Source organism: Buteo buteo, chromosome 1, assembly GCF_964188355.1.
Source record: "Buteo buteo chromosome 1, bButBut1.hap1.1, whole genome shotgun sequence".
NCBI classification, from domain to species: Eukaryota; Metazoa; Chordata; class Aves; order Accipitriformes; family Accipitridae; genus Buteo; species Buteo buteo.
The window spans coordinates 61,613,205-61,757,383 of record NC_134171.1 but is presented as its reverse complement, the minus strand read 5'-3'; the positions used below and the strand labels follow the sequence as shown (position 1 = coordinate 61,757,383).

The 144,179-nt window shown below is 41.6% G+C and overlaps 1 protein-coding gene and 2 long non-coding RNA genes across 12 annotated transcripts; 2 read left to right on the top strand and 1 right to left on the bottom strand.

The window, feature by feature from the left end:
• Window positions 1–28,607: 28,607 nt before the first annotated feature.
• On the bottom strand, window positions 28,608–97,638 carry TECRL (trans-2,3-enoyl-CoA reductase like). 9 transcript variants are annotated; one of them, XM_075033525.1, is made up of 16 exons: window positions 97,313–97,529; window positions 85,510–85,628; window positions 84,434–84,544; window positions 82,469–82,520; window positions 60,835–60,879; window positions 59,458–59,561; window positions 47,259–47,374; window positions 44,504–44,609; window positions 42,700–42,772; window positions 40,699–40,742; window positions 36,891–36,948; window positions 35,522–35,607; window positions 35,051–35,096; window positions 33,403–33,491; window positions 31,020–31,044; window positions 28,608–30,576 (listed from the first exon to the last, which is right to left on the bottom strand). In XM_075033525.1, the coding sequence occupies exons 2-16, from the start codon at window positions 85,519–85,521 to the stop codon at window positions 30,458–30,460; spliced, it is 1,086 nt and encodes a 361-aa protein (XP_074889626.1). In that variant the 5' UTR covers window positions 85,522–85,628; window positions 97,313–97,529; the 3' UTR covers window positions 28,608–30,457. The 9 variants fall into 9 exon arrangements, with proteins under 9 accessions (XP_074889626.1, XP_074889574.1, XP_074889644.1 ...); XM_075033473.1 differs by lacking the exon at window positions 84,434–84,544 and having other exon boundaries at window positions 85,494–85,628; window positions 97,313–97,626; XM_075033543.1 differs by lacking the exon at window positions 84,434–84,544.
• On the top strand, window positions 89,624–93,558 carry LOC142028706 (uncharacterized). Of its 2 annotated transcripts, XR_012649691.1 has the most exons (3): window positions 89,638–89,823; window positions 91,177–91,500; window positions 93,267–93,558. It is a non-coding gene; the product is annotated as an uncharacterized LOC142028706 (long non-coding RNA). The 2 variants fall into 2 exon arrangements; XR_012649681.1 differs by lacking the exon at window positions 93,267–93,558 and having other exon boundaries at window positions 89,624–89,823; window positions 91,177–93,028.
• Window positions 97,639–97,761: 123 nt separating the features above from the next.
• LOC142033563 (uncharacterized) lies at window positions 97,762–113,179 on the top strand. Its single transcript, XR_012651247.1, has 3 exons — window positions 97,762–97,954; window positions 105,958–106,093; window positions 108,267–113,179. It is a non-coding gene; the product is annotated as an uncharacterized LOC142033563 (long non-coding RNA).
• Window positions 113,180–144,179: the final 31,000 nt, after the last annotated feature.

Below are 144,179 nucleotides of genomic sequence, written 5' to 3'. Positions count from 1 at the left end.
AGGGTTTCTTTTTGTCATTCATCTAAATGATTCCTTAGGATTCCTGGGATAGATATGGCAAATGGGCTACTTCAAAGCAAGTTTAGACAGCATAGCCAACAGCTACAGAGTTCAGTCTGAGCTAACATCCAGGGCGTCTGGATGTGTGCACTTTTTGAGTGTGTGCACCCTTTGAGTGTGTTCTGCAGCCTACAGTCAGCTCAAAGCCTTCACAGACACACTATTATCAGCAGCACAAGTAGCTTCTGCACAGTGAGCTTCCTAAGACTTACCCACAAAGGAATAGGTCATTTTAATATCAGGATGATCTACTGTGATGGTGATTGTGATTTTATTATTTCTGGTCTGTAATTTATCCTACACTGTATTGTTTGGAGTGACATATGGCCTTCATTTGCAGGTGATGTTTGCCCTGTCCTTGAGGACATGACTCTTAATTTCCAGTTTGCTTCTGCTGCAAATCTCTTGCCTTTGTGAATCACACCTTTGTCTTGGACAAACTTGATCAAATGTCTTTGGTTTTTCACTATGAGGCAGGTATTCTACATCCTGACCAGTTCTAGTAACTCTTTTGCATTCTTTCAGATCAAAGATAATCAGAAAAACACTGAGACGGAGTGGAGATGCAGTGCTTTACATGCATGATGCAGCTGTGCAGAAGCAGCTGTAGTAGGCAGATGTGCACTAAGTCTGAGTTGGTAGTCTGTAAGGACTGGCATGACCAAGGCTAGAGCCATAAATATAAAATTCATTGTGACTGCTCACACATGACTTTTTGAGGGTGAAGACTATATATTAACAGCTTCAGAACAGCTTGATGTTAGTATAGCATTTTGAAGTTTAGTCTTCATGCAGTATTTCCGACTGAAGATTTCTGGATTGATTTGGGTTTGTGGTAAACAAAAACATAGCCTTCCCCCTGCCACAGTGGTTGGTGAGAAGCAAACCTACATGAGGTGTGCTATAAGTGTACCTTCTACCCTTACTTTTACAATCTTTGTAATCCATAAACACATTTTGAAATTGGGTGAGGTACATTTTGGCAGTACTGCAATTATCAAGAAAGGATAGATCTGCCCTCCTGTATGATTCCCAGAATGGGAAGAAATGTTTGTTTTCTCTAAAACTTAGAGCAGTACAACCAACCAGGCTTTTAGTGAAATGTCTAGCTGAATGTCCAAGCTTCTTTAGATAGCCCTTCCCCTGTATTCCTGTTGTGAATTCATCCTGAAGCCTGCATTGCTGAATGGTAGGACATAGAAGAGGGAAGAAGAGTGGCTGTGAATGTAACTGTCACCCCTGCATAACAGAGAATTTGCAACCCCTCTCTCTGCTATCAAAAACCAAGTACCAGGGAGGTTATGCTCCATGGTTATTGGGGAATTGTTTTCCCATTTATTTAATGCCCTAAGAGCTCTTAGGACTGTATCAGTCCTCTGCATTAAAGAGGAAGACTAAAGAAAGATAACAGTGTTTACCTTGACTTGTCTCCCCTGCTAACAAAACAAGCAAAGAAGAGGGCATAGCTTGTGTAAAGTCCAGGGAATGCCATGTGTTTTACTCCTGAGGTTCTGTGTAGCAGCAAACCAAATGTAAAAAAAAACCTGGAATGATAAAATAAGCCTTTCTAATGGTAGTTTTAAGGGATCATTTGCTGTCACAATGACACTCCATTAGCAGGTCTGAAAAAGATGAAGGATTCCTTGGCTATGCTGGTCCAGATCTTCCATGGCACATTTTCCATTGCTGATGGTCATGTCAGAGCTGGGGGCAGCCAGGACAAAGGAAAAAAATTGTGCTACCCCCAAATTATAATTTCCAAGGCTACAAAACTGAGAAATAAAATCAAAGACATGACTGTCATTTGGTGACACTGAAAATGTTTTGCTAAGTGTTCCAGTAAAGATGATACAGTAATGGTGTCACATTGTGCATTTATATGTCACAATGCTTTTTACAGTAGCTATAGACTTGCAGATGCACTCCTTGATAATCCTGCAATTTTATCATCAGGGAGTGATAAGCTCTCAGATATGAAAGCTGATGTCAGCGTCTTCTGCCACTTTGATCTGCGTGAGCTGATGCCTTGAAAATTAATGAGAATGCTACATGTGAAATCAAAATCAATCTACTGTGGATTCTTTCCTCTCTCCGCCTTTCCAGGAGAGCTGGCAGGGGGAGGGGGTGGGTGGGAGACATGCATTATCAAATCTGAAGCGTGGCAGAGTATAAAGGCTGTAATCTCATCTCAGGATTCTTATGGCTTTAATAAACTCTTCATGCTTCATTCTTGCAGTTTACTGCATCATAGGGACCCCTCTGCAAAATTGCAGCCATAAATTTTCCCTTCTGCTGGACAGATTTTACTCCCTTGCTTTGGTATATATGTCATCCTGCTTTCAACAGAGTTGAGACATGACAAAACTGATTAAACATTTGTATTACTTTTTCAAAATATATAGAGAAATACAATTTCTTAGATGGAGGGAAAGAAGGCAAAAGCATTGTTGAGTACAGTTCATGGGCACTTCTGTGTGCTTACAAACACACAAAGAAAAGTAAAATTCAACTCCTGTCACCTCTTGGGATGAAAATTCCTTGTCGCTTGATCTAAGATGGGCAAAATATCTTTATCACCACTGGCATTTGGCAAAAGGTATTAGTCAATCATCCAAAAAAGCATTATTGTCCTGCCATCTGCTCCCACATCTGCTTAAGTCCTGATGGCCCCCAAGAAACTGTCTGCCATTAGCAGTGATCCCTAAAAATAAAGTCCTTTTTACTATGGGTAAATGAGCTAAGTAGACCACGTTCTCCCTTAAGATGGTCGTCTGGCTGTGATTGCACATTAATTATGTTCGGGGCTGGCAGCTGTAAATTGCAGTAATTGTTTGCTGGCTTCAGCTGGAGGAATTTGTGGGGTGGAGCCTGTTACAGTCCCATCAAGTTTCCATCTCTATTCTTTGTCTCCAAGGCCCAGGCATGGCCTCAGCTCACCCTGCTGCTAGCAGAGCTTTCTCCTGTACTCTCTGTGCTGCTCGCTGGGGGCAGCTTATGTGGCACAAGGCTGGCGGTAGCAATTGCTGTTGAGATGAGCACAGTGACGGAGCTACCTGCCAGGTGTGACGCCTTTGTGTCCCTGCTGCTGTCACCCAGGCTAAGCCAAAGATCTCACCCCTGCCTGTAGGGCCCGTTCCCAGGAGGAGGCAAGCACCGAGGGCTGCAGTTTCCTCGGTCAGGAGTGACAGAGCAGGGATGGTTTCTATGTTCTGCAAGGACGGGATATCTGTGCAGGGGAGACAACAGTCTTCCAGCAGGGAAGGCTTCCCCAGAGCTGCCAAGGGAAGGAAACTGCAGGGTGCAATTAGAGTCAATACAGCTGGCAAATGTATCTACGCCCGTGACAGCAGTTTAGTACACACAAGTGAGCGAGCATCAAAGGAAGAGTCGGAACTGGAAGCAGGCATCTCTGGGCACTCTATGCATGCATTTAGGTCGTGGTCTATACCACATGGAAACTGTACTTGCAGCTAGAAGTAAAGTTTTATGTGTTTGGTCTTCATTGCAAACTCTTTTGAGCAAAGTGTCTTACCAGCATTGAAATGGGGTAACAGTGATGTTAGCAAAACGTTTGCTTTATAACATTTTGACCAATAGGAAACAAACTAATCAGAACCTAGCCTTTTGGGGTTTGAGGTGATCAGAGAAGTTTTTAAAAGGACAAGGACATTAAGAGTTTCATCTCCACCTTCCTAAAATTCTCAAGTAAGCTGTAGAAAAGGTAACAGGTTTCCATTACAAAAAGCTGCTTAGTACTAAAACTTAAGAGTTAGAAGCATTCTCCTTGCTTTTCTTTTGTTTCAGGGACTTGTGTTCAAATTAATCATGACATAATATATTGAAGGCTCTTTTACTGATAATGAAAAATAAATTCAAATAACGCTGGTGCTTTAGTATAAATGTCACGAAGTTTGAAAATGCAAGTCTAAAGCATCAAAACTCAAAGGTCTTTAAATTAAGAACCAATTTTAAATTTGCAGCTATCACGCTGGTTTCAGCAGGGAGCAAGTCTAAAAGGATGCAGTACATGAATTGAAAAAGGCAGTTAAGATTTATGTGTCCACATTACCATTGCCAAAAGAATCTTTTCCTTTTTTTTTTTTTTTTTAATGGATCATATTAAGTCTGTAGATTCCTAAGGAAGGGAAGAAAAGATACTAAGCCTTAAATATGAAGACAAGGATGAGACATAAACATTTCATAGTTAAGGAGGATTATAAGATGGATGGGAAGGAAGATGGATAGACAATTACTGGGACTTTCTTTTGGCCTTATTTCCTGTTGTCCTACAAATCTGAGAACTTGTTCTGATCATCCATATCGATGGTGGGACCCAGTGGTGTGTGGCAGTGGAGGTGCTCCTGCAGATTCCTGACCGGGTCCAGTTGTATTTGTGCCTGGACAAGACTTGCTGTCTTCTCTACTGTAAATGAAGACCAGTGATTAAGCCCTTCTGTTTTAGCTAGTTTTAACCCACGTTGGAATAGGGAGCTCAGCAGTTAGCTTTATATATTCATATGTATTCACAGTGTTCCTGGAACCTCTGTCCTTCCATAAAGAGAAGTGAATATTTCAACTGAGTTCATATTTTTTTAATGACTTCCCCAGTTCATTATTTTCTTGCCATTAGCCTGTGGAAGAGTTTGAATCATACAATTTTCTATGATTACCTTGCTCAGTTTTTTACATACATTACCACAAGGAGCACTTCTGCAGTGTGTTGCACCTCTGGTCTGTAGGACTCGCTGCTTCTTGTAATCCAGACTGCTGAACATGGAACATAAAGCCCTCCCATAGCATGTGCACTAGCTGTATTAAAGGCCCCAAGACATATACGCTGAAAAGACTTTGACGACCTTTATAGTGTCTCACTGACGTTTTGCCTAATAGGTTGTAGCAAAAAAGGTGATTGAAATACGGCACATCAGTCTTTCATTCCCAGTTGGTAGAAAAAAAAAATAGATTAGGTTTTCCAAAATAGTTATGGGATTTAGGAAGACTGGTTTCTTAGGATTTCATTAGGAATTCATAGAGCTGGCCAGGAAATTGATATCCAAAAGGTATTTCAGCAGAAAATATGATTCCTGCTAGATTGTTATAGGCATTTTATTTCCAGTGGAAAAGCTGAAAAGTCCATTTCAGGTCACTTTCAATACTCGAAATTATAGGGATCTAAAAATTCATTCCAAGCTAAATCAATAAGAGGTTAAGGTGTACATTCTTCTGGTAACCTGTATTTCCAGCCCTTTCCATTTCATCTGGACAAGGTTTCCTGAAGTACTAGTATTTCCAAGGGGACGCTATGCTAAAATATATGTAACCAAATTGTACAGCACAGCCTGCTGCCACCATAGTCGTAGTGCTTTAGGGAAGATGTAGTTCATAGTAGGAGCTTGGGCCACATGCAGGGAAAAGAACTACAACTTCATGAGCCACTTTGGGGATCTCAAAGGAAGAAGCAGCCACTGCACCGTTTTTCTGCTGGACAAGGGCTATGCTCATTAACCTTCACATCACACTGCAAGGTCTATTTGCTCCAGACTTTCCTTGAAGGAGAGAGGATATATGCTGAGCTGATTTGACAATGAAAGCATCAGTGTCAGTTCTGTGTTTCTTTACGAATTCATAATGTTTTAAATTGAAATACATTTGTTCAGAGACTGCCATGGGTATACATGCATCAGAGAGGAAAATAAAGTATCACACTATTTCTGATTCACCAGCAGCTGTACAGAGCACCAGAGGCTGCTGTTCTATGTCAAATATGCTACTTAATCAGGTGGAACAGGGGAAAAAAAAGTTTTCACAGCCACATCCTCCTCCCGTTGTCCTGCTGTGTTGGTTGCTGCATTTCCAAGGCACTGGGTTGCTAGCCAAAACTTGCCTGAGCATTGGGAATTTTCAAAGACATCCAGGACAGCTTGTTGCCCAGCTCCCACACCAAGCCCTACCCATTTCAGGATTCAGATGTAAGTCTACTCAGTCAGATAATACGTTGTTTCTTCTAGGTTTATTCAGTCCCCGTAGCTGTACATACTGGAAGGTGGAGCAGACGCAGAACAGGGTGCCAGAATGAGTCAGTGCCGGGGCCAAGGGAGAAATGGACGGACATCTGCTAAGCAAGAGGATGTCCAGGGGAACATATTGGCCCAGTTACTCCCCAGTACTCTGATCAGACCTGTTTTAGTGAGATTTGTGATCCGTGCTGTGTCCTAGAGCCTCAGAGGATTCAGTCACAGTAAAGCAATTTGTGTTCACAGGAAACATCGCACTGGAGTTGCAACCTGTCTGTGCTCTTGAGCTGGATACCTCAAGAGCCAAAGGCAGGCTACAGGCACGGTAGCAGTGTCTGGACTGTCCTCTTTCATTGTCATGTGTTACCCCTGTCACTTGGCATTTGCTAGTTTTCTGCCCATTATGCCTGCTCAGCTACTTAATCTGTTCACATTACAAAGCTACAAGAAACAGGTTAAGCTACATATTAATGTTTCAGTGCAACACTGCAATTTGATAACAATAAACAGAAGCTTTTATGAGGCTGTAAATGTCTCTTCCATTTATAAATATTGTACTATAACTGCAGGCTCTGGGGTTATCAGGCAGTCAAACCTTTCATCAAAGCCAAATAGTTCCTAAAGTACCGCTCTTAAAAATCTTTTGCAGGCATTAATGTTTCATTAGTTCTCTCAAATGAGTCTCCTTGGGAATCTGTATAGCAAGTAAAATCTAGCTCTAGCCCATGGAAATCTTAACTGCATTTTTAATTCATTTCTTCAGAATTTACTCCACATGGCTTGTGGTGGTACATAGCTGATATTCCAAATGTACTCAGTTTTAAAGGGTAGCAGTAAAATTAATAACATATGTACAAATACACTTTTTACAAATGCGCAGTCGCCCTCCAGCCAGCTTGCTTTCTGTGTACCCATCCAGCTCTCCATCTATCCCTTGCTTTCCCATGGAGAGGGGCTGTGTCTACCCCGAGTATGTGCATACTCCACAGAGAATATTGCAAAGCTTGCTGAAGCTCTGAGTAGATTCCCAAACTGGGGAATCTAACATTGTGTGGGGTCAGCATGCGCGCAGGCAGGCAGGTCTGTATGTGCATCTCTCCAAACCTGGTGCTTCCTGTCTCTGCTTAGCCGAGACAAACTTCCAGAAACTACACTGAAGTTGCACCCATGGTGCAACAATCAAAGCAGCGCTGTCCAATTTGATTCATTCACAGGTCAGCAGGGACCACTGTGACTGCCATAAATATACCTGTTACCTATCCAATAGACTACTCAAAACACATTGTGCCAGCAACAAACACAGCTTGTGTATTCACCATTCCTTTTTTTTTTTTTTATCTCTAGCCTTGTAAAACATATATCCTCAGTTCCTGCTCAGTGTTTAAATGTAAGTAATTGGCAACCTGTTGTTACTGCACATTGGCATGGGGCTTTATAATTGGTGTGAAAGAAACTGATTTTGGCATCTGTAGTGGCTTTGTCTTTTCCAGTTCCTATGTGGTTTTCCAAGCAGTGCTTAATTTTGTGTAGCTTATCCAGTAGACATTTAATATAAAGTACAGCTAGAGTGCAAGCGGGTAAGATTGAACCTGCATCTTTCATTTCACAAGTGACTGACAGTTTATCCTCTCTGGGCAGGCTTTTTGGGGACAGTGAAGACCTGAACTGATCAGTAGATGTGCTTTGTGAGCATTTGTGGTCTTATAAGGCCTCTTAGAAGTAGAAACAAAAGGAAATGCCTGCATGCTGCCTTTGCTGGGATGTTGGGAGTTGGGATGGCAGGAGCTGGAGGGAGGAGAGAGGCAGGGGAAAGTGGGAGCACATCAGAGAGGTGCGTCTCTGGATGCCTGAGCTGCAGGTGTGGAAGTGGGCATGAGCATGTGAAGTCCCATGGATTACACTTCTGTTCACACTGTTCAATTGAACAGCATTGTAGTTCAAAGTACAGTGAGCTGAGCAGTTCCTTGCTTGGTCATGTCCAGCTCAGCGTGACCTTGGCTCTCCTACTTCAGAGAACTCTGGATTTGGGGCTGAAATTAACTGTTAGCATTGGGAAGAAGTGTGAGTCTGTCCTTGACGGTGAGCTTGAATGTGGTTATACCTGATGTCAGCATGTCTGTAGATTTCTGCAAAATGCTGACATTCATCTCATTCATCTCGCATCTCTGTTATTGAACTGATTGCGAGTGTACTTACTGATAGTTACCCAAAATCATTAGTAAACAAGGAGTCAGCAACAAAATGGTCGCATATCTAATGGGTCCCCCAGGAACCTGTTTGGACTATATTATCTGTTCCTGTGGACTGGAAGAAACTGTCTAGACTTTGCTGGGGAAAAAAAAAAAAAAGATAATGATAGAATTGGTAGAGTGGAAAATAGCAATGGAGACAATCAAATTGTATGGGGCAAGTTGAGATTGTGCAGTGCCATTGCTTGATTTGAACTACCTCTTTAGCATAGTCAATACAAGATTATGCATCCAGGAGTGCACACTGTAGTTCCCACTGACTAGGCGGTGTTGAGTACCTCAGAAAATGGTGTCTCAGGAAAGGAGTTGAGCATTGTAAGAGAAGTATTCAACGGAATGTGAGTTGACAACTTCTTCAAAAACCTACCTATGCCAAATCATCATAATAGGCCCACAGGGATGCTTTCTTGATGCGTGTGCTGAAAGCATTTGTCCTGCAATATCACATGGTCATTTGCAGTGAGTACAGAGGCCCAATTTGTGAATTCACTCTCCAAGTTTTCCCTCTTTCTCCCACACTTTATAAAATCGCTGTCTGTGGCAGTGACAAGGCAACATGTAAATACCTTGCAGAAGAGTTATTCATCATTAACGCAGACAGTTTGAAGGCATAGGCAAACAGCATTTGGCAGGAAAAACTTTTTAATGAGAATGGCATTAAGGAATTCAATTTAAAAACTGTGAAGGGATTTTTTGCACATGCCTCCGGCTTCTCAGCCTTCCAGTTCTTTTCCTGTCCACTAAAGATAAAAAAAAAAAGGCAATTTGGGATTCATTTTCCCAAATTCTGGGCTTCATTGATTTCACATGACATCTTTGCCACTTAGCTTCTCACAAACAGAAACCACAAAAAGACTTTAGACTTAGGGGGAAGTGCAGCAGGGATTTTTGATACTAGAAATCTCTAGAAAAAAAAGCATATTGACAATAATTGGCTGGAAAATGAAATTGGCCAAAATGAGTCTATAAATAAAGTGGAAATGTTTAACAGGGAAGGAGCAACTAACCTCAAGTTGGGGTGAATAATCCATCTCTTCCTGTGACATCTCTCTAAAGCAACTGCTAGTGCTCAGTCAGGAATTACGGGGTCAATGCAGAGATTATTTGGTATTGATTTTCGGCCTGGCTTTATGCAAAGCATAAGTCTGTAAAATTACAATGGTCCTTGCAAATTTTTTAAAATGGCTTAAAATTTATTAATCACTTTGGAAATGCAGGTCATGGACTCTGAACTAGAATAATAAAGCTTTAAGCCACTACCAATTAGCTGAGAAGTTTGTACAATGAGGTGGTTCAATTACCCTGTGGGCAGGTTTCCCCACCAAACTGTAGTGCGTCCACACTTGCCATCTGTCCTTCCCTAAGTAAATGGGGCTGCCAGCACTCCCCAAGTTAACACCATATCCCACCATCAACAATTAATTCTCATTAGTGAGGTATATCTGTAAATTATTACAAGGATATTGAAATAAAATATTAATATCAGAATCAAAATATGCCAGACATGAGAAATGGGAGACATTAGGAAAAGCTCCAGGCATGCATCACTGTTCAGGGGAGCGGCAGGGGGATGCTTTCTTATCTGCACAGAAATAATGGCTGTGCTGTCGTATCCCATTGCTCCTGATAAAGGAAGAGGTCATTGTTGTACATATTTTCTGACAGAATGAGGTTGTTGACGTTATCCCTGATTAGTTGAATAATGGCCATGACAGATTCTTCCTTGTCTTACCTTAGAAATGACAGTCTAGTTTCCTATCCTGGCTGACCTTTTTGTCTTAAAGGGAACTATACTTGCAAAATAGGAGCAGAAGCCAAGATCTGTGGGGGCTGGGTTTTTTCCTCTCTCCTTGTGAAAGGATAGTAGGAAGAAAATGAGAAGAAACTTTAGTGGGTACTGCAGCAATAATCACCCCTGTTTATCTTGCGGTGCATGTGAAGGATATGGTCTCTGCGGCAGCAGAGCTAGTGGAAGAAATTCTTCCACCCAAGCTGTGGCAGATTGCTGCCCCTCAGATGAGACAGGAGAGCCCCTTGCAGGGTTATTCTAGAAAAAGGATCGTAGAAATAGTCTGAGTTAAGAGCAATGCCTTCTGGAGGAAGCAGTGGGGGTGGGAAGGAAGGGAAGGGCACTTGCACCATCAGCTCTGCCATCAGAAGTGGATCTGCCCCCTCCGCCCTGCAGGGTCTCACAGGGTGGTGCTGGCTGGAGATGCTGCTCCTCCCACCTCTGCCAGAGATAATGTCCTTGTAGCAAGGGTCGCCACTTATCATCCCACGGGAAGTGGGAGGGTGGTGGCAAAACCCCAGGGGGACAGCAGGCTGTGACAACTCACAGGACTGCGGTGAGGAGGACCCCAGCTCATCTGCCAAAATGCTTGGCTGGTTAAACTGGGTCTCATACAGCTGGGGCAGATCCCTGCTGAAGAGACTCTGAACAGCAAAGGGCTGCTCTTTAAAGGAAAGATTTAACTGGTTTGCCTGTGAGAGAAATTTCTCAATTTTGTCTCAGGAAGTTATGGTTAAAAAATCGCAGAGCTGAAATTGGGGCCTTCTTATTTCAGATAAGTTTAGCAATATTTCCACACAACTTGATTCAAACTGGAGAAGGCACTTTTATACCAAAATGAGAGTTTAAGTTCAGACTTTATTCATTTTCATAAATTTTAAGGCCAGGAGGACACATTAGATCATCTGCTTTGCCCTCCATAGCGTCTCAGCCCTGTGCCCCCGTACCGAGCACAATAACGTGACTAAAGCTCCTCTTAACATTTAACAGCCCCATTAATTTTCCATTGATGCACCACTCAGACTAAGGGATTTGCACCCTTGACCTTGGGCATCTAACACATAAACTATCAGAATATGTTTTTGCAACTCTCTTGTATGCATTCAGTCTTTCAGTGCTGGGAGCACAGACGGTTATAACCAGCTCAGTCAGCCAACATAAAAACCGCTTAAACTTTTCTGGCATAGACAAGGCTAGAGACGCAGGAGAAATTCAATGTCCTTGTCTTGTTTAATAAGTCTGCAAGCTTGAAAGTGTTATTAAACATTCAAAAAACAGAACGTGACACACTTAGAGAAAGTTTGTGGGAATTACCTTTTCTTTTTTAAAATTCCTGTTGAAGTCTCCTTGAAAAATGAGAACTGAGAACAGAATTCTCATTTTTGGTGCCTTTCAGTAATTTGGATTGAATGTGGACTGGTTTCTTTTCCTCTCCATTCATTTAGCCAGCAAATGGAAAACATATTTTGCTTGAAAAACCTTTAGGGAGTGCATGAGAATGAAGTTATTCTAACCAACCACTGCACTGGAGAAGTAATATAAATGAGGTTCAGTTTTTCTGTGGAACTTCTCTTGAATTTGACCTGAAATGCAATGAACTAGATCAGAGACACACACTTAGAGGAACAGTTAAATTATAGGGAATGGGAAGGAATGTGAAAGTTAGAGCTAGAGCTGACCTGTGCCTGTTCTCTGGATCATCCTCCCTCCATGCCCACCAGACTTGGATAAATTTGGAGGTTGTTAATTACTCACTTAAGCAGCTCATGGGAACTAATAAAGCACTAAGTCTTCATGAAGGCAAACTTCAGTAAGTTAAGTGGCTGCTTTCCTGGAAGACTCCTTCAGACCCTTCTTACTCTACTTGCAGCAGGAAGGAGGGTGAGATGTAGGTGCAGGGTGGCTGTAAAGCGTGAATAAGCTCTCAGGTGAAGCCGAGTGCTGTATTTCTGAGACTGGTGTGCCACATGCAGTGCATCTCCAGATTCGGCAGGAAAGCAAGGAGGCTCCAAGAGCCTCTGCAGTGTCTGTGCCGGGTGATGTCTATCCCAGCCACCTACGGGGCCCTTAGGGTTTTCTAGGTGCTGTGAACCTTCAAATGCCATCTCAGTGCAGGTGTCTTGGCAGTGTACAGTGTTTCAGGTCGCTTACAAAGCTAGTGGAAACCTGCTCATTTGAAAGAGGACCAAAGACAGTGAAAATGCCTTCTCTAGGAGCGGGTTTGTTATCCACCTTTGAGGCAGAGTCAGGACTTACCTTTGGTGTGAGACACAGAGCGCTGAGATTATGGGATGTGGGTGCAGGCACACGAGATGGAGCTGGCATCAGTCCCCCGCAGGGGCACGCAGGCATTCCCCAGATTGCAGCAACGCGTTTTCTGGGGTGGCACTGGCCAGTGTCTTCTCTCCTGCAGCAGGGCTGGGTTTGCTAGCCCAGCCACTGGCCAGGCCAAGCTGATCTCCTCGCAATACCCTCCGTGTGGAGTCCTGTAGAGGGAGAGATCCTCCTGCTGTGCCATGGGCGTGCGGTGGGCTCTGAGACAGCAGGTCTCACCCTGCAGGTTTTTTGAGGCATGTTCTAAGCAACTACATCTCCATTTCTTTAGATTAAATTAATTTTGAAACCTGTTAGGAGGCTAACTCAAAGAGCGATACTGTTTGGTTCATGATCTAATATCATCCACTACTTAGAATGGAAATAACGACTAAACCCTTTGTAGAAAAGGAGAGGGGGCAGTCTGGGATGGAGCGAGAAATAAACTGGCAATCTAAAGTTATAACCAGGCATGGAAAGGCAGAATAATATTTTCCAAGGTTGTTTTCAGGGAAAGTTAATAGAGCTCTAATGAATATTAATTTATATCCATATAGATTGCTAACTTCTGTGCTTTTGCTGACATGGCAAGCAATCAGTATTTAAATGTCTAGTATTTCTTTTGATTTGCCACAATTAATGTTTCATGGCATGTATGTGAGTTTATAAATTAAAAAATTTAATTAGAAGTTGTCGTTCTTGGTTTTTTGTAAAGACTGAATGGCAAACAGAGCCATAAAGCCATGTCATATTCAGAATCAGGATGCTGATGTAAATATGGGTAGATGATGCTAACGACCCTGAGTTATTTCTTTTTAATCTCCTCATATTTTGAATGGAAACATGGCTTTAAATGAAAATGCTCATTATACAAATTAGATGGATGTTATTACTAAGCACATTAATCATTTTTTCTCCAAATGTTCACTTTACAAATGTAATTATTTTTAATCATACTGGTTCCACTAAATTAGAGATTTGGTTTTCTTTTTACACTCAAACTCAAGGCCTTTGTATTTAAAGGCACATTATTTTTTATAGATTATTCCCTGCCATTTTATTTCAAAAGCACCTAATAAAATTTCAGTAAATGTGATTAAATAGCACAGAAAAGTTGCCATGGTATTTTTCTTCCTTTCAGCATTATAAAATAGCTGGTTTCTCTATTCCAGGTTTGCAGCTTCACAAGGATGTGGGTGTGTAATTAATCTGATTCCTTAATGTGTGTATCAAAAATATATTTTCTTGCAGTTCAGTGACTGATAGTAAGCTATTGAGTATTTAACCCTGGCAGAAGATCAGGACAGGATCTTTACGACATACAAATACCACCTATAGCTTATCTTGAAGACTCACAAGGTACATAGTACACCTTGTTGTCACCTCAAAAGCAAGCGTGAATTCTATCCCATGCTTAAAAAAATCCCAAATCCTCAAACCCATGGGAGATTTTGCAGACTGCTTTTCCCCTGGCAGTATGCAGCAGAAAAAGCAGCACAACATGTTGTGTTATGAACTGCCATCTGGCAAAATTTCTTTGTCTGAGCTTTTCACCTGCTTTATGAGGAACAACAATTAAACTCCACACTGAAGACTGTTCAGCCTCACAACCAGATCCAGTCATTTTCAGTACTGCCCCTCTGTTAGTATGTATAATTAATACGGACTTTGAGACATTAAGCAACAAATTCTGTAATTGGAAGATATTTCATGTGCAGATTAGGAAGCAACCATCTGCCACCTTCTTTGTGCATTACTGTGGTTTATTTTAGAAAGAGAAGAAAAACCCTAACATATTCGCTGTTTTGCAAAGACCAAACATGCTCCCAAGAGAACCTGGCTTTGCTTTTGCTGGAAAGGTAGTTCAGCTACAAGTAAACTCACATTCTCTGTGCACATTTTCTACCGCAGTTTTGCTAATGTGTTAAGGAATAGTACTTCTGTGAGATTCTGCCTGACAAGAAGTTCAGCAGAAGTAAAAAAAAAATATAAAATTTCCTTTTATGTTAATTCACACAGCAATCCATGAATAGCATATTATTTGTCTGTGATACAATGTTACTTATGTTGGCATCGCTTGCTCTAATTGCAGTGTTGCATTCAGTGCTGCCACACTCCATGTCTGATCTTGTATGTTACAGTGGTTTAGTGGGTTAACTCCCAAACTGCACTTCAGTGGTGCCTCCCCATCCAGCTTGTACGATCTTCACCTTTTTTTTAGAAAATAAAAATCCACTAGCTCCTATTGTCCCTGACAAGTCTGCTTCTCCACAATTTGTCTACAAAAAGGATCATGCAAAAATGCAGATGAAGGAAAGAGATTAATTGATGGGATTTTTGTCATTTGGGATGAAGCAGAGAGGTGCTGTGGCTATTTGTGATAGTTTAAGGGAGCATAGGCATTCATAAACACATAAAAGAGAACATCCATTCAAAAACTATTCCATGAGAAAACACTGCTTATCTCATTGAGTTACCAGTTTAATGCGCTTTGAAAAATAGCGTGAAAGATTGTTCTTTTTTCAATCATTGTACATCAGGTTGCTGTTGTAAAGCATGGTGTTATAACATCGATGATTTGTTGTTTCAAGGACTTTTTTTTTTAAATTGGCAAAATATCTGTACCGGTTTTTGTAAAAGTGAGCAAAGATCTGTCAAAAAGGATTGGGGGAAAAAAGGCCTTAAAGACGTTGACAGGAGAGAGGCCCATTGGCAGCTATTACATGCAGTGACCCACTTATAAACTGTTGGATGCAAGTCTCTACTCTACAAGAGAGGGGAATGGGTACTCTGCCTATGTCCTCCCCTAGGTTCTTCTGCAAGGGCTTCTTCCTGACAAACTCAGAGGTAGAAACACACTCCGTGGACATTTGAATTGATCCACAAGGGCTGTGTATGTAATTCCCATGTTGCATTTTATAGTTTTTACTGAGATGATTGTCTTGGATTTTCACATGAAGTTCAAGGAGGTAGGGAGCTGTTTCACTGAGTTGTGCTTGTCTCAGTCCCATAGGGTTTTGTAAGATCCCAGCTGAAATATTTCTCTTCTGCACTTCTCTTTACAGTGTAAAGCTTGTTTTTTTCATTCCACTCCATAGTAGGTACAGTGGACTCATCTCCTCCTTGCAGCTCTAAGTATAAAACCTCTCAGGTGAATGACCACAGAAATCCAGTACCACAGACAACCAGGGCGGTAATTATTTTGCCAGTGTTATTGCACCTCACCAGCATGTTAAAGAGCTGGCAGCTCCATTGGTGGTGGGATGAATATAGCTTGGTTTCCTATGACTTTTTGTGCCATGTTGGCTTCTTGGAGGCTGATGCGGGTGACTTGTCCCCATCTGTTCTTTCAGTCAGAGGCTGCTAATATATATCTCTTTCTTAGCTTTTCTAGTTCTGTGAAAGTTTTTAGGAATTTACTGTCTTTAAAATCTCTGCCTTTTTGTAAAATTTGATGGAAATCTTTGCATTTACTGGAGAGGATGAAGGCATAGATGTACGCATACGTACAGCACGATTACCTGGCCTTTGTTTCCTTAAGGAAGCTAGGTTAAAAGTGTCCACTGCATCCCCAGTCCCCATCAGTGCACAGTGGTGAAGCTGTCTTTCTTAAAAGACATTTAATTATGGCACAATTTTAAAAGAGAATGAGTGATGTGAGTTCTATCTAGTTTGTAGTAAATGGGCTGGGATTTTTTTTCTTTTTCACCCCTCAGAATCCTTGACATATAACCTTTTGCTTATATAAAACACTTCAGCTGTTCATTCATAGGTTTAACTATGCTGAAGACTATCCAGTGGAAAGAAATCTTATTATCTCCAGCTTAATGTTTCATTATCTGGCACAATATGAGGATATTAGACTTTGATTGCCGGTTCTCTTCAGAGATTACAGCATTTAAGTTCTTATTCCCATCTTCATTTTAAATTTTATCTTCTTTTTTTTAATCTGGTCACATTTACGTTACATTTAAATCTTGTCTTTCAAGTTTTCAGGGTAAAAAGTTTAGGTGAGAAATATTCTAATTAGGTTTGCCTTAAATTGTCCAGATTATCCTGATGTTCATCCACTCATTTTATATCCTAACAATATGTAGACAAAATAATGGACATCAAGCAATTGCAATGACTGTTCGCTATACACCAACATCACAAATCTGACCAAAAAAATCCCTTCAAGAACGATATGATGACCTGATGCACCTATGCATTTTACAAAACCATTAATCTGTGACAATGTCACCCAAAGTTACAGTAAATAAGTTATTGAAGTAGTTTTATGGGTCACAGTAACTTATCTGTTTGGAATCTGTGGTACTCAGAAAGGCATATACTTTTGCTGTAAATGGATCTTCAATCTCTGTGAATCATTTTATTCTTTTTTTACACACTATAAAATTGCCATTTTTATGGCCAGGCTTGATGTACGATATGGCTGAAGAATTGTATGAGTTAATTAAAGAATAAAGGGCTGTCCCTTCTGCTGTATATTTCTGTTCATGACATTAGCATCTTAGGAGCACTGGTTTGTACCATGCACAGATTTAACTTTAAGTGAATCACATAGGTTGTGGCAGGCGTACTCTCATAACTGTGCCAGAGCATGTGATTTGGTCCAAAATCCAGAGGCTTTGTATCACCAAGGCAAGCATCTGCACTCCTAGGACATCTTTACATTTCTTTGAAAGTGTCAATAAAATCCCAGACTGCAAAGCAGAGTAGTGTCTGTAAATTGTAATCCCACCAAGAAAATGAACATGGAAAAGTAGGGCAGGAAAAGATCACTTAAATTCTGTCTGCTGCTATCACAGATGGCCATGTTGTCTCATGCCAGTCAGGCATGCATCTGCATCTACCTTAAATCTCCTTGATGTTTGCTTTTTGTTGCTTTTTTTATTTTTGCTTTTTCTACCCCCACTGGAAGGATGTTCCAGGAAATCACTCCTCAAATAGCTAGAAATCACCCTCAGCTTTCCAGCTAAAATTTATTCATGCTAATTAATGCTCGTTTGTTCTCATGCCAACATTGTTCTTTAGCTTAAATTGCTCTTCTGGCTACCTGACGCTTACCCCAATGTATTTATAGAGCACAATCAGATCTTTCTCGGCCTCCGCTTTGCTAAGCAAAATAAGACAAACACTCTTAGTTCACTCTTGAGGGACAAATTCATTGTTTTTTTGATCATCCTGCATCTATGCCCTGTTGAGTTTATATTTTTGCACACAGCTGGCAAAAACTGTCCCCTGAACTTCAGTCAAGCTCTCCCCAGGTTGTCTTATGTGGCAAATGATATTCTCCTCTCCTGGGAGGAGAGAATTGGGGTCACCGAAGTGGCCTGTTTTGCATCAGCCTTCAGAAGGGAATGTGTGTACCCGAACACCTGACTCTGAAATTTATACTAGCCATGTATTTCCCAGTCAGTAGCTCTCGTCTCACACCAGACCAGAGATGAGCAAAAATCGTATAGCCAGGGAGCACCTTCAGTTTCGGTATTTTCCCTTTGAATCCTGGCTGCTGTGCATTAAATAACGTGGTTTCTTCCTCTGTAACTATGTGATGGAAGTTCCCATGAGCACATTGCTTTTTGTCAAGAGAATATTATTTAGACAGCCAAAAGGAAGGCAATTGTAGCATAGGATGATCACCGGAAAGAGAAAAGAATGCCTCCTTATATTTACATTTTAGAAAGCATGAAATTCTGTTTAGCTTGCTCATCATTATCTACTATGAGCTAAGACATTTGCAGAATGTGTGCTCTCCAAAATGATTTTAAAGGATAAAATATTCTAATTGCTCTGAAGTATATAACAATTTTTTTTCTCCATATTAGTCTCAGAGAAAAAATAGCTCGAAAGTGTCAGGAACTATAACTCATTGCTGTTTTTCCACATAACTTAATCATGTGCCTTAATTTCGAAGCCCACATCCAATAATGCATGTTCACTTTTAACGGCATCTTCAATAACTCATCCCTCTTCTGCACAGCCTTTATTATAGCTGGCCTCTTTCTGTCATCTTTTTTCTTCATGTAAATGCTATTATATATGCAGATTTTTAATATCGCATGGATACCTATGTTTTCTCCTTGAGATCATTTTGTTCTAAGAAAAGAGATATTGTCTTTAGTTGCAGTTACAGACAGATACAATGTCTCATTCCCGTGGGGCACTGGTTTGTTGCAAACATGCTAGAAAAGCTAGAGGCACAGTTAGAGAAATGAACAGTAGAGATGGCAAAACACTGCAGGAAAGATCTCTAATGCCTTGTGGGTTATAGGGCTTTAAAAGGTACATGGCTCTGTTATATTCCTTCCTAGAACCGAATTTTGTCTTCACAAATATGCCATACAACTATCATTTCTCTCACATACTAGGCTTTATCACCTCCTTGCCCTTTACAGCCTTCCTCATGTCCTCTGTTAGCTCTAATAAAAGTTAATCCATAAGAAAAAGCTCAAAAGACCAAACTGACCAAGCTCAATTAGTTCTTTGATTAACTTTATAATTGAGCAATAAGCCACAGAACCAGACCTTCCTCAGCTGAAAGGGATGGCACTCAGCAGTGGCAAGGTGGAGCCTGCTCAATGTGCATTTCAGCACAATTGTATTTATATCACAGTGTTTTATAACTTAAAGCATTTTTTCTTATTACCTGAGTCTTCATGCATTTTTCTTTTATCTCGCCCTGTCTGTAAGTCAACTGGAAGGGCACTCTCACAACTTCTCTGTATCTCATCACATGTGGACCTCAATAAATGAGGATACCAGCCTTGTTTACTTGGCACGAGCCACTTAGGACCTGTAAATATAACTTAGCACGAGTGCAAACCATTTGCAAAAGAAACCTCTAGTTCCTTCTCACACATTTCAGCATAGTAGGAGGGGGGCTTTGTATTCTAATGAATGTATACCATGGTTAGGTGTGTATATCTTGGTTAACACCGGGTAGATAGGTGAAAGACCCCAGATAAGACCACAGTTTGTTTCTCTTACTGTGCTCTGAATTGGACAGATGTATGCTAATTGTAGCCTGCAAGATGCAGATCTTTTAAGCAGGGTGTATTTGTCTGAGCATATGTGCTATTGCTGTTATGTATTTTCTGCCCCAGAAATATTTTGGCTGTGGCTCTTTGGATTGTACGCTGAGCCTGTCTGCTTCTGCCCACGTAGATACACCTGCTGAGACACAGTCCTGAGGCATACGCAATCGCTTTGTCATTGTGTTCCTCCTCTGTCATCCTTTCTGGATGCTTTTGAAGACAAGATGCCAGGTCAGATGGACCTTTCATGTGATGCAGCCTGGTCAAAGCCTTGTGCTCCACTCCGGACCAGGCTGCCCACAGCTGTGCACCAAACCTTTCCCTGACATCCTCACATTTCCATTTGTAAGGTTTATCAGGGACGTAGTCTGGGTGTAACACGGGCTTTTAGTAGGAACACCAAAACATGAACAGCCAGAACTAGACATTAATTTTTAAGCCTGCTTTTCTGTGGTAAGAAAGTGACCCTGCAGAGTACTGCAGAAAGGTTAACTTTTTGAGGCAGCTGTGTCCAGAAGAGGGTGGGAAATGCAAGGATTTGGGCTGGGAGGCAGAGGGAAGGCAGTAGAGGAGAAAACAGGAGGGTCCAGGATTTGGGAGCATAATCCAGATGTCTGTCTGTGCAGGGGGAAATCTGTCTGTCCGTCTTGGTATAGTATGCAGTAGGTGGGGTTTCCCATGTGTGTTTCTGTACTGAGATATCCGTATGTATGATACACTATATAGGTGTTTGGAGGAGATAAGACAGAGGAATATATTTTTTTAAAGGACTCTGCAAACAACTCAGATGGGTTTTCAAAAGTTTTCTTCTGCAATTGAATATTCAAAAAATGCTCTCACAATAAACATCTACCCATCTGTGATACTCGCTAGCAGCTTGTTTTAACTTTATGATGCTGGAGACAGACCTCTAATCTCAGCGGGTGCATTCTCACTGAAGAAATAGCCCTATAAAAGGTAATGGGTAATTAATATAATCAAAAATTCTTCAGTAATGGCTGGGGATATCAGATTTTGGTTCATATATCCTTTTGGGAACATGGAAATTAAGTTTTATACTTTGTGGCAAAAAAGGCTGATCTTTCTATTCTGAGTACTTTTATCTCAAAGTGTACATGCAACAGCAAATAATACACTTCCACAGTTTTATACTATTCTTACTGGAATTTAATTTCTTCCTTTACTTAAGGAAGGAAAATCTGAAACATCCTCAAAGTCTAACGAGATGCTAATGTGCTAGAAAGAGCCTTTGAATTAGTTTGTCTTAGTCAAAATATTGCAAATGTGTTAATTCTGAGACCTTCAATGACACTAAAAACACTCATTGACAAATGCCTCATTTTCTCTTAATAACACTTGCTTTAATGTTGCTGTAAATGACATCAACTTTGCCGTAATGATACAGCGTTAGCAGTTAAAATCTACCTTCAATGGTTATTTGTATTTTAAATTTCACATTTTCATTTGATCCCATATGCTTTTGACAACCCTGGATTGATTTAAACTCAGGTGATTACAGAACATTAAATTAAAGCAGAATTCCGGGTACATTACAAAGGTGAGGGAGCAGCTAGATTCTAGGCAACACCTGAGCTAATGTCTGTTTTCTAATTGAGTGATAGTCAGGCAGTTTGCAGTGCCAGCAAGTATGATTAAATCAAATTGACTTTTAGTGTTAGACCAATGGTGCTAATAGGCTGGGTTCACTGTCTATGAAAGGATATGGAAAGACAAATACATTAGAAGCAAAGGTCATTCTTATCTTTTGCTTTTGGCAGCACAGACTTAACTGTACGAAGTTCGTTTCCCCTCCAAGAAATTATCGTTCTTCCAGTTTATCTCAAATGAGTTTGGTAATGAAAATCTAGAAGGATTTCTTCTTTCCACATCATTCTCCATAACTCAAGACTTATCACCCTCATACCTTGTTGTATTTGTTCCCTCCCCTCATGCTCAGATGGGAGTAGGGATTGTTTTCCTTTTTAGTTTTGCTTACAGCATCTAGCACAACGATGTCTTGATGTTTGCTTCAGGTACTAATGTAGCAACTAATAAGCAACAACAGATCCAAGTACGGGAAACAGGAGGAGGCTGTGAGCTGTCTGGGGGAACAGAGCACGTAGTAGGAAATATGGATCATTGCTTCCTTCAGCAGCCAACTGAAAGAGAAACAGGCATCCTGGTGAACTTGAAACACTGTTCCCCTGCTGAATTCATGAACTTTTTGCCAATGCTAAACAAATGGCCTTTTCACATAGCTGAATACCGTGGGCAGGGGAAGAGTTTTAATACTGCTTTCAGTGTTAAATGTCAGGTACTGAGGGCTGCAGAAGTCTTGGCCTATTGATTTGTGTGGGGCTTGCAGGCTACTTGGGGTTAAGTATGTGCCTATGTCTTGGCTCAGGATAGCAACCAGAGAGCTCTGAACACTCGTGTGATGCAGATTAATAACAATGCTGGTAGCCGTTAGGGTACAGAATAACTACCTTCAGCACAGTGGTAGCAGTGACAGCAGAGTAAAAATGCTGCATGTTTACGGCTGAAGGTTTGTGTCTGATGATGAGGCAGGATGAAATGAGTTGCATTTCAGGGAGGACTTCAGCAAAAGACAGCAACATCTTCTTATGCTAAGAAGTAAAAAAAGAGATTTTGCCAGTAAATAGCAGGAACCTCTACCTATTGATTATGTCTGAGAGTCTTGCCAGCATTTTGACAATATCTGATCTGTCATGTTATGTACCTAGTGCTTCCTGCCCCCTAACAGGTTGCTGAGAGCTGTCTGGGCAGTGCTGTCCCCTCCAGTCACACATGCAGGAGGAGAAATACTCCCGAGAGCCTGATGTCCTCAGGGGATCCATATAGGGTGTGCTTCAAATCCTGCCAGTACCCACAGGGTGGAACAAGAAAGAGATCTCTTACCTCTGGCTTGGAGCATGCTGAAAGTGATGGCCATGATTCACAACGCATCACTCGCTCCCTAAACCACTGATTTACCGAGGTGCTTCTTTCCAGTCTCAAACTTCATGGTTTGCATTACTGGAGGGCACCCACGGAAGGAGCAACTTCTGCATGCTTGGGTTTAATGAGCTGAGAACTGGCAGGTGTCTGTGCATTGCTGCTGCCGCAGCCAGGAGAGGCTGTGTCATGCTGCCTGTCGCTGTGTCTTTGAACAGTACAGAAATACAAGAACTGGGGAGAACAGATGCAAGAGGTCTGACGCTCAAGAGCAGGTAGGGCCAGACACTTGTGCGCTTTGTACCTTCAGTTATCGGCACATTCCTTGGAGCTGGCCAAAGCCATTTTCTAGAATGACTTTTGTTGGAAAATGCTCTGTTTTGACATCTGAAAATTCTGTAGGAAGATATCCAACAGCTGAATTAAGACAGAGCACTTTTTTTTTTTTTAATAGTTTCATTTTACCCATCAATAGTACTGCCTATTTGTATTAGTTTGGATGATAAGTAATTTTTAAATGCAGCTGTCATACTCCGCACTGTGAATTGCAGCGATTTTATCATGTTGCAAGGAAACATTTTGACACTATGAAAACTGAACTTTTTACTCAAGCATTTTTGACATCCTCAAAGGTAAAATTTTTCTGTGGTCATTTCATGGTTTCACTATAGACCAGGTTCAAAATTCTGTTCCACAACACATTTTGAGTGTGCAACAAATTTTTCTCACTTGATTTAGGGAGGGCAGAATAACACGTGAACTGAACACCAAAAGTCTGGAGCTTCTTGCAAGCTGAAAATTCCGTGGTTTGCTTCCCTCTAATACCAAGAGAGAAAAGGTTAATCTGAAAGCACACAGAAATTCACATTTACAAAATCTGGTCTCCACAAGGCCGTGAAATCTTTAATTTGTTTATTTCTCCCAGAAGAATATAAATCACTGTTGCATTCCCCAAATGTTTGTGAGTTTATCAAAAGGAGCATTTATTCAGCATTCTTTCCACTCTGTCATTAAATCCTCTGGATTATATGGCTGTTGTTGTCTTTTAAATTCCTGGTAAATATGTTGCTGACAACCAGCTGTTCTTTTCAATGCATCATAACCAAGCATCCTAGAGTAGATCATTAGTCTGCTCGCATCCATCTATTTCATTTATGTTGCTCAGGGAGATTACAATGGCCATCTGCAACTGTGGGCAGCTTTTGTTTTGGAGGAATGGCACCACCGAGGGCAGAGGAATGTGAGGGACAGGGCAGAGCTTCAAAGGCTATTAGCTCACTCGGAGTGGTGAGGCTTGCTGAGAGCCTGGTAAAGGGACACTTTGGTGTCTCCGGTGACTTTGGCCCTTCTTGCCCTGGAGCTGTGCAGACTGGTGACACTATGAGAAGCCTCTTGGGGCTGGAGCCCCAAGCAAAGCATGGGGAAATGCGTGACCCATGCACCACCTGGTTATCCCTGGGAGTCAGTGGGTCTCGGAGACCCTCTGCTCCGTCAGACCCTCTGCTTCTTCCTGGCCCTTGGACAGTGAGCCCATGCTAGTGGCAAACTCCACTGCATCACCTGGGGGTGAGGAGAGTGGCAGCCTGTTTCTCACGCATTTCTCTCCCACATCCATCCCATGGATGGAGCAACCTGGACACTGGCCCCATGTCTACATTTCCATTTCAAGTGTAAGGGTAGTCCATTTTCAGAGCAAAAATTTGGGTGTACAGTAAGTCTCAGTTATGGTACAGTCTTTTTCCCCTCATACTCTTACCCCATGTTACATTTGTTAAAGAAAAGGTCAGAGCTTTCCAGCTACATTTGTTTCCCCCTTGACAGCATGCTGAATCTTCCTGCTGCTGCTTTTGACTTTTCAGTGGTCTGAAGCATCAGGTTTGGTTCACTCGCAGTTCAAGCTGTGTCAGACTCCCATGTACAGAGCAGTCAGAGGATGTCTCTGCTGGGTAAATCAAACACTATGTTTTCCAGTTTGCAGTGTTCAGCCCAGCTGGATCTTTCTCTGAAAACAAGGGAATGCTGTCCCTTCCACTTGTAATTTACAGTAATTAGCAATGAAGTGATGCTTGGTTTGAGGGAAAGAAGCCCTGTAACTCGTTCCTAAAAAGGAGATTTGAAGAGGGGGGGCCCCACTGGGAAGTAGTACATTTTGATTCCTGGTGTAAACATAAATATTCAACACTTTATGTAAATCAAAAATTGGAAGGAAAAAACCCCAGTGATTTTGGATTGATTGAACTTTTTCTCTCATAGCTTACGCTGAAATGCTTAGTATTTCAGCTCTGTGTGAAATGCAAGCAAACTGATAGATTAGTTGTATTAATTAGAAAAAAGGAGGAAAAAAAATTACCAAAAAAATCCTAGATGAGACACTTTACTTTCAAAGAACAGATGGCTTTCATTTCTTGGGGCTGTAGAGTATTTTGCTGCAACATAAAGGCATATAGTATATCCTCTGGGGATGAAGGAAATTGAGACGGAGAGAAAACATTGCAGGGAAATTCATTAGAAGCTCTAGAAGTAATAGAAATACCAGGCATGATTTTTGGTGCCACTAACCTTTGTTGGCTTTAACTGGCAAGTCTTACAGGGCTTGCCTGAGATCAAGGCGTCAGGACCCCTACTTGCCCTGAGTTTTCAATCCTTCTCCCCATCAGAACAGCAGCAGGAGAAGTCCCGTCTGCAGATATTTCTTGTGGCAAAGGACATTTTTTGTGTTTTCTCTACCAGCCTGCCTGGCTTAACCTTTTGACCATCCTTCAGCTTGCCTCTTAATGTGACCGTTTTATCGACAATTGCAGTTAAAATGGCAGTCAGTTTAGCCAGTCCTGTCTGCTGCTGCTTGAAATTTTTATGTATCATGACCTTGTTTGTGCCCTTAATTTCTGCTGGAGATGCTCATCTCCTTGCACTGTAACCAACGAATCAATTTTATTTTCTCTGCTGAATGTGGGGGGGAAACATAGTTTCTCCCCCCACTCCTTAACTCCAATAAGAAAACTCCTGCAGTTTTTCTCTCTTTGTAACTGCCTATTGATTGCGTATGTCAACCGTACATTTGTGGGCGCTGAAGGATTTGATTTTATTTCTGTTTGCTCAATGGTATCTGAAAAGTGACTGCTTGAAGGGCTGCGGAGAAGTGAGGATCTTGTCAACATGTTTTATAATGCGTTATTCGCCTATAATTACAACACGACAGTGTGATTACATGAGGTATTTCCTTTTGCTTGCTTAGATATTCCTTTTGGATGATATATGCATCTGCAGTCCCAAAGCCCCAGAACTGCAGTAGGCAAGATTGCCCCATATTGCCTGTTGCACGTGCCCAGATTTAGTGCTCTTATACAAACGGTTTGCCAGTAAATAAAAGTAGTCTTTTTTCTAAGTGTTTGATGGCAACGGCTGCTGTGTTCGCTTCTGTTGGTCTGGACAGTCCTTTGCCACTGAGAGCAAGTCAGATGTGTGCCTTAATGAAGCTTAGGCTGGGAAGGACCACAAGAGTTGCCTAAGGGATGAGAAGCAAACATCTTGCTCAAGGATGAAAAGCCCTTTGGTGGACTGCTTATTTAGATGGCTAAGCCCATCTTGCATCTGGCTTCAGCATCCTGGCCTTGCACGTGCAGCACATCTCCTAGCACAGCTGTGGCCAGCTCATGACACTTCAGCTCTTGAGCAGCTCAAAGAGGACTTGTGTGCTGAAACTGCTGGCCAGGGCCATGGCCCATGGGCAAAGGGACTCTGAGAGGGAGAAGCAGCGGCTGAGATGGGCTATGGTCCATTGTGGACTTAGGCTCATCAGCACTGGAGCAGGGCAGTCTGTGGAGACTGTTATCTCCTATCTGTGAATGACTCCTGAACTCCCTCTGTGAAGCTCACACACTTTGACACACTCAGTCAAAGCCTTGTGTCTGCCCTAAGGATTTGGTATTGCAGTTTGTAAGGGCAGGAAAATTTGCCACCACTTCTCTGGTAGGAACTCAATTTCCCTGAGAAAAAAATGAAGACAAGTAGCTATATATAATAACAGGGCATGCAGTAATTCCCTGTGTAACTTGAGTTAATCTGTGCAAGTCTGTTGTGCTTATAGTGTGTGAGTGAGAATTATTCTAAAATGTGTATTTCCAAACAAAGTGCACAAATGTCTGAGGTACAGCTTCCAGCAAATATTTGCATGTGATCAAAATAGATTACCTGTTTATTTAATTTCAGATCCATAATCAAGATCAGCATTGCCTTTATTAGATTGCAGTAAATCTTTATTGCACTGCTGTCTCCTGGGATAGGTGCCCAAGGCACTGAGACCCTGCGTAGACGCCAGCTCTCAGATTGCTGCAGCCCTGTTCAATTTGTTTCTGTATCCATATAAGCAAAATATCCATCTTCCTTTTACCTGCTAGGGCCCTCTGAATAAGAAAACATGTCAAACATGTACATGAGAGTGTTGCAGCTTCTATTGTTACAGATTTATGGCTTAATAGTAAGATACTGTTGCAAACCTGAAAGAATTATACGTATATTTTTGCAGAAAGAAGTCCCTGAATAGCTTCAACCATGCAGAGGTTAGAAGCAAAGGAAGCAAGGACAGTCATTTTGAAGTTAGGGCTCAGGTACTGCAGAGTATTGCAATTCACTGCTTCGAGACTTAGCTCTGTGTTCTGCAACTGGATTAAGGTGGGATGTTTAGCAAGATGCTGAACATGGCATTGTGCTTCACGTGGCTATTGGAAGGATAACTAAAAATGGCAGCAAAGTAATCATGTATGTGTGGGGCAATAGGGCTGAAATTCGTTAACAGTGTACAAACAGATTCCTCATCCTTAATGTTTTGAAATCAACAGCTGTTTTTCCTGTGACATCAGTGGCTATATCAAAGCTCTAATAGGTAAGTGATTAAGAGTTAGAATGAAAGTCCAAACGCAAAGCACCTTCTGCAAAGAGATGATGTAAACCAGAGGGTGGAAGAATACAGTGTTTGTATATGTGACAAATATTCCCTGTTGGTTTAAGAATAGGTACTTTGTTTTTCATTAGATACAATATTGGAGATGTGTCATCTTTAATCCATTTCTGTCAAGCTCAGTTGTCAGAAAGAGTGAAATTTCTTTCCAAAAAGACATAGCTGCTAATCCCTAAAAGCACACTGCAACCACATTCTGGTCCTTCCAACTCTCTAATCAATGTATCCTTCTGCAAGGATGCCCTTGAACCTGGGAAATGGCCTCATATTATTAGTAGAAGTGAAAAAAAGTACCCTTTTTTTCTATTCTTGCCTTGAGGAGAGGGACACCTTTATAAATATTTGTTTGGTTTGTAATTTAGTGTCACAGTGCTTCACCAGTCAACTGAAAACTCATCAACTTTTCAGTACGAATAAGAGGAAAATAAAGTTTGATGTGGTCTGTTTTCTTTGGAGCCTGTCCTGCAGTGCTTTAAAAGAGCCCCCAAATGGTGAAACATGTAATTTTAAAACAAAAACTTTCCTTACTGAGTATGGTTGGGTACTCAGAACAAAAGGGATCACTGGTAGAGCTATATTATTTTTCACAGGAATAATACTGTGTATTAGGAGGAAGCTGGCTAAGAATCAGATTTCTTTGACAAGAGATGTGAAGTTTGCTTTTTGAAATAAGGAATTCATTAGTAGTATTGAATATTCTTATCATATTTCTTTAAACTATCAATGATTTCCTCTTACTTGGTTCCTCAGTCTTCAAAGGCTTTAGAAGTTAGATAAAAGCAGGTATACGTTAGAAGCCTGGGTATTGTGGAGGTGTTAATATGTGATAGGTTTTTTTTAATCTAAGCGCACATATTTCAGGACCCATTAACTTGACTTTTGCTTTGGTAAAGGGGTTTTAGATTGACTATTATAATGCAAGGAAATTCAGTGTGCATTATTTCAGTCACACAGTGACTGACACTCCTCACCTGGACAACTGCTTGTCCAGTCAGACAAGGTGTGCAAGGGAATGTTTTCGCAGATATCCTCACAGGGCAGAGCCGCATGAGAGCCAGTCTCTGGTATGCTAGACAAATAAATAAGCAAACACTGGGACCATGGTAAAGGCCCAGGACAGCTCAGCTCTTGGCTCTGATACCTGCAGAGAGAGTTGTATGTTTGAGTCACATATGGTTGAAGATATGCAGAGACCGTTAAAATAAACATTCTTCTGTGGTGCTAAACATGTATGATGTGAAAATTACCTTTAATCGTAGCTATACAGCAGCCTTTATACACTCATCTGTGATAAACCAGGCTTTTCATAATAAAGTATTATTCATGTAGATACTAATCTGTGTGCAGTGACAGCCCAACACTTAATTTATGTTTATCTGTGGAACACTGGAACAGGCATACAGTGCATTTCTCTAAAAGCTTTCATGAATGTTAATGACAGGGCATATTGCTTGAACACAAAACTTGTGCCTCAGAAAATACAGAAAAGGGAAGCCAATAAAGCATCATGTGGAAAATATTAGCTTGCTGGAAAACTCTTTACGGTTTGAATTAATTTTTAGTTCAGCAGCACTTGTTAAAACTATAAATAGATAAATAGTCTCTTGCTTTCCTACAGCTTTCTTCCTCTTATAGTGTGCTGTAGAAGTCTTCACATTCAGTGATTTTTATTTTATTGTATTTAGCTATCACTGCAGGCTCTCTTTCAGAGAACTACTTTGATATCAGGCTGCTTTATCTCAGTTCCTAGTGTGATAAAAGCCAATTTAGAGTCACTTTCTTTATACAAAACAATGGAAAGTACAAGATATTTTGATGATAATAGCATCTTTAAAAAAGGATGACAATCTGCCTTTATTCACTTCTGCTTTCAATGTCCTTTCAAGCTCTACTTTCCCTATGGAAAGATGATATCATTGAGATCATTTTCAGTCCTGTCAGCTGCAAAGATGTGGTAACCATCCTATAAGGCAAGCATATGGCTGGGGTTTAAGGGCTTTTTTCAAACTGAGGTTCCAAATACAGGCTGCCAAGTTGTGTAGAGGAGCATCTGCCACTTTGGTTCCCCATCACAACGCCTCCCAGCACCACCAGGAAGCCTGAGCTGGTGCCTGCTCTTTTCCAGGCTGGCGTTTCATGGCAAGAGCAGGCCACAAAATTGCAGAGCTGCATATATGAAGGCTTAGCTTTAGGCTTCTGAATTTGAAAGTCTTGGGAATACTTTGGGAAAGATGGGACTTGCCCGCCTGAAAGATCACAGCAGAAGCCCAGCTGCAAGCTGCAGGGTGACCAGGGAGGGGCCTGGATGTTAAGCAGTCTCTCCAGGTGGGCCAGGGAGCATTTATTTTGAGACACGCGTCGAGTCCACAGGCCGAGCAATGCCGTTCGCACAGTCCTTGTAGGCAGGCCAGGAAGGACCCATTGGCACTTCCGATTTATTTTTACACAGCCCCGGCCAAAACTGCTGTCTAGTAGGCCCAGTGCCTTTGTATCTTGCTTTATTTCTGGCCCCCTGACTCAGACAGCTTATTTTCTGAGGAGTATTGAGCAGGAATCACCCCTATACCTGGGGGTCTAACTGTGCCAGTGACCGCACTGGCTCCTCATATCTCACCTGAATGCATCTCCAACTTCAACCGCTCGATTCTTCTGCTGTACGGTGCTGCTGCCTCCTGCCTCTTCTGACTAAATGCCGTCATTTGTCTCTGTGAGCTGCTAGGAAAGCTTTGGGGCTGACAGAAGCCACAGGGCAGCTGGGGCTGGCCCTGGGAGCGAAGGCAAGAGCAGGGCACCACTGGGACTGGATTCACTGCCCTGCAGCCTGTCACCCTTCCAGATGCGAAAACTGAGGAGAACGGCGTCAGAAAGGGATTTCGCTCGAAGGGACAAATTGGGGTTTGTTGCAAGTAGTGGATTTCATGTCCCTCATGGAGAAGCGGGATTGCAAAATGTAATTCATATTGTCCTGATTATTTTCCCTTTTCCATGGACGCCAGTGCGTCCAGTGCACTGGAATGGTGACATCCTCAGCAATGCCTGTGAAGCGGCTCCGTATTAAGAGTGGCCAAAGTGGGGAGCAACTACCCAAGCTGCATCTGATGGCTCATACTGGAGGTTGACTCCTTCCCTTTGACCTTGAAACACGATGAAATTCTGGTAGTAGTGTGGCCTTGCCCCTGCCTTCCTTCTACTGATGGCTCTGAAAAAGTTAGGTCTGTGCTTAAGAGAAAATATTGCCAAAGGAATTTGCAGTTAACCATTTACTTCCTCAGCAGCCCCTAATACAAGAAATACCAGTATATTTAGAGCTCAGTAAGGCATTTTTTTCCCCAGGTAATCACCACAGTCATGACAAACTTTCCCATGAAAATGTTTGTGTGGAGGCAACTGTTTTGATTCAAAAGGTGCATTATACTTGTGGGTAAAATCACTGTCGATCGCAACTTTTTATATAGTGATACTTACTTTTTGCCTGGGTTTTTTTGTTTGCTTGGGGTTTTTTGTGGGTTTTTTCTTGTTGTTTTTTCTTTTTTTTTTCAAAAGCAAGGCCCCCAAAACACTTGTCAAAACAAAGACTGACCATTTTTATATACTTTTTGTTTTAAAGCAAAATGTGTCACCCATGCCAGGAAGTTAACTTACCTGCTGTAGCCACATGGAACTTGCCCTGAAATCAGAGAGCACAGAGTAATACAGAAAGATCTGTGAAGGTGCAGGAAGTCAGATTTATTGCTATTTGTGAAGCCATTCAACACTGTTCAGAGCAATTTTAGCTGGTCAACGCCTCATTGGTGAATCTCAAAATATCTGCCACGTTTATCTGAGACAGCCTTCTGCGACATATCTTCATTTGTTCTTACCTAGTGTTTGCTCTTACCCCTGTTTTAAAACTTTAGTCATTTACTACAGGAGACAAAACCCTTCTCCCCACCCCCCTGCTCCATGTGTTGAATGACCAACTAATAAGCAGGGAGGTAAACAATTCCCGAAGTACTTCCTTTGCCTAAGCTAACTTTTGAATAGGAACCCTGCTCATAGCAATTGGAATCACTCTGGAAACAAGCCTTGAACAGACTTAAAGCTGCAGCCATTGTAATCAAGAGATTAACAGGTAAGGAAGTAATTTTGGCAAGTTACCCTCCCACATGAACTATTTTAAACTTGAAGATTGCTAAAATGAGACCTTTAATAAACATGAAATGAAAACAATCCTAGTAGCTGGATTAAAAAAAACCAGTCAACAGTCTTGACTCATGAATCTGTCACTGCCTGGAAAAAAAACGGGTTTAAAAAACATTGTTGCGAGGTATAAGTGACTAAAGAGTACAGAAAATAATTTTTCAAAAATAGGTCTTCATAGCAGTCTGGGTTAGAGGACTGGATGTTCACTGTGACTCGAGTTTTCCATTGACAGGAATAAAAAATTCTAGGTGTTCACAGGTTACAAGTTAAAAAACTACAGAAAGTGATTTATTTACATTACCAAGACGAAATTGAGTTACAGTGGCTAATAGGATAAGTGTTGCAAGTTAGACATTAGAAGAGGGATATGAACCCGATTTACTGGGCAAATTAACTTTCTTAGAAGGCTTGAGCTGGTGCAAAGATAACAGTGCCTTTAGGAGACAAACTGCCTGCCTTGCTTGTGTACTCCGGTGTTTCTCTAATGATTAAAGTTCTTTAGGCAAGATTTTTCACCAGCCTAAGGGAGCCAAAAGACACTGATAAATGTGCAACAGAAATAGAATGAAAACTGGACTTAATGCCCTAATGCTCCATATCTTAATACTTCCTGAAGCAGTGCCGGTTCTTTTGCTCTCTGTAACTGAAATTGTGCTTCTGCCTGACATGTATACCCCTGATTTGCAAATGGAGCCAAATAAGTGTTTTCAGGACTTGAAATAACAAGCCCAGAGAATCCCTTAAAAAATAATGTCCTGGAAAGCAAAGTAATAGATAGTAACCAAACTGAAGGGGAGCTGAAACCTTTCAGCAGTGTCCAGCTGAGGCAGTTCAGATATGGACTGAAATGCATTTGGCAGGATCCCTATGCTTTTCGATAATGAGCTGTACTCTGGTTCACCTTGTTCCCAAGGATTTCACAGTGCTTGATACAAGTAAGGTGAATGGTGTTTGATGCAGCTGGGCACTGAACAAGGGAATCTTAACATGCTTGTTAGTCCAGAAAAGTCTCCTGCTATTTCCAGAACTGTTCAATGTAAGAAAGGGGGGTGGACTTAAAGGATGTTCCCAAGGTCATGCTGCAAATTAGTAGCAAGATGGGAAACACCTCACAAACAGTACCCTCCTGGGATCATGGGGCTGATCTGCCTACCTGAAAATAAAAGAAAGGCAGACCTCTCTGCAGTGATCAATTTAAGCCAATTTGTATTGAATAATTTGCTATGAGATTCAATTTAAAAAAAAAAAAAAAAAAGAAAGAAAGAAAAACCTTGTAAAGCTATACTAAACTGTGTTAACAGTGTAGCAGTCATTCTTTGATGTGATGCTTCAGAGGAGCTGAGGCAGAACGTGCTGTTTCTGTGCAGTTTAATAAAAATAAGGCTGTGAAACATCTTCTGATGCAAAGAATCCAAGACTCTCATCAACATCTAACACTGAACCTTAAAATCACCAGACCTGAATGCATGCAGATGAGCTGTATTTGTTAATTTTAACAGCATCTGTACCCATTTACACCAGCTAAATATCTAGCCTAACATTCAATATAAGCAATTTTCTTGTCCCTTCCCAATTAGCTCCATTACAGAAAATCTAATTAAATCATATCTTTTAGCAGGAACCAGGGCTTCAAGAGCTACATTTTTTCACTTAATTAAAAGCTCTTCATCTTGAACTGTTAATTTTCTGAAAAAGATATCCAATAGTTCTTCCTCTGATCCACTTTGGTTACTGAATGAAATGGCTCATTTGCTCTGAGTTAGCTCTTGAACTGTACACATAGGCTCCAACTCTTGTGAAGAGCTTAGAAGATGATAGGAATCATAGCTGCTTTTCTCCGCACCTCTGGATAAAATCTCTTCAGGTACAGCTTGTGTTTCTTTTGGGCCCAGAGAGACATCTGGATGACCATCAGGAAAGCAAAAATTCCAACTACCAAGGAAAAAGAGGAAAAGAAAAAAGGATCACGTGTTTTCTTTCAGTGTCTGTTTCTGTGAATACAAGAGGGTTCATGGAAAAGTCTGTAGTCTCTTCTGTGGGCAGAGACATGTTAACTTTGCCCTTGCTCTCAGCCTTGCAGTTGCTGATATACCATAGCCTGAGGCTCATCCTCCACATCAGAATTCACACAGATGATGTTCACATCTCTTAGATGCGCCCTGTATCACCTATGACTTTGCCATAAATCACAAGGCCTCCTTGGGCATGGTGCTGTCTCAGCACACAATTACCCATGGCCTCTCTCAACTATTTTTCTGGTTTGCTTTTGGCCTATAACACTTCTTTGTTTTTACCTCTGGCTCCCAACCATAACAGGGAGCTGGGCTGAACTTCCTGTTGCATGGAGGGACAACTTGGCCCTGGAGCAAGTAGGCAATAGGTGCACAAATAGATATAGCTGCCTGGCAGCGAGGTCTCACAAAGTCTAACAGCTATAGATGCCCAGGTCCCTGCTGCAGTTGTCAGGAGCCAGCAAGTGGTCTCTCCGGTACCTCTCCCTTTGGGCTGAGTGGCACTGAATAGAGAATGCTTTTACAGGTGCTTTTTGCAAATTCATTGTCCTTTCTTCCTTAAAATGAGCTGGTGGATCAGAAACATTCATTTGGCATCTGGTCAAGTTATCTTTGGGACAGTTACAGCAAGGATGAGTGTGCTGCATATGTTGCTGCTCCCTGTCCTCATCAACGCAGCCCTACAATGTCCTCAAACTTTCAGGTCATTTCCATACCAGAGCCTAATGCACAAAAAATGTTATATCTTTAAAAAAAAAAAATGAAAAGTTTGATTTTTGCATGAAGCAGGTTAATCCACTTTTGAAATTCCTTTCTTTTTCATTTGTAAACCATGTGGAGCTACTTTTTGCAAGTAGCTTTTATAAGTTTCTATTTTGGAATAGAAAAATAATTAACAAGGTAATATTTTGGAGACCTCCCTCCCAGGGACCATATTTGTATGGGTATTTAGGTCTCTAAGGATGCAGGAAAGTACTGAGCAAGAGTTGTGAATGCTACTAAGCAGGCTTCTGTTACAAGCTGGCTGCCTGATATAAGCAAACAGGGAAATCCTACCAGGAACCTGTGTCTTTCCTCTTTTGAAATACTAAGTTAATCTGTTTTCTTCTCCCTATTAGAAGTATTATTCCAGGTTTACAATACAAAGAAATTTTCCTATATCAAAAATGATTGACTGTAAATGAAGAATATTCTTTTTTTTTTCCCCTAAATTTCAATGTCTGCTTTCACTGTGGAAACAGAAGAAAAAACAATATTTCACAAAAAGCAGAGAGCTGGTTTTGATCAAAAGAAGGTGTTGCAGTAGTGTTCATGCTCTCTGCAGCTTTCTGAGGGTAGGACTTTGAAAGTTTATACAGTCATGTTACAAGGGGGATTCGATGGCAATATTTCATATGGTATAAATTTTTTGGCAAATTTTAGATTTTCAGAATTTACTTCCATTATTTAGAGGCTATCTTCATTCTGTTTCAAACCTACCTGGCAGGGTTTGTGTCATCACTGTGAAACTAATCCAAGACCCAACCTGTTGCAAAGAAAAAAGCACTGTTAATCTGTTAATTGTATACTTTATGTAAAGCAAAAGGACAAGTTTTTGAAAGCTCCTCCTGGAAGAAGAGCCTGATACTTGTACTGGAAATGGAAGAGGAAAAATAGCTAGAAAGGAACCCTGCAGTGTGCTGGATGGGGTGAGGAGATGGGTGGTAAATCCTTGGATCACTGGGGAGTCTGTAGTGGAGGGGAATATACACAAGAGTCATGATATTGTTGTGAGGGAAAAGAAGGGTCTGGTGGCGAAACATTTGTGGGAGCAAGGAGACTCTGACGTACAGAACATAATGATTGATGAGCAGAGGGAACTGCATGGAGGCATTGCAGATTTTCTGCAGGCAAAGGCTGTGACACAGTAACCACCTACCCTTTGCATGTAAGCAGAAGAAAGTCATGTACCTCGTATGTATAGTTGGGACAGGATACCAGCAAGAAGAGCCACGTGAAGGGGTTGTAAGTTGGACTTGGAAAACAGGCTTTACTTCCTTTATGAAAGGAAAAAAGAAGGAAAGAAAAAACAAACAGACAAAACCAGTTTCAGTACAGGGAGGGGAACTGAGCCTTATGACTTGCCTGTGTAACAGCCATCCCCTTGGCCAATGCTCCCAGTGTACCACTTGTTAGAAAAGTTTCAGTGAAATCTTTTGAGACAGCAAAAGCTGTATTTATCCTAGTGAGAATGCTGCTTAGTGAGCCATGTATCAGTTTTTACAGGAAGGTCTGGCATGTCCAAAGGATGCGACCTTTGTTCAGAGGAAGAGACACAAGTAGTTTAATGCGGGCTAGCCAGCGGGCGAGGGCTAAGGGCACTCTTCTGGGATATAAAGGATGCAGCTGTATCTTATTCAGCCTGACTCAGGAACGTGAACCTGTCCCCTCTCGCATCTTCATCCTTCATCCCAGGGTAGAACAGGAAAACAACTCCAGAGCTAACAGGATGACTCTCTACAGCCACAGATAAAACTCACAAAAAGCCATATACGCAACACTTCATTTTTAAGTTCTCCAACAATGTTATCTTTAATACTTGTAGGCACTGAGAATGTAGATGAATTATTTGGGTCTTGCTGTTTTTAAACTGAATTAGGCCCCTTGCAACAAAGAACATAAGGACCTGCCTAACCAGAGCACATCAAAAGTTTTCCAGACTAGAAACTGACGTCAGTGTGTGAAGTTGATCACACTGTGGTAAAGTATTTTCTTGAATACAGTGGGAATTGTACTATTATTATCTGAAAATATATTTTACTTTCTAGTATATAACTTTTATTCTCATGGTACAAAAGATCCTGAAAACCTATGCTTGGAGCAGCCTTTTAAGAGCATATATATACTTTGATGCCTGTGTAGGTATTCATGAGTCTATCTTTGTGTATTTGTATATATATGTGTGTGTTATCTTTGCATGAGATGCATGTACCTAAAAACTCTGCAATCTAGTTTAAAAGTTTTTCAAACATATTTAAAATGGAATCCTCTGTTGTCAGTCAACAGGATGCTTTAGAGAACTTCCATGCTTAAATCCATATTTAAATTGCAGTTGTGTCTAATTAAGATAAGTTTGCTATAAGCTTTGAAACAATAACAGTGTTGCTAATGTTTCCTTGTCACCACATTTATTTTGAAGATGTTATACCAATGGCATGGTACCTACTTCATCTTTCTTTATTCTGTGGATGTGGATACATAAATTACTGTATACCAGCAGAAGATGGATAGGTTAAGCACACTTCAGTCTTAAATAGACAAACAGACAACAAAGACAGACCTGAATTATTTTGGTGAGCTAAAGTTACGTTGATAAAGTGATTTCCAGCTTCACACATCTGCAAGACATTAAAAACATATTTTCAGTTGTATCCCTAAAATGCTGCGGTAACTCCATTGCAGTGCATGACCAGAATCCCCCCCCCCATTACAACTCTAGTCTCTGTGTCTAGAAAATATGTACTCTGAAATGACTCTCCCACAGGAAATACACTCTGTGATCTCTGTCAAACACACAAGTGTCTAGTGAGCACCGCGGGCACAGCCTGGGGATGAAAGCCCATGTTTCATCTCCGCAGAGCTCAGTGCAGGCATGCCTTCAGTGTGGTTCTCATGCCCAGCATGTGCAACATGCTTTGGTCTGGGGAGATCGGAGAGGCTCCCTGGGGTCTAAGGAATTTAGCAAGATACTTTTCTGAACCGAACATCATTGTCAGGATTTGGATTTAATCCAGGCTCCAAAGAAGCAGGTGAAAAGTTGACCACTGGTTTTGTAAAGATGTCATGAGTTAATGTGCCTACCCTCTTCCTACACACACTTTGAAAGGTGTTCAGCTTAACACCTCTGTTATGCCAGTTACGGAGTATGGTAACTGGTTCTTTAGGTAAGTCAGAGGAAGGAAAACCAGGGTGAATAAAAAGGTAGCGGTTCTCTGAAGGGCAGACTGGTCGAATAGATAGTAGTTGGGAATTGAAAAATGAAAGGAGCCAGTATTATTCCTGGTTCTGCTACTCTCTGGTTATGCCATTTCCAGCGTTAACCAACCTCTCAAACCTGGTCTTTAATATTTAGATGGTTTAAATCTTTGGAAGAGGTACCATGTCTCCCCACTTGGTTATATAGCATGTACTACAAGGTATTTCAGATTTGCTTGTGGCTTTCAGTACTTCATCAATTACACCTACTGTAGAATCAAACCCAATCACTGCCTATATTTAATATGAGAACTGCTAGGAAAACCAGTTTCAATTCCTTGAAAAGAAAGACTGTCAGTACAGCAGCCTAATTTTATTTTTTTAATTTTTCCCCAGCTTTGTGAAGAAAACCAAAATTCTGTATACATTTCAGTCTTGGACTGAATTGAACATTTTTATTCATTTCTGGGTTTGAAGACTGATTTCTCTTCTCAAATTGAAAAAATGCAGTGTTAAAAAGTTGTGTTTTCTTATATCATTTGTCATTCTAAATTTTACAAGGCTGGAAAAAATTAAGAAATTAAAATAAAAAGGAGGAGTGCTAAAACCTAGAGACATTAAAAGTGTAAAGTCACAAAATTAATACAGAAAAAAAGAAATCCAATTGTAATTTTTTAAAGCCAATTCTGAAAGTCATCCATTACAATCTTCAATTACAACTAATTGAAAGGAATATGTAACCTCATTTTGTATTGAAATGTGCCATTTTCTGAAAGAACATTGTAGATAGCATTGCTAAAGAATTTTCCCCTTTTTGGCAGAGAGATTTCTGTGGGTTTTGTCAGGAAAGTTTAAATCAGTTCTATCAGCAAAGCTGTTATTCTGCATGGATATGTAGTCATGGGTCAAATCCTGCAGTCCTTTTATGGTTTTTAATTACAACTAACTGGCTGTCATCTATCATAAACACCAGATGTAAAACACTAAATAGCCAGAAAAGGAAATTCTATTATAAAATACCATATCAGAAGCTATAATTCTAGCCATAGCAATAGAAGTAGTTTTAATTTACGTACTTCCAATTATGAGCTAGGAACATGATTTTTTTCTGATTACTATTATTTTAAAGAAAAAAGTTTCAAAGTTAAAATTGTTTTTGTGAAACACTATACATACTGAAATATGCAATGCCCATACTATTGTAAAGCAAGAGAGATTCACACACTGTAGTTAACACCTACTAATTCTATAATCAGTTCTAAGTAAAGCAAGCAAAGGGCATTTCTGCAGGGATTTTTATTGGCTTACCTTTGACTCTGCAGCTGCGTTCTGCTGTAATTAGCTGTTATGTCCCTCTTTATAAATGTGGCTGCTAATGCTCTATATTGAGAAGTACTGCTAAATGTAAGCTAGTCCTTAGTCAGTGTCTCAGATATAAAATATGGGACAGTGGGGAACAGCAGGAAAAAGGCTTACCATATTTATGCTGATAAAATATTGAAGTCTACGTACTGTTCCCCCTCTTTATATTCCACGTGACCCTATGAGAAAAACATCCCTGCAAAGCTTAGAGTGATTTCTCAAAATATGAGAATCAGAAGGGCCTGCTGACACTCTTCAAATTATTCAGTACTGTTGTTTACAGCAGCTGCAAATGTATACACGTAAATCAGGATACGTAACAAAGACAAGCATTAAAAGAGGAAAAGAAAAGAAATCTTCCAAATATTTTATTTGTATGTTTTAGAAACCTGTGAAAACAGATTCATGTTATTTTATTCTGTATGTTGCTGTTTTAAATTCATTGTCTGGGAACCTGCCAGAACGAGGTCTGAAAGGGAAAGGTTTTGAGTTTCCGTGGGTAGGAAGTTCTCAAAAGAGCTGCAAGAATTCAGACCACAGACCAGGTGCTGATGCAGATCTGAAAGGGTTGGCAATGTTTTATAGCAAATACCCCCAACAGGACTCATCTCTTTGCTTGATGGCAGCGTTTTCCATAAAAGCTATAGCAGGACCTGTTATATTGAGGCGAGGAAGGATGTTTCACTAGAAAAGGAGGCTTTTTCTATGCAGAGATTTTGATGAGGGCTAGTTTTACTGGTAGCAGTGAATATTCAGACAAGCGGTTGGTTGCTTTTCAAGTAACCCCTGAGCTTGGGAAAGGTGCAGACAGTAAGGTTCTGGGTGCATCACTGCCTACAGCTGCCAGAACCTCCTGTCTCCACAGTACAGGATTATTGCTTTCAGCTGTAGAGCCTCATTGACTGCGTGAAGTTCTTCATATGAGTATTTTACTGGTCTTTGCTATACTTTATTAGAGCAGGAAAAGCTGAGAACTGCATGGCCAACCCCAGAGACAAACACTGCCAAAACTGGGATCTTTAAGGGTCCTGAATTTACAAAAGCATTTAAATATTGCAAGGAGTTGTTTGAATGCTTTTCTGAATAGTGTTTGTCTGAAGAAGCCTAGACAAGTTACTGTCTCATCTTCTTGTTATATTTCTGGAAACTGAATTGTATCTGATTTTCAAAGAGGCTGACCGTTTCGGTTACTGACCCATGATTGCTCGGGAAAGTCAACACACAGCATTTCCAAGTGCAATGCTCACAGAGGACGGAAAAGAATATACATTTCCACGTGAGAATTTCTTACTGAGCCTCTGTCTCACTATATGGTTCTGTTCATTCAAACATCAGGTTCAGTAGTCTCAGCCATCCTTTGTCGCCTACGCTTTCCCTTGGCTTAACCCACTTTGTCAGGGATTGTTTTTATTGTTTTTAATAGCTGTTGAGGTTAAGTTATTCAGGGCACACAGTACTATCGCAAAGTCTGCTTAGGATGTAATTCTTCAGTGTTATAAAAATGGCAAGTTCCAGTCTAAGTACCTGTGGTTTTACACAATTATGAGTAGTAATAATGCTGATGATGTTTTCATGGCTCTCAGAAAGCTTTGTATAGGTAAACAGTACTAGGAGACTTCCTGGCCTAGAAACGGTAATAGATTATCACTAAATCCAGTCAAAGGACACAGGGCTATGGGCATGGACAGATAGATATATAGATATATATATATACACACACACACAAATGCATAGCAGCCTTACTGTATTTTGCTAAATCGGGAGTTACTCCTATTCCACAGTCATTAATAAAACTTTATTTTTGTACGTACCAGAAAAGCAAGGGCAGCAAAAGAAACTTGTCTGTGGCCAAATGCTAGAAAACAGAACAAAATTATAAATTGCATTTTACGGTATGCACATGGTTTGCTATGGGTGAAATTAATCTAGTGCTGAGGAGCAGAAATACTTCTTTCCTGACAGGCTCTGCAGAAAGAATTGATATTATCACACACAATATGAAGACAATGCAAATAGTAACAACACTCTAGAAATGCCAGTCTCTTCACCACTGATCTCAAGGTAGTTTTCACCTAACTTCTTCTAGTATTTGTCAGCTTCACATATCCAAGTGCTTTGTCAAAGCAGCTGGTGGTGTTAATTTCCTTGGAAAGGCACAAGGAGGCATGAAGTGAAGGTCAGCAGCAGAACCAGGCCAGGAATCACAGGCCCTTGTATCCCATGAGCAGAGAACCCAAGATATAACCTATCCATTACTTTTTCCTTTTTTTTTTTTTTTTTTTTGGACTGAGGCTTTACTATATAGCCACTGTCTGCTACACAGTCTCACCATGCAAGAAAAATATTTAGTCTTTAGAATTTTTACCTGCCCTTTGCCTGCCCTCTCCCTTTTTCCATTGTCCCCAGATCACTTTAGTGCTGTATCATGTTCATCTCCAAAGGTTTACAGTTCCCAAGTAAACCTTGGTTATGGTTGAGGGACACAAACCACGTGTACATACCTCACTTCCCTGACCAAGTCTCATTGAGCCTTTACTTTTGAGAACCCTTTTTCTCTGCTGGCACACGACTCCTTTGCGGTGCCAAGGGCATGCGCTGGTTTAATTTACACTCCTGCATAGCATTCTGCTTTCCTTTCCTTACCTGTCCCCAAACCAGCCATCTCTGGATATGGCTCCGGAGGTCACCCTCTCCTGCATCCAAATAAACCATCAATGTTTTACTGATCCAGCTAACTATGCCAGAGGGCTGGTGATCCCCAGCATTAGACCCATGTACCTATGACTGTCATTTTAAGGCAGAGGCAAGCAATTAGAAGTACTTCTTCTGAATGTTTTCTCTGTTGGAAAGCTGTCTTGAACAAATGGTTTCCTCTATAAAGAAGCTGCACCTACTGATTTGATGGCCCAGACTGCTAAAAACTGTGTCTAGGGAGTTTTCAACGTTGTTCACAGCATTACTGTTAAAGCCACACCACATTTAACTGTCTTTCAATGAATCACATCATTTTGGAACAGAAATTTTGTACTATTTTGAAAGGAAAGCAAATACCATGTAGGAGAAATTTTTTAAAAAAATTAGTAATTTAACTGAGTGCAAATAAAAAAGGCAAAGCAAACTCTGTTCCCAAAGCTCATAGATAAGTATAAGATGCACAGAAAAATAACGATTAAGGTGTCACAAGAAAGTAAAGTAGCAGGAGACAAAACTTATGCCAATTATGCTCAAAAGAAGCAAAAGCTCGAAGAGTAAACAAGAAGAAAAAAATCGTGAAGAAACAGCAGTGCAACAATAAAATATAATGAGAGGGAACAAAATGATGAATGAAATCTGGAAGCAAAAAGCATAGGATTTTTTTCATTATTATCAGCAGTATCTGCTTGACTTTTACTGGTTTCTCACCAAAAAAAAATCAAAATCTTAATTTTCATGAAAAGGATGTATCTTTAGCAAATAAGTATTTCCTCCAAGAAAATGCAGCCAGCTCTAGTTCTCTCCTGCATTCTTAATACAAATACTGTGAAGATGAGCAAAATATATCAATCTTTGTGTTTTCTCCACTGGGCCAATATTTCCAGTTCATAAAACTGGACAGCAACTGACTGTCACTGAACAGGAACGTACATGCAGTGGCACAGCAGGAGTGCCTCCTGCACAACAGTCTTCCTTCTGACAGGGACTAAAGGCTAATCTCCGGCTACATGAGCCATATGATCTCATGTGGGAGCCATCTATTGATTTTGGAGGTCTTAAGGTTGCATACCAAAAACTTTTTAAAACCAAGGTCAGTTTTGTGCTCTACTCATACATACATGGTGGCGTATATCGTGGATGGTTGATGTAGTATGCAATCCAGGAAGTGAATCCCCAGTAAAAGGCACAGCCCTGGAAGGGACAAAAGATACTTTTTTTTGTTAGAAAGGGCTATAAGCAAGTACAAACTGTAACTTTATAAATATAAATTCTGGTAAGTGCAAAACCCAGATGACCATTGAAAGACTTTGCAGTGGCTTCTTGAGACAGAATAGAGAACTTTTCAAGACGCTATGAAGCCACTAAAAAAAAAAATATAAAAGGACACACAGTGTAGATTTTTTGGGCTGTGTTGAATGCTTTTTATGCCTGTTGTAGGAATTGACATTTGTTTTCTCCTTATTTGATTTTATTGCTGAAGGGCACTTGTCTCTGAGTTGTACTATTAAAAGTCTAGGGCTGGTTAACACAGCCTATACTATACCTTAAACTCAGCATTTCCAGGCAAGATAGAGCTAGCCAAACAGAACACTAAACCAGCTGAGACAATAAAGAGTAAAACTGAGTAGGCCTGGTTTAACCCTGGCAAAAAAAAGGCACACTGTTCCTATAAAGATATTTGAGTCACACACTGCATCTACTGCCATGGATTCAGCCCCACTTCATCCTCTCGTTAAAAAGCAGCACCCCAGCTGCCTTTGCTTGGTGACTGAAGCCGTGGGCTTGGGAAAGCCCAAACAGAGATAATGAAATCATGTTCTCGCCCTTTGTAGGGGTCACTGCTCCCATCCTTTGTACAAGGAAAAAACAAAACCCACCAGCCAAACAACCAAAACCACCCTGGAGACTGGATAAAGCCTTTCTACATGTCTAGGTTAAGGGTCCCATGCTCGGGAAGAGCAGTGTGCTGCGACTGGCTACAGCTCCATCCGATAAGTAGGGTCGCAAGTCAGGATTTGTCTTTTTAATCTTTTTATGCAATGCCATTGTGGTACACAAGGGAATAACAGTAACTGTTGGTCTAACTCCCACATGCATGAATCACTTTGGAAATGGCACTCTGGTTCCAAAGCCATTCAGCTTATATTCCTCTCTTTTTTCCTTTTTTTTTTTAAACACTCTGGATTGTAAAACAACATCTCTAGCTGCGCATCTCATTAGCTCCTTTCTGACTGGAATCGAGTCTAGCCCCCTATCATGGCCATACATTTATCTTCTTCACTAAAATCTTAAATGTATTGCAAAGGGAGGGTCTTTATATCACACTGAATGGGATGGGGGGGGGGTGTGTGATACAAAATGACCAAGATTGAGTATGTGAAGTAAAAGAAAGGAGACCCTATAAGTAATGACACACAGTCGAAATTTGGGAGGCTTTGGGAGACAGAAGACTTTAGGCCAGCTCAGTATCTTCCTGAGGCCTCCATCTATAGAAGGAGAATATATTTTTTTTTTCCTACTTGTAATTTGATTTTCACTTCCTGATGCAAGGCCTGTCTCTTGGTCTGTATTTATATTGCACCGAGGAAGTGGAGTGTGATTTCTGTCAGCATTGCTAGATGTTGCAGCAGCATATCTCATAATAAAATAGCATTCAGTCTGAAAAATGTCCTGGACATGACAATCAGCCCCTTGGGTGGATGAGTCAAAGTGGACATTGACATGCAGGAGCTAAAATGGACATTGATTTCAATTCATGACCTTGGGGACATGGCCCTGAAATTCTTCCTATATTTGTATTTTGACTAATCATAATTCCTGGAGCTAGAAAATAAATTAATTTTTTATTTTCCTATCTTCTCCCAAGGACTGCTTTGATATAAGGATATTCTCTCTTACACAAAATGATAAACATATTGTCACCTTTATCATATTTTTCAGAGGAGTGTGCCCTCCCGAAAACTTGTGAACAAATAACGTCTCCAGAAGATGTCTGATGTAGTGTAAACAATGGCAGAAGCAGGCCAAACTGGAAGAAAAAAAGAAAGGAAATTAAGGTAAGTGAAAGATTGCTTTTTATTACTTCACAGTTTAATGTCACAAAAGGAATAAGGACTAATATTGCAAAACTGCAGTCACACTGAAATCGTGGGATTTAAGATATTGTCTTAATTGAAGCATCTGGAACCAAAGATTAATGGAATCATTTTCAGCGTTATACAAAGTTGCTTTCATTTTGCAGGGAAGCAACTTATTTTTACTAGCCATGAATTAAAAAGAGCTCCTCGAGCTCTGAATGTGATACATAGCCCTGACAAGACATTAAAACAGGACAGCTGTGTATACAAGCAGGCGCCTGCTGTGCTTTTCCAAAAGACGTCTCCCACATTTTAAGGCCACCTTAATGCTCCTGTAGGATGTGCCTGACATTTAAAAACATTCTGAATCTCTTCTGAATGGTTTCCTCGTCCTTTGCCAACTCAAGTAGCTGCATGGAGGTAGTTTGTATTTCATTTCCTTGTGGACACAAAATGAGATTTTGTTGCAAAGTTAATCCATTCTGATGGCTTTTTTGTTACCCGTTATAAAGAAATGAGGTAATTGTTGTAGAAATTATTATACTGATTGTCTTTTGAGGAATATTATGAAACAATAATGGGCATTGCTGATTTGCTTCCGAGAATGAGTTGCAGCTCATAGAGATTGAGTTTCAGAAACAAATGTCAAGAGTGATTCCTGGTGTCATTTTATCTTGGTTACATTTACCATACTACCAGAGATTGTCTCACTGCAAACCAATTACAAGACGTAAATAATAAGTGGTTTTCAGCATGTGAAATCTCAAATACTTTTATTATGCACCTTGTACGGTAGCCAGAGTCAAAGATTAAACAATTTCAAAGTAATTAAACCAGAGAGAGTTGAGCTAAGGAAATTTCAAACAATTAACGACTTCTCCAAGTTCTAGAGCAAACTTCCAGCTTTGCTGGGAATTTTAAAATTAATTTGGCTAAGGATGGGGACCTCAGATGAACCCATTAAGGATTGGTCACTGGAAGGATTCTGCACACCCCTTGCCCACTTGAAACAGGGTAAAGGCATTGCTGGCTCTTCTGTGCTTCCAGAAGCTCTCTCCTTTTAAGTGTATGAGCAAGAGAAGGAAGGCAAGCCTCTTGCAGCTCTGGGTTTGAATTCAACTAGTCTGTGTTCTCATTCCCAGCTCCACTAACTCCCTTAATGTCTCTCCAAGTCTCTGTTCCTCCATCTGTAAATGGTATTATTACTCACTGTGTTTCTCTGCTGTATACCAGCTCCTCTGATTCTGCAATCATAGTGTGCAAAAAGTGCTGTGGAAAAGCTGTACAGTTCCTTGAGGCTACTAGTTCCCTGTGTGCCCTCCCACTTCCAGTGCTCCAACTTATGCAGCAAACAGGTTTTCCCTGATCATGCTCCACCCCTCTGCCAGGCACTAATCCCCCAGAATGGGGACAATAACACTGAAGAGAAGTTCCTTAACTGTGACATTTCCCAGCCTGCCTGGTGCATTAACCACTATCCTGTGGAGGGGTATGGTTGGTGGTGGCAGTGCCTTCAGCCTCCCTGGCGTTATTGTGTATAGCTGCTTGCCACTTTCTTGTCTGTAACAGTTCTTAATCCCTCCCATTGATCAGGTCTGCTTTGTTTCTTCCAGAGTCCTTCAAAAGGCTTGGGAATGGCAGGGGTTGTCAAAGGTCATTAAAAGCTATCTTGTTTGGCTGTCCTCTCTTCATTGCTTTTTGGCATGCTCTTGAGTTCTAGCAGACTAAGCAGGTTGCATTTCCTTGTGGTCAGCTCCTACTGTATTATATCAGAGCTGTTTAATTTTCCTTTTTAGCAGCACTGTTCCAGTGATGGAGAGAAGCAAAACTATCTGGTTTATGCTTATATATGAGCCCCTCTGATTTGTTTCTGTACAGCTAAATACAACCTGTGCTCTTCACTCGTCTATAACAGTGGCTGAGCTCTTATTTTTGTTTGTCACTTAAGTGTTTTACTTCTTAAAAGTCTTTCAGAACTCAAATATGTTGCATAAGGCCCTGGGGAACAATTACAGTTTGAAGAGGTTAGTTTCAAAAATCAGATTACCAGTTCTGAATTTCTATGGTGCTTATTTTGAATTTCTCAGTTGTTCTTGACCTGACTCATGACATGCAGACCTCTTGAAATTCCTCCTTGTGCTTAGGTGAGAGCCAGTGTGGGTGTAGTTGTCTTCTGTGCTGGATGCTGATGCTACTCATCTTACGAGTGGGAATGCACTGTAAAGAGACTGGGAGCAGGACACCTGATGTCTTGTCCTCTCTTCTCTGTCAAGCATGACTTTGGGTTACTACCCACTGTGTTTATTATTTCACCTTCTGTTCAGGCTGTCTAGAGTGCAAACTATTTGGGGAAAATACTACATGTCCCATTGTGACCTGGTGCAGTGACCATTGCAACTGGGTTCCCATTTTTGGTCAGGCTTACGAGTGCTGCTAAAATGCCAAACTGCTATTGATAAGAACAAGCTGAAAGTCCCACTGACTCTGAGACCAGGCATGCAGCCTCACACCCCTTGTAACCTTCTCAGCGCTGGAAATGAGATCTCCATCCGTCCAGCTCCCTGTTCTCCAGGAAAACAGTTCACACAAGTGTCACTTACTGAACCACTGGGTGGCGGAAGTTCTTCGTACTTTCCACTTGATCATAAATAGTTGAAAGGCGAATGTAAAAGAGCAGATATATTAGAAGAGGCCCGGTGTATTCTGTTAGAAAAAACTAGAAATGAAAAAGAAAATAGCTGTATAGGAGTAGGAAAATGTACCAATAAAGGCATGAGAAAAAGAATGCCCCTATCCACAACACCCATTCATCCTTCAAATGCCATTTTGGCTTCATTTTGAGAACTTAAATGACATATGGAGGTTTTCTGCTGTCTCTTTAGCAAAGGAGTAAAATCCATCTAGGAAATGAGAGAGAGGTTTCTGTGCAGATCATTAGCCCAGTCAGGAATGCTTCATGGAAGGTGGTCAAAATCACAGTTATCTCCTCTTTATACTTTTGGCTGTGCCATCAGATGCCTATTTGGAATCTAAATAACACTGAAAATCAAGGCCCAAAAGCTGAAGGCAGCTTGCTTTCTGCCAGTGTTTTTTGCAATTAAGTGATGTATCAGTTGAAAGCCAACCAAGCATGATAGAAACAAACATAGCTTTGAATCCTGGTTGCTAGCAGAGTCATCTGGAAGGAGGGATCATTGCTTGGAATTTGGTGGTGGGTGGAAGAGCAGAACCTGCCTGCCTGGTATATGGTGCTTTGAGCCTTTGTTCAGTGACCAAGTGGGACTCCTCCCTGTGCAGGCATCAGCAGATGTAGCCTGTGGTGGGCAGATTGGACAAGTAAGTTACCCTGTAAAACAGAAAGAAATAATTTCATCTCCCCACTGTCACCCCTGCTAGCCACAGAGAGCAGAGAGGACATATGGGCACAGGGAGAGAAGGCAGAGTTATAGGACTGCCATGAGCCTCTCTCAGTTTTACATTCTGGCTTTGGTTTGGTACAGCCTGTATTGCCTTTTGTCAGGGCACACTCTAAGCTAGAAACAGCTGGAGGAAGTAAAACATGGTTAGAGTGATGTGAGGTCTGAATTTGATCATCTGTCCCCACTGGAATGAATCTCAAAATAAAATAGAAATGGTGTGGTCCACATTTACAAGGACCAGCAACTGGCAAATCATAATTCAAGTGCATAGTATTGCTTAAGGGATGAAGATTCATAACTAATGGTCCATTTGGCTTTCAGGTGGCTATTTGCACTGCTATAGAATTGTAATGGATAAATACCTGTGGCTTAAGAAAGCAACACTGAATTTAGACTACCTTTCTCAAAAGTAGTATTTGGCAGGTAGTCTGAACCCCAGTGGGCTGTTCTTCTAATTCCTCTTCAGAAGAGCTTTGAAACAGAAAGGTTTTCCTGCAGAAATATTCTGCAATTAGGTTTCCTTCATTTGGGTCCCCCAGTACCATTTCTTTTCCTCTATTACAGGTGGAAACTTTCTGAAATTTCAGCTTTTCATAGCAGGACTGTCTCCAAAAGTAACAGATTTAAGCACTCGCTACCACAGAAATGTCAAACTCTCTTTTGTTCCACGTGACACCATGATTTCTGTGCTCCATTTAGACTCTGAATGGTCCCAAAAATGCGTGTGTATGTATGAAAACATTTAATCAAGGAGTGTCTAAGAGCCCACATCATTGTGGAACACACCACAGCCCAAGGGCTTATTAGAGTTTTGTCCTAATAGCAGTTGTATGGGTCTCTTCCTAACTGTGAGCCCACTGTGTTAGACACTCTGCAAACACTGTAAGAGACAGCCTCTGCTATTGAAACCTAATAGACTAAATATAGATAATGGTGGTATAGGAGACAGAGGTGCAGGTAATCTGGTCTGGGCAGGTCAGTGTAAGAGATTGGAATGAGCTGCTTTCTTCAGTGTAGCTTTTTCTATCAGCCATGAGTTGCACCACAAAATACACCCATAACTGCCAGCTTTTATCATCTGTTTGGCATGAGCATATTACAAAGCTGCCAGGAAAATTTTGGCAGGACTTAGCACCAAGTTGTGGTTACTTGTCACTGCACCAAGTGTTACCCTGTTCCCCTCTGGCTGATTTCAGATGCTGCAAGGAGAAGGAAAGCTTCAGGATTTAGTAAAAAATCCAGTCTCTTTTTAACAGCCAAAGCTACCAGCCATGTGATACCTGAATCCCTGTGACTGGGTGAGGACATGTTTTTGATGTAGAAGGGGGATGCAGAGCCTCCCATCAGAGCAATCAGAGAAGCATCTGAGAGCACCAACAGCAGCTCTTGCATTGGGGTTTGTGGAGGTGAGCAGTATCAGCATGCTCCGGGTGCTTTACAAGCTGTGGACAAGGTCCCATCTTGTCTGTGTGTCAGTGACATCCGACACAAAGTGTTAATTGCCCATGCGGAGGCAGGCGGTCCAGGGTCAGCTGTGAGATTTGCAATCAGAGTAGGTATTGTCTGTCAGGCAGGACTGTATTTGCCTTTGTCATAACTGCATCACACTGCTGGAACATAATTAAGATCAGTAACATCCTGTTTTAGAGGATGAGGTTCCATTTGCTGTAGCGGTTTTGGGGTATTTTTTACATTTTGGGTGAGTTTCAGTCTGCTTTCCTCTGTTGCATCTCCCATGCTGCAACCTCTGTTCTCCTTCTTTGGCCCCCTGATTTTAAATTCAGCAGAAAGGAAAAGTGAGTTCCAGAAAGGCAAGCAGAGACACTCTGCTAAAAATCCCACAAGTTCAAGCAGGTGGAAGGGAAAGTAGTCTTAAATTAACAGAAAATTACAATTGGTTCTAACCATTGGCAATCAAAGGAAAGCACCATTCTTTTACTATTAAGTCTCAATGAATATATGCAATTAAGCCTGCCTAATATCTTCATATTCATCCTATAGCTGACTACTTGCTGGGCTTGGGGAGTTATTAGTTGTGTTAAGGATCAGTTCAAGCTATCGTTTCTACAGATGCTCAAAAAACCTACAAAATTACTAAGATACTAGTTCAGGCTGGCATAACTTGCAAAAATAATAGTCAAATTTTAAACAAAACCCTGAAAATGATAACATCATAGCTTGTAGTCTCTGGACAAAAGAAATACTATTTTGTAAAAAACAAAAACCTGATCATTTAAAACACAGAGCATTTTTCTTCTGTAGAAATGTAAAAAAATCCAGTATTTAGAAGAAAATTACTTCTTCTTTACCATCTTGTGGGCCTGCCTAGATTATTTTAATATGTTTGGTGCAAGTATGGTGGTCCATAGTAAACACAAAGATCTTTTCCTGGAGGAGCATTACATCTCTATTACAATGTGCACAGCTCAACAGAATTTAACTGTTGAGCTCATCATTAACTCCCTGAAGAAAGAAAACAAGAGATTGCCCCTTTTCCCCCCACATCTGTACACTCTTTTTTATATCTTGTACAATGTCCAGTTCTCTTACCTTCCTTCTCTCCTCTTCAGTGTCTGGCATTATATACTCTATATACCTCTTATTCTCGGTGCTGTTGTTGAATCAAACCTCTTCCAGACATGAGCACCATACAGGGTGCTAAACTCAAGCTTCTTTAACTGTCTTAATTACCAGATCCTTGGGGGCCTGATTCAGTAATACCTAAACTGGAAACATTTACTACATAAACAACAAAACTGAGATCTGAAATATGTCAAAAGAGAGCTAAGGTAGGAGTCTCCATCATTCAAGAGATGATGAGACAAATAGGAAAACAATACAGGATAGCTAATTCACAAACCAGCAAGGCATCTCATCTTGCATGAGCCAGATTGTATCTGCTTCTTTTATCTCTGTTGAGATGATCATGCCAGTAACACCTTGTTGAACTGAGTAACAACCAGGTCAGGAATTACAATTCCATACCTTAAGAGGCAGAGGGTATATTTAGGGAGATATGAATGCAGCAAAGGTGAAAGGAGCTCTTTAAAGTTATTTGAGGGAATGTGAGGTGAATTTTCTGGCTGGTAGGAGCAGCTGGCATAGTCCCTGACACCATCCCAACAGGTCTACTACAGGGAATGGAAAGGTTTTTGTTTTGAGTTAATAATACCATGTGTACTGGTTGGGAAAAGGCGGAAAAGGACAAAAGGAAGCTATAAACAGAGGGGGTGGAGTGGTGAGAGTCTGAAAAAAGTCCAGCAGAATCTTTATAAATGAACAGCCCATGGATTAGCAATCTTCACATGAGGGCATCAGCTAATTCCTCTCTGTAATGTTTACGACATGCCCTTTCTCTAATATCACACAACACACCCTATCTTGTATCATGTTGCCTTTTGGCATAGTCTCACATTATCTCATGTATGACAAGCTGCAAGCAGAGCTGAGGAAAGGCCATTTCCATACTGATCCCTTCCCGCAGCTCTTTCCATGCCATGTAGGGACACTTTCCCAGTTCATCAGTGCTGGTCATGATGTTTTCTCTTCCACTGCCAATGGGATGTCTGGGTTCAAGCAGGGGAAGTGGAGGGTGTGGTATGAGGGTAATACCTGCAACCAGGACAATGACTTTGGGTCATTGCCTGAAATTCTCAGCACAGCAAGAGCTACAAAATAGTTTAAGCACGTCCTGAGTAACTTTGATGGAAAAGCAGCTGCAGTATATAAATTATCTAATGGACAGAGCTTAGTTTCTCTGATAAATGTTAGACAAAGTCACTAGTTGCAGGTCTGAGCCACAGTCAGCCTGAGACAGTATGTACCGCATAAAGAGGAGGATCTACTGATACGAGACAGACAGACTATTACTATGTGCGAGGGTACAGAGCGCAGCTGGGATTTCTGAGAAACCCAAGAGAAACAGGCAGTTGAACCCCCCCAAGTCCTCAAATCACATTAAACTTAGCATCTAACTACCTTGGACTCCTTTTACAATCCCAGCCCTAAGTACTCTTGAGCCAATGATCATTAAGAAACATTATTAATTTCTGGACTGATTTCTACTTCATATGCTTTTCTACCTCATTAAAGGCCATATAGTTACCTGGGGATGATAATGGCATAATTTTAGCAGCATCTCTAAATCTTCACTTTTTAAAAAATTTGTATTTTCATTTTTGCAAAAATCTGCAGCAACAGTTTTGCATCAGGTAGTACAATTCTTAAGGGCTGCTTGAATAGTCAATGATTTTTTGTTCCAGTTCTCATGGAATTGGCTAACCCACTCTACAAAACTTAAATAGCACATGCAGGGGCACCTGAAACTTCCCTTGCCTGGGCAGATTTTTCAGTGACTCGGTGTCTAAGAGTATTTCAGGCTGCAGCTCAATATTTGCTGCAAACACCTGAGATAGGGATGGATTTGCTGTAGGATTTTGTAGGCAAATTGCAGCTGACTCAGGCCAGCTGAGGAGTGGACAGTGTGATGAGTGCTGTTTGTCCCTGAGCCAGGCCTGTGCTCCCTCTGTGGGAAAAGGGAGGTAAAATCCCAGCTTCCTCCTGTCTTTTCTCCTAAGACTGAGCTGTCCGAAACCACTGGTTTGGCATCAGATCACTTCATACTCTGGTCAGGATTCTTCCCTGAGAGTACAAGCCTTTGCTTGTTTCTTATTCAAAATGGAAAATTACTGCAAATTAACAAATGCTTTTATACGCACACATATATGCATGTTACATATGTTTGTACCTATACATATTCAGCAAAGCACTCAAGTTCTGTTGGTAACCAAACACCAATGTGAATTCAGATTTGCTGCCAAATCTTTACAGGCCTTTGACAGCATTTTGAAATCTGCCATACAATGTGTATCATTTTAAAATGTATATCTATTGTCTGCTATGTAGATACCTAAATGAAATAGTGCTTTTTAACACCTGGCTATTACTAATAACCTCAACTAGCTCTTGCACAGCGCTTTTCATCTAGAAGCCTCAAAGCACTTTGCAAAGAGGAAAATACTGTTACTTTCTTGCCCCAGATCTGGAAACTGAGATACAGAGAAATTCAGTGACTTGTCAAGGTCACCAGACAAGGTGGGCAAAGAATGACAAAGGGGCACATGGTCCTCAAACACTGGTTCACTCTCTGGTTCACTTTCCTTTTTGTCCTCTCCTCACCCTCAGTATGGGGCTGGAGAAAAATTCCCCATACAAAATAATTTTGCCAGGCTTATGCATTCTAGAGGGACTAAAACTTCTCGACTTTGCGTAGATTGACAAATTGTCAACCTCTCTCGTTAATCTGAATACAAATAGGAAAGGGTCTACATTTATTAGCACCATACATCAAGTAGCTCTTTGTTCCTTAAGTAGCAGGAAGGGTTTAACCATAAAGCTGTGTATAACTGAAAGAAACAGTTTGTTCTCTTTATGCTTACTGAGTTCCCTCTACCTTCTTTTTGCACTTGAAGCAGTGAAAACTTAAGGGTACGACTATAAACACTTATGCATAGGTTCTTCAGCCTGTACTGTGCTCAAGAGCAACTAAAATGTTTACCCCTCAAAACTGATTTTCCTAGTACCTCCCTAACTCCCTTTGGCACCTGAAAAAATTGACACGCTGGCATGGTTCATTGTGAGCTTGTGGCATTTGTTGCTGGGACCAAGAGAAATTATTGCAACACTGTTTGCCTTATTAGACACAGCGTCTGAGGAACCCCACTGCTGGGCAGTTTCAGAGGTCTCCCCTTATCAGTTGACTTCATGCTGCCACCGGGCAGTAAGAAAGAGCCAAAAGTATATGTGGCCCAAGGAAAGGCACAAACAATATAAAACCATGGCAAGAAATCAGGCAAATGCAAGCTGTTCTCTCCTGATAACCCTGGAGGTGGAAAATTATTAGACTTAATTAAATGAAAAATAAGACCAATCTTGTGTGTGTAGTTTGCCTTTGTGAAAGGTTACAGTGTTTTGAAAGTTCATAGCATTTGACTGGGATCAGCTCAAGACTTGGCTAGCTGTACCAAGGTAGAACAACACTTACTGTGTGTTCCAGCAGAAACCTCTGCCAAGTACAAACTGTTAGCTGTAAAATGAATGTGCTTTGTGTTACAAATAATTGTAGTTGGAAAAGGTGCTATAGAGGAAATAGTCACTTCTTTTTTTCCTGGAGATCATCTTCCATGACCAAATTATCTATTGATCCAAGAGGCTTAGCAATGAAAAACCATTTGGGGATTTCTCTCTCTTTGGCACTTTGTTGTAGTCGTTCTTAAGCCACCCACAGATTTACACAGAATCACACATTCTGTTTATTTGGCACTGCTGCTTAGTTCTCCTGGTACCCACAATTCCCTGAAAGCGTTATTCGATTTGTAGGGTCCTGTCCCACAGCTACTTGTGTTTGAATTGGCCACAAAATATGCAAGCTCTGATACGTATCTGCTGAGAAATATATTCAGTGACATTCTCCACTGATACATCCTACAGATCCTCATCTCTCTCTCTTACCTTGATCTCAAATGCCTTCCTAGGCAATGATCATGTGAGTTTTCTTACATTTATCTTCATCACATTGGCCCACTAGTTTGTTGGGACTCCCAGCCCTCCCACTCCTTCAAATTCCTCAGATCCTGTCTTTTTTTCTTCTATTAAAATTGTCTGTACTACTACATCCCATTGAGAAGTTATAAACCCTTATTGAAGTGTCCTCTTCCATTCCCAAATTAGGGAAAACATCTTAAGTTGTTCCCCATGGAAATCCCAAAGCTGATCTCAGTACGGAGAAGGTGGAGAAAATGACTTTGCAGCACTTTGGCTGCCTCTTTCAAACCCATCAATACTCATAAATTGCTTCACATCACACTCATCCCACAGACTTCATGGGATTGTTCCACATTTACAGGACAAACTGAGTGAGCTCTGCCAGCCACAGTCAGTGCAAACTGCTCCTCCCCTATTCACCATCCACCCATACCTACAGGACAGAAAAACTTTGGCACGCATGCACTGTGAGAGTAAGAGGAGAGAACCACACTGACCAAAACACTGCCTTCCCTCCCGAGAGAACAGGCACACCTCGCTATTCAGCACAGCATGCACTTCCCCACGCTATACACCTGCTATACATAACCACAGAGCTTCAGACATAGATCTCTTGGCTTCTTGTTCATTTTCCACAATGCCTAACTTGGTGATAATTTTGCTTGCCAGCCAGGAAGGAACAGACCAATTAGTGAAAGTGTGGATTTTCAGATTTCAAAGATGTTCTTGGGTTTAAATAAGTATTAGTCTCTACATTTCTAAATTGAGCAGAATCTTTTTTTCATTGGAAAATTTGAAATGGAGCAGTTCTGCTGCCAGCCTCAGTATTTTAAGGCTCTCAGGAGTCAAAGTATTTAAGCAATCCCTATTTTAAATCACAGTTACAAAAAATACTGTGTTTTAGGGTTAATCTTATGAAATTCACAGACTTGGAGGTAAAATATGTTTTTCACAGTTCTGTGCTGTTTTCTCAGTTATATTTTGATCCTTCTGGTAGCCTGCCTGGGTAGCAACTAGACAACAGAAGCTGGTAAATCAGAAATTGCAATCACTGCTCAAATGAGGGAAGCTTTAACAGAAGTCTGAATTTGAGCAGGAAGAATGCTTTTTTTTTTTCCTTTCGTCTACAGCAGCAGTATGCATTCTTAGAGGTAAAATACCAGCCACATTTCAAAAAGTCACATGCCACATTGCAATATGTAAAAAGAGGCCTCTGTCAAACGTGCTTAGGCCCAAAACTGGACAGAGATTAAAAATAAAACCCATCACTCCAGTGGTGGGAATTTCAACCATGCCTGGGGGTAAAATCTTTGCAGGATGCATACAGAAAAGATCTGTAAACTCAGCTCCCATTAGTATCTCTGCAGCATCAGTCAGAAAAACCTCAACTATCCCCTCCAGGTAGGGAAAAGGAATTGGTAAGTCTTGTGCAGAAGTAAATTATGTGTTTCAGGTAATATTTGTTTTATAAAAAAAGACGGCAGAGTAGAGAGCAAGTTCCAACAAAATCCATGATACTAAGAAACAGGTTTTGGTTTCTCCCTGAATTGCTTTCTGGAAATGAGCTTTGAGGGCCTCCTTTCTTCTAAAAGAGCCAGCTGAGGTTGGATTTCTATCCACATTATCCCAGGGAAGGGCCTCATTCTCAAAAGACATTGACATGTATTTGCTCCAGTGGAGGAGAACTGCAAATCCCTCACCCCAGTTTGTCCTCCCTCAGAGCAAGCTAGCCTCTAAAACTTGTGGAAATCTGGTCAAACAATCTCAGAGCTGTAGTGTAACCTGAGCCCAGGGGATGTCTGGCCTTTCACAGCACAAAACACCAAAAATATTTTGGTCAGTGTGTAACCATGTTTTAAGAAGGCTGAGGATGAAAAGGAAACATCCTTCCTACAAGTGGCAGCCTTTATCAGAGGGACCGAGTAGACAACAGGAGACGATAAAGTCTTGAGCCACCACGGTAGAGTGTGACAAGAACTGTTAATCAGAGACTGTGTATGCTGCAAGAGGGAAGCTGAGGTTTCTTGGTTCAGAAATACACTCCTAGATTTAGAGACCCAAACTGATTGTTTGGGAACAGACAACAGCATCATCTTTTATTTTACAACATGCCTGGAGAGAATACTGCTCCCAGGAGGTGGAGGTGGGTACCACTTTCCCCTTTTAAAAAACACAAGTCATTGTCTTGGTGTAAATCCCCAGCATTGGGGGTCTTAGTGTTCAAGTGGGCATCTCAATGAGGTGACAAAGTCCCAGAAGACCCACCTCCGTGCCTCCCTAGACAGATCCATGCCCAATGCATCGACCTCTGGAGCACCAACATATCTCCACGTGCTTCTGTGTCTATTTTTGGAGTCCAGACCTGAATGTGGCCCTTTGTACCTCAGCTATCATTTTGCTGATAAGTATATTTTTATTCTGTGCCTTGTTTATTTAAACGTCAACCCTTTAAATCAGAAGCATCCCTCACTGTGTGCATAAATCTGATAGAGCATCAAGGAGGATGGGAGAACGGGAGCTCTAAGCACAGTAAAAATGGCAGTAAAACTATACATCCTGTGTACAAATGCATTCTTAATTGCTATTGTTAGAATACAATCTTCTATGAACTTTTTCTCTATTGCTATAGACTAGCTATAATATAAAAATCTCTTGACTGTTTAAATGATGTTGCTAGGAAGATTTCTCCTACTGAGAATGGAGACAATTTAGAATATGGAACAGAATAGGATAAGATGAATATTCAGAAACTCATGGAGTCAACTTTCTGCACACACAGATTAAATCATAAAAAAATGCCACTGCCTGCAGTATCAACGCCTAGTCATAACTGCACTATTTATAATGGGATATTAAGCTTTAGTTATGTTACTGTCTCAGGCTACATAAACCATGAGGAAAGGAGAGAATAAATAAGGTTCTTGCAGATTACTTAGTTGTAGTAAACAGGAAGCTGCACTACTCATAATTTTGCTTTGCAAGGAAATTCCATGGTCGAGAGGCAGTGGGATGGGTTGGGGGAGAAACAGGACCCCAACTAATATTAATCAATATGGCCCCAGTAGGCTATTAATCAGCATGGGAATCACTGGGGTAAAGCCTCAGCCTTGGTAAACTTGCAGATCTCTATGGAAACGGGTAAATCACACAGTGCAAACTGCTCTAACTCCACTGAAGTAAACTGCTTGCCACCACCTGGGGATTTGAGTCCTGTTGTCAGAACTGGGAAAGATAGATGTAGGTCATGTTCTTGTTCACAGGGGCTAAAACCTGCCAGAGTTTGTGCTGCTAGGGGCTATCTGCTTCCCTGGAGAGAGAGAAATGCACATGAGCTTGAGCAGGTGAGATGGTATGTGACCTTACAGTGCTGATCCAGCAGTTGATTCTTCCCAAAGTCAAGGGCAGTTCTGGCAGTAACATCCACCTTGAGTGTACTGCTTAACAGGTAAGGAGGTGTAAAATAGCATGTCCATTCTAAGTGTCGTGTAGTAATGCTTCCTAGCCCATAGTGACCTATTGGAAAGAGGAACAGGTACTATCATCTGCAAGTTGCTTAATGACCTGACACTCACAAGCTCCGTCCATATAAGCACAGCCAAGGAAGAACAGTAGCTTGTCAGTGGGTCTTGTAGTCACCCCAGGTGAGCAGGGTAGGATCTGTGGGCTGCCTGAGATAAGAATCTGATAATTTGGCCTACAGCCATGATGCCAGTTAGCAAAAACTCACTGGTTTCATTAAAGGAATTGCAAGCAATTGGCAGTTTGTTTTCCATTGCTATGAATAGTCTCATCATCACTTTTATGTCTTTCAGAAACTCTAGTTCTGCCTTACTTATGTTTCTCACTGCAGAAATTGGGAATCTCATTACCCAATATACAGATGTGGGCTGTGTGTTACTCCAGCTAATGCAGTATATGCAAAGTACAGCAAAAGCTACGTCAGTGAGACTATCAGTAGCAGTAAGACTACTTTCAGCTCTGCCACCTATGCCTGCCACAGGGCATTGGAAAGGTCTCTTCACCTTCCATTCCTTCCCTGTCCTTTCAAGCTCTTCTGCTGTCTTCTGTCTTTGGGCTGTGAAAGAATTGAATCTTTTTACTTCCTCCTTGCACAGACGAGCCTGCAAGGTTAGAGTTCCCCACAATACCATTTGGGTGGAGCATATTGCCTCTCTCCCACCACCCTGACGTTCCAATAGCTGCTTACAGGAAAATAACTGAAGTCAAACTGAGACCAGAAGTAAAAACAGACCATGGTTCTACCTACAGCATAATACAGGTACTGTTGCTCGCGGTGAATGCTTTTGTTTTATAAAGAGATTCAGAAGTTTTGTGACTCCTGAGCCTGGCTGGGCATCTTCTGCCTGGAATCCTTGGCCTCGCCACTCTCTCAGAACTGTTCATCGGATAAACAGAGTGTAAGATATTTCTATCCAATAATTTTCCTGTATTAGTAACAGGATTACCAGAAATCCATTTTTTCTTTTTAATATCCTCCCACTTTCAAAGCTGAAGAGCCTTGCAGCAAATGAAGGTATTTGGCTACAGGATCCTGCACAGGCATATAAACCCTAGATAAGCTAAAACTGTTTTTAAAAATTGACTTTTTTTTCATCAGGCAATATTGTTATGTCCACCTTCTAATCTTTAATTGGGTGTCAGAGTTAGCACATTGATAACTTCGCTCACCATCCATTTAATTCTGCTTCAACTGCTGATAAAGTAATTACACTATTTGACATAGGGAAGGATAGGCTGAGTAAGTTGGAGTAATTTGATGCTAAAACACATTGTACATTAAGATATATCATGTTGATTGTTACAAGGACATACTTACTGTGGTCCAACCAACCTGCTGACCCAGGTCTGTAAAATACAGTGTAATGATAGAGGAAACAGCAAGGCTTTGAATGTTAATGGAATCCTTCAAATAGGGCCCATCTGTAATAACAAAAGGGGAAGAGGAAATGACATGAACAAGAGTCATCCTCTCAGAGGCTCAGCATAGTGCGTAGGCTGCCCTGCTAATGCTCGAGGTGTAGGCCCAACTTGTATTCTGATTTATTTTGGTGACTTGGTACTTATTCTCCAGGTTAGCAATTTAGAGCGTTTCTATGAGAGTTATTCTCCTCTCATTTTAACAAAAGCATTAGGCTGACGTGACACTGGGTGGCAATGCATAGCAGTTGTTATGGTGCTCTCTCTGTTAATCTAGACCATTAGAGATATGCCATGCAATCACACAGACAATTTCAAAGAGCACTTTTTATTCTGTCTTGCAAGACTACTGGGAAAGGTGATGTTATGCAGTGTCTCCCTCACTGATATCTTTTGCTGAAGTGTTTTTATTCTCAGACTATTTTACAATAGGTGGCACCATCATGATGAACACAACTCTTGGGCAAAGGCCCACAGTCCAAGATTTCTTTGTAAGCTGTCTGACCTAAGCAGACCAGGTATATCTGAGCATTACATTACTTTTCACAGTATTCTGAGGCATCTGCTTCCAGTCCTGATGGGCCTAGAGTGTACAGGCAGAGACATAAAATGGCAGTATCTGGTTCTCTTTTTTTTTATAGAGGCAGTGAGCTGGATATTAGGAAACCCCAACAGCCACTGGCATGGGGTGTTGCCATGGCTGCAACAATTCTTTTCTCTTTTCCACTTTATGTATTATGTCTCCCTTTCACTATGTGTTTGTTGACTGTTTAAGTCATTGAGGGTGCTAAATTCCACTAGGTGCTGAGCCCTCATTTTCTAGGGTTCTGCAGTGCTACATGTCCACAGACCAAGTGCCACACAACCCGTGGCAGCTTCATCTCCCACTGCCATGTCCACCAAGAACTGGTGTACTGACACAAAAATAAGAGGCTGACTCCTGCAGCCAGTTGCATCTTCTGATAAGGCTGTGAGCAAGTATTAAAATGGATAATGCAGTGAGTGAGGAAAGTGAGTGAATGGTTTTAAAACTGCCTTGTTTTCATTATTTGATCATATACTGTATTCTGAAATATTTTTATTCAGTGGTTATGAAAACTATTAGATTCCTTTATTAATGAGAAAGCTAATAAGTTAATCATTGATAAAAATTAATGAAAAAGTGCTAACAGTTCACCCAATAACACATATGGAGAGAGCAATACTGTTAGGAATAGAACTTGCCAGAGGATTAGTAATATGTTAGGTGACTGTATTCAACCATACGAATACTTACTGCGTTCTAGTTGCAGGCCAACACGCGAAGGGTACCACTGGGGACCTGTTCAAATCACAAAGCATGGTTGTTAATTTCATGGTGGAGGATCTAAATTTCTTTTTCTGTTAGTATTCTTTTTAGCTGATAGATACAAATGTGAGATTAAAAAAAATAATCCTCTCTTTCAGTCTCAGCTATACAAGGAGAATACAAGAGAGCTAGCAGGAGCACACAATACACACATTAAAACAGAGATCCCTTCTCCCCACTTGAGTATTGCAAGGGTCAATCTCAATGCTGAATTGCTCCATCAGCACACGAAAAATGGGCGTGTGCACGCACCACTGGGAAGTATAAAGAGGATGATATTTATTACTATATTTGCTGAAGCTCTATACTAAATGTGTCAGTCTTGCCCCTCCCTCCAAAATGATGCTTGTTCTACAGTCTGGTCGAAAGGGTTTGTTTTTTACCATTTAGGAATATAAAACCTGACTAGGGATGTGCAGCTAGCACTAGTTCTTAATCACGGATTAAGCAAATGGAGACACAAAAAGCAGAGGCACCCACGTAGCTAATACTGGGTAACATTTCCATGATACCCATCAACTTAAGAATGTTCCCTAGAAGCAGATTTTTAAACACTCTAGTTTAAAGGTTCCTCCTAAATGCACAATAGCAGCTGGCAGTTGTTATTAGGTGCCCTTTGATGATTTTGGACAGAGACTTGTCAGTTTGTTCAAACAGGTACAGGTCTCCAGCTGCATTTGTTTCTCTCAGTGTCAGGGCAAGTGGGTAACTGCCAGAGAAAGACTGCAAAAAAGATCATGGCTGTTCAAATTGTTAACTTGTCCAGCTCCTTGTAGTGTCTGTATGCAGAAGGTTGTGCCCCTACAGCTGTGCTGGCTGACTGGACAATATAAGCACTCTTCCATTGCATCACAAAGACACAGAACTTCGCTTAACCCCACACACGCACTTTGATTTGCTGTTGAAGGGTTTTAGGGCTGACCTGGAGCAGTCTGGGGAGACCTTACACAATCCACGGTGTCGACTGAGATTTGGGGGCAGCAAAGTCTGACAGAGGGAACAGCTGCGCTATCACCACCCCCAGCCATTGCTACCGCATTTGTCTTTATTTCCTTTGACACACCTTAGGACAGCTGATAGCCTGAAAGAGATTTGCTTTGTCTTTTCAATTCAAAGTCTGGGTGAAATTGGTCAAATACGGCCATGGTTTTCTTTAGACCTATCTTACAATTGTTAGTATTCTTGTATTTAAGACACCAGTATTCCCGTACCTTAAACAAATGGAAAAAGATTCTTCAGAATAACTGTGATCAAACATGGAAACATTTGCCCTGAGAAGCTGTGGGATCTACTACGCTGGAGATAGTCAGGCCTTGGCTGGGGAAGACCCCGAGCAATCTTACAGGACTTGAAAGTTAGCCCTGCTCTGAGCAGAAGCGTGGACCAGATGAGCTCTGGAGGTTGCTGCTACCTTAACCGTATTTGAGGATGATCAGGAGAGCTTGTTCACCCCACCAACTGCCAGCTGGAGGGGAAGGGGTGCTGTACACAGTGTGCACTACACCCACTGTGCAATGGCACCCAGCACACCCTCATTTCAAAAGCACTTGGTGTGAGTTTTGTCGGCAAGAACAGGCATTAGATGAACCCATGAACCAGGGCTAATAGCAGGAGGTGACACATCCATCAAGTAAGTCGCAAACATTTTTTTCAAGGTACCACAACAATCCATGGCTATTAAAGATAACAAAAGGAAGATAGAGAAGGAGCAGCTGTCTGACTTGTCAAGAAAGATATGATTTGCTCCAGGACAGCAGATTATCAATAGTTATTTGGGAGCCTGAAATGCAATGTACTTGCGTTAAATTGGAATCTTCCCCCCAGCTCCCCCTCCCCATATTACAGTATGTTTCAATAAAAGCCAATTTACCTGATCCTGTGGCAATGTGCTTTTAGGTATGGCTCATAATCTTCACAAGGGCAAACAGAGGTTGTGCGTTTAAGCACGTCATCCCACATTTCCAGTCCTTTAGCCTCGGTACACCACTCTCTTCAAACATACTCAAAGATTTAGACAGATGGAAGTGTGCCTTTGCTGCTGCTTGTCGGCAGTGACCTTGTTATCACACCACTGTGTGTCTCTGGTTTCCAGACCATCCTTGGGGTGCTGTGTGTATTTTGCTGGAGGGACCTGGAATTAGCTGTTGGGATGTTCTTTCCCAGCTCTTACTATAGCGGGGGGGTGGCCACTAGTTAATGTCCAGTGGAATTGCTATGCAAATGGAGTGGGGGACAAAGTCCAAACATCTCTGCTTGTAAGTATGTTGGGTTTGGTCTGAACATGAAAGTTTCCCACTTTCAATCTTCCCTGGCAGCAGACTTTCGCAAGGCTGTTCCAAAGTCTTAGCTGCCCAGGGTCCTGCAAAAACCAGCGTTGCTTTCTGGAGAGAAGTGTGACCCCAATTCATTCCTCAGGAGGTTTCAGAGGTCTGGCTGGTCTGCTCTCCCAGCCTGATGAGACTCATTTCAGAGAGAGGAAACCCCACACATTCCTAAGCATCAGAGTCTTGTCTGCTCACCACTTGGTAGCAGTCAACCAAGGGGACCCTGGCCCCACTTGTCACCATTTACCTGCCTTCTTCCTGTGACTGAGTGTCTTCCACAGGGTTCCTCCAGACCTCTCACTAGGACAGCTCTGGATTTCTATCTGGCAATGTGGGAAGCCATTCCAATCCAGCCTGGCTCTGGCAAACACACATTCATGTCATTCCTATAGGAGAAGAGCTCTCCTTTCTTTTAATAGTGAAAAGAAGCCAAATGCAGTGACTAATTAGCACCCGTATTAATTCTTGCTACTGCCTGTCAGAATAAGGGCTTGATGGCTCTCTTGGATACCTAGAGCCAGTACTGTCTGGCAGATTAGCTTCCCCTGCCATCAGCAGGAGTTCAGAAGTGCATGTTGAGAGTGCATGCTCCCAGACAGAGTAAACAAGCACTCACTAAAGACAGAGACACAGCTGCAGCTGTGTGCAGCACTCGAAAGCCTCTCTGCGCTCCCACACCTGGCAAAGCTCCCCTCTCTTCCAGTCTAAAGCTGGCGGATTCCTCTTTTCCAGGGTTGTTTTTGGTTTGGTTTTTTTTAGTAGGGTTTACGTCCCAGTTTATTCTCATTGACACTTTCCATTGGCACCTCCTGCAGAGAGTAATGGCAATCCAAGAGCATGGGTGACTGAAGTTTATCTTGTAACTCCTGTTGCCTAAGATCAGGCACGTGTTATTATTTACTTTCTGACATTGTGATGGTGCATCAGAGCTCAGCCACATGGTACGTCATGGTCCCTGTATATTCCTTGTGATCCACAGAGCTGTTCAGCTCCCTTATGCAGGGTTATGGTTTTGGCTACACATTTCACACGCATTTTCAAGTTTTGACTTGGAAAGACTGACCAGAAAATAAGAATGGCCATCATGGTTCAAACCACAGTTCTATTTAGCCAATATTATATCCTCTGATATTTAGCCAATATTGTCGTTTATTAATCACATTTCTTAGATTTCTAGCATTTGTGTAGAACAGCTTTGGTTCCTTTCTTTGAAGCATGTTTGGACAGCTATTGAAATGTCTTCCTGGTCTTCCATCTCCTATTTGATTATTTCTACCATCCTAACTTATCCGTCTGTTGAAGGATGTCTCAGTCTTTAATATGGTTACCCCACAATTGCACGCACATAGGCACCTGGAAGCTTTGCCCATTCCTCAGCTGAAAGGTTATTCACAAACTCCTTGATTTTGAGTGACATCAACAGCATTCTTCTTCACTGAACAACCTGATCTAGTGAAAGATGTCCCTGCACATGGCAGTGGGACTGGACTAGATGATATTTGAACATCCCTTCCAACCCAAACTGTTCTACAATTCTATGATTCATTCTGTTATGATTCAGATAATGTTCCTTCTATGTGTACAGGCTTCCTTTATTCTGGGAGTGTAAGCAATTCATGATGAGACTTAAGTCTTTTACCTTATTCCATCTTCTCTGTCAGGAATATGTTCCAAATTTGTGGAAAAAATCCATACATTTATTTAAAAACAGTTAAAATATTTTAATGCTATTATTTTTAAAGCATCATAATTTTTCAACACAGGATGGTATTTTCTTGGAAAGTGACTCAATGTTTACTTTTAATAATCTGTTTTAAAAAATGGACATGAGGAAAAATATTTAATTTTGGATGGGTTATTTGTTGTACCTGCCAGTATTTAAAACAAAAATTAAAATATAAGCAAACTGACAGAGTATATAAAAACTGACAGCCACATTTAATTTGACCATCCCCAACTATGAAACCACCTATTAATACTGGATATAAAAAGGAGATGTAGTGCTATCAAACAACCATACAAATGCTTGCTAAAATGACAGCCTCAGTGCCATGCCCAGCTGCCAATACCACTATGCAAAGATGCACAAAAAAACAAATTCTACTGATTCCACTGTTCACACAGTTTGTTCTTTCACTTCATTTATACTAGAATTTCAGTAAATGATTCAGCTGTCAATCACAGGAACTGAGAACAGTTTTAAAAGCCTATATGCAGTTTTAAAAGTGTCCAAAGGTACGCTCTATCCACATGATTCAAATTGACCTTAATGTGTGCTCCACCACTTTAATACCACAAGAGTTTTCAAAATTTTCACACCTAAGAAATCTAAGTACTATGTACTTTCCAATAGTTATGAAATTAAGGGGGTCAGTCTAATTTTTATTAAGTTTCATAAAGTTCATTCCATAAAAATTCCTTAGTGCACTGCCTGTTCTGTAGTAAATTACACAATCAGATGTCTGTTTGTCACAAAGTATTTATGAAGTTACGTGAACCTGTGTGAGAGCAAAGGTGTAACATGAAGAAAACCTCTCTTGCTGGGAAATTCGGTATGTTCCTTAGAACGCAGCCCTGCAAAAACTATTCCACTGGGGAGCGAGAAGTCTAAGAAATGTAAAACAGAGCTGACGGACACAGTTTGGAGATAATTAGCAGATTGACTTTCCATGATCAGCTAATTTTATTATCAGTTAAATTGTTTGCTTCTCATTGTATTTCACCACCCATGCATTTCTAATAACAAATAGTCTTAATAATTACAAGCAATACCTGCTGTGCTATGAATAGGATGATATGAACAACAAAATTACTGTAATCAATCAGCAGCAGCATGTTGTTTAAATTTGCAGAAATACAGGAAATTCTTGGGATCACTGCAGCACTGATATCCCTTTATATGATCATAAAATGTTACACATTAGCTGAGAAATGTAACAGCACTTGCTCATGTGAACTGAGCACGGCTGAAATGCATTCCACCACCTTAACCAGACAGTAGTTTTGATATCATTGTAGCAATAGCTAGGAAAGATTTACGTATTAGTATGTGTGGGGATGGTGGTTTTGTGCATAATATGTAGAGACAGACATACCGACACACAGATTATCTGAAAACTTCCTGAGGTCTTTTTCTTGACAAGTAAACGCTGAACAAATACAGTTGTTCCATGTCCGCAACCTTAAAGAGCAATGGTCATAAGTGTTGTTTCTCTTGGTTGCAGCAGGCAAGTCTGAGCGTTCTCAGGAACGCTTCTGAGAAACGAGGAATGGATAGAGATATCGCCATGCTGACAGTTGCAGCCTTTGCTGGGCTGAAGTTTGCATACCCTTGCTTCACTGAGCTGACAGCAGGAAAGCGGGATGCTGAAATGACTTGAAACTGTTGCTTTTTGCTTTTATTTGGAAGAAAAGGCTGCGGTATTTATTGTGCTAACATTGCACTTGAGTGATTCCCGAGCACAACGGCAGTAAGCAAAGCACACCTAAGAAACCACAGTAAAACTAAGCTGGGCCACAAGACCAAGAAAGAAAGTGTCTGAAGCTATTACTTACTATGCTTGCCTTCGCTGTAATAAATGACAGCCACTGAGTACTGCCACCTGAACGACCAGCCCACTTGAAGAACTGCGGCTCTTGGCAGCAAGCCTGGGGCAAGCAAGGCCCTGGTGTCTCTTCACATGGCCCCATTTGAAAGGCCCTCTTTGGCCACAGACCAAAAGATGTTTTGCTGCTTTGACCTGCTAAATGGCAGCACAATCACCTGTTGTTTTTTTTTTTCAGGGCTACTGCAGAAAGCCAGCCCCCCCCCCCCACCTCCAGGTACCACTCAGCTATACTGGCCTGGCACCATCCTGAGCCCGGCTGGGCTACTAACCGTACCCTGCCTCCACCTCTCGCTAAGTCTTTAGGGCACAGGGCTGGCCTTGAGAAGGCACTTGCTGGATCCGGGATTATTCAGCTAAGTTGTATTTTTCTTGTAGAAGGACCTTTGCTATGGTGTATCAGAATATTTAAAGAGTGGGAGTGAGGTCTTGAACTAGATCCATGTTTTTATGGGAAGTCAGTGGAAAGAGCAGCTCCAGTGTGTCCTGTTCAGTAAAGTCTCAGTAGGGTACTGAAATGGATGGTGTTTTTAATGGCTCCATACCCAGGGATAAATCTCTTTTCTTTGTCAGCTTTTTTCTCTCAGTATTTTCACTGATTTTATTTGTAAGCTTTTCAGGGAAGATCTCTGGCCATGTGTTTTTCAAAGGCACCTTGACCTCTAGTTGCTATGGGGACACAAATAACCACTTTCTTAATGACATGCGGAATTTGAAAAAGGAGCTATTTGATCATAAGCATCCATTTCTTTCTTCTGGTTTTTTTTTTGTAATACATAAATGCATCTAGCTATAACCATACTGCTTGCACAGGGAGAGCAAGAAGTGAGCTGGCTGAATCGATGTCTCCAGACATTGGCTAAGACCAACAGTGCTAAGGACAGGGTCTGGCCAAGGGGCAGAACAGCATGCACTTCCCACAGAGTACTAAGCAAGTAAGCCCGAGCGCCACGAAGTGTCTGGCTAAATGCTTCCTTTTTGGCTGCCCATTGATTATTCCCACTGGCCTTAAATGCTTAAAATCTGAGTATCTATTTTTCCTACATAAAGTCATGTAACTGGCACCCTGGCACCTCCACTGAAGCCCCACAGAGCCTGATCCAGAAGGTTTTTCAGAGCGTACCTAATGCCTCTATAGCAAAGAGTATTATACTGCATACAATGCCTGCAGCCATTCCCCTTAAAAAGTGTCAGAATTTTGCTTTTCTTGCCCAGGTTCTGGCAAACACGATAGCCCTGTCCATACATTGGTTCCTAGAAGCAGTTAATTTGCTGCGACTGCGCCCAGATGTGGGATTCTAGCCTGTGAGACTCTGCACTGCACCTTGGGTCACAAATTCACCTGATTGCATTTTCATTGAAAAAACTTATATAAATGCCTGAACTCCTTGAGGAACAGAACACTTCTCTCTCCACCACCCTTTCTTTCCCTGAAAAAAAACCTCAGACTTTAGCTATATTCTGATCGGGCAATAATGGACAAATTTCTTAAGAGTCAGCATAGTTTTTCTTAAAGAAGATCAATTGTTATTAGTGGTAAACAGAATATTATTTGTCATTTAGAGGTCAATTTATGTCACTAGCAGATTAAGCTTTCAATTTTCTTTCTGAAACAGCTTGGCACTGAAAGTGACTGTGGAAATTCAGACAAGCAAAAAGCATCACAAACTAAAAGCAAGCAAACATGCAACATTTAGATGCGTTTTTAATATTTTTGCTACATTGTTTCTTCTTTCCACTTCCAAAAAAAAAAAAAAAAAAAAAAAGATAAAAGGAAAAAGAAAAGCCAGCCCTGTGCATTTCAATTTTCCAGGTAGCCTGCTGCAGAAAGTATAATTAATTTTGATCTTTCAGTGTGGATTTGCATTTAAATTAATGTGCGTGGGCAAGGAAAGGGAAAGGGAATGAGGCTCACCTTTTATTTCACTAATAACAACCATAGAACAGAATACCGAGAAACAAGAAAACAGATACTCTGACGAGCCTAGGGCTTGAAGCAACGTTCCCATAAGGGACTGCCTTTAAGCGGTGCGAGGAGGTGAGGAGGTGCTGAGTGTGCAGCAGTGTGACACACACGCTCTGCCTGGCCCCCAGCAGCGTGCCTGTGCCGGCAGGGCTGGCTCCCCTCGCGTGGGCTTCGCGCTGCCTTTACTGCCTGCGTGACACACAGCCACTGCCCAGGGGCGTCCGCTGTCCCTGCGGGGTGGTGGTGGGCAGGTCTGTCCGTGAAGCTGGACTCAGCGTCATGGGTTCGGGGAGTCTTTTGACCAGGCACCCCCAGGGAGGACTGCGTCCTGCGATCCACGCACTAAAATAGCACTGAGTTTGCTTCATAGCTGCAGACGGTTGTGTTCTGGCTCTGAAATGCCAACCCCAATTAAAAGAGAAATGAGTAATTTATGCCAGCTGAGAATCTGTATTCTGGCAGTTGTCTTTGTCTTTGATTCTCCTGTCTCTACAAGTTTGGAAAGGGTAACAAAGATAATTGTTGAGGTATCAGGGGATGTGACAACTCAGGCAGGATTCGCTTCCTCAGTATAAACTCTACCAGCGAAGCCTTCATCCAAAGGGTGACTCAAACATGAGAAACTGTATGTCAAGGAACATGCATTTGCCAAACTACATATGTGTTTCAGGGACTAAAAATACCCTTCTTTCTCTATCTGCCTGTCCATATTCTAATGTGGGATTTTTAAAAACATGGCTTAGTGTTTGGTGGTTTATGAAATCAGTTGCTGTCTATCTGAATCCTTAACTGCTCAAATACCTCTACTGGCACAGCAGTAGCCAACCCAGCCAAGGGTTTCACAGGCAGAAAAGCAGAGCATTTAAACACAGGTATCTGACCATCCTCGTGGTCTCAGAAAACACAAGCAATGAGATATAAAGGCCTGTTTTAAAATGTCGTTTCTTTTAAAACCTTTGCTCATGTTCAGCCTGTGCCAGGTTCTGAGAGAACAAACAGTGCTGTGCCTTGCAATGTTACAGATATGCTGTTTCAGGACACTGATAGCACAGGTCATCGCCTCCTCACTTCAGAAAGCTCTAGTTTGGATACTGCTGCAATCAGCACAACTGCTAAGTACATTTAGGTAGCAGCTCTCCGCAGAGCTGCACGAGGGGCAGAGAGCAGAGAACCGGCGAGGTTGCTGTTTTACCCCATGGTGCTTGCACGCTGTCTGAATGTGATATGGTGCCGGTACATGTTACAGTGGGCTTGGGGCCCTGCTGATTTACGTTCCAGCATCAGAAAGTCCCCAGCGGTCCAACAATCACAGCTGATACAGCGGAGATAGCTCAAAAGCTCATTTGTGCCTCCACCTCAGATGTACTGAGCAAAGGAGAGTCCTACCCCAGGCTCTCGCTACGTTTCTTTAAAACCATTCCTTAGTCAATTAGCTAATAAAATATGCTAATGAAGTATAATTTTCTTTCAATATTTGACTGTCCAGGGGATAGCGCTCTCTCCAGCCTCTAATCTAATCAGGATGCACTCCCTTGCTAACCCCTAATAGCAATGCATTTTTCCTATCTAATGGCCATACCAATGCCATCAACAATTAACTGAACACATTTGAAGTGACATGATTTCTTCCTTAGTGCAAATTAATTTCTCATAAATTCATTGGTAAATTCACCACATTGAAAATTAATTCCCACTAGTAACAAGGCTAAATTGTAGTTTCTCCATGAGGAAAAGGCAGCACAGATCTGCCCTGCTTTGGCAGCAGATCAGACACTAGCATGTGAGCCAGAGGCTCAGTCATGTCCCCAAGTCCTTCCTGGGAGAAGTTTATTTGGGCTGGTTTAATTCCCCCATCCCACCACCTTAATTAGGTTGAGCAGAGGCTTCAGTGCCTCGGAAGCACTGCCACAAGGCTTGGGAAACTGCTTTTCCCATCTCAGCTCTACACACAGGACAAATAATTTTCCCTCTGCATACTGCAGTTCCCCTGCTGTGAAATGAGGCTATAGTACCTTCCCAGTGAATAGAGATGTTGTATTAACTGCAAACATGGTTGATTCCAGGTCGCCTCCTGTGCACGCTGTGAGTGATACTCTAGCCCACGTGGAGAGAACAGGACCCGTCATCCCAAGCTCTCCCAGCAGGAAATAAGCTTAGGCAGGCTGTCTGCACATCAACCACGAGGCAGCCATGTAGAACAAAGTGTAACATGCTTAAAACTGATCAGCAATCTGCTTTTCCACAGTTATACAGACACAGCCCATGAAGGACTTGATTAAGGTGGTACTGCTTGGTATGTTCATTCTCATACTTGTGGGATGACGTTTCATCCCAATCTATATGGCAAACACATAATGGCCTTTGAAGACCTCTACTGATTTTCCTCTGTAAATGTTATAGCCACGTCTCATCTAGACTGCTTGTGAACTCTGAACGTGCACTCTAATGGCAGAATATATATTAAAAAAAAAAGCCTTCCTGTTAGTATGTATTTAAACGAGAGCAATATACATTGTTGAAAGCAAATAAACCACTGGCATAACCTTCTGTTTGTTGTATTTCGGTGCCATTCAGTAACAATTCTTGGAGCCGGCCTTCTTATTTGCAGGCAGAATTAGTTGAAACTTTTCAAAAATATTTTTGATACTGTAGAAGCACAGCTTTTGTTTCAGAATTCAGAGTTGTTTATGAGGAAAGTAAGGCTGTATATTTCAAACCCAGAAAAAAATCCTAATCTTGTGTTTGCTGACTGTCTTACTGGTTCTTTTTCAGCCTCTGATTTTCCATGTACTGTTCTCTTTTTACTTTTTCTACCTCCAGATTTTCTTTCTAACCTCATTTATGGAATAATTTAGACTAAAAACTTTCTTTTCTTTGACTGAAGTTTTGGTAACTTCTGTTTGGCAGGCTATGATGTTAAGTTTGCGTGCCTTAAGAAGAAAATCCAGTCTTGCTAACTGATGCTAGGCATGGCTTAGCTTTCTGAGCTGAAAATCTTGATTGGAAAACATGGTACCTCCTATATTAATTTTGATGGAAAATAAAAAGTATGGGTCATATTATCCAAAAAACAAGTCAAAATGTAAGTCTGCACTGAAAACAGTCTAGTGTCTAGATTGCACCCTTAAACCCACATCCAATATATGTCATCACAACAGTAACAACAAAAGGGGTAAAGGAAAAGTTAAGACTTTCCAAGATATATGCTAAATAATTAAGTACTTTATCTAAAAAAAAAAAAATATATGCAGAAATACCCACCTTTCCCCTGGGCTCAAATGCCTGTACCTTTATGTGGTAAATCTTGTTCAGATCATATGGGAAATGTGGCTATACTTTGCAACATTCAAAGCTTGCCTCATGTCAAGGCATCTAGCCAGTAGTGAATCCAGGGCATTTGGAGTCACACAGCTACTCAGTTAGAAATGGAAAGTTTATGACAGATCTTCAAAACCTCAAGAACAGTGTCATTTTTTTAGGGATCAGAAATGTTCCTTCAACAAAGGTGCTGCCATGCAGTCATCTCAGTGTAAATTAAGACAGTTCTTGGCAATGGTCAAACTAAACAACATGTTGTCAGCTTTCTACATGGGAATATGGCAACCACTGCTTTTACCGAATGGATACTGGGGTTATCTCCAGGAAAAAATGGCTTGATCTCCTAAAGATGCTTGGGGGACTGGAAATAACTAAATGCTAGACTGGAATAGAGAGGTAGATGAGCAAAGGCACCTAACACCCATTAGTAGCAATGAGAGCCAGACAGTGGGCAAGGCCAGCCCATTTTACATCAGCATAGCCTGTGCATAAGCTGCAGATCCAGTATAACGCACACATCAATTATTTAAATGGTAAATAATTTCCAACAGCAAATATATTCAACATCATTGCAATTTGGGGACAATTTAGAAAGAGGCAGAACTCCCCTCTACTACATTATTTTTATTGTGAATCGTTTGTTCAGCTTCTTGTCTTTGATGCATTGCTTTCATTAACTTGAAACAGTGGCAAATATCAAGTTTTGTTTGAAAGATTTCTTATTTTGGTTTTCTTAGGGTTTCCTTCCCCCCATGCCCAAACAGGAAAAGAAATAAAAAAAACAGGCTACAAATATGAGAGAGAGTGTGTGTGTAAACAAATGCAAAACAAGTCGCCATCACAGGGTGACATCCTTCACATTCAGGTCTGAACAGCCTCCCTTGCTCTTGTCCTGCTCACCTGACCCTACCCCAGAATTGCAGCTACCTGTTATGCCACACCTCCTCTTGGCCCTGTGGAAGCTGGGGGCTGCAGAAGCACAGAAAGGGGAGCCATGAGGCAGAGAAGACCTGGGGGAAAGTCTGAAATTAACAGCTGAAGCAGCTGCCTCTTCTCTAACCTGTCCAGCAGAGGTGACACCATGGGCCCTGTCATTTTTTTCTCATGGTCTCCCAGAGTTTTCCAAGAAGGAGGTAGGTTCCTTTCATTCTGGCATGGGAGATTCTCTTCCTCTTCTGTTACCCAGTGCCTGTTGGCTCTCTTTCACAAGAAGTCCCTGGGACATTTCACACAGACCCATTCCATGCAGCTCCTCATACGAGAAACTGTTGGATCTTTCTGTAAAGCCATCTGCCCAACTCTGGTGTCCAAAAGCACAGAGGCTCCTATGAAATCTCTGATGTAGATGCAGAGCACGTTTAAAGGCCTGAAGTGATCTTGACCCTGCCATAATCAACAGGCATCTGTCTTATTAATGGATATGAGATTCTTTTCACAATCTTGAAGACCCACTGGGGCTTTTAGTATCTTGAGTTCCTTGAATGAACATTAAGCCTTCATGAATGTGCTGGTGAACACCAGGTTAATGCTGGAAGTCTATCTGTTCTTCAGACAAACCCCATAACTGACGTAGGAGCTGTTTAAAAACTAAAACTGCTTAGGCATCTTCTATTAATAGTTCAGTAGGCTTTAATTCTTCATTTTACCTGAGACGAGATATTCTCTAGGGCCTGGATTACTTCTATAGGGACTTGCACTGTCCTTTTCTCAGTTGAGCCATAGGCACTAATATAAGACACAATGTAACTAATAATAGGCAATTCTGGTAAACAAATTTTGTTGTTTCTCATCTAGATCTGTCAATTAAATCTACTGCAAAGGCAAGAAAAGCAAAGAATCTAGCTATGAAATTTCCTTTTCTTAATGAGGCATTTAAATAGCATCTCACATTTGTTCTCCGATTGTTTACATAGGATGTCATTTGTGATGCATTGTTAGAGCCCTGTAAATCTCAGCTGGGAACAATATCCCAGAGAGCAGAGAGGGCCAGCTCTGCTTCAAGCTACGTCTCAATAGATTCGCTGCCTTTTCTTTTATTACGTTACTCATCTGAAATGATATCTGTAATCCTGCTAATGAAATGCAATAACATCAGATGCAGCAGCTGCCAAAAAAAGAGGAAGAATGTAAATTTCCATTAAAGTTTTCGAGTTGATCTTCACTTTTTCCATTGCTGGTTTAAAAATTGCTGGTTTTTTGAAGGTCATCTTATTTCTATGAGCATTTAATGGATAGCCTGGCTTTTGTGTTTTAGATATTTTACTCCCTCTGGTTCAATAGGTCATTAGGCATATATTTAAGTCATTCTTTGTCCCAGATGTTTCTTACGGGACCACAGCCAAAACAGACAAAAGATCCCAAGGTGGATGAAAGGCAGGTTAATTATTCTTATTTTATGGATGAGAAAATGAAGCTCGAAAGGGAGAAAGTGTCTAGCACAAAACTCACCCCAGTCAATAGCATGACTCCCATTGGTTTTGAATCAAGTCTTAAAGACCTAAGTCTTAAACATCGTATTCATTTCAGTGTGAATCAGGAGACTTCAAAAAGCCCAGCTGGCCCCCCGGCTTTTATTGTTATCTTTAGAAGACAAAAATGTTTTAAAAATGTGACCCTAAAATTTTTGCTTAAGGTCCTATGTTACTAACTGCACTGCTTCTAAACCAGCTGGGTGAGCCAAACCTCAGCCATAGTTTCCTAATTCAGTTCATAATGAAAATATTCTTTGTAACCACATGTACATTTCAGAAAGCAAAACTCCAGGGATATCTGATCAGATGCTTTTCAGACTGATTTAATATCTCTTTCTCCACAACTTATAATGAGATTCAAGTGCTCAGCAAAAGTGAACTGCAGGTGCTTAGTCATCGTAAGCTTGCTCTCATTATTAAGCCCAATTAAGTTGGGAGCAAGAAGCCGGATGTCAGCGCCCCAGCTAGAAATGTCTGAATGCAAGCTCTGGGCTTTAGCAGTGTCAACAAGAGACACATGAGACAGGGCTCAAACGGGAGGGTTACAACTACAGCTTGGGATGCAAAATAGTGTCTGTGAAGTGCACGGCAGCTTCTGGAGGGCTACCTGATGGCTACACCACTGCGATTTCAGCTGAAGCACTCCGTGCATTGTCTGTCCCTTTTGAAAACTGGGCAGAATTGGTTTTCTGTAATTCCAACACAGAATGGGGGGGGGGGGGGGGGGGGATAGGTTTTGGAGTCTAAGTTCAAGGTAACTTTTTAGTCACTTTGAAGAAGAAAATCATAAGGCTAAGTCACTTTGGCTTGTTCTTTCTTTTAACTGTGGTAGGTCAATGACGCCGTTCACATTTCCTGACTGGTATTACAAAAGAAGTGGAAGTATTCCCAGCTTTCACAGGTGTGCTTCAATTATTTTGACAGCTAAGCCATAAATGCAAGTCACACGAATCTGTACCAGCAGACAGAGTCTTGTATTTTGTACAGAGAGATTTGCACAGATATGCCACAAATAAGCTGAGAGGAGGTCGTCTTCCTGATGCTTCTTCCTGCACAGATCAGAAATGAAGCCTACTGGACAGGCTGGCTTCATGGCTAAAGGAGCATGCCAAAGCAAGAATTTACGTCTCTGTTCTGACATGCACACGCTGCAGAGGCAAGAAGCAACCTACTCACGGATTAGATCTCCGACTGTGAGCTGGGGAGGAAGATGCTAGTGACTGGTTTGAGTTTTGTGGCAGGAGCTGTTGCTTATTTTGTGCTTAGGCTTGCAAAACAAACAGTAAAGAATTTGAGTATATACAAGCCTCACTGTGGCAGTAACAAGAAATTCAAGGAGTTTCTAATAAACTGAGTTGTGTTGACAGGCATAGAGAAGTAAAAAGAGCTTAGAATTGTGTCATTTGAGTGATACTGAAATTCATCATAAGCTAGTCTTCTATTGCTATCTGCTGTGTGACTAAGACAAAAGAAAAATAAATTATAAATATAAGATGAAATAAATATCATGTTTCCTCCTAATCTAGTCATTTTCATTTACAAAGTCAACACAGATGAATGAGCAATTTGCCCAGATGAAATCACTGTACTTCTTAGTGCCCATTTGCAATAACTGCCCATCCCTAGTGATTCGCCTTCATTGTTACTTTCCAATTGAGTTGTTATGAATGCAGAGAGGGGAAAATTTATTGAAAACAATAGTTGGATGTGACTGCCAACCCAATGTGCTCTGCAAATCTGTGCTGGGGACATAATGGTGGGCCTATGAGCTCTGCAGACAGTCTGCACAGCAGGATATTGCCTGTCCCTTTGAAAACTCATTCATATATGGATTTGAGCTGTTACTCTGGGCTAGTGTGAACTACTTAGGATAAAAATGGGGAGGAAGGAGTTTGAGATTTGTTAAAAGCCATAGACTTTGTAGCTGCCTTTCTGTCCAGGGAGTACATCCAGCTCAAGGCGACTCACGGCATGATCAGATTGTGGCCCTCTTTCAAAAATTTTGGCTTTTTCAAAGCCTGATCTCCTAATATAGGACAGAAGAAAGATCCCTCTGGAAGGCTCCATGCCCTAGATATAACTTATTTGGGTCTCTTCAGTTTATGAGACACATGAAGGGCTCCTGGTTGATTGACAGGCCAAGACTGAAGTCAGCTTGGGAGAGCCATAAATAGCATAATTCAGCTTCTCCAACTCCCCAACAGGTGTATTCATCAGGCACATGAGTCTCTCCAGGCATCAGAATTGACAGATTTCATTAACTTTCTTCAACCTGAGAATCCAGCTGTAATAGACAGTGTGGAGAAATCAGAGGAACTGCAGGTTCTCAGCAAGACTGTGTTATCAGACAGTCCTGATTACAGAGAGCTGGTAGGCAAGGCACTGGCTTAGCAGTCACCATTCTCCCTGGTACTGCTCTTAATGACTAATTCCCAGAGCATCCTTTCTCACCTCTCTGAGCCTTGCAGTTTAACATTGCAGGCAGCCTCTAGAAGGGAGTTACGTGATGCAGTATGAACAGTCATCCTTTTCAGCAACAGCTCTGCATCCAGCTGTTGTGTTTTAGCACAGGCCTGGCAAAATATGGAGTTATTCCTTAAGGCCTTACTCTTGGAATTATGCTACTAGCTCTCAGACGTCATTAAAAACAGGAAAGTTGCAGATTCAGAGAGTGAAAACCCTTAGCAGACTTTTTGGAAGGGAGAAAAGAAAGAGGACCTCCTCCACTAAAGGATTAGTTTTCATACCTCATGTGCCTTAAGCTCCTCTCACGAGGCTTGCCTTGTGATTTCTAAGCAATGAAAGATTCTTCTCCTTGCTCTTCATCAGGCCAGCTTGGCTTCCACTGTTCTGTGTTTTGAAGAGCTGCTTCACAGTTTGGAGTGAACAAGAACCTGTTGGCTTTAAACCACTGCTCTCCTTCCAGCTGCTCAGCACTGGCTGAGCTGAGCACTACTGACAGGCAACTGGGGGGAGAAGTGAGCTGGAGGCAGTAACAGATCATCTTGAAAAGGGAAGGAGGGAGAATATGCACAGGCCTCCCATGCAACTGGAAAAGAATTGTGTGCTATGGTACTTCTGCTTATGTTTGTCCTCTGAGATGGTAAGGTATGTCCTTGCATTAGGTGATAAAGATCTTATTCAAGGCACTTGGAAGTCAGTGGGAGTGTTAGACTCGGTGAAATGGCGTGTTGGAAGGGCCTGCACAGAAGCCTCTGATCTTGCTTTTGTGCAGGGAGTCAGATGGGGTAAGCTCTGACCAGGTGGTCTGGAGGGTGATGACATCTAAGGGGCTGCCTGTTCTCCTATGGCTTCTGGGGAACATGCAGGATGAGAGCAGTAGGTGAAACCTGGCACATTAATGCATCCCAACACACTGCCCTACAGCCTGTAAGGAGCAGGCTAAAAGAGAGATTGGTCCCCACCACGAAGAAGGAATTGCACTGTCTTTCTCCTTGTCCTCTCTCGAGAGGAAAGCAACAGAAAATATTTCAGTGGTTTTCCAGGGAGCATAGCTCTTAGGATCGCTGTAGAAATACCTGTAAGAAGCAGTTGTAAGATGGCATAGCAGACTTCTGAAGCTTCATAGTGTCCAGAAATGATGTTGTTTATTCTTGAGTGCCATCTACTGACAATTTCTTTCTTAATGATTTACTTTCATTGACATTGCTTATTTTAAATGCCCTATGTAACATCTGTTAGTTTAGATGGAAGGGCCTGCAATTTTGGAGCTAAAAGTTTAGGAGTTAGTATTTTACTGAGACAGCCAGCAGCTTGTAATGTTCCTTATTCCTTGAGCGCCTCATTCCCCTCTGCAGACCGGGATACTCTGCACATGATGTTTTCAGTTCTCTCTTCAACTTCCCTTTTTCCTTCCACCCATCACCAGGCTTCATCCCATCTGCCCTTCCTTCCCTACCTGCTCCTTCCACCTAGAGGGCAATTTCTGGCCTCCCTAAGCTCACTCTCCTGATTTCAAAGAGTAGCTCTAGTTGTGCTACTTCCTTGTGCAGGAGGTTGCATCCATGAGTTTGTTACAGTATTGCTGAGATCTTATTTCCCGCTCTCCTTTCTGTTCTTCCTCTTCTTTCAAGAGCTTTTTCAGCAACTTTTGTGCAGTAACCTTGAAAATATTTAATGATCACTGACTCCACTATATTACCTGTTCTAGAGGTATTTTATTTTAGTTATGTGATACTTGAATTAGCATTATTATTACAGTTTTTCATTTTCTATCTGTAAGATTTCCTCCCCCACCAGTCCAATACATTTTGCAAAGATAAAAATAAATTAAAGGTGAAGAGTTATTGCCAAGGACAAGAGCTCACGAAGTTTAGCCTACAAGGTATTTCTCTCTCCATTGAAAACATAATCTTTCTAGATAAAGAAAATGCCAGGTACCTAATTCATCATAAGCAACTGAGAAAATGGGACAAGAGGCTTCCTTCTTATAGACTTAGGTTTTGGCTTGGTTTCACCTCTGCCAGCTAGCCAAAGGAATGAGGAAAACAGTAGTAAAGTCACCTAGTGCACAGCACCAATCTGAGCGAGGCTTCTTTGATCATACCCTACATAATACGATGTGATGGCCAGTAACACCCAGGCACTCAGCTGCCACTCAATTTCAGGCAGAAAACATCAAGCAGTAGAATTGTAGATATCTATCCACAACATACTTATACAGTGGAGCTCCTTCCCAGAGGATTTTGCTGAGGTCAAAACTGTAAGTAGGTTTAAAAAGGATTAGACAGATTCATGGTGGGCAGGTGTGATGTTTGCTATTAAGCATGACAGCCTGGATCTAACATCTGTTACAGAAAGCTCCTGTAGAGCTGATGGTTGGAAGGCTGCAACAGGGAAAGTGCTGTTCTCTGCCGACCCTGGTTGGTGTTGCCAGTCCCTGCCAGGGGCAGTGGCTACAGAGACTGGGGGCCAGTTCAAAACAGCAGTCTTCAGTCTGGAGAAAGCCTTTGAATTCCCATGGAAATAGCAGTTTTTCTTAAATGGTTATTCTCCACTAAGAGCTCATAGATCCCCAAATCTCCACTGATAAAACTGGGATTGCGCCCCTGAACTCAGTGCCACAGAAAGCACAGGGTTAGGCTTTGCCAGGGTTGTTTCAGTAGAGACAGTATTGCTGAAGTGAGGGCTGAGGAGTATTTCAGTATTTGTTCCTGGCCTTCTAAGTCCATATTCTGCCTTTCATATAAACACAGATCCAAACTAATGTTTGACTGACTTAGGAACTACTTAACAGTAACATATTATCTGTCACTTGCATCCCATTTCTTTTATTTTAATGATTAACAACCTCCTGTGCTGCAATTCATAATTCAGACTTTTTCCTCCTTTCTTGAATCAGGCGGTGAACACTGATCAGTGACAGACATGATGCTTGTGAAATTGCTGCACAGGGCTTCCTCTCACTGAAGGGCTGACAAGATACCAGCTGAGGAGAAAGCTTAATTGCATGGGTGATCAAAGGAGAATATATGAAGACAGGGAGACTGTAAGGGGGTGTGCGTAGGAGTGCGTTTTAGCAAGAGATTATAGGGGAACATGTGAATCTGGCACACGTGAAATGACAGAAATGAATGCATGAACTAGTACAAAATAGCATGCTAACCAAAGGCATCCACAGAGCAGCTTCAGCCCCTTCTCAGCTCTTGCCTAAAAGAACTGTATCCTATTAGCTGTCATCCTCCAAACTATATGAAGAGGAAAAAGTGAAGGTTTGCTCTTCACAAGTGGGAAAAGAGTAGGAGGGGAGAACCTCATGAGACAACAATAGCCAGGCTGAACTGGAAAAGAGAGATCAAAGCAAAGAGCTGGAACGGGAAGAAAGGACGTGGGGCACTGATATGGTGTACTCCTGGGAATGGGAGGAATTGGCATAAAAAACTGAGAACTGAAAAAGCATTGAATGCACAGGCCAGCCCTTCCATGTGCTATAGAACGCTGTACTGTCAGAGTTGCGGTTCATAGTTTGTATCATGCTTTGTTGTATTGCTTACTGTCTTCCTTTATACTCAGCTCCACTTACATCTCTGGGAGTATTTGAGGAGTAAGATGCCTCTAAATATGAAAACAGGCACCATTGAAATGTCTTATACACAGACTTGCACCATTTTAGCCCAAATCTATTAAAAACCTCATTACAGTCAAATTGGCATAAACCTTTGTGCCAGTGATCTTCAGCTGATTTAAGCTGCATCAATATAAATCCAGTTTCAATTGATTTAAAAGAGTCTAGGCAGAAATGCACTGCATTTCACAAACTGATGGGAGGACATACTCTTATGGAAATATTAAAACTTATGCGCCTAGTCTTTTCATATGCAGCTGTGGATTTTTGAACTTTTACCATTTTGCATTTTACAAGCCCTTACAGGAAGTGAAAAAAACTAGTTTTACAGCAGTCAGGTCAACAGCCTTTTGCTTTATCAACTGAACCTTTGTGCAACCACAGAAGCCTTCAGCTTTAGTTTTTTATAAAATTCTAACGACAGAGGAAGAGCATAATATTTCTTCTACTTACCCTACTCTGAACTCAGAGTATTAGTGTCTGACTAAACCTTTTTTTTGCAAAAGGCATCTAGCTTTTAGTTGAATACGCCCTTTTTTGTAAAACCAATGGAAGCCCATCATCTAAGATGCTTACTCCAAGAGTAAACCCTCCTGCCTCTTGGAACCAAATACCTCATTCCCAATTTGAGTTTCTCTGGCCTTCACTTCCAACCCTCAGTTCCTGTTGCACCTTTTTCTGCTCAACTAAATACCTCTGCAGTTCTAAGAAGTCCAGTTCAAGTTAATAGGCCTTGCATAGACCTGCACATCTCAAACATGAGTGACACTCAAGGTTACCAGTCCTCATCACAAGTAGCACCTTACTTCCCACAGGCAGAAGTGAGAGAAACATTTCTCAGTGTAGGAACAAGGGTGGCACAGTTAGGATCTCTGGAAACACAAATACAGCAGTATTTTGTCATTTCAGAACTCAAGGCACACTATACACACATATACATCCTGTAGGTTTCAGGTACATTTGGCCCCGCTCCCCAAAATCCTGGCCAGCAATTCAGTGGATAAAGCTAAATGCTATCAAATTTTGGCAGTTGGCTACTTTCATTGCTCTTTCTCCCACTTTTTTCAACCACCTCCCTCTAGTAAGGGCTGAAGGCGTGTGGTGAGAAGGAGGCAGAAAGGAAGCATCCACTAAAACTTCTCTGTTCTCTGGCAGGAAGAAAAGAGGGATTTTTGAGAACGATTGCTCTCATCTTTTCTCATGTACAAGGTCCATATTTGCAGTCTATGTGCAAAAATCAGCCTCTCCTCCACTATTTTCTCCCCTCCTCATGGATATGAAAAAAAAAAAAAAAATGGTACTAGAAGACAGGGAGGTTGTCCTGACCATTGAGGAACTGGACATGGCTGAGTCAGTTGAGAAGTCTGTCAGATTGCCTGGTAAGTCATTTAATCGCTCTGCGCTCGAGTTCCCCACTACAGTAGTTGTTTGGTCTACATGGTCTGTTTATGGCCAGCTTGAAACAGTCTGTTATTGCAGCTTATCTAATATAATACTGGGAGGGCAAACGCAGTTGTGGTCTTGAATTGACACCGAGTAATGTTAAAAAGAGGGTAGAAAAGTATTGCCGCTCATGGGCTGGCAGTGATAAATTATGCAGTCCTCTCCTTCCAGCCTCTCACACCTGTGATAGCTACAGTAGAAACTTAGTCCAAACACTGTTCTTATTTAGCACTGGAGCTGTCAAGCCAGTCTCAGCTTTCATGTGAGATTTCATGAAAAATAAATTTGTCAGTTTCTCCAAGCTGAAAGGCCTCTAACCATGCCTCCAGCCTGCTAGCCATAGTACTTACATGCTTTGTGAAATCTGTGCTTCACATCAAGAAGGGTAGATGATGGAGGTACCTGGAAAAGAAAACAAAATGCATGCAGATTAGTTTTTCTGTCTTCTTCACTGGAGGATCCCTTCTCCCCTCTTCTAATGACAAGATGATTCAATTTGTCTACAAGTTCCTTAGGCAATAATGAAGCAAATCAGCAAATTTGCTCTCACATGTTGATATGTTATTAAGGATTGTCCACATTTGATTTATACATTACCTGGACCGCCTCCACTTGGCCAATGGAAGGGTAAAATCCCAAGGGTCAAGAAGGAAAGCTGCTGGCCCCGCTTGAGGCAATAACTGCCCTCAAGATCAAACCAGTGGGACAACTTGAAGGGTTAGCTTTAAAGTTAGGTTCAAGCATGCTGGGGCACATCTCTTAGAGACATGAAAGGGTTTTTCTGAGGGGCAGGTTCTGTCCTTTCTGCCTGAAATGAATTTGCTTCTGCATGCTGTCGTTGATGTGCACTGAAGCAATTCAGGTGTCACAGTGTTAGATGTCAGTCTGGAGGCCTTTTAGGCTCTATTTTATTATGTATATTGATTTCTTAATACACTTTGTACAAAGTATCTGAGAAACACAGAATTTACTAGAGCAAAAGACTTAGAAGTACCTTACATTTACAAGAAAAGGCAATGGAACACTTCAGGAAGTAATATGTTGAGGTTGAGATTGAGGTGGCAAGAGGTAAGGGGGTCTGGTCTTTAACAAGACCATCCCTTTGCAGTTGACACTGATTTAATATTCTATGTTGTTCATTTAAGCACAGAGACTGAGAAGTAAATTGAACGGTGTCTTAATTATAGGGATCTGCTTTGGCTCTAGCAAGAGACCTCATTGCTGCAGTCAGACAGCAGAATGCAGAAAAACACCTTCCCTGGAAACTTTAGGCACCTGTGCAGCATAGGCTAATACCAGAATGAAGTAGTGGTGACATATAGCAAAATCTTGAGGAGCAGCAGAATTTCTTTGGGTTGAGGTAAAGAAACAGCCATAGCACCATTTTCCCTGGCTAGGTGCTCATTACCTCATTTACCTCATTTCCAGCTTCCCTCAGTCTAACCAGAATGTGGCAGTTTCCTGACACAGCCTCCTTGGCAGTTACAGAGGAACACAACAGTTCTGCTCTGCAGAAGCTTGTCTGTCTCTTCCCACCTAAAGGTTTCTATGGGGTTTGCTGGGCAATCCAACTCCTGTTTCATTGTATTAGTTAGAAACTCATACACTTAAGCATTAATCAACTTACTGAGCCTTGCTTAGTTCTTGGCACCATCTTTAGCCTGTAGCCCCAGTTCTTCCAAGTGTGATTAGTGATGTTTATCTATATATCTATTTTAGTTACTAGTGATATTAGTGAACTGTGACAATAACCATGAAAAAAATAGAGAAGAACATAAGAAATCCTGCTACTAGAGATCAGTCAGCACCTTAATGTAGGTTGTTTTGTTGAAAAGACTGAGTTCGGAGAAATACTGATGTAAGAAAATAAAACTGCTGACTCAAAAGCAACAAATCAGTACAGACAGAAAAGTTTTGCTCTTATATAATTTGACACCCCACGCAAATATACAATATATGTGCCACTAGTGCTTAGGAATAAGCCAATTTTTTTCCAGTAATAATATGAACTGGCAGAGAGCTCAATACAGATTTCAGTGATCTAAAGCTGTAAAATGATACCTGTGCTAAATGATATGTAAAGTTCAGATTTTTTCCTAGATTTTCCTTTGGGTTTTGATGAGAACCCTTTCTTTTCCACAGTTACAGAGGGTTTTACTGGGCATTGGAAAGGTCCTTATTTGAAGAAACTGCTGTAAGTGAACATCTACTTAAACCCTGATTTGTCTCTCTGATGTGCCTGCTGAGCGATGCCAACTCCACCCAAATCAAAGGCTGGGCCACTTGAAACCAAGGATGTACCCTTTCCCCCTTACCAACATCACCAAGGTCGGTGTTGCACCCAAACCATGTTGAACAGTACTGGGCCAGGAAAGGGACATTGCCCTTTGAGTTCCTGATGCCAGCTGGGTCTCTTTTCTTCCTGGCTACAGGGAACAATAGAAGAAGCCATCTTACCTTTCTCAGTTCAAACAGGAAAGAAAATATTTTATTTGTAATCGTTGCACTTAAGCCATTCCACGTAACATCCAGTAGAACAGCACATCTCCCATAGTCTACATGTGCCTTTTCTTGCAACGTGCATAACTGCTGTGCACTTGAATACAGGAGACGGAGGGGTTACGTTTTCAAAACCTCTAAAAATATCTGAAATTGCTTTCTCACGCCTGTGAGATCTGTAGCCCAGAATCCGTCAGATATGGATGCAAGTGCTGTTAGCTGGCAACAACTACACAGCGCACAAGACTGCAGACGAAAATCTGTCATGCATCCTAGTGCAGGGCAGATGTACAGGTTTTCAGAGATGGCATTGGCAGCTCAAGGACAGGGATGGTCTTTTCCAACGTGATGGAGGATGATCTGGCTTTCTAAATACAATATAAGCCGCATTACTGCAGGGCCTGCATCCCTACAGGAGATCAGTATCTCACCAATGCCGGGTTCTGGGAAGGAGTATGCAGGGCCAACCCATGCTCTGGAGAGCTGATCATCTGATTAAGTCAAGGGAACCTGAAAGACTGTTAAGCTTAGCACACTCACAGAGCAGTGCTAGCTCAAAACAGAGCCCACGGTCCCCATCTCCTGCACTCCTGAGTATGTGTTTTCTTCAGGGCAGCGCTGCCTTCAATCAGTGCAAAATTTCTAGTCCAGCCCTTCTTAGCCACTTTACCTTTACATCCCTCTCCCATTTTTCAACCTGAGGCTTTCAGTTCTTTCTCCCCTCCAAATCCCGCTATGCCAGGCATGGGATTGATATCACCTAAATTTAGCTGTCAAAAAATTACTGTAAGCTTGTGTTTTAGGTCTACCCATAGAACCATTCACATGCCTCAGGTGCTTAAAAGTTACAAAGTGCCTGCCAGGATCTGCGCTTACAATGAGCGAGCCGTACCAGTGAGCGCATCCACGTGGTGTGACGTGAACCACCAGGCACCACCGCCTCCCCGACCTCCAAAGCTGGTGCTTGAACCGCGTAGCTGCAGCTGGCAGGGACCGGGCTCCGTACCGCACCTTTGAGAGAGGCAGAGCTCATTAGCAAGAGCACTGCTGAGCCGGAGTACATCCAAGCTGCTTTAGGCTAGAGCTGGATTAAATCCTGCCAGCTCAGGCCCAGGCAGAGTGCATACTTGGTCGGTTCATCGCAGTCTGGCAGCTCTGCACGGCACCACGCTGTCCGGGCTGCATCTGCCCGGGGAAAGGCTGGAGCACACGTCCAGCCGGGAGGGCAGGAAGACATTTGTTTTATGGGCCAGCTGGCTTAGAGAAGGAGCCTTCCACTTGAGACAAGCTACACGGATAGCAAGTTGAAAAATAACACAAATACCTTCCACTTCAGAATGGGCTGTGACATAAAGGAATCACAGTGTCCTTTCCCAGGAAGAATAATGAGGCCATAGCCACAAAAGAATGAAATACATTTTTTTATGATCTTGATAATTCTGTGTCCTTTTTTTTTAAAGGCCTCATAAAACAACCAGTGAAGTTATAGTTTCTAATATTGATCAATGTGAAGATGGATGCTGAGACATCAGCTTACTACTAAGAGTGTCCTCTTCGTAGACCATTAATTATCTTTTGTTCTTTTCATTGTGCATCAATACAAGCTAAAGAATTGTAAGGACTGGAACAGTATCTGCTCTTATTACCCTTTGTACTAACTGAATAAAACACCCTGGAACATTTCACTGTAATTATTAGTCTTACTCTCCTTTTATTCTTTTAAATTATTTCTGAAAGTGTTCTAACCTTCCTTTTCCTCTATTTCAGCACTTTTCAACTTTTCCCTTTTCAAGGGAAAACAGAGTGAAAGACCACCCTTAGTTTATTTAAAACAAGACAGATTTCATTGTAAAAACACCTCTTACTTGGAACATATCTTCTATGTTTGATGGTCAAGCCAGTTTTCCCTCCAACTTCTTAACTTGTAGTCTAACACCAGATTTTAAGTATAGTTAACTTTCTGGCAAGTTTCTAGCATGTATAAGGTCCAAGACTACTTTTTCTCCACAAAAAAAATGTTATGAAGAAATGCAGATTTTACAGGTGTGGGTTGCGTTCATTACACTTCTCATTGAGAAAAGGATGATTTAAAAACCTCAAATCCTGTTTTTCCTGTACCTTCATAGCAAAAATACTTTTACTTTTCCATTCGAGGCAACTTTTCATTTCTTAGGAATTCAAGAATGAAAGGACCTTCTGGGTCATCCATTCCAGTTCTATCCTTCCTTTATGCAGCAGTGCACAAAGCATCACATTTCTTCTTAAGATTTAAAATACCGTATTAGTTACTTAGGCTACGACTCAAGGAAGAGCACTAAGTGGAAGATATTATGGGAACTTAATACTGCCTTTTGTGGGTGCAAGCTAATCAGGTAGTTATCCACTTTCATACCTCTTTCACATTTGTAAGTTAAGGAATTATAACAAATCTGGTGCTTTGTATGTAATTGCATCACACAGTTCTTGCACTAAGGAATTATTTTAGGGGTTAGAGGTTAGCAGAATATCAATAAGAATTTGAATAATAGAATTTTAGCAAACAAGTGATCTTTCATTCAATATTTCCCTTTGAATATTTTTTCTCTTTGTGACATGTCAGTACCACTGCACTGCTGAGTCACCTACTTTCCAACAGGCAGTCATTTTCTGTACTTGCAGGAATTCCAAAATTCTGCCACTCCAGCTGCTCTTTAACCACAGACAGCTCCATCTTCAGCCTGGGTAAATTTGTTCAAAAGGGTGATATCAGCTTATTGCAGCTGAGGATCTGACTCCAAAACAGATAACCACCTAATGGGAAAGCCAGGTAATTTCCAAATTCAGCACTCAACAAATACTTCTTCATTACTGCTTTTGCACCCTGTCCTTGCTTTGGGACCATGCTGTATTATTAGAAATCAGCAGCATTTCACTGAAAGTTAATCAGGAAAACACCTGTTCTAATTGATCTCTGTGTTTTGTGAATTTGGTTTTTAGATCAGATTACTTTTTCTTATTGTTATTTTTCAAAGACAGTATTAAAAATCTGGTACTGTTTTGCTGTAACCTTCCTCAGTATGTCCCACACTGCTCTCTTGTTAGCTTGGTGAACCAGTGTCCTGGTCATGTCCAAAGAGATATAAATAGATGAGCTCACTGTGGAGATGACATAGAAGTAACTACATACAGACAAATTTTGTCAGCAGCTACACAAAGGCTTTACACAGAATTTAATATTTTTCTCTGTAGACTGCAATGAACTGAACTGCCTACCAAACAGCTAGCTCTGATCTCAAGCCAGTTTTTCCAGAAACTGGATATATTTAGAACTATGGTTTTAGCTCAAGTTGGTTCCAGTATATGTGAGTAGAGGGCCATACCACCTAGCAATCTCCTAGATTATTACGTAGTCACATGAACTTTGGCATATGAGACAATCCAACTGACTAATATTTCCAGTGACTATGGGTCAAATTATCTAAGAATACACATAACCACATGCTTGCCGGGTGCAGTCATGTCAATTTACACTAGCCAAGTTTGTCTCTAAAGATGTTATATTGTTTTTGTACTGCTTGCTGAGTACTTATTTAAAAAAAAAAATAAAATCCTCTCCCTTTGCAAGAAGTTTTCAGAAAAAGTGTCAGACACCAGAAAGAGCTTTTTTTCCCTCTGCTAAAGATGACAGTGGAAGCAAAGAGAATGCAATCCATTAGCAGACAGAAGGCGTGCAGGCCATCCCTCAATTTACAGAATTCACCACGTTCGTCTATTTCTGAGCAAATCTGATTAGACCTGGTACTCCTCCGTGCCTTCTGACCTTTTGTTAAAGGGAACTGAGTAAGGTTGCCGTATTCACCTTGAGAGCTTAACAGCAGAGCCAGTCAGGAAGCCTCTGTCACAAAACTCTTCTACCAGGGAAATGGAATTGTTCTGGCAAAACTCTGGATGTGTAAATTTGTATTGACTTCAAACTTAAAAAATGAAATAGAAAATGTTTGTGTTTTTTTTTTTTAAATCCTGCTTCAGGAACATGCTGAAAATTCATTTCATTGTGTTATTTCCATTTCTTTTTATTTCTCATTGGTATGGAACTTTCATTACTTTTGCATTATTTTATGACACATCAATCATGATAGTGTAAAATAATATAACACATGGCTCTCATGCCATGGAAAATAACCCAATAGGAAATAATATGTATTTAAATCACTATTAAATTGTAAAATAAATTGCACTCAAAATGAAATATCTATTGTGTCATAACAGATTGAAATATTCCAAAATTAATTTGTAATACAATCTTTCCCAAATTCTACCTCATCAAAAATTCAAGACTTATTTTTTTTGCACTGTAATTTGCAAAGAAAACAACATTTGGGATATGCACTTTAAAAAAAAATAATTAATTTTGACCAGTTCCTTGCAGGAAGAAAGTGAGGTTTAGGGTTTTGTTTGGAGTTTGATTGCCAGTCCTAGCACAGATTAAATATATAGTTTAGCTGTGAAATCTCATTGAATTTGTCTTCCCTTTTCTAGCAAATGGCTGTAGAGGTTTATGTTTGCTTTTTTATACCTATGCAGGCTGCTAATATTTAAAATCAAGCAGTGCACCCAAGAAACTCAACCAATACTTAGCACAGGATAGTCACAAACTATCTGGGGGACTGCATGAAAACAAAAAGCAAGAGTGAGATCAACCAACTCCAAAGAAAATTCACAGGAGAACACGTATTGGCAAAACGAGAGGTTCTATGAGTAGCAGGGCTAATAAAGCCTTACTTTCTACTAATAAAGGACCTCAAAGCCTTTTCCAGCTACCCCATATCCCTTCCCTGTCTCCTATGGTGTTTCCACTGGGCAAGAAACATGTTTTGCTGCCAAGCACTTGCTGATTGCCCAGTCAGATTGAGCTGACAGCTGGCTACTGGCATACAGCAGGGGTGAAGGCTGCTCCCTGCTCTGGAACACTATCCTACCCAGTCACCTGTTTCCATTAGACAAGCTGGAACTAAGTAATCCTTTGAGCCTTTTTTTCCTCCCTCCCCACCTTCCAGATGTATTTAAATTTGGCCAGTAGGTCCAAAGTTATGTTGGGGAGAGCAGGCAGGGAAAGATGGAGAGACAGCAAGCCCCCTGTGGTCCATGAGGGGAAGTATGAAGCTGAGAAGCGGAAAGGAATGGGAAGAAACAAGGGTGATATATGAGAACAATTAGACATCATCAGGTCAGTTAGAAATCTAAGTACTTTTCACAATACCAAGTGCAACAAAGAGGTGCTTGCTGTACTTCTGGTAGAGATTCTCTGACTGCCACAATTTGTTCTCTTGTAGCACAAGAGCTGTATATATTAAAAAAGGAAAGCTTGTGTTTTAAGGACTTTTTAAAATCCAAAATTGTTTAAACATAGGCAGATATGTTCTAATGATAACATTAATATATACTGCCAGATATTTGTAGATCCATTACTACATGGCTCAGGTACTTTGTGAAGAATCACAGGTCTGATTTCAGAAAGAACCTGAAGCATGTTCTGATGGACCAATAAATCATGGGCAGCAGTATTTTAATGCTACAATAATGCCTATGTGAGATGCCGTTATACACCTAAATTTCCATCATGGGTTGTTCTGATTAACTATTAAAGTAACAAAACACCTACAGCTCCCTATGGTCTTATGTTGCTCCAATACACTCATAATTTGCAATAATCTGTGAATTATCTTTGATGCAATAAGGCAAACTTGCAGCTGGGGTAAAATGTCATAACTTTGTTGGGAAAGAGGACATTTTCACACTGGCTGGGAATCTGTCTCTACAGATACACTTTTGGCAATATTCACTGCTCTGGGAGCATAGCTGGCTTTTACTGTTGACCAGAAAGGCTTATATTCATGAAGAGCTGGAGCACCACTGGTGCCTCAAGAATTCATTCTCTTGTTTTCACTGAACTTTGAATCAAGCTTTAATTTTTTGGATGATTTATTATATTCCACTCTTTCTTTCTTCCCCACAGGCTTAGAATTTTCTATCTAAAATGAGAGATGTATAAAAGAGATGTATTTAAAGGCACTTCTAAGCTTTGAAAATTAGTATCAGCTGAAGCATTAGTCTTCTGTAGTATCTTCTGTAATTCTTTAAATTATCCCTTCACAAATGCTAAATGCCCTAAAGTTACCAGCTTCTCCCCTCCCCGGTCTCTCTCATCTAGGTAAATCAAAGGCCATTTTCCCAGATATTCCATTTAAAAATCCATATTGAAACAAGAATGGTGATGGCAAAGAGCAAGTAGAAATTAATATGTCTAGTTGCCTCTTTTCATCTGAAAGTATCTGTAGCTATATTGACATTAAAATGATATGAATTTCTAGTAGAGCAGGAAAAAATGAGTGTAATGCATTGCTTCAACAGAATTTGAATATGTTTACCCACTTTACCATGTGTAACTAATAACTGAGGAAGAAAATACTACTGTCATCCCCTCCAGCACTGGCAGGGTAGGCATAAGATTCAATTCTTATGGGCAAGAAAACACATAGACTTTATAACATATTTGTAAATGTAATGTATTTTCTTGCAGCACCTCCCAGCAGGGACCAGATCCCCACTGTGCTGGATCCTGTGAAAACATACAGTAAAAGACACAAGACACCATGAAATCCTCCTTCCAAAAGGAAGTAAAAAAGAGTACTTCCACAGCAAGGAGCCTATGTCCAGCTAGTTTTGTGTCCGTGTTCCTTCACCAGTATTGCTGTGGGAATCCCTAGTTTGTGGGACTCAGCATCAACGTGTGATCTTACCATGGAAGACCCCTCCTTTGACATAGCTGGTTATTCAGTCCCTTTGGGCATCTTTGGCATCAGAGGCAGGACATCTCTAATGACAGATTGCTTGAGTGAAAAAGGTGATGATCTTAAAAATTCTGTGTATGACATAAGGCCGCTGTGGAAGTGCACAGGTTCGGCTCATTCTCCACAAGGAAGAATATAGAGCCCTGTGAAGTGAAATATTGTATTTGCAAGATTTAGGAAAAAAAAGACTATATAAGGCAATGAAAATATTAATCTCTTTCCTGGGAAAGGACTTCTTTGCTATACTTCCCTAGAATGAAGCAAATGAAGAGAGTATGATGTAAAAGGCAATGTCCTGGTACTGCAAAGAGTTCTTTTGTAGAGTTTCATTGCCTACTTTAATGATTGTATTTGCTCACCTAAAATGAACGTGGTATGTCTAACCTCTAAGTCATGATGTGAGAAGTTATTTTTATTTGCTAGAGATGACTATGCAAAAGAGAGCTGGTGATGACTGTTCTTGGCTGCTCACTTTCTGTGACAGAGCTGCAACCCACAGGCGAGAGTAATAGATTTCTGATCCTGCAGACACCATTTCTGCATGCATCTGATTTTGCTGTCATGCCAGTGTAAATGCATTGTATTGTTAAGCCATAGTGAGCAGATACAAGGATGCTATTGTTTTAGGTGCTTTGCAAACAAAAATGCTTGTGAATTTGTGAATTCCTTCAGAGACAGACAAGCCTTTCAGAGTAGTCAGAATAAGCCCTAATTAATCTTTGGCAAAAGATGCAGTAATACATATACTGTGTAATATTTAACAGCAAGAAGAATTGTATATATAAGTGACTGGATTGATGCAGCCTCGTGTTATGCTGGGCATGACAAAAATGTGTAACAAAAAGGACAGGCCCCGTGCAAGCGTCCTTTAATTTCAGAAAAATAACAATGTTCACATGACTTTCATTGTAGGCATTGCACGGCATGTCTACACTCACAAACATATAGTTAAATATTCCTACAGTATATATCATTAACCACAGACATTTAACTATCAGTAACTGGGTTTTCCAAAAAGCTTTCAGTGGGAGAGGGCACTGGGTGCATGGAGAGCTGGCTTAAGGAACAGTAGGAAAGTAGCTTCCATCATCTTTACAGCACACAAAGAGAAGAGGCTCTTTCCTGCAGGCAAGCAACCTCTCTTCTGGAGGCCTTAAGAAGTTTTCTGGAAAGGAGGGCCACTGCATAGCGGCCAAAACCTGAGTTTGCACCTCTGACTATAGCTTAGCTTGCAAAATCATATAGCACAAAACTACTGAGCTCTAAGGCTTTTGATGGGAAAAAGCTTTCTCTGCTGCTTTCCCCAAAGGTGATTTATTCTGTAAAAACTATACTGTGTAACACTTTCTGCGTTAAAAGCAACTCATGCAAAATTAATTACATTGCACTATGTTTGTGGGAAAATACATTTTACTACAAGTTAATTTGGAGAAAAAAATATTATACAACGAATGCTATAACAGAAACAGTTATGAGTTGCCTTAACAGCATTTATAAATCAAATCACTGTACATCGATAACTTTAAAACTAACCTACATCAGGCTTTTGGAATAATGTACCAGTAAAAGAGTTTTTGAGTAGCTATGTATTTTTCATAAGTTGCGGCTCATGATGAAAAATGTGGCTTATTTGTTAAAAAATACAAAAAGGAATTATTTTCTTTCATTTTTAAGACTTGATGAATTTTGCATGTTCTGTCATTTTCTGTAGTTTTTTGGAAGTAATATGGGAGCCAAAATCCTTAGACATTTTGGGACTCTCTCACTGAAAACATTTCTAACAAGAAACCACTAATTACATGCCCTCTCCTCTTTACAGACAGATGGGAATTTCATCCATAGAAATTAATAAATTGTGAGGAAAAAAGGGACTTGTGATCATCGAGGCTCACCTGCTGTTTTACACTGGCCAAAGAAGAGATGTATTACTTGCTGAATATTTCTTTCGCTCCTTGAGCAAGAAACCTGTATGACTCGTGTTTCAATAACAGAACATCTTAAAAAAATGCAGTATTGATTTGCTTGTTGGAGAGACTGAAGATTCACCCACAAGATGCCCAACAGTTACTTATCACCCCTTGACTGACTGCCAAAACATGAGCCAAATTTCTTGGCTGAATTTGCCTGATGGTGGCTTTCAACCACCAGCTCTTGTAAGGCCTTTGCCTGCTTGGGTAAACGCCTTTCTGGTCTGAGAAATCCTCCACTGGGTCGCAGGGGGAATCTCGGGTCAGGCAAGATGCTCTGCGTACAGCCGAGCCGTGCGGTGTGCCTGCCTCCCTGCGGAGGGAAGGAAGGAGGGAAGGAAGGAGGGAAGGAAGGAGGGAAGGGAGGAGGGAAGGGAGGAGGGAAGGGAGGAGGGAAGGGAGGAGGGAAGGGAGGAGGGAAGGGAGGAGGGAAGGGAGGAAGACAGACCCAGGACTCCATCATTCAATCTGACCCGCACGCCTGGACTCTTGCCCTCCCGTGGGCAGTGCGCAGAGCAGGAGGCTGCTCATACCTCTCCTCCAAACCTCAGTGCCTTTTGTCCCCCCGGCTGCCATCACATCAGTGTGGATACCTCTGCTCACATGAGTACAGTCCCAGGGTACCTCCTCTGACCATTTATATACTGCTTTTAAGGATAAATGGATGGGGTTGTTGTGGCCTTGGCTTAAATTAGCTTTCCCTACTAACTCCTTTTTGAAGCCTTTTTCCAACTGTCAAAGGTAGACGCCTTTTGTCTATAAATTCCTGGTGTCTGCTGTCCCGCCAGAAGTAGTTTGGGGACATTTTGTAGAATAACTGGAAAAAAATTTTGAGACGCGTTTGCGTTTCCTCCCTTCTCTCCCCATCCCCAAAATCTGAAGCCTCTTCCCCGTGACATCTTACCTCAGAATTAATTTCTGTACCAAGAGCAAATATGGGGAAAAAGATCTCACACTGCTATTTCTTCTCTTTTATAATCTTCAGGTAAGTCACTGGAAAAGCTTGTGTGCACCAAACTACTTGCATAATGTCATATCCATAGCAGAGAAAGTCCCCAGAGCAGGTTGACAATATTAAATAAAAGAAATGATACTCCTATAAAGAATTTTATGTTCAAAGTACACATGTGCAAAATGAACTGCCAGTGTTGCTGATGCTTGTGAATTTACTTCAAGTTTTGCAAGATTAGGTATTTTTCTTCAAGACCCAGCTCCTGGAGGGGATGACTATGGGACAAAATATCTGGGGTGTTCCTCTTCTACTACTTTCTTTCAATATTTTTTTTCTGCCTTTCCTGACTGTGGAAGAGCCTGCAGTATGATGTGAATGTAACTTACAGGTTTAAAAACCAGGCAAATATGTATTTATTCTGTTCCTTTAAGACAATCTTAAAGACGATCAAGACCTTATAGTAACCACTCAGTTCACTTAATATAAGTGACTGATCCTTCCCCAAAGTATAAGATGGGTAAGAAAGCTAAAGGAAATAATGTTATTTTCATTTTATAGATGGAGGATTATTTCACAGTTACTTATGCTGAATCCAAAGTGTATTGATGTCAATTGATTCCTTGAGATCACACAGCCAAACACACCTCTTCTAAATCCCTGACACTGCATTGAGCACAAGACATCATTTATTTCTAGATACCGAAACTAGTTAGATGTATCATCATTTTGCAGACTTTACAGAGCTTCCACTAATCTGAATAGGATTCATATGTGTATGCAAGGGTCTCATAGAAACTAACCCTCTGGAAGCAGTGACTGGCATTTAACCACATAGCATTAATCATCTAATCATTCTGTCTGAGTTTCTATTAGGTGGAGAAAGAAGGGGTCTTCTCTCTGCCTTCATAATATATTTTGTCCCTTTAGATTTATTAATCTGAGAGTATTAAAAATGTATTTGCTAAATCATAATAGTCTGAACTACTAACAATATGCAATAAGAGTGTAAATACATACATTTTAAAATCTATGGTTCCTATTCTTTCCTATTATAAGTCCTGACAAGTAATTATTACATGCAACCTGAGAAATTAAGCTAATCATAATTATCTTACAACTAGAAAACAGGCATTAGAAGTGTCATGTTGGCTCTGTATCAGTGTTATATTTAATTAAGCAGAAGATTATGCATAATCCAGTAAAATGTTCTCGTTTGCTCTAATAACCAACTGAAATGAAGTTCACCAATACTAGCAAGTGTTCATGGAAGTACGGAACTCAACTTCTGTACTTTCAGGGTTGCCTTAGGAAGGGATTATCACAGCAAATTAAGGGACTTAGCCAGGTGAACGTGCATTCAAAATCCAAATTCTTTAGGCAGTCTTGGAAATCTCAGCCTTGCACTATACTTGCACAGATCCCTTGGTACTGTGCCAAAAAAAAAAAGAAAAAAAGGTCCATGCTGCTGGCCATGGCCATGTAAATTGAACATAGATTCCTGAACAGACACTTCCAGTTTAGTTATTGCTCCTCTGTGTGTATTTTATCTCTATATAGACAGTACTTCACAATCACCACTCATGACTCTCTTTCTACCACTACAGGGGCAGAATCCATGGTTTGGAGAAGGTGTAGAAAATGTTCAGGCTCATCAAAATTCAGAATAAAGATTAAAATGCAGGTCTGCTATTGTCCCAGCAGTCTACAGTTCTTCCATGCATCATGGAAGGATTCCTGAAATGTGGCTCTTCGCCTAATTCTGTTTATGTTAATATACTTCTTTTAATGACACTACAGGAAAGCTTAAGATAAGAAACAGACTGTCTTTTTTTGGATCAAAACCTTATTCACTATAGTATTTAGAAAAGCCTTTTTAATAACTGCATAAATATCACTCAGTAAATTAAATAATGCAAACACTATCATTAGAACTGGTATTAATAGTCATCATATTTGTTTGACCATTTTGTACATGTTTCCCCTTTGGTTAGACTAAAAAAACCTCAAAAAATATTTTGCCACATTAAGAATAAACAAATGAGACATTTAGCTTTAACTAGGCATACAAATTGCAAAAACACCCTTTAAACAATCAAGAACACTAGAAATCTGGTAGTATTCTACCCTGCATATTTCAAAGGCATTAAATTAAACATTTGAAGCAAACTTATCCACCAGTTCCAGCTGTTGCCAATGAGGATAAGGGAATTTTTTATGATTTTTTTCTTCTAGCAAAACAGTAAGCCTCAAAACTACTATTTTCACGGCACGCAAGAGACCAGCTCTTCTGCTGAGGGACAATGAATCACAAAAACTGTGATGAAAATATTTATGAAGCATGTTTTCAGCTGTTGTTCACTGTGTCATAAACTTCCTTCCTACCCTGTCCTCTCATCCTGCTTATACAATTTGACTGTAGTTTATTTTTTTAATTCACATTATTAAAAACAAAAACAAAAACCACCTGCTTTTTTAGTTAAGACCCTTTGTTTAAAAAATAAAAATTTTTAAAAATTGCCAGGTTCCTGCCCAATCTGATAAGTAGGGCACAGCTGAGTATGTTTAGATACCAACAAGAACCCACAGCATTGCAGAGATGCTAAGCTTTACTAATGTATTCAGAACATCAATTCTGAAGTAGACATTTAAGTATCATGCTCTGAAGTAAACACTGTAATCTAAGTGTCAAGAGACATCCTAAGGACATATCTTGAGTCCACAGAGCAGCCAGGAGGTCTAAAAGGAACCAGTGTTGGATTATTTGTAAAAATCCTGGAGAAAAACAGCCAAGGATTGTGACTAACGAGAAGTTCTGAGTATCTCCCAAAGAAAAGTATGAAAGTATTTCTATTACAGAATAAGACCACAACAGAGTGAAAACAGACTCCCTGAACTGGCACCGTGTGAACCAGGCACATCCCCAGCGTGCTGGAATAATACACTCACCTTGTCCACAATGCAGATCTGCTTCTTGCTTTGCATATCAAGAATTTCCACTTCAAAGTAAGTGATTTTTGAATGTTTGAGCACTGGTGGTGATTTGAGATGGCCAGCAGAGAGCACAAGCTGAGAGAAGTTGAAAAAAGAGCGTGTGTCATTGTGGGACATGGACAGAGCTCCTCCATGAGCTGCAAGATCCCTCTTGTGTTCCGGAGCACTGGGTTTCTGCCTCCTGTGCATGGTGTGACCCAGCAGCAGCGATCGTCATATCAACAGGGGACAGTTCCAGGGGGAAAATGTTTCCTCCCTGCATCAGTTAAATACAATCACAGACTGATGAGGCACAAAAGGTCAAGTGGCATTCCATTTTAAGAGTACTGTCTTATTTAGCAGGAGTGAAAACAATGGCTCTGTAATCCATGTCTATATTTAACCTGCTATTGTGATGTGCTGTATTGCTGCTGCTTTTTTTTTTTTCCTTTTTATTTAAACCAGCATTTGAAACAACACATCTAGAGACTCCCTATTAGAAGAAGTCAGATCCTGAAACTCCAGAGCCCCAAAGGAATCAGGAACGAATGCAGCAAATTCCACTGCTATCCACTGAGACAGATGTTTAAAAGTGTCCATATATACACTTATGTATAGGTATGTGTGTGTATATATATATATGTTATATATGCGTGTGTGCGTATGTATGCATCTTTAGTATGTATCTGCAAAATTATGTCGGATATCATCTATTCTAGAAATATTTACTAACAAAATGCCAGGAGTTCATCAGCAAAATGTAGGGGTTGCTTGCAAATACAGAGAGGATCTTGTACCTGCTTGTATTTAGTACTATGGACTCTCTGTTATTTAATGGGGTAGAGCTTTCCTTGCAGCTCTGCCAGGGAAACTTAACTGAAGTAAAGGAAATCATAACCATAAAGGCAGTAATTCAGGCCTTGGATCATTTCACTATTTTCTTATTCTTTCCTGACAATTAATTTTCACAATGCAAGTCTGTAGCAAAACAAAAGTAGACTTAATGGTAAAAATAAGGATTACTTAAACCAACAAATTTTCTCTAAAAGGTCTTCCCCAAGCCTTGTTTGAACTTCCTTTTTCCTTGTATGATTTTTTTACAGGATTTAATAGAAATAGCAGCACTTTTCCACCCTGAGATTCTCCCTATATTTCCCTGGGCTGCCTAGGATTACAGTGTTAGAAGGGCATCGCTGATTTCTGCAGACAGCTCTTTCCAGTGGAGACACTGAATACATTTCTACACAGTAAAACCTCAGGGAAACTACAGTCACTACTACAAAAACCATATAGGTTTGTTACACTAAGGAAATTTAATCAAGTGAAAAAAACCTTCCACAAGATAAAAGTGACCACACAACTAACACCCCGTCTGGGAGGCAGGGTAGGAACAGAACAGGTCTCTCTTCTTTGATTCTGCTACAACTTACAGAAAATATAGCAGTCACCACAACTTGTCTGGCGACACGTGACAAGAAGCTCTATGAAATAATGGAGAAACTAATTGATAAGTTGTTGCAAGAATTAAAAACCCGACTGAGGGGGACCCCCAAAGGAAGGCAATTTCCAAACTAAAGCTCCTCTCCTGACAGTATTCACAGAAATGCTCATCTTCACGTGTATGAGTTATCTAGTTGCTATTGATGGAATAATCCATGCTTCAGCAAGTTGTATATGTGCTTAAGTTCCGGAGAATCAAGCCTGCATACATGAAATGTTTCCTGCTTACAGACATAGGAGAAGAAAACAGCAAATTATGAGGGGCCAAACTTGTGAACAGGTCTGACCTCAGTGGTAACAGGACTGGGCATTTGAAATGACAAAATACTTGCAATACCAAGAACTAGCTAACTTATTTACGATTCTTTAGCCAGTTGTTCTAACTAAAGAGGCTAACCCCAACTCATAACTAAGATGCTTTACGTCCATATGACACGACAAACTTCTGTGTAGCTAAGGTCTGAGAGAAAAATTCCTGTTACTTGTTGATGCAGTCATGCAGCTTTTGAATGCCTTCACTGGCTTTGTTAGTGGAAAGCCCTGACTGTGGGAACGCAGATGTATAACAATATTGGTCACCTAATACAAATAAGGATTAAATTTTGGCTATACTGAAATCAGTTAGAGTCTTGCCTTTGATGGAAGACAAGTCAGAATGTAAAGAAAAAAATTGCTAGACTGGAACAAGATTATATTGTGATCAAAGAAGTACAGCTGCCTACAAGTTTAGGTGAAAGGTGGACAAGGAACCACCACCTTGGTGGAGTCAATGTAGCAAGCAGAAATTTTTGGTATAAGCTAGTCGGAACACGGAGAGTGACAAATTATTGGCTAACTGTAAGGGGCTTCTTAAAAACAGCCAGGTAAAGACCCCAGAACGCACAGGTCCTAAGTTCCAAGTGTGAGATACACTTATTTGAACAGACTACTATAAGGAAATTGTATAAACTGCTGTACAAGAGATGAGACAAACTGATAAAATATCCCCTTTTAGCCATAAAATCTATGAATCAGTGAGCTGTAATAGCACATATTAATAAATTTCTAAATTTATTTAAATTCAAAAGCAATAAAGAATAATATTGATCATCATGGCTAATTTCTGTGTATATAAGGAACTGGTGTTGCAGTCATTACTAGGGTATATTTATAACGTTATTTAAAATTATAATATCTGAGCTGCTGCTTCGGAAAAAAAAAGCTTTTGATTTACTGCAGACATTTAAATGATCAGAATTTTATTACTGACCAATGAACACTTGAATATCTGAACCAATTCCAGGAAAATGCTTACAAAAATATATTTTTATTTTTTCAATCTAAGCTAATGATATGCAATTTCAGTATTTTGATAAACAATCTTTACAGAGCCAAATACTTTGCTAACATAAACTAGTAGGGCTTCCCCGAAGGTGACTGGTCCTTTCCTTGCCGTATTAAATTATGGGTCTAGGATTAGACTGCAGCACCATGTCTACGGCAAATATATTACTTGCATATAAGGTGGGTGAGAGCTACTCTACCAAAAATAATCAGGGATAGAGTTACCACTGATAACCTAAGCTCTGAGAGATGCATAAAAGCAGTGGCGATTTTGCCATTAATGTGACAAATGCTGCACTTGCTTGAAATGTCATCAGTGGGTTTGGATGTTCTGGCTCGATGTGAAGTAATTCAGTCCATTCTATGTAAAAGTGCACATAGAAGGGAAACATTAATTACTGGACAAAAGGCACATCTTCCCTTTCAATGCAGTTACATGTACCTCATCGCAGTCCCTGACACTGGAGATGGGGAGTCCCAGCACATGGGGACAAGCAATCAGTCCTACGGTGAGATTTATTGATCTACATTACATGGGTACAAGCTGCTGTTCCCAGAGCTGTGGCAGGGCTAGTAGCCAGCAGTCACCGAGTCCCTGACCTCAGCTTCATTCTGGGACTCTGAGAGGAGTCAAAGAGCACTCAGCAAGAATTAAATCATCTCTGACAGCTTCAACTCACACTGAATTTCCTGCCATATAAGGGGCCGATATTTCAGAGGGGCCACGAGGATGGGCATAACTCTTCTCAAACTGTGGCTCTACCTCCTCTCCTCACTTGGCACTCGGCTGACATGAGCCATTTTGCTGATGGGCAGGCATTTTGTTAAGCTATCCTTCTGAGAGGCACTTTTTCCAGGAGGGAGGGAATGCCTGCCCCCAAAGCATGCAGCAGGGCCATCATTTCTGATTAACTGAGCTGCTGATATTTTCACAACAAAAGCAACACCTGTAATGGACTTTTTGCACCCTTCTAATACCATATCTTGAAACAAGCATTAACCCGTGCAGGTCATGAGAAAACAGGTAACGAAGTGCTGGGCAGGGACTAAGACTTTGCATTCAGTTTCTGCTGATGACACTGATTTCCCGTGAAGTGTTAGGGAACTGCTGTTTTTCCTGCTTTTCCCTTCCCATTCCACACGCCTTCTCCGTGTGAGGCTCTCTTGCACTGTGCATTTTGCAGACAGCCTGGCACAAAGGGATTTCACAAGATCTCAGCTGGGGCCTTTAGGCACTTCAGAAGTTCCTTTTCATCTTTGCTCATGTTTTGTACTCCTCCTGCCCCAGAGAACTGGTCATCTCCTTTCAGTCTGCAGAATGCCAACTGTTAAGTTAGCAGCAGAGGGTCATCTCTGTCAGTCTAGATGCTTGTCAGCAGCCCCTCACACATCTGCTTTTTTATCCCCTCCACTTCAAATGCTTGGTGGAAGCAGGGTTATTCCTTTCCCACTGGCTTTGTGATGCCAAAGCACTGAAAAATGCCCCCAAGACACAAGACTCCAGAGCCCAAAGTATGTGGGATCCGGTACTGCAGGTCATGCAGCCTAAAGCAAAGCAGATCCCCAAGGTCACACATGCTCACTTCAGCATCCCATTTTTGGAGATTCTGCCATTCGTTTTGCTGGGGAAGGAGACACTGAGACCAAGCGCTCCAGTGGGTTGTAAACAAGCAGTGAGATCCCCTTGCTTTCAGTCTCTCTTTACTGAGCTGTCCAAGGAAGGATTTGAGAACCTGATACAACATACTCATTTGGAAAAACACTAACAATAATTTGTTTGTCTGGCTCCTGGCTTCATCTGGCTGAGAGTTTAGGAATAGGTTTACCAGATTATTTGGGGGGCTAATGCTTTTAAATATTTGGTTTGATTCTGTTATCCATATCATATTAGTAACAACTAGAATGCATCTCTGAAGCATAGTAGAAACTTAAGCATGTGAGCCCAGCTGTTAGAAATGAAGAATGTAGATCTAAGATTGCAGTGTACAGTATGTGAAATTGGATACCGTTATTCCCAAATACTGTTTATAAAGGCTGCATGGTTAAAAAAACAAACAAACAAAAAAAAACCAACAAAAACCCAACCAAAAACACCCCTGCATAAACCTCTGGGATTTCTTTGCCTGCACATGCCTACCTTAGCTGGCTCAAAATCACTTTAAAGCATTCTGTCTACAAATGCATACACACAAAAAAGCCACTTAGAAGAAGCTCCACAGTGTTACTGCTAAAACTACTTGGGAACTTTAATTTTCCCTCTTGAAGCTAAATCTCTTAACAAATAAGTAATGGACAGCGTAGAAAGACACAGAAGGAGAGTGCACTGACTCCGTAACATAAATCAATCCTAAAGCTATTTTAAATAATGCTGAAGTCAGAAGTAGACCTCATCAGTGCTAAGGGACAGGGCAAAAGCAATATACACCCATGTTCCTCCCCTTCAGCTCTACCGGCAGGGCTCCTCAGCAGAGGACGACAGCCTTTCTGACCCTGTGAGCTGCACAATGGCAACATTACATGGCCAAAAGCCACAAACCTCAGGCCACATCCTTCAGAGGCTGTGAGAAGGGAGAGTCCAGGGAACAGCTTGCAAGCAGGGCCCAGAGATCACTAGTGACCACCTTGTCCCTGCAGGAGAGGTTTTTACCACTGACTGTCACAGCAATGGAATTTTGCCAGCTGTTTAACATCCCACTCTAGTAGCCTGGCTTTACCTTTCTGGCTTTGAAAACTGAAAATGTTGACTTTAAACTTTGGTGTGGGTGGTGCCAATTAGAAGCAAATTCACAGTGCAAATCAAATCCAAAGCTGGTGTTTATTTTATCCCCCACAGATATCCACAAGGGACATAAGAGAAATAAGCAAAGCCAACAAACAGGCACAGTAATTCTATCTGCAAGAAGTACAAAGTGAAACCTCCACCCCCAGCCCCTGTCGCACACAAACACACACCTACTTCTCTACCAAAATAAGTACAGTGTGATACAGAACTCAACTCTGATGACAGTCAGGATATATTGTAAAAGACAGCTGTTGGGCTGCAGAACAGAAGAAGCCTAAGGAGATGCTCCTTGTGATGAAGAGGCCCAAAGGAATCTTTGTAGGTGACATGCTAGATCAATCTTTTAATGTTATTGACAGTAAATAGCATATTTAGAGCTATGCAGCTGAGAATTTTCAGTTCTTGTTTAAATTAAATCAGTGCAAATGGTGCTATTCCTGATGTTATTAACTCTTATTACTTGAGGCACATGATGGTTTTTTTCCCCTAAATACATGGCATTTGGAAGTACGTGACCATGTGAAATGCTATGTGAAATGTCTCTTTTTTTTAAAACTTATATATTTTGTTATTCTTTTTCACTTAGGTAAATGTGTAGCCCTTAGAAACATACAGGAATATCTGAAAACTTGACCTCAAAGGGTCTAGAAACAAAGATACCTTTTTCTTTTTTTTTTTTTTTTTCCAAAACAAAGTTTATGATTTTTAAGCCAGTCTTGCCATTTTGCAGACAGTCAGGCAGGGAGATCAACACTGTTCGTGTTTAAGTCCTTATACAGACAGTATGCTTTGTACCCCATTGTTTCTTTGAGGCAAAGATTAGAAAGCAGAATTAGAAAGCAGACAAAGAAATGTCACCCACACTTGTCCAAAAACTACTTTTAAGGAAAATTCCACTGACCTTTACCTGCAGAATTTTCCCTACAGCATTCCACTCACCCTTTAGCATCTCCTTAAGCAGCTTTGCCTCTCAACGGCAACAAGTGTTTCCACCCGTTGGCCTTAATATGGCGTGACGTCCCCTTACCGCATCATCAATTCTGGCTAATAAAATGGCACCTCAATTAACAAAGGTTAGAAACTTGCTTCCAAACGTTTGGCTTCATTTCAGCGTTTCACAATAGGCTTTGTGCACTCTAATGTGCCATTGCTTACCTGAGGAAAGCTGCTGTGATGAGCTCCCGGACAATTTCAGCACCCATACTCATGCCCAGCAGCAAAGCAAGCAACAAGGCCACATCTAGGTGGATGAGAGTCCTCAGAGCACGGACAGGCAGAAAGTTTCCATGTATTTCATTGTGGCTTTATGTTATCATGCCACTTCACAGCGTAAAGGGAGAGGACTGAGCAGATTAATGAAGGACAGGTGCTGATACCCCATACTTTGCAGCAGTGTAAGCTTACTTCACGTCCTCACTTAATTTCAACTGAGTATGTGTATTACTGACAGCATTTTTTTAATCCCCCTCCAAGAACATATCCTGACGAGATAATGGATAGTAATTTCACAGGGTAAGATCAAGTAACCACATTATTGGAAGCTGATCAGCCACTAAGTGAGGATGATGAAAAGAAATACAGTAAGGCAAAGCCATTTTTCACAAACAGCAGCAGTACAGAACTGGCAAAGCCATGCTCTTACAGCTGAGATTAAATGCATCTTTCTTTTGTGCAAAACTATTATGTGCAAGATGAAGTTGGAGTCAATTGGAATAGTTTCAGGAAAACAAATATGCAGTTTTCATTGACGCTGAAGCACTTGAAAAGATTTACTCATTTGGTTGAAAAGACTTTGAGGTTCAGAACAATCTGGTCTTTCTGATAATTTCTGACCAGTAGGAGGGAAGAACAACCTTGACTAGAACACCTACAGATTCCTAAAGGAGCTATTTCAACATAAAAATATTCAAAAGGTTTTATTTGCTAATGTAGAATGTATAAAAATCCTGAAACCTCGGTAATTGTCACAAAATATAATCACAGTCTTTCAGACAGTTCTGTGCAGAGATATGTTTAAAAAGTTTACAATGACAAAAAAGAAACCTAACTCCTGTTTTATAATCCTTCTTTTTTGTCTGAAGTTCTTGGGGTGATTGGTCTTTTATTACTTTTGAAATGTTATGCGTTATTTTTTCTCATACAAGAAGCCCAATTGTTCTCAGTCTTTTTCATTTCAGAGCTTCATTAATTAGGTTTCCAAAACATCTGTCAGCATAACCTTCTTCTTTCACAAACTTTCGAGTTTTCAGAAAAGTTGCCATTTAGTATGACATTTTTAATATTCAGGCTCAGCCCAAAAATTATTCTTCAGCTAAAAGAAAAATGATCAGACTTTTTTTAAATTCATTTTATGACTAAAAAATACTCTTGTGACATTTTTCTCTTAAAGCAGAATGATTTTGAGAAATAGCAGAATTCCTGAAAACTTGGAGTTATACAAGTAACAAAAGAGGATTTTATTTATTTTATTAGAACTGTTGTTCAGTGCCAGGTTTTTTTCAAGCTTGAAATGTTTGGCAAAATGTTCTCATGCAGCAAAATTAAAAAAAACAAAGGCAAGCACGCTCATCAGATTGAAGTACTCATTTTTTTTTCTAATTCTTTCTCCTGTTTAGACTGTTCTGCCTGTACAGCTAAATCATCTGCCCCCAGACTACTACCACTCTCAGTAATGACCCTGATGAAGTGACCCTACCCCAATTTGGCTGTTGTCCTGGGCTAGCTAGTGCCTTCTGTTTCTTGTTTTGACCATTATTTCTGCCAAGGCTGCAAGAGACACCAGGGTCTCTTCACTAGTGTTGTTTAAAACAGTACAGGAGATCTATCATATTTAAGGCATTACAAGACACCCACTCTTTAGGTATACTTCAGAAGCAGAAAGAAGTTTCACCTGAGATCAGATCATTCTTCTGCAGGGCTAGGGTCTGGTCCAACATGGGAAGCAGTGCTCAGCCAGATAGTTCTGCTTGCAGCAGGTTTAGATGAAAATGTCACAGACTTACTACCTCCAATTTAGCAGGATCGGATGCTCCAGATTACCACCTCATCAAACCTGCCATCCTCACAGCACCTGGAGCCACCACATACCCTGAAATAAAACCTGCCTTTCATCAGGAAATCCAGCCAGATGGGAGGATACCGACAGAATCACGGTAAGTAGTAGCTCTGTGGGGAGCCCGGCAGCACATCCGCGTGTGCCATGCTGAATCGTGGGAGCTGGCTCTCTCGCAAACTAGTTGAGCAACCTGGCCCTTTCACTCATGCCTAAGCATAAGTCTCCAGAAACCAGGCACAGAAAGACCTGCCTCCTGACTACCTCTCTCTTCTTGGAGAACACCCAGCAGGTCAAGTTTTGAGTCCCCGTGTAACTTCAAAGGACAAGATGCAGCTAAGTACCCCGTGCTGAGACAGCTGCCTCCCCTACGTGCTGGACTCTGAACCCCTCTCCGGGACCCACCTGCCTCAGAGCAGGGTGCTGTAGCACTTGGGTCCCTTTTAGGATCTGGCCTGTGCTCTCATGCTCCATGCCACAGGTTTTTACTCTGAGAAGAAAGCAGAACTGACCTGTAGGGGAAGCGAGCTGCCCGCAGACATAAAGTCGATGGATCTCAGTACAGCACCAGGGCATCCTGCCACACACAAGAGGACAGAGCCTGTGCGAGCTCCAGGCTTCCCCTCGCTTCCATTGTCAACCACCAGAAAGAAGTGCAGACGCAAACAAGCGTGCATTTCATCTACGCAATGGTATTATAGCACACAGCAACCTGGAACAAGTTGAGAAGAACAGGGTTTTAAACTTGAGCTCTAAGGAAAAACGGTACTGTTACCTCCATAAATGCTTTTGTGGCTTCTTGTGAAGCACTTGTATTCCTAGTGAAGAAAGCATTTTCCACCTGGCTCTCTGTTGCTGCCACATCCCAATTTATTCATGCTTTGTTTTATCAACATTGGCAGAGAAGCATTTTAAAGTAAAAACTTTGCTTCTGTACAGCACAGTTGGCAGGGAAGAGTGCATTGATTTCTGTGAAGTTTGCAATGCACAGGCTTCCCCCATCCTGTAGCAAATCAGAAAGGAGCGAAGCTTGCTCCTTATATTAGTTAGCATGTGACAACTCAGCGCTAAGTAGTTTGGCTCTGAAGACAAGCAAAGCCAAAGCAGACAGTTGCCATAGTAGACTCCAAAACCTTGACAGGAACCAATATGTAAGCTCAGGCTGCCAAAAGACAGCACTTGTTGCTTGACACATTAGGACAACAGCATGTCACCCAACACCTCTGGAGTCTGAGTACCAGTTTACAAGCTCCTAGTCAGCAATAACCGTGACCAGCTTGCAAACAATGTCAGGACAACTACCGTGTGGTTACATCCAGCTGTCAGAATTATCTTTGCTTAAAAAAAAAAAAAAAAAAAAAAAAGCTGATGCCTTTCATAGGCTGACAGCTGTCTCTGTAAAGCATGCCTGCAATTTCCATAGCCATCCTGGGGGCAAGGTCATACAGATAGATGTGACAAGGAGAGCCCTGACATTTAACACTCTGGGAAGCAATAGTGAAGGATTACAGGTAAGATACCAGCATGCTTCACCAGGACTGCCTGTCGCAGAAAGCAACTCAGATCCACAGGCAGCTTCAAAAATTCTGTAAAATAAAGCCCCTGGGTAGAAACAATGTCCTCCTCCTTCTGTACCCAACTGTAGGAAGTACTCTAAAAGGCTGAAGGTGCTGCTCAGTTATAAGGATGAAATGAAGGAAGATTCAGCATTACATCTGTAATCTTCCAGGGCTAGAAATCTACCAGTGAAAAGGGAAAATCCACAGTTGCCTAGTGGGATTTGATGCAGTTATCGCTAGTTCCACAAGCTGATGAGATACATAAATTTGGGGTGGTTTTTTTTTGGGGGGGGTGTTGTTTTGGGTTTTTTTACAAATAGGGAAACTCTCCAAGAACCCTGGCTTATCTGTGCTATCTTACAGCAGAAGACTGGAGTATGTCTGCATTTGAAAGGTCCCACTCCCATCAGCCAGGTTGCTAGACATCCTATACAGCCTTAATAAATAATTGGTCCTGTGTCCTGTCTGAAAAGCAATGAGGTACAGCTTTGCTTTTTCCTTCCTGACCATCAGCTATTTTTCCATATGCCCAGCACCTCAAGCTGCCAGACATTTAGCAAACCATGTACTGCTGCAGATGTACTTAGGCGTAATCCTTGCATACAGCTCTATCGTGCTGACTGGGAGGTGTGAGTTGACCAGGGTTACTCGCTGTGCACGTGTGACAGCCACACTGTACCTTCACAGTCTCTGTTTCTTTTTCTCTTGCTCCAGAGCTCCAGACAACTGTGGTTGTCACTGCCGTACAAAAGACCCTGCTCCAACTTGCTTTCTGCTGTGACTTTCCACTGAGAGCAAACCACGTATAAGCACCACAGATGCTGTATCCGCGTCCATTCGGTTTAGCGGTCTTTGTGCCAGAGCTCTTGGCGTCGTGTCAGCCCCAAGAGGAACTGGCTGTGCCTGCAAGTTTCTTTACAGATAAATAACCTGCTTTGCTGTTGCTGCTGTTAATTCAGAGGAATCGGGAGTTTCATTCTGTTCTCAAAAAAGCTGATTTCGCATGCAAAAGCACAAAAGCCAAGAACAGATACGGAAAATAACTACTGAAGAGACTTGATCACTGTCTGTTGCAGTTTTTCTTTGTAGGTTTAGCTACTACAGCACCCAGCTGCAATGTGAACTGTTGGTGTACACAGTTTCAGGAATTAAAAAAATGGACATATTGCTAAGTCTCAGGTTCCTAATGAACATTTTGATTCACAGCTTTTCTCTGAACTCACAGCATTTAGAGCACAGCAGACTGACCACTGGTGTCATCTTGATGTAAGCTAAGCACAGGACCACCTACATAGAAGGAACTGCAAACTCCACCTCAAAGTATTTCTTTCAGAGCACTCCCTTAGCAGACTAAAACCCATTTAAACTTAAATACTTGGTTCTTCAGCCAGAATAAAAATACAGCTTTAATGAATAGGGCCAAAAAAGAAGTTTCTCTCGATGTTTCTCCCAGAAAACATTTCTGTTTTCAGCTAGCCGTAGCACTCAAGGGTAAAAAAGAATCTGTCAGAACAGGAACACAGCAACCTTCTACCTTGTTTTTGCACGGCTTACCAGAAGGTAAGGTTGAAATAATTTCTGCTTGTTCTGCTTTTATCCTTTCTGTTGTTATATGCTAGCTACTGCAGCACACCTTTTTAAAACACTCCTAAACAAAGCGAGAGGTTCTTTTAAGAACAGTAGAGGCCCCAGGAATGCCACACAGGCAGCCCAGCAGGTCCCCTGTTGCAGCTGGCCCGCAGGCTGGACTCACTGCCGTGAGCCTGTCGGATCCAGAGACAGGCTGAGCTCCTCCGGCCCATGCCTGAAGTTAGCACTGCTGAGATGCTGATAAAGAAGTAATCAGACATCTTCACCAGCAAAATCCTTCAAGATTGTTTTAATAATGTTCTGTGCATTGCTAAAGGGCAAGTTCTAAGCCAAAAAGTTAAGGGTTTCCTACTTGATGCTCTTTAGACTTTGACAAGCTTTAGACAAGCATTTCAGTATCGGTAGCTTCTCGCATGGATATACTTTTCCATGTCTCTCTTGCAAAATGCAACCCAAAAAGGCAAAATCTTCAGCAGCAGCATATGTGCCTCATTTTTCAATAGTTCTGTCAGCTTTCTCTCAAAGAAGCTGAAGTACAGTTTACATCTCTCCCTCCTGAAATCCAACAACTGATGGAAACAATACAGGACAATATGAAAGTGCCAGTGAAGCATCTGTAACTACTTAAAAACAACAGAACAAGCAGAAAGTCATTAGTTAGACTTCTGAAACCCACAAATTAAGTTATATATTTCTCCGCTGAGGAAAATGGGAGATTGAGCATTGCAAACTATTCCAGAGGAAAAGACCATCTGGGTAGAATTTTGAAAATCACAGCAAGTGCATTAGCATGGACTAGGTGTTTGGCCAGAGGGAGCTTACCAAAAACTGAAGGCCTCAGGGGGCTCAGCAGACAGTGACCTGGAGGCTGAGCTCAGAAAAAACACAAACCAAAATGAAACTCTTTGCAGCAGCCAGAAGAAGCTTGGTTTTGGTTGAATAACACCAGCATGTTTTTTGTGTCCTTGATTAAAAGTATCTCAATGAAGCACTTAAAAAATGAAATATTTTGAAACCTAAAAAAGATAGTAACATTTTATGGGATAAAAGGTTTAGAGAGATTTCAGTTTAGTTGTCGTCTCGTTCAGATGATTTTAGCCTAGAAATGAATAAAATACAGCTATTCACACCATCCAGCACAGGAAACTGATTTTCATACCTTTCCTACATACACAGTCAGTGGACAGAAGGTAAATCAAGGCACCTAAATCAGGCCTGGGAGAAAAACACTCCCTTTTCTTGAAGTTGCGTACCTAAGGTTGGGCTCTCTAAATATTCTTCTAGATGTCCACCATCAGAAACTTGCAAGGAATGAAAGCTCTGCTTTCTGATCTGCTTTAGTCACTGTAGGGCCTAAATTTGGGGATTAGCAGACTTCTCAGAATAGGCAGGCAGGGATCCAGTCAAGCTGTAGATAATCAGAAACTGCACCTTAGATTTCAGCTACAAAAAGTCTCCCAGTAGCACAGGACTCTTACTAGACTTAAGACAAGTTACTACCCCATTCTCAGAGAAGTGGAAGTGCACACCTGCCACCAGAGAGTGAAGGACAAGGCCACCATTCCAACATTGCAGACAAGCTTTTTATTATGAAAACATCTGCACAAATCGTTAGCCCCTGCACATTTAACATCATTCCTTAGTGGATAATCAAGATCAAGCCTTTCATTTTCAGCTCACAGTCCAATTAACAACAGATACATATATAAAATAAAAGCCTATTTTAAGAGCTGATTTTTAAAGGTGGATATTTATCATTTTGTTTGCAGAGTAAATGGTTTGGTTAGGTTTAATTCATGTTTATTAAAGTCCATAAAAGTTGCTGTATGAGAGACAAATACAATTACCTTTACTATGGGAATAAATGTATAACGAAATCCTAGCTTTCCCTCTTTAAAATAACACACTTCACAATAACTATAGATTTTGGCAAAGCAATGTTCCCCTGCCACGCAGCACATGTTTAATGAAGCTACTCCTCAGCTGTTTGTTGCTGAACTGAGCACTCCCGGTCCATTAAAGTGGAAGCCTCCACCGAAGGAAAACACTTCACAGTTTCAATCTAAAAGTATGTCAGCTTATCGAAACGACAATCATTCTGTCTCTTCGCAAAGCAATTAGAGCAGAAAGCAATCACAGAAAGGAATTAAGAGGGATTTGTGGTCAGATCTCCCATCAGGATCACTCAGACCAGATGGATTCATACAACCTCAGATCTCTCCCTTTGCCTTGTCACATCCTGGCCTGCAACAGCTTTGGCACGGGTATGCTGAAAGAATGCCAATGGTACTTGCATGCGCTGTAATTAATAAGCAAGGTTTTAATTTACCTATTAAAAAATTACATTCTAGGAAGCTAATGAAAAGCCATTTTATTAACAAAACAAAGTATTTTCTCTGGCCATGATAAATGACCCCAATTTTACACAGCCCACCCAAACTCAGAAGGGAAGATTTTTTTGGCTTCAGAAAAAAAATCAAGACTTTTTGCATGGAAAACCATGTCACTGGAACAGTATGTGCTGCAAAATGGAGCTTTAATAGTCAGTAAAGACAGAAAGAGGTTGTGCTTGCTACCTCATCACTAGCAGGTTTCCAAATTATGGAATTCATCTGTCACACTCCACTTAGCATATCTGTATCACTTCACCAAGTAATGCCACCATCAGATAGTTATTTTAATAGTGAACAGGTAAATGAATAGTGTAAAGGGTAATAGAATGGGGAGGAAAAAGAGACAAGACCATTAAGTCAAGTCCTTTTTTTTTTGCTTTTTCTCTGACACTGAAGAGTGAAGATTCCTCTTTAACTCGCTTTAAATTGGGAGGAATGTAAAAAAAAAAAGGCAGATGTATTTAACCAGGCAATTTACTTAATACAAAAGAAATCTTCAAGCTTATTTCAGGAGCAGATCTCTAGTGATGCTTGCATTTCTCAAGGGTAAATAGACACAAAGAACTTTACTGCATGCATGGATAAATTATTTACACAAAGCAAACTGTGGTCCAAACTTAAGAGTGACTTGAGACTTGTCCCTAAAAAATTTAAAGCCTCCATCTTTACAGTCTTTGTTCTCCACAGCAGCTGGTAAGCTGTGGTCTTCAGTCAAGCAGTCCTCAAGGTCCAGGCTGCAGAGCCTGCAGCTCTCTGGAGCAGGCTGGCTGTGCCCACGCTGCCTCCTGAGTGGGCTGTACGGAGCAGAGAGAGATACACCGCAGCCCTTGGAGCCTCCACAGCAGAGGCAGTGGTTGAACATGCCAACTGCCAAGAGCCTCAGGCAATTCTCCAAATGTGCATCCGTGCATTCCCCGCTTCTGCAAGTGCTTATATCAGGACACAAAAAGGGAAAATCACCTTTCTTGGGGGGGGGGGGGGAGGGGGGGGGCAGGGCAGAAGCAAGGATTCAGCAAGCAGGAAGATTCCTAGATAAAACATCTTGGTTTCCCTGTTTTCCTGGTGGCTAGCTTGCAAGAGCAGCACACCAGCCGGCCATCCCCACCTTCCCCCTGCTCCCAGTAGGGAGCAAAACGCACAGGCCCGCTCAGCTCTGGGAACTGAGGACCTGTGGGAACGTGGGCTGCTCTTCACCCCATCACTTGCATTTGTTAGCACAGGTGAAGCCACCCGGAGGTTTTAGTAGCCACTGAGTTTTGCTCTGAAAAGCTGTTTCCCCCAGTTCCTTCGGTTCTAGACACTACCGCAGCCTGAACGCTCAGAGCTGCGACATTTCAGGTTTTGTTTTAAACCTGCCTTCAGTTGCTACTCCGGGTCACCATTCCCACAGCATGAAGGGCATGGAGACTGGGGGAGCGAGGGGAACAAAGGAAAAAGAGCTTTTGCATACAGGGCATGTTTTCTAATGTAAAGCCCTAGCAGCCTCTGATAAGTGTAGCCCTCGCATAAAATCTGCCCCCTTATATATTGCTGCTGCATACATACTGCCACATTCATTAACCAGCCCGCTAGAAGAGAGTCCTGTGTCTTCAAGTCTTCCCGTTCCTTTTCATAAAATAAAGTGTACTATTGCACAAGAGATTATCCGAATTGTGCAGAGATCTTTTGTTCATTATTTAATAGAAGAAGATAGCATACATTCAGGGAATATAAAAATGTTTTATTCACTATCTTCAGCTGACTTTTATTTTTCCTCTACCCCAGTAATAGAGTTAATACATTTGTACGCATTCTCAATGTAGTATTTCACATTCCACCTGCAGATATCTTTTTGTCTTTGAAGTATCTATGAAATGCATTAAATAATCACTGTAAGCTATCTTTTGTTGATAACTTTATCATTTTACTGCCCTGAATTATTCATACAAAGCCAACACTGTATCACTATATTATTACAGGAAAGCAATTAAGGTAGACTGTATGATTTGTAAAAAATGGAAACCCCTCTATTCTGTTGCATAGAGTGGGATGTTTCCACCCCCTATTCAAGTCGGTGTCAGAAAACATCAAAAGTTTGCAGAGCTATTTGGGAGTATGTGTCTGAAGGGGGTGGTTGTTTAGTAGTGTTACCAGTTGCATAGGGGAATAAAAACAGGCCATTTTTCCTAGCCCCAGTGCCTGGCTCTAACAGAGCACTTGTCATCAAAGCACATATAAAGAAGCGAGTGCAATTTTTTTCCCTGTCTGCTGCTGGTGAAACAGAGGCATGGCACAGTCCGCCTCCAGTTTCGCTCACAGCTACTGCCTGCTGCAAGGTGCCTGCAGTTCTCAAATGCCAGCTCAGTGCAAGAGCTGGTCAGCCGTACACCCACACCAGCGGACAAAACCTCCGCCTTGTCCCAGCAGATGGAAGTGGCTGGTTTTAAAAATGCGGCCACTGGTTTCAGGTGCCTTAACACCTGCATATTGCTTTCATGTACCCGTGAATGCTACTGATCCCTTAACACCAGCCTGTAAATTAAAGTCTACATGGTGACTGACTTTATGGAAGAATCTGAGTCCATCTGAGCACCAATCTTCCTGTATCTGTTTGAAATCTGATTCAGTAAAGACACAGCTTTCACAGGGCACTCATTATATGAGATAAGAGTATCCAATACTTGTCCGGGGTTTTGTCTTTTTTTTTTTTTTTCTCCTTTTAACAACTCACAGAACACTGAATAAAGCACTCTCCAATCTAAAATACATATCGAAGTCATGGATGTTGCTAATTTAATGAAATCAACTGGGAAATCTGCATAGATAGTCAGTATGGTTTTGTGTTTAGACCAGATTTAATGCAAACACGCCAGGAAACAGGAATTGTCCCCACACACAGTCTCATACAGCCAGCATTATAGCCTGGCACAGCCAGCCTGTGAAAAAAATCAGTCCCACTGATGAGCAGTGCTGACAGAAAATGGAAGCGCTCCACAGTGAAACATCTCACAAAAGCTCCCTGTTCATCATCAAAAGCTTTTGCTATGAGAAAGCGTAAATACTATTATAGATACATATATATATTTCACTAGTTCCAGTAATGAATTATTCTTTCCTAGGAAGCATCAAAGAAGTTAATGAAACATTTTCTCACTCTGTAGAAACGTATTTTAGGTAAAAGCTGTAAAACAGAAAAGGAAAAAAGATTAAATAAAAATAAGATGATCTTGCTAAGAAGGTTCAAATTATGGAAAAAAAAAATAAAAAGCCTCCCTTCTTTGAAAAGCTGAATTGGTTAAAAAAAAAAATAAAAATTACACACAGGAATTCTTCCTGCTTTGCCACTCTCCCCCACATCAGCAACTGTGCCTTCTCACAACTCTAGAGATGGTAAGATGGGACCACAACACAAACTGGGACTGTGTAGTCAAGTAAAAAAAAACCCACATAGCTATTACAGATGGAAACTGAAGTGAAGCCTTTGAAACCACAGCCCAAAGCGAATAACAAATCCACAAGGCTGAGCCTGTGTCCAGCATGTCCTTGAGGTCTACAAGCCATCTCAAGCCTGTCTGGAAATCCTGCCCACCAGGCAGTGGAAATTACTGGGCAGAGAGAAACCATTCCTGAGGGCACCAATTAAGAAAGAAAAATAGGCCCTCCTACCCTTAGGTAGCTCTGTCCTTCTGCTAATGTGTCCTTTCTTATCAACTGGAAACAGTCCTCATGGATGTAGAGTGTGGGAAATCACTTCTAGGTTTGTAAGAAACCACTTTAAGTTCGATGGAAAGAAAGAAAAAAAAAAAAGCTTTGTCAAGTCACTGTCTCTGTCACTTGCACAACGAAACAATGGTCGAATAGGCACTATTCGCTTATTCACATTCAGCAAGCCAGAGCATAAAACAAACCAGGGAGCTACTAGGTTAGCTGAACATAACATGCTGGCTAATTTATTACACACAGCTCTCTAATGAGCTGTGAAATAAATTCAGATGTGGCCATTTTAGCAAATTCAGAATAATCTCCATCTCTCAAATATCTGAGCTAATGATTCACAGTTTGTTCGCAAATGGAAATGTCACTCCCCCAGTCTGTTGCTACTGGTTTTAATGTCAAGGGAGCAGTAACAATTCTATACCTCCTCTTTGCATCATAGAGGTACCTAAACGCTCCAGCCGAGCTCAAGTCTCTCTCCTGCCTTTGCAATGCCTTCACCGCAGGGTGGACATTTTCTAAGAATCGTGACACAGCTCAGAAAATTTCTTTTGATCCAAGAACTTTGGCAAGGGCTATCCTGGCTACTCTTCCACATAATCATCATCACTTTTCTCCATTTAACTGTAAAACCAGTTCTTTGCTGAGCATGCCTTACCAGCTAGGGTTGCTTTTTCTCTTTTTTTTGTCAAAAGTGAAAGGAGCAGATACACATTAAAGAGAGCAAAAAAATATAGTGGGTATGTGCTTATGACTTTCAAACATACATGATGGCATGCAACAGGTAAGATGCACATATTAATTTAGCATGTCTGTTGGGAAGTATTAAACATGATGAGCCCAAGACTGCAAAGCAGCAGCTAGCTTAGCCCCATGGTAACTATAAATTCATATGCTATGAACACAGAATCTTTCTCGACCTGGAAGACATTTGTATTCTGTCACACCCAGTTTTAAAAGTCACAGGCGAAGGTGATTTTGCAGACTATTATATTTCATTAGCAAGAAGCTTTCTGGATACTAATTTACAATTTTCCCTTCCTTAATTAACTCCAACTACTTCTAGTTACACCTTTGTGTGCTTCATTAAATCATTTCATTTCCTCCTTGGTATTTAACAGCCTTCAGTTATTTGCAGACCGCTGAGCTCCATTTTCACCCTTTAGGTTGGCTAGTGGCCAAAACTAAACTAGCCAGCTCAGATCCTCAGCTGGCATAAATCACTTTAGTACTTTTAATCTTTCTCATACTGCACAAGTCGTTCATTCCAAGTCAACGACCTGCTCATCAATTTTTTCTCTTTCAGCTCTGACCTCTCCCTACTGACAACACAATGCCCAGGCTCAGCACGGCATTCAAGAAAGGAATACTTCTGTAAGAGGCAGAATACTTCTGTAAAGGCAGCCCAGGTTGCCACTAGCTTTTTTCTAAACAGGTTGAAAACCAGTGTCTAATTCTGGTCTACTATCAGAATAGTAGACTCTGTCTCCTTCAATATTTTCTTCCCATGCTGTATACATGTGGATGTCTTCAGTAAAATCATTGGGAAAAATACAATTTAATACAACTTAACTCATTTCCATGTATAGTTTTGTAGTTTCTAGCTGCTCTAATGCATTTGTCTCTCATGTTGAATCATGGAATCTCAGCTCTATTTATCCCACTGAGTAAAACATTAGCCCCAAACGAATCTTGCCGGAGTGCATGCCAGTTAAGTGTATGGGATTAGCTGCTTCTGAAATGCAATAGCATAATTCCTATCCAAACCTGCTCACTAGGAGAGATGTGGTGAACACGGGTGGAGTTTACAGATGTCTACAGTACAGAACTGAAGGAAGTAGAAGTGCTGCCCTCCAATATGAATTACTATCTAGCAGTGCTAGAGCTGCTATGCAAACAGAAAACTAGTCCTTGTCTATGCTGCTTGCAGTGTGAGTATGTTCAAAGAATTGCAGGCATGCCTGTGAGTAACTTTTATTGCTTGCTACTGAAGGAACTATGCATACTGCATAGTGCTGTCATGATGTGCAGAACTGATCTTGCTAATTAGATGTATTGTCCTCAGTTATTTCGCAATGACTTCAGTTGACTAACTGACAGAAAGAAACAGCTTCAGGCTTTTGGGCCTCTGAGGACTCAGCTTCCCTACCAGCCCAAGGCAGATGTTGCTGTTTCTGCTGCACTAGAGACGGTGCTTCTGAGTTTTGCTTCTAAGCATAAATGCACTTGCACAGTCCAGAGTGTTCAGAGGTCATTTTGTGCCACACAGCTTCTCAGAAACAACCCCACTAACAGTCTGCGGACGTGAAGCATCACAAATGGACATGCTATGAACAGCAATGATTTCTCACAACAGAGAAGGTAGGCGCACAGTGCTGATAAAAGACATGAAAGGCATTCAACACCCAGGTTTTCAATGGCCTAAGTACAGAGGTTATTTTCCTCAAGAAAGGAAACGATCATGGCTGGGGTACTGCAAAATAGTGTGAGCTGAACACAAATGCCAGGAAATAGTTTTCGACAGAACTGACACAGCTGAACTAGTGTTTAGCAAACAGGTCAGTAGCTGGGGCTATCCCAGAGGGCTGCAAATGTCAACATGGCCAAGTAGTTTCTGTGTGAGATGAAGGGAATTACATCCTACCCATTCCCTCAGAACAGCAACATAAGGGACAGTGGCGTGACTGCCAGTTTCTAGAAAGACGACAGTAGTTTGCTTCTCACCCTTCCACACTAAAATTGAACACCTTTTGCATCCCATAAGCTATATACATCTATCCCACAGAGGAACAAGAGGATGGCTATCTGAGAATTACCTATGTGCAGGCTGACGAAACAAAAACTGTCTTCTCAGAAATAATGGAAACAGCACCAGCACTAAACGGCCCTTCATGCTCACCAAACATCAGACAGGGGATCAGATGTTTGGTATTGGACAATTTGTATCAGACAATATTTTCTAATTAGACAATTCCTTGCTATGTCTTATTAAATAACCAAAATTAACCATGACTGCTTTAGAAAATCCTGTTCTTTACCTTCAAATACAGCACACTGAACACTGCCAGGTTCTTGAGACAGACTGATTAACACATTAGAAACTGCAGACTATGAGGCAGCTGCTTCCAACGCAATGATTCTCAAGACCAGAACTGGCCACATAATCATTTAGAGCTGCTCTGGGGTTGCTCTAAGCTACACCATTGTCGTGGTTTAGGCCCAGCCGGCAACTAAACACCACGTGGAAGCTCGCTCACTCCTCCCCCTCACTCCTCACTCCTCAGTGGGATGGGGAGGAGAATCAGAAGAAAAAGGTAAAAACTTATTGGTTGAGATAAGGACAGTTTAATAGGACAACAACAATAATAATAATAGAATATATGAAGCAAGTGATGTACAATGCAATTCCTCTGGGCTCTGCGCTGCCAGTTGCTCTGCTTCCATTGCTGCAACCAGTCCCACAGGGCATTTGCCACCATCCCTGAATCAATATAGAGATAGAGTGCTGGCCATTTTCCTCAATCAGCAATGTCTAAAGCTAGCTGGATGGTTTTCATGTCTGCAAACTGGCTTGATTCACCTTGTCCTTCAGCAGCTTCTGTGACTTGTCATATAGGGCTCCATACAGCAGCCTTCCACCTCTGATGCTTTCCCACAATCTGACAAGACCCATCATATTGCTTCTCACTTTCTGGTAGTTTATTATACTGTGGGGCCTCTTCAGCATGTGTCACCTTCTCCTCTGGCGACATTCCAAAATCTTTGCCTTCTGGCCAGTCCGTGATCACTTCCAAAATTCCTGGGCAACTGGGGTTTCCTATTCCAGCCTGTTGTGTGACCAGTGCAACCCACTTACTCCGCGTGGCATCAGTTGCATGATGCATAGAGGGGGCTCTCCCTTTGAACATCCAGCATTCAGGGTGCTAAGAGGAGCTGTGCTTCAGTACCAACCACTTCCAAGGCAGCTCAAACTCCTTCACCTGCTGCCAATATCTCTTTTTCAGTTGCAGTACAGCGGGCCTTGGATCCTCTATATCCCCGACTCCAAAACCCGAGGGGTCGGCCTCGGGTCTCCCCAGGTGCTTTCTGCCAGGGGCTCCACATAGGGCCATTCTCCCCGTCTGCAGTATAGAGCACATTTATTACATCCTGTCCTGCCCAGACTGGCCCAAGGGCTACTGCATGAACTATTTCCAGTTTAATTTGTTCAAAGGCTTGTCAATGCTCAGGGCCCCATTTAAAACTGTTCTTCCTTCGGGTCACTTGATAGAGAGGGTTTACAATTATGCTGTAATTTGGAATATGCATTCTCCAAAAACCCACTATGCCTGAGAAAGCCTGTGTTTCCTTTTTGCTAGTCAGTGGAGACATAGCTGTTATTTTGTTAATCACATCCATTGGGATCTGATGACACCCATCTTGCCATTTTATTCCTAAAAACTGGATCTCCTGTGCACATCCCCTGACCTTACTTTCTTTTATGGCAAACCCAGCCTTCAGAAGAATTTGGATTATTTTCTTCCCTTTCTCAAAAACAGCTTCTGCTGTGTTGCCCCATATGAAGATGTCATTAATGTATTGCAGGTGTTCCAGAGCTTCACCCTGTACCACTGCAGTCCGGATCAGTCCATGGCAAATGGTGGGGCTGTGTTTCCACCCCTGGGGTGGTCAACTCCGCGCGTACTGGATGCCCCTCCAAGTGAAAGCAAATTGTGGCTGGCACTCTGCTGCCAAAGGGATTGAGAAAAACACATTAGTGATGTCAATTGTGGCATACCACTTGGTTGCCTTTGACTCCAGTTCATGCTGAAGTTCTAGCATATCAGGCACAGCAGGACTTAGCAGTGGCGTGACTTCATTCAGGCCACGATAGCCTACTATTAGCCTCCACTCTGCATTAGAATTTCGCATGATGTCATATGGTATCCAGTAACCCTTTGGCTAGTTCGGGTCAGCTACCCAGTCTGTGCCCCCTTCCAGCTTCTTGTGAAGATTAACTTTATCCCAGGCGAACCCAGGACAACCATACATATGGGATCTTAATATAGACAGTACTAGATGGTGCAGAAAACCAGCAAGCCCCACACAGATATGATCTGTACCTTCCTTCCATACGGGCTGCACATTTTTTCTTCATCGTTATTAGATGCTAGTAATATTACAAAGGGTGATAATATTTGTCCCATCAATGATCTCAAAGGTCAATTCTGCTCTCAGCCACTAAATGGTTGGCCCTGATCTATGCCAGACGTGGGTACAGCCACAGAGAATCCAGAAATTCATGCTGTTATTAACTCTTGACATGAATATCTCTCATCCCCACATAAGCCTCATTTTTCTCCAGCTGAAAAATGTGTAAGGCCTTTGGATGTCTTTCTAATCCAAGGATAATCCACATGGAAGTTGTGATTTGAATTCAGGCCCTTTGAGTAGCATAAAGGAAGCTGTATATAACAGAGTACAGCCAAGTTCCCAGTATACGTGAAAAATGAATTATATAAGAGCCAAGCCAATACAGGAAAGGGTTGACATTTGAGTAGTTTCCCCAGCAATTTACAAGAAGAGAAAGTTGCAAGTAAGGCTGAAAAGACAAACCTAGACCTGAGCTGAGCTCTCATCAGAAGTTCTGACAAGGCGGTGCACTGCACTGCAAATTATTCTGGACTATAAAGGCTGCAGTTTGAAACTAGCCGATTTTTAAACTAATGAAATACAGGGAAAATGAAGTATATTTTCTGTTAGAGAAGTCATCCTTCCTAAGGGGGATCTTTGCTTTGTTTTCCATCACTTAACCTGTTTTAATTCTGCTGCTCACAATAACAAGCACCATTATGGCTACAGGATTGATTTTTCTTCTCCAAAATCATCCTGTGCTCTAAATCAGATCTGCAGAGATTTTACGCAAGAACCTTGCAAGTTTTGAGGTTTTTGAGGTTTCCTGGAAAAATCCACATCTTGGAGTAAAGTGGTTAATGCTACAGTATCAGCTTTCATTACAAAAAGTTAGGCTTCTCAACTTTGATGCCCATGCATGATATTTTTAATGTCCATGTTGGTAGGGCAGTTTCTTTCTTAGCAGAGAACGACTGGAGCCCTGATTCTAGAAAGGCACTTCATTTTACATGTGATGATCAACTCCATTGGGAATATGAAGATGAGGACCTTCAACCATGCACAGAATTCTTGCCATCACTGGCAATCAAATGTGCTGCAGAGGCTTGGCCTCACCCCAGCTTGCTTCCCCTGCCAGTCTGGATTTTAATATTTTTATGCTTTTCTCTTTCCCTCTACAATCAGTCCACACACATACACGTGCATACACTCCTTCCTCAACATCTTTACCTCTGGAATCCTACAACTAATCCAAGAGTCAATAATGGAACTCAGAACAGCAAGCTTTTGAGGGCAGAATTGTGTTTTTTATACTGTGCCACTTCTGCCAATAACCAGCTTCTCACTCAGGTAATCCCTCTGAAAGCCTCAAGCAGCTACATGTGTGGCAAAACCACAGTGATCCCAATACAACTTTTGACATACGCACCCTGCCTGGAATACTAGTGCTGCCTTCTGCCCCAACTTATCTAAGTGTTAGGGTAGGACAAACAGTGACACACTCTTTGCCTTCAGTTTTAGAGGAGTTTAACCTCAAGACCCCATCTAATTGGGACGCAGCCACCTTCAAACAGAAGAGATTTGAGAGGGCTTTATCAACAGTCTCCTGCAATGCCTGTTTTAATTAAGCTGCATTGAGCCAACTGCACTTTGAGCTTCATATGTCTTTGTTTGCTGGGTATGAATCATCTTCATCGTTTGTGCTTTCATTCTTTCACTGATGGAAAAGATAGCAGGAAAGGATTCCTCAGGATTGATTAACTAAGCTCTCACCCCATTGCCCTTGGTAAGTTTAAAGAGAACTGGAGGTTATAATCATCTTTATCGCTGCACGTTGCACAGCCATGCAGATTTCCATCTTTCATTTTATCACATCATGACTTTGCACTTAAAGCAGCACATAGCTTTACTAAAGCAACCATCCCCTCTCCAACCAACAGTTGCCAAGAAAGTTCTGGATAGCTACAGTATGCTGTGAAGTCCCCTTCAGTGAGCATGGCTTTATAAAAGCGTTTATTTTGGTCTAGAGAACAAGACATTAATTATATGGGGGTGAAATCTGTGTTTCATCCCATAATACCTGTGTGACCTTGGGCTGTTTGGGTTGTGTTATAGGCACAGCAGGACCACGCCTGTTCCGAATGCCTGTGAAACTCTCAGGGACCTGGGATTGCTCTTCAACGACAGCACTCATGGCAAGTGTATGAGCCTGGAAAAGGACTACAGAGCCAGAAAGGTTTATGAGGGAAAAGCACAGTGTTTCAGGGCAAACTGTACAAGAGACATTACAGGGGTCTCAGAAATCACCCTTCTCTTGGGCTTAGAGGTGCAAACCCAAGTGCAGGAGCCAACTTAGTTCAACTGTTGCAGACCTCATCTTGAGGGATGAGTGCAGGAGTCTGCTTAAAACATTTATAATAAGTAAAACTCTTAACTGAGGAAATGCAGTCCAAATTTCAGAAACCAAAGTGTCTACTGTGGCTTATGGACCACTGATAAAATTCTTGACTCAAACCATCCTGAGAAGGAGAGCCAGCTGGCATGACATGAGGGTGCTAATAGACTCTAATTAACCCTCATCAACCTCTCCTGGTGCCTCCAGCATCCACCCATAGCCCAGGAGGTCTATATAAGTTCAGGTCTGACAACTTCTGCTCTTTCTGTGAACTGTGTTGTGGGGAGGGTTTGGGTCTAGTCTTGTTCTCTGCTGAGCCTGACTTGCTTACTAGATTTCCTAGCTTGCCCCGGGACTTGCTTCATCCTTGCATTTTTGTCTGATGGTCACTGGGCTGTTATTGGGACTTGTTATTGCCACCAACCCTGCTCTGCTTGTGCTGCTTGGCAGTGTGCCCCACACTGGTGAAGTTGCTGTGGCATGGTGACCTGGGTATCCTGGTTTGTCCTCCTCAATGGAGCAGCCCTGTGCTTCCAGCACCCTGCTGCTGGCCTCCTACCTCCAAGGTAAGTGCCCTGTGCACCAGTGACTGGTCAGACTGGCTGAGCACCCCTTGGGGCAGGGGGTCTGCCTGTGCCACAGGTACCAAGATTCTTTCTGGTGTGGGTAACTTAATGCTTCTTGCAGGGCCTTGTGTGGTGTGAGAGCCTGGAAAATGCAGCTGGGGAATGCCTGGGGCAGGGTGACATGAAGGCACAGCACCCTTGTTTGTTTGCAGTAGAGAGATTTGGGTTGCTTTGTGAGAGCTCCTAGCCCAGACCTGGGGACCTGGGTGCTCCTGGACTGCAAGGTGGCAGAGCAAAAGCTTTAGAGAAGCCACTGATACCAAAAAAGACTCAGACAGATACATTTTGGGGGGAACAGATAACTGTTTAAATGAAGGTCTTGTGCAGTTTGTGGTGCTGCTTCTCTAGGGAAAGGCAACTGATAAGAAAAGGGTTTTTTCAAATGTTTAAGGACCTCTGGCTCTGTGCTCTTCCTTTTGTTAAACTTGCTTTAGTGACACTAATGAGATGGCCTGATGGAGCATTGATTCCATCTCCTGGTTGCCAAAAGAAAGTCTGAACTGAAGTAAGATTTTATTGCTACTGTGAAGCTTTGTAAGCCTCCTTCTAAGCAGTAAAGCAGAACAGAAATGAATTATAAAGAACAAACACATGAACTGTGCTTTTTCCAGAGTTTAAAGGTGAAGTTGTACAAATATCAGAAACTAATTAAGCTGACTGTGTGATATTTAGTTATCTTAGATCCTAGGAGAAAAATTGATTTCTGTTGCACTGAATTAAATTACATTTTCATACTGATTGACACAAGCAGGCTTTGCTTCTACTTGTCTTGCAAAAGTAACCATTATCTGACTTCAGTTCTTTAAACTAGACTACTGAACTTTTGCAGTGATGCTATTTTAGCACTGTATCGATGAACAAACACCTTGTCTTGGGGTAACATTGGTCTGAAAGATCTTGTATACATATTACATCACTTTTCCAACTATATGCAGTTTTCAAAAGGGTGTTATTTTTCCAAAGCAAAACAGCATTTCTAACTTGTACAAATATGCTGTGCTGTTACCAGCTTCCAGGTGCAGAAGCTTTTTGTGTGAGGGGGTGAATGCAAGTAACAAAAGCTTGTTCCCTTTCTTAACTGCAATCAGCTTCCACTGTAGGCTGGTGCAAGCATGGATTAGACTTCTGTACAAATACATGCCTCCAATCGTGGCTTCTCATCCAATAAAGCCCAAATTCAAGGATGTGACATCTGCTACTGCTTGGCAATGGTACCACAGTGCAAGTACTTACTGTAGAGCATTATTCACTGCTGTGCTTCAGAGGGAGGAAAAGGAGTGGTAGGTGTCCAGCTGATGGCCGGTCCTCTTCATTGCTGTGTTGCAGTCAGCTCCTGGATGGGATGTTCCCGCACAGCAGCATGGTGCATGCCAATTCCTTTGCTGCAAGTGGCTCGTGCAGCTATGGAATTTGAGATGCTGCTAAAGAATAGGATCCTTGTTTCTGATCTCTCATTGTCAGGAGAGCTGTGGTTTTCAGCCTCTGAAAGCCAACTCCACCAACAGTCCATGTCCCTCCTCCAGCACAAAGGGAGAGGATGCTTGTACCTGTGGAGGAAGTTGCCACTGTCAGGGAAAGACAAGGAGGATGTAGTACGCTGCTCTTAAGTGAACCAGGAAGGTGGTCCTAACTAAGTGGAAAAGCATTAAAACTTTTTTTGGATGATACTAAACCTGCTTTCCTACTGTGAGAGAACTTATTGCCTTTTTTGCTTGAGGTGAAAAAAATATAGGAAGGTTAATCTGAAAAAGTTATCTTGCTATCTTGATGTACTTTATAATGGATGATCTTCTCTTGATTTTGTAAGACAATTTTGAGAATCTTCTTGATTCCTATGGAAAGCATGCACACCTGGAACTGCCCAAGGCTTCTGGTCTGAATAATTTTCTGCATGCCTGACTTGTTCCACTCATTCATGCTTCCTATGGATTCCTGGTGATCTCTGTAATGGAAATTGCATGTGGCATGTCTTTCACACTCATGGGCTTATCAAGGTAAAGCTGACAAGTTCTCTCTTCTCAGCCTCTGACTCTGCATGACAACCTGTACTGTGTCTTGGCCGCTTCCAGACAGATGATGATTTCTGTTTCCCACAAGACCAGAGATGCTTTGTTACACTGATAAAGTGCCTGTCACAGAGTGCTGGGGATAAGTGCTGCTCAAAATACACCAAAAGCAATGGGGAACTGGCACAAGAAGTGATAATGAAAGGGAGAAAGGAAAGTTCAGGCTAGACCCAAGCACTGTGAAGAGCTTGGTCACCTTATGGGGAGAATGGCACATTAAATTCAGTGGACAAGCTTTGGATAGTAGACAAAGGTGAATGCACCCAGTTTTCTTGGGTCACAGCCATGTGCTGTGTCTACCTGCTTTCCAAAGTTTTAGATAGTTTTTCTAAGCACTGTGAAGAATTTGGATACAGAAATCTGTGCCCAAATACTTCACATAAGAACTGCACTGTAGTGAATAAGTATTGCCTGACCCAAGGGAGAAAGTTTAAGGCCATGTCCTCCTTCCCTCTTTTGCACTGAGCAACAGAGAGATGCATGCACCCATCCAGTTCTGTGCTTCGTGGAAGGCCTAATGCACATGAGTAGGGGAGCAGTACTATCCCCTGACAAAAAGGTGATTATGATAAAAACTCCTGACTTGCCACTGGAGACAGCCTGTGTGCCAGGGTAGGGACCCTTAACCAAGGTATGCCATGAGGAAGGGGAGGGGAGAAATTAGCCTCTTTTCCCCAGCACCAGTTGGAGCCCATGTCCTCTGGAGACTGACCTGAATAAATTCTGTCTCCAGCATGCTGAGCAGACTCTTCAGAAGTCACTATTATTCTGCCATGCCACTGCTCCTTATCCTACCAATGCATGTGCTGCTCTTTTCCCTGAAGGTATTTGCATTGATACAAGTCACCTCAAACTGAATGCAAACCCACACACTATCTTGCATACTGTACACACAGGTGAATACTCTGAGCTGCAGAAAATCCCATTTCAGTGGCAATGGAAAACATATTCAATTCATCTCACCTTTTTTTTTGCATGGTCTTCATTTAATAGGTACTAAAGTGACAGCATCACTTTGAGACAGCACTCCTTAAAAGAGCTACATTATGTAAAAGCTGGCTAACAACCTTTCTACTTATTTGGGTTATTGTTTCTAAGCACTGCAGAAAGAGGCTAAAAGACTCTGTCAATTTGCAAGCTGTTCTCTTCCATAAAAACTTGTCCTTCCATCCCATCTTTATCCCAAATAATGTTCATTAACGAAGAGTTCCCCTTCCTTTATGAAGGTTGAAATGAATGATCTTAGACATAATTTGAAGAAAATCTCCCAGAGTCTCTGAATATTATGACAAAGATTTCTTGTTTGCTTCATTCTTTCATTTTGGGTAGTTTACATCAAATCAATGTAAAGATACTTCCTTTGTTACTGAAAATGACTCCAGTTCCCTTTCACACAGGAATGTATAAAGACAAAAAGTTCTGCTTTGTAAGACTAAAGTTTGTAACACCCATTAACAAATGCAAGGTGTTTGATATGGTGTTGATAAAAAACACAAGTACTGGGATAAACAGAAAGGGTAGAAATAAATGAGGTATACTAACAATATCAAAACAGCCTCCAAAGATCAAGAGGTTGCAGCTGAGACACAGGAATAATGGTGGAAGTACAAGCTGCTGATGCAAAACCAGAAGAGAAATGATGGCTACAGAGATGACAGTGGCCCTCCCCTAAATTCGCCAGCTTACATGGCCTTGGTTAGAGTAGATTCAACTTGCAATCTGTTGCTTTTATTCTCATGCCAGCTTTAGATATAGGGCAGAGGTGGCCACACATTTCGGATGGAGGCATAGGGAGGGTGGTCACAGTGCAAAGCCAGCAGTCCTTCCCCTGCCCTGAACTATCCTCCAACCCACCAGGGCACTTGCTCTTATTCTGCTCAGCCAGTTTCAGCAGTAGTACTCAAGGACTACATTTCCACTTAATTTAACTGAGAAAGGCTGTAGGGCTTTACTGCTATCATTGTTTAGCAGTTATTTTTCCTGAAGCTGCAATTATCGCTGCCAATGCAATCCAGCGGGTAATGGAGGAAGTCAGGACAGTATATGCTTCAAAACCTCTCAGGTGCTACCTACCCATAACACTTATTTGTGAGGTTCCCACTCTGCTCCTCTATTGTTTCAGGCAGAAAAAAAAGCATGAGCTCTCCCTGGTTTAAACCTCTAGCCCATCTCTTACCTGTGCATTTGAAGGAGTAGGGAAGGAGCATTGGGGGAGGAGGGGAACAAATTAAAAATGTTAAACAAGGGTGTGCTGGTTTTGGCTGGGATAAAGTTAATTTTCTTCATAGTTACTAGTATGGGGCTATGTTTTGGATTTGTGCTGAAAACAGTGTTGATAATTGAAGGATCATTTCATTATTGCTGAGCAGTGCTCACACAGAGCCAAAGCCTTTACTGCCTCTCACCTCACCCCACCCCACCAGCGAGGAGACTGGGGAGGCACAAGAATTTGGGAGGGGACACAGCTGGGACAGCTGACCCCAAATGACCCAAGGGATATTCCAGACCATATGACATCATGCTCAGCAGATAAAGCTGGGGGAAGAAGGAATGGGGGGGACATTCTGAGTGATAGCATTTGCCTTCCCAAGTAACCGTTACATATGATGGAGCCCTGCTTTCCTGGAGGTGGCTGAACACCTGCCTGCCGATGGGAAGTGGTAAATGAATTCCTTGTTTTGCTTTGCTTGTGTGCGCAGCTTTTGCTTTACCTATTCAACTGTCTTTATCTCAGCCCATGAGTTTTTGCACTTTTACCTTTCTGATTCTGTCCCCCATCCCACTGTGAGGGTTGTGTTGTGCTTGGGTGCTAGCTGGGGTTAAAACATGACAAAGGGTAATTACAGAACAAAGGCAAGTGGTCTGTACTCACAAATTTAGCCCTCAGGGGAGCTGATGAAGTGTCAAAGTAAGGGATCACACCGTTAAAGTCATGGGCAGGAAAGATCGTTAGCAATTGCATTGTGGACCAGGCAAAGTTTTTAAAATATTGTGGGATTTAGGCCTTGGTAAATCCAAGGAACATCTGGCACTCAGTCATTTGTACTGAGATGTTTCCAGCTTTCCCCTTGAGGTTCTCATTCAGAACTTGAATCCCAGCCCTTGAACAGAAGATGTGGTAAGCCACGCTCTGAAGATTTCACCCTAGTCCCTGAAACATTTTAACTTCAGATCCTGGTCAGTTACATTTGCCATTAAGATTCTGCATATAAAGTGTTAACAAATGTTTTAATACATTTTTCATGAAGCCATAAAATCCAACAGACCAGCAAGTTGTTTCTACCTGTGGCCTGTAACCATCTGCAGCGCTCACTGATGTATTTATAACCATCTAGAGATAAGCGGCATATGTGATAGCACTTCATACTCATTTGGTAACCTCATATAGCCCACTGGAGAATGTTCCTTTGATATGAAGTTGAATCATAATTTTATTACTCAGAGGACATAAATTAATTTCCATTTACCATCTAGCCAAACAGAAGGTATCATTGTTTACTTTCAGTAGCAATTCATTGCTTTTGAACCAGAAGGACAAAAGAAAACCCTGAACCATGCATGAACACATGCAATGAACAAACCTGCTACAAACCTTCTGATAGAGAAAGAAGAAAATACCAGGCAAGGAAAATTTGCCACCCTTGGAAGAAAAGGCTCAGTAATGCAAAGGCAAATTTCTTACCAAACTTACTGAAAGAATGAAAAACTAATGAACTATCCAGACAATATCTGGGATTAAAATCCAAAATACAGGGTTTTCTTGGTGTAATTATTTTGTATGCCTTGCTTATTCCTACTCAATACTACAGTGCTAGATTCCTTTAATCAATTAAACAGGTACATTGATGATGCAAAACAAATTAAGTGGAATAACTTTGAACAGGATTTGCCGCTTGATTTGTCCTACCTTCAGCCTGCAGTGTGCTAATGCAAGAGTGCCATCAAGTGGTACAGCAAGAAAGAACTTGGCCAAGAACTGATCCTCTAGCCTAAGCCTATTAAATACAGGAGACCTAGTGCCTCCTGAAATGCCACGGTTTTAACCGTAAATAACAAGTGACAAATATTGATATGCCACATAACACTAGGTGGGAAAGAGCTCTATGGCTGGGGTTACTGGGCATCTAACTACAGGGGCAAATGTCTGTTAATTCAACAGGCTTTGAGGCTCTTGTAACAGGCTTATATAAAAATCCAACCTTTTTAAAGCCTGCCAAAGGCCCTAATTATCATACAGTGTGGTGTATGTCCCACATAACAGAACAAAGCAGCTCCTGAATGACCCTTCTGAGGAACTGACGAGCAGCATGACGTGTTCAGACAGATGATGCTGATTTCAATGCAGCTCAATTCAGCCCAGAAGGGAAACTGCCACTGTCATCTGGGACCTGCTGGTAGTGCCTGGCTGGTGAGAGACCTGTACACCTATGTGGGGATACCAGGAGATCCTCCGTTCTCCTCCTTGCATTGCTTCCAGCCATGCTGGAGCTGATGAGTTAAGCTCAGAAATGTCCGATTGGGGTCAGGGATACAAAGGGATTAATTTAAGGACATGAAGAATCCTTGCTGGGGATTTCTGAGGGACCTACACCCCTTCCATCACCAAACGACCTCAGTATCTCAAACCTGAATGCATCAGTCCCTCTGTTACTATGGGGAAATGTTTTACTGCCTTTTTTTTTTTTACATCCAGGTTACTTGAGCACATACAAGGGAAAGGCCATACTTCAATAGCTGTTAAGGCACCTGTACTCAGTAAAATCACTAGAAGTTAACTGCCCCTAAATACCTTTACAAATACAGTATTAGGCAATATGCCTCAGAGCATACAAGTACATATATTGTACAAACCCACTGTTTCCCTAGCCCTAGGTGTAGTGAATGGTAAGACCAAGAGCATCAAAGCAGATCTGCTAGTTTTCAGACTAGCCTGGCATATATTTGCTTTCACCTCTTATAGATATATATATCACTTATGAGTTACCACTGCATTTTCAGTTCTGGTGGAGCTGAGCAGCAGATACTACCCTATGCAGACCTACTTCTAGCAATTGGACTTGTTCTAGATTTTCAGCATTTGCTTGATGCAGCTGAGATTAATGCAGCACAATTTCCATTGATTTCTTTTTTTCTCCATCTTAATTAGAACTTTCCAGTATTTGCTGAATGAAACAAAAAAATGAGAAAGAGCAAGTGTTCAGCATTTTAATACAGCCCTGCACCATGAATAACAATAATAGTCTGCTTGGTTAACATTCAGGTAAAGATTCTTTAAAATTATTGAGACAAAGTTATCTTCCAAAAACAGGCTGAATTTCTCTTATGGTGACCTTGAACTTCACTCTCAAACAAATTTTTCCCTGGTTATTGCCTGATGCCAAACACATCTCAACATTGCCTGCTTCCTTTGATGAAAAAAGGTAATGCAATTGTGTTAGAGTGCAACTCCGCAAGACGAACAGTGTGTGGTTAACGGGTAGTCACAGCCACGTTGAAGCAGTCATTTGAAATAACAGAATAGGAAAATGCCAAGGAAAAAGAAAAATATGAGCAATAACTGAGACTGTTTGGAGAGAATCAGTAATTTGTGGTTAGCAACAGACAGATGTTTGAATCAGGACCACAATCGTTTATTTTCTAAAAGTGAACAAAACAAACCTTTCCAAAGCAGCTTGTTCTCATTGTCAAAAGCACTAGGAAACATCCAGCTTTCCTCTTTTTCACTACTTGTGAAGACTTACATTCAAAACAGTTATCCATGGTCACTGAGCTGGGATATCTGTCTGGTTTTGTCTTCTCACCCACAGCCAACCTCCCCTGGCAAAAAAGTCCCAGAAGCATAAAGGGGGCCCTCATTTACTCCTTGGGGAGTATCTGTAATACTGGCATGCTGAAATATCCAGGTGTTGTGTTCTCTTTATTATCAGTATTTACATGGAGCTGTAGACAGGAAAGCAAAGGAAGAGAGAAAATGGCAATACACTGTATGTCAAACAGATGAGTGTTGCTTCCAATAGTTAAATGGCTAGAGGAAAACTTCGCAAAGATTTTAAGTGACTGTATTTACATGCTATATAATTGGTAGTCCAGGAAAACTGGAAAAAAAACAAAGCGAGTTTCATTATTAGTATCATAAAAGAAACAGTAAAACATATTGCATACTGACAGACTTTCTAAACTACCAGGGAAGTGTGAATGACAGGGAAAAGTTCATCAGAAGACAATGGCAAAGAATGAAAGGTAATTTAGTAGGAGATATGTACCCAATTACCTGGGAAAGCAAGGAAAGGAGGGAGGAACAGAGTGTTTACTAAAAATAAAGACACAGCTGAAAGTGTTCATTATTAAAATTGCAGTTATTCTCCCCTCACTGCAAATACTGTTGGAAAAGTAAACCTGCTGATAGGTGAAGGTATGGCTAAGACATGGGAGGCTTGGAAAGTAAAGCACAGACTCTGCTTCTCAGGTTAAAGTGGTCAAAGAAAGTGAACACCAGAGCTTCCCAGCCTCTTCCAAGATGCCACCTCCCCACTACCATGGTGAGCAGTCCTGTCTTGTCAGGCTCGAGTGACTGCAATGCTGGTTCATGGAAAGGGCAATTCACCCTCTGCTCTTCAGCTCTTCTATTGTAACACCCGGACTTCTTGTTTTTTTCCTCTTTAAAAAGCAAACCTTAAACGAGCTTTTCTGTTCTTCCCAGTGTGGATAATGATGTGATGCGCAGTCCTCTACACCCAGATTGGCCCAGGCTCTCACTTTCTGTAGAAGTTGGTCTGAAGTTTGCTGCTAACAGATCTGTATCAAAGAAGGGTCATCAAAGCTGAAGGCAGTGTTACAGGCAGCATCCCATATGTACTCATGATCTAGCTATATTTGCTGTAAGCCCTACACCAAGCCTGCAAAAATGAATAAAAAGACTCCAATTCATGGAAAGCTAGCTCCCAAACATGTATTATTAAACACAGCAGCTTTCAAGCATCTCTGTTTATGTATGTAAACCTTCCTCAGGGAAAGTGGGCCCAGAGTTCAGTGAGACTAATGGTCTGTATGTAACAGGTTGAGCTACCGTGCAAAGGTTCGGAGGATCAGAGGTAATGGTGTTGGAAATCTCAATGGCAGAGAAGTGGTATCTCACAGCAGTAGGATGGAAATTGCCTGCCTCTCTTTACTGTCTTAAAAAAAGGAAGAAGTTGGCTTAGATGAGGTTTTAATTGAATTTACCTTTTCCTTTCATCTGCTTTTCAGTCATCTTGAGGCAACTTGTAAGGCTTCTCCAACTTCCAAATTTATTTTCTTATAATTAATTGGACAATTAACTGTAACTTAGTAATATCAAGTATGCTAATTATCCAAATATCTACAGATCTGAAATATATCCACACTCAATGAATTTAATAACAAGGCATTGCTGTGGATATTACAGAAATGTTCTTCACTTGCACCAAATATTTGAAAAGCAAATGTTAGGATTATATTTCCTTTCATAGACCTCATATGAAATGTGTTGTAGAATAAAATTACTGCATTGATTGGAGACTCAAAAGCTCTTGAAGACTTTTTTAGAAAAAAGTGAAAATAGTTTTGAAATTTGCATGACATTTCCAGGCTGATACAATGGTCCCTCAATGTCAGTAGCAGTATACAGCTTAAGGAAGTTGTAGGGAGCATCACAGCCAGCAATGCAGGCTCCCTCTGGCAGAGCTCAGAGTAGCAAGTTTTCTGTGCCACTTTATAGGTGTGACCCTAATTCTGAATATCTCCATTCTCCAACCCTTTTCCCCCCTTTAAAGTATGGTAGTAGTTCAGTTACAAGCATGTGCTGAGAGTCCTAACATAGTACAGGAGAGGGAACTGGGTGTGTGGATCACTGCCAGCAAAAGAGGACCAGGAGAGGCCACACTGACTATGGATTCCAGTTCTCTGCCATCACAGGCCAGCCTGCGATAGCCTATTAATGCTGAAAGGTCTGTAGAACATCCCTTTCGCATATCTCAAACCCTGCTCATGAACATCCCATAACTTAAAAATGGTGGCTCCTGTTTTTTTTTAACAGTCAAGATTACAGCACACTGCAGAGATGAGTGAACAGGCACTTAAAAGGTCTTGGAGACCTGCAGTAGACTAGCTGCTTTTTCTCTGTTAATTAGGCCCTCGCCAGAAGCTTTCTAGCCTCAGAAATTGGGTAAGCCTTTTTGCTACATGTTAACATACATCCTAAAACACTCCTGAAATGGAATCAAGTTAAAACAAAAGCAGTATCTTCTCATCAGACTTACCAGCTATACCAAATCAGCTCACAATCCTACATAGTATATACCCTGTTGCTCATCAGCCACATTATTAACTCTTTCTTTCTGCTCTTCCTTTTGTAGACAAACTCCCCTTATAATGCATTTTTTTCTGCACCTGTTCTATCATTTGCATTCCTAGAGCACCTCTGAGACCCAGGCATGTTTGGGGCTGCTTGTATTTTGCTGTTTGATTAGACTGATGCTTAGGCTGATGTGAAGCACCATGTCATTTTTGATTGAATAAATGGCAATAGCTGATGTTCTGAAAAAGCAACTACTAAAGGAGGAGCAATTTTACTTTTAATGACCTTGGCCTGGATAGTTCTTGTTTCCATGCTTCATTCTTGTGTCTTCCCTCTTCATTCATAGTATCTCTACCAATCCAGAGTATACTAATGTTTCATATAGAGAACCAAGTAACCATAAATGGCAGTTCTTGCCACTCTGTCTCGTTTGAGAGTCCCTCCTATGTCTATGATTAGTGACATCTTTTGAATTATTGTCAGTTCTGCACTTCCACCTTTTTGCTGCTGTTTAAACTCTATTTTATCATGAGCCAGACAGAGGAAGGTGAAGACACTGAACTGGAAAAACTGTTCAGAGTTATATGGCAGTTTCTGTGATTGGCTATTTTTATTTTTATGACTGTTTGACAGGCAAAGCATTGGAAATATTTGGCCTGCAGTTATTTGTGAGTAATGTTAAAATATCCATCATCCTGACTAGTTGGAAAGCTTGGAAGGCCATTTTCTCTTTGGAAAATGAAGTTGCATCAACATTTTCTTTAAAGGCAGGATTCTTCCTGATGGTTTGATGTCAAACTTGCTTCCCTTGCACCCACCCTGCCAAAGGTATGGTTCTTCCTCCCATGGCTTCCTTTGAGCATTGCCCAATGTTTTGGCTTACTAGTGAGAAGAAAAAAAAGGGTAAGTATAATGCATTCCCTAGGGTTAATGGATTTGCGGATTTTGATGGGGAACTGAAATTAAACTATTTAGCCAGATTCTGTTGGCAAGTTCACCTGTGAAGTCTGGACTCCTCCACTCTGGATCTATTCTGGTATTTAGAAGACAAAAATCTGAGCTCTTACTGCTGCAGCAGCAAGACACTTTGTTAGTTCAGTCACCTTCCTCTCTCGCGCGAAGCATACAGTATCTCCCCTCAATCACATCAAGGTAAGATGTAGCGGCAGCCACCGCTCAGGGGGAGAGGCCCTCACAGGGTCACCAGCCCAGGCTGTGCGTGGAAAGCCGTCCCACCGTGCCCGGCAGAGCCGCCACAGCCGGTCTTGGATGGCTCCAAGCTGGCCCGAGGCCTGAGGGGCGGCCGGCTGTAATGGCGGCGGCCGGCTGTAATGGCGGCGGCCGGCCCTCCCGGCCTTCCCTTCAGCGGGTGGCTGTGGGGGTGGTAAGGCTGGCAGGAGGCAGGGGTGTCGTTTCCTTACAGAAAGCTGGCAGAAGAAAATAGCGATGCCTTCCTGCAAGGAGTCCTGAAACTCCATTCCCATTTGAGATACGGATCTGCTATCTGACCGTAGACAAGCAACCTAACTGCTTTTATGGCCTTCGTGAGGAAAAGATATAGAATGCTGTGATACAGTCTAATTGATGGTTGTAAAAATGCTGCAGGCATTCGTGGGAATGCTTCATAGGCTCGAAATTATTTTGCAAATACTGTGCTCTTAAAAAAGGAATGGATGCTATCAACATTTAGGCAAGAAGATACCCAAAACTCCTTCCCCAGAGATGCTTGCTGCCTTCATTTCAACTGACGCTGCAGCCTGTGCTTATTCTGGATTATAGCAGGAGGTTGGCTCATGGGACAACAAGAAAGCAAAAGGAGGAAATTCCAGCTGCTTCTCTGTTTGGCTGGCAGGCATTGACTATAACAAATATATCTTCAGGAGGGGAAATGGCATTTAGTCAGAGGATCTAAAAAGCTCTAATGTATATACAGTCACCTGTCTTTGAGCGTGGGGAGGAAGCACTGAAAAAAATCAGATAAAAAGGATTATATTACCATATAGAATAGAGCAGTATATAGACAGGTCTTGATGCATAGGGCAGCATGTGTGCCAAATAGCACCTTAATGCATAAGAATATCACCTCCAAAACAGACTCTTTTTCTGTGTAGCAATTGCTGGTCAGCAATACATGTGTGCCTGCAGTTTCGGTCTACTCAGCCATCCAAGTACCTCAGAAGGGAAGAGACTGTAGCTAGTGTGATGACTGGTCTAGCATTTTGCAGCCATTTCAGGTCATCCTTATAAGTATGCCCTGTGATGTTTGGGGGGGGGGAAAGCATGTCTAACCAATGCTTAAGCATAGTTTCTCTGAAGAGTTGGTGTGCTCCCCTTTTCCCTGTTCTGGGGGTAGTATTGCTGCACTACCAGCCTTCACAAGTCATGCAGCCTAGCTGTTTGAAAATCATCATCTAAGGCGTCAGATAATGAGATTGGGGGCTTTGTCTGACAAAGGAAATCCCAGTGTTTCTTTTCATTGACTATTAAGTGTAAACATATGCCACTTGCAAGCATCTTTCTGCAGCTAAGTGCTCAGAAGAGGTGATGGGTTTAAAGAAAGCAGAAACTCTGCTTGTGGGAATCACAGGAACCTGCACAGAAGCAAATGACTTTTCTTCCTGGTTGTGATGATAATTAGCCATCTAACTACCTTTCATAAAATCAAATGTCAAGTCTCCTGGATGAGGGGAGGGGGCGAATCCATAATATTTGTGATAAAATTGTGAGATTTGGCAACATTTTCAACTGCTGTGTTGATAATCGGTAGGTCTTGCTCTGCAGGTGGGATCCAGGCAGATGTGGCCAGCACGCATGGGCATGTGTTGCAGGGTGACTGGTGTAACTGGCTGTTCTGTTGATGCTGGTGTCGTAAAATGCACCCGCTTGGGCTGGTGACTTGATGTGCTAAGAGATCTGAAGCTGTGCTGTGAAGTCTGAGGCTTCAATCTCTTTTTGTATGCTTTGTGATTCAACGCTTGGGGGAAAGGGTAAGAGACCAGCCTCAGATCAGCACAGGGTACTTATCCAGGATGAAAAGATTGAGGTCTGAGTCTGAATTGCAGAGTGCACAAATGTAACCCAAAGGGGAGCCTTGCAGAGGTCTGGAGGAACCGCACTAGTGATGATTCAGAGTTTCTCCAAGAAATCTCTCTGGAGGGGTGTTTTGTCAGAGCAGGTGGGTTTTCCCCAACACTCAATTTCACCTGATCGGTTGTGTGACATAGTAAATTGATCTGCTGGACTGAGAGTTGGAAAATAGAAGCTCTGGTGGGTCTGACTCAGCCTTTGAACCTTTCGCATGACCTCATTTTTCTGTGCCTCCAACTACAGCATAGCAATTACAGTGACTCAGGGTGACTTTATTTACTGCTGCTTGCAGACATAGAAAGAAGCTCCTGTGACCGACGTCTTATGTGCCTGTGGAAAGCCAGTCCAGAGCCAGACCTGGGTGAGCTTTTCCTGCTTCTGTTAAGGATGGATCTGGCCCTGTTTAGTTCAGCAGTGCATCAGTTGTGCCCTGTGGGCTGTTCATTTTACAACTACCAATTTTTATTCTGCAAGCAAGAAGTGCTGCTAACTGCACCAATAATACCCCATTGCCCTGGCAGTACAGTGGCTCTTGAAAGATGGATTGATGTGGTAAGACATCTGCTGCTGTCTCAAAGCTGCAGAAAGTGTTGCAGAAAGACTGCTTGCTTAGGGCTGCAGAGTTTTGGTCACTATGAAGGGATCTTATTTTCTTAGGGACTCATCCAGAAATTTAGGCCTTTCTGAGCTTGTTGGTCAGGAATTTTTGTTCTATACCACAGGATACGTGATATCTCCACCTGTGGAAGCAATGTAAATAAGTAACAGGAGAATTTAAGGCTGCAGAGAAAAATACTAAATACCTTGAGTAGATGTGAAAGTTTTGGCTTAAATGCTACCAAGAATCTTTAACTTCAGGGCAAAAAATCTCCAGTCCTGATCTAATGTTGTCCTTTCACAGCTTGTTAAGTTGTTTTTGCCTACGCGGAGTCAGTTTTAAATTGCTAGCAAAACAGATTGATGGCATTCCAGCATGACTTTTCCAAGGGATAAGAGGAGGTCCAGTTATCATTCTTTCAAAGCTATCAATCATCTCTGTGGGTAGCACAATGATATTCTGTTCTCTGTCCCAATTAAGCTCTTCAGCTCAGCAAGAGTGTCTATGCTGAAGTAATGGAGGAGCTAGCTGATGCCTGTTGGCTTAGGTGCAGTAGTTCCCAAATTACAGTCTGCTTTCCATGCCAAACTACAAAGCACTGGTCATAAGTGGTCCCCAGAACCATTTGAAGAATATGGGAACATGACAGCTAGCAGCTGTTTGGCCTGAGAAATTTTTAGGGCTGTTACTGCTCTAGTAATTTAAAATATTCCAGAGGCACAGATTTGGAAACTTCCAAAGCTCTTGAGGGTGCTGAAATTTTTCAGTCATTTTCAAACCAGCTTTAAGGAACAGGACCTGCTGCATGCTCGGGTCCATGCCAGTCCAATTCACAAAGGCAAAAAGAGATTATTGGTGGTGCTTCAAAGATGCTTACTGAGAATTGCTGCTGGACTTCTTGCACAGCTTTTGGTTTGAGGACCTTTTCTTCCGTGTGCTAAAGCAAACCAATTGGCAGACAAGACTTGCAGACAAGGTTTCTGTACAGATGGAGCAGTTGCTGCTGGGTCATGACTTCAACTTCTTGGTAATAAACACCACCAAACCTACAGTCTGAGCACTGGTCCTGCTGCTTTAGAGTACCATCACTCCTCCAAACCCTGGCAGCTCTGAAAACACTTGCTGCCTGTGTATAGGAAAGGCAGATTGTATTTGACAGCCATTAAACTGTGACAGTAACCGAAGGAGCTGGAACCACTCAGCTTCTGAGTAAGCACATGTGTAGATACAACTCGAAGAGTCTGTGCAAGTTCCCACCCAAGAACTGAACAGAAGCCAAACCCATCACCTCTATCAAGGTGCCACATCTGTATTCACACAGCTTGATTCTGAGGATGGCTAAATCCACTAAGCTACTCAAAGAAACCAGCATCCTTGCAATGTCTTTGGAAACCAAGTTATTTCTGGCAATGTCTAATAAAGACCCACAGGTTTGAAAGTGTTTGGTGATATTCTGATGCTACTCAGATGTTGTTACTGATTGTTTTGTGTTTGTGTGGTGGGGTTTTGGTAGCAGGGGAAGCGCTGCAGGGGTCGTTCCTGTGAGAAGCTGCCAGAAGCTTCCCCAGCTCCAAGTCGGACCTGCCTCTGGCCAAGGCCAACCCAATCAGTGATGGTGGTAGTGCCTCTGGGAGAACAGATTTAAGAAGGGGAACAGGTAGTGAGTAGGGGGATTGGAATGTGAGAGGAACCCCTCTGCAGACCCCGAGGTCAGTGCAGAAGGAGGGGAGGAGGTGAGCCGGAGGAGGGGATGCCCCTGCAGCCCGTGGTGAGACGGCAGGCTGTGTCCCCCCAGCCCATGGAGGGGAGCGGGGGAGCAGATGCCCACCTGCAGCCTGGGGAGGAACCCACACCAGAGCAGGGGGATGCCCCCGAAGATGGCCGTGACTCCATGGGAAAGCCTGCGCTGGAGCAGTCTGTGACTGAAGATTGGCTCACGGAAAGGACCCATGGTGGAGAAATTTGTGAAGGACTGTCTCCTGTGGGAGGGACCCCACGGTGGAGCAGGGGAAGAGTGAGGAGTCCTCCCCCTGACGAGGAAGAAGGAGCAGCAGAGACAAGGTGTGATGAACTGACCCCAACCCCTATTCCCCATCCCCCTGCGCTGCTGGGGGGAGGAGGTGGAGAGAACCGGGAGTGGAGTTGAGCCGGGAAGGAGAGAGGGGTAGGGGGAAGGTGTTCTAAGGTTTGGATTTATTTCTCAGTATCTTTGTTTTGATTTGATTGGTAGTAAATTAAATTGATTTTGTTTCTTCCCCAAGTTGAGCCCGTCTTTTGCCTGTTATCGTAAGTGGTGAGTGATTCCTCCCTGTCCTTGTCTCAACCCATGAGCTTTTCTTTATATTTTCTCCTCATCCCACTGGGGCCGTCAGGGAGGAGTGAGTGAGTGGCTTCGTGGTGCTTTGTTACCGCCTGGCTTAAACCATGACACTGATATAAAAGTCCTGCATATGTCAGAAATACTGATACAAATATGTTTGAAGTAGTACAACTCCTGGAAGATATGTATATAATGCAGATAGATGTGATAAATCTTTTATTCAATTTGATTTATACATGAAACTAGCCTTTGTAAAAGAATTTGAATTCATCAGGCTTAGCTTTCAATGGTGACAAGGCATTTATTCATATGTCTCTTGACTGACGTGGAACTTCTCATATCTGCCACAGGCTGTGAAGCACAGTAATAAGGGATTTGATGTTTGAATGCAGGCAGTTGCATTCAAAGGTGTGTGGGGCAAGGAGTGACAGACAGCAGAGCTTGTCTGGGAATTTTTTATCTTCAAGACAAATCCCACTAATGTCAAGAGGAAACTGTACCTGACTTCATCTTCAAGTATAGCAGTCTCAGGGCAAGTTTCAGATCCTTGATGTAAAATTACAGTAGTTGTCAAGCACACCCATGTTTTATTGACACAGAAATGTTAACAAGGAATACTATTTTTGCATGTTATAATTATATCCGTAGGGCATTAAAGTGGGAGACTGAAGGAATGCAATTTGTTCTGCTAAACACAAAGCCGATTGAGATGTGATTTGGCAATAATGTAGAAATAACTGTATGGGGGGAATCACCTTGATTTAGGTTAGGAAGACACAGTACTTCTACATAAAAAAAACCTTAAGGATCAGCTATTAAGAGTGAGGGCAATTAACAACTGAAAATGTATTGCTGGGTTTCTCCATTACTGGAGGGCCTCAGATCAGATGTGTATCTGTTTGAGCATTATGTTCTTAAGTAATAGCAATATTTGGGCTCTTTTCTGTCCTTGAGTTTGTAAAGGGGGTGAAATGAAAGGACCTAATTGTCCCTGATATTTAACACTTCTGGATTCTTGTGGCACAGTTTCACTGTCTTCACAAGAGCTCTGCTAGCAGAAGATGGGTCTTGAGGACCCCCGCTTGTTCCAATGAATCAGAGGGGTAAGCATTAAGAGCAGGAGGCTTTAGTAATCAGACTCTGGAGCTGAAGAAGAGTTGGGGTCAAGGATCCCCTTTTGTCACTGCAGACCCCACTCGGGCAGTTACACAAACGCAGAAAATCTTATTAGGACATATACCAGTGAAGAGTACATGCTTCAAGGGAACACCCATGTGGTTGTGTGAGTATGGGGGAAGGAAAGAAGGGCAAGAACAATGACAGCAAGGGAAAGTAAACATCAAAGTGGCGAAGTCAGGAGAAAAAAGAAGATTCATTTCAAAGGACATACTAAAATCAAGATGTCCAAACTCTATTAATTCTGGCTATCATTACAAAAAGGCTGATTCACTAACCGCTATTTGTTTTGATGTCACTTTTGCTTGGGCCTTCATAATGAGGTGGGGGAGGAGGTTGCCTTTAAAATATCTTTGGCCAATCAACATGGTTGGGAGATAATAACTTTCTGAAGAGCTGAAGATGTTCATGGAAACCTCAGAGATTTAATTGAGGCCTTCTATCATGAAATTCATATTGCTGTGCAATGGAGCTCTACAACAACCTAGATTAAAATGAGTCATCTCAGTAGAAGCTGGCATCAAGATGGATCCTATCGATATTAGCATAATGAAGGCTTTCAGATAAACATTCAATTAGTTTGAAACAGCAGTGGAACAGCTTTGTATTAAGAGAAGCAGAGTAGTGTTAATATTGTCTGGGTCTGTGTTTGCTGGAGGATCCTGAAAATTCTCCTCTTCTTGGGTTTAAGTTTAATTCTTAATAATGCCCTCACTGAAAAGCAAATAACATACGAAATCCTTAATGGATTTGCAAGTTAATAATAAAAAAGTATTGATTTAAAGCTCAACTTGCTTGCCCTTTTAAATGCCAGAACCAAAGAAATTAAGAGCAGAAAAGACCAAGTAAAACAAGAAAATACACACACGTGCACACACACACACACACGCCCTCCCCCTGCCCATATTCAGGCCCAATTAGCTATGGCTTGCCTGAAGTAATAGCATTTTCATTTTTGCAGCCACAGATGGGAGAGTGCCTAATATTAATTGCTAATAGAATTAAGTGACTAGTCATCAGAGAAATGCTCAGGCAGAGAAAAGCCAATGTGTATCTTCATAGCCCAAAGTGCAATGAAAAAGCTCTCGTGGTTCTTTACTAGGCCAATGCAGACTCTGAAAGTGCATGTATCAGCTGGTATATAGATGTCACTCAGCAACTTAACTCTTCAGGTGAGACCTCTTCGGGTAATTGTAATAAAAGATTGAACTGTGAATAGGCACTTGAGTTAATCTCTGGGAACACAAATTCAACCTGGGTTTTAACACAGTACCAGGAACAAAGGAGTGTACCTCACTTCTCACATCCCTTCCCATCTTCGCTGCCCTCAAAATTGATAGAAAGAATGACAATCCTCATAAAGCCACCAATAGCCTATAAGCTCATTTTTAGGTGAATAGCTTCCCTGCTCCACACGGCAGAACTGAAGAAATGGGGTTTTTTTTACACAAATCTGCTCTTTCTCTCATTCCTTTTTAATTCTGGTCCCCTGAATTTCTACGTTACAGAATTTTCATTCAAAGATTTCTAAGCCTTTTTCAAGCATTAGCCAGCAAAGCCTGGAAACACTCTGACAATACAGGTAAAAATTGCCCCTTTTTTATGCAAAGGTGTACTGCAACAGGCAATATAATTCAAATTAAAATAAATGCTTCATAACTTACAGCCCAGATCCTGAGACTTGTGATTCCTGTGTCCCACTTCTAATTAAAAGTATCGCCAAAACCTGCCTTTTATAACATACTGCTGTTCCCATCAAAGTGTATAGCGATGTAAGTGTGAATTCCTGGGTCAAATTAAGTCAGTGATCTTTTGGATTTTGCTTCAACAGTGTGGTGGGTTGACCCTGGCTGGATGCCAGGTGCCCACCAAAGCCATTCTATCGCTCCCCCTCCTCAGCTGGACAGGGGAGAGAAAATATAACAAAAGGCTCGTGGGTCAAGATAAGGACAGGGAGAGATCACTCACCAGTTACTGTCACAGACAAAACAGACTCGACTTAGGGAAAACTAATTTAATTTATTACCAGTCAAATCAGAGTAGAATAATGAGAAATAGAATCAAACCTTAGAACACCTTCCCCCCTACCCCTCCCTCCTTCCTGCCTCGACTCCACTCCTGGTTTTCTCCACCTCCTCCCCCCAGCAGCACAGGGGACAGAAAATGAGGGCTGGGATCAGTTCATCACACCTTGTCTCTGCTGCTCCTTCCGCCTCAGAAGGAGAACTCCTCACTCTTCCCCTGCTCCAGCGTGGGGTCCCACCCACGGGAGATAGTCCTCCATGAACTTCTCCATCATGGGTCCTTCCCACGGGCTGCAGTTCTTCACAAACTGCTCCAGCGTGGGTCCTTTCTACAGCGTGCAGTCCTTCAGGCACAGACTGCTCCAGCGTGGGTCCCCCACAGGGTCACAAGTCCTGCCAGAAAACCTGCTGCAGCGTGGGCTCCTCTCTCCACAGATCCACAGGTCCTGCCAGGAGCCTGCTCCAGCGCGGGCTTCCCGTGGGGTCACAGCCTTCTTCGGGCATCCACCTGCTCTGGCATGGGGTCCTCCTCAGGCTGCAGGTGGAGATCTGCTCCGCCGTGGACCTCCCTGGGCTGCAGGGGGACAGCCTGCCTCACCATGGTCTTCACCACGGGCTGCAGGGGAATCTCTGCTCCGGCACCTGGAGCACCTCCTCCCCCTCCTTCACTGACCTTGGTGTCTGCAGGCCCGTTTCTCTTACATGTTCTCACTCCTTTCTCCAGCTGCAGGTTCTGTCATGCAGCAACCTTTTCCCCTTCTTAAATATGTTGCCCCAGAGGCACTACCACCATCGCTGATGGGCTCAACCTTGTCCAGTAGCAGGTCTGACTTGGAGCCAGCTGGCATTGGCTCCATGGGACATAGAGGAAGCTTCTAGCAGCTTCTCACAGAAGCCACCCCTGTAACCCCCCTGCTACCAAAACCTTGCCATGCAAACCCGATACAAATGGGAACAGCCTTTTATGCTCTAGACATCACTGCACTTTAGCTCTTTACAAAGTCACATAGCCATGTAGACATTCCTCCCTCCTTGCAATGAGCTGGATCCTGGAAAATCTCTAGAGAAAGGTCACTTCATAGATAAGCATGAAGAAAGCAGTGAAAACGCTTTTGCACAGAAAACAGTTTCTTTAATGTAGAAAGTGTTGTTTCTGGGGAATGTAAATGACCCTTTAGAATTTTTTTGTCTGAAAACTTTGGATTTACAGAAAAATGCATGTGGAAATGTTGC

What these genes read in the sequence shown, in the direction of transcription:
- TECRL (XM_075033473.1), bottom strand. Translation starts at nt 97,546, where the DNA reads ATGCACAGGAGGCAGAAACCCAGTGCTCCGGAACACAAGAGGGATCTT. An exon ending in TGGCCTGCAACTAGAACGCA is followed by an intron (nt 59,562 to 60,834) that starts GTAAGTATTCGT and finishes TTGTTATTACAG; the next exon opens with ATGGGCCCTATTTGAAGGAT. An exon ending in TCCACGATATACGCCACCAT is followed by an intron (nt 40,743 to 42,699) that starts GTATGTATGAGT and finishes TCTGTTTTCTAG; the next exon opens with CATTTGGCCACAGACAAGTT.